General features: G+C 39.9%; 2 protein-coding genes across 3 annotated transcripts; both read right to left on the reverse strand.

Moving 5' to 3' along the window:
• Positions 1-3,663: 3,663 nt before the first annotated feature.
• On the reverse strand, positions 3,664-67,572 carry RAB28 (RAB28, member RAS oncogene family). 2 transcript variants are annotated; one of them, XM_050338257.1, is made up of 8 exons: positions 67,331-67,571; positions 60,135-60,231; positions 55,069-55,157; positions 46,120-46,249; positions 14,667-14,770; positions 11,747-11,824; positions 5,584-5,684; positions 3,664-4,664 (listed from the first exon to the last, which is right to left on the reverse strand). In XM_050338257.1, the coding sequence occupies exons 1-7, from the start codon at positions 67,406-67,408 to the stop codon at positions 5,589-5,591; spliced, it is 672 nt and encodes a 223-aa protein (XP_050194214.1). In that variant the 5' UTR covers positions 67,409-67,571; the 3' UTR covers positions 3,664-4,664; positions 5,584-5,588. The 2 variants fall into 2 exon arrangements, with proteins under 2 accessions (XP_050194214.1, XP_050194215.1); XM_050338258.1 differs by lacking the exon at positions 5,584-5,684 and having other exon boundaries at positions 67,331-67,572.
• Positions 67,573-91,576: 24,004 nt separating this feature from the next.
• On the reverse strand, positions 91,577-93,984 carry NKX3-2 (NK3 homeobox 2). Its single transcript, XM_050338364.1, has 2 exons — positions 93,591-93,984; positions 91,577-93,140 (listed from the first exon to the last, which is right to left on the reverse strand). The coding sequence occupies exons 1-2, from the start codon at positions 93,982-93,984 to the stop codon at positions 92,665-92,667; spliced, it is 870 nt and encodes a 289-aa protein (XP_050194321.1). The 3' UTR covers positions 91,577-92,664.
• Between the last annotated feature and the right edge of the window lie 12,054 nt (positions 93,985-106,038).

Genomic DNA, 106,038 nt, shown 5'->3' on the forward strand with positions numbered 1-106,038 from the left:
AACAAACCTGAAAATTGGTACCTTCTGAGGTTTGGTTCTGACCAGCCTTTGAAACAAGATTGCTTTCAGTCAAATGGTTATTTCAGCACTTGACATCACCCCCACATAAAACAAGGCAAATGGCCAATTAGCTAACTGGAAGTTTTCCAGTTCAAAATGGTGCCAAAATGAATGAAGTGGAGTAGGGGAAAGAAAAAAAAAAAAAAGGAAAAAAAAAAGTTTAAATTGGCTGAACAGTCAGCTCTCTATGGGAAGCTGAAAATAGAAATCAGTTCACGGAACTCAGGAGCTTCACTATCTTCTATTTGGGGAAGATCAAACTTCGGCATTTGCAAGTTAAACAGGGATCCCCAAGGCTTCTAGAGAGTACTTTATAAAAAGAGGTTTTATACAGGACCTGTGTATTTTGCAAGTAAAACTTCAGCACATTAAATTCTAATCACATTCTATTCATAGCATGTGAATTCAGAGTATAAATTTGCTTCTTAAGGATAATTATCTGGACTGGAGTTTTAATCTCATACGTATGCCATTACCCCTGTGCAAACATGGATACATTTTGGCTTTTTCTTTTCAGCAGCATTCAGCTATTTTGACATTTTAAGTGGTTAGGACTTGGTTTCAAAAAGAGACAGCCTAAAGAAATCAGATTATATGTTAAGCAGTAGTACTTGAACTGAGAAAGAAAATAATACAGCACCATACAATAACCTCTTTGCTGGAGAACTAATGTGCAAATTCCAGAAAGAAGAGTAGTTAATCATGTAGCTTTATAAATGTATATTTCTATAAAAGTCAATGCTGATTTAAATACATCTATCAGGTCCCTCATACAAACTGTTAAGCTACATCAGAAATGAATGCAAGTATTCTAAATAGGAAAAATTCCCCTGCAGAAAATTTCCCATTATTATAAATTAAAAAATTATGTTAAAGAACAGCACTTTAGTTTTCTGTCAATGACAAAATGTAAACAGCACAGTAAAGTTCTAGTTAGATACACCAACATTTACCTTCTAAACAGTGCTCTCTACTACAACTTTGTAAAAGTGTCACAAACATCATGAAAAAAAGATTACAAACCTTTTGTGAAAAAGCAACCATATTCCTAACATAAATGTAAAAGGAAAACTACAACTGCAATTTATCTAAAACTGCCGTCAGCACCAAAAAGCAGAATAATCAACTTCAAATATTATTATGATATTGTTCATATTTTCCAGGCTATCAGGGTCATTATGAGGTGCACCTGCTGACAAGCAAAGTAGCTCTGCATTTAAAAGAAATTGCCTGATGCAAAAGCCCTTTAGTTCCAGTGAAATCCAGGCAGTGATTTAAAGAACACAGGTTTTTTGGATGCCTAATTAAGCAGATAGTACTGACAATTTTCAAATTCCTCAAAAAAGCACACTTCACATAGTTTTCCTAGTGACCTTGCATGTGTCTAAAACTTTAAAAAAAAAAAAGTTATTCTGGTTAAAAAGCAGCCTCATGTGGCTTTATGATCTGTATGAACTGTTAAAAGAATGCTGTATTCAGAGTGATCATGAGCTCATCACAGGTTCTGGCATTCATAGCAGCTGGCCGTAAGGGAAAACACCTTCACACTGTTGTTTGTGGAAGACATTCAATTAGACTCCACCAAACTTTTGAACCACAAAAGATAGTAACTTGTATGAGCCTAACAACATTTCAGACATGTTTGAGAAGCACGGGTATTCAAACATCCAGACACAACTTATCTACTGGTATCCCCTGCATCACGCAAGACTCACCCAAGGAGCTGAACTTAGCAACAATCTTTAACTGTGGAGCTGTTGCTGAGATGATTAGTTACAACAGCTCTGAGCAGGCAGATCATTTCACCAGTGAGGATCTGTGTAAGATCAGGGCCTGAGCACGTTTCTTCCCTTCATCTGGCCTCAGCTTCAGGAAAAAACATGCTTCCCTCACCTCATCCCACTCCCCACGTCAGCGGACATTAAGCATATGTCGCCTCACTTTTGGAAAGCATTGCATTATTTGACTTCATTACTGTTTGCTGAATTGCTTTCAACCAGTTCTCACCTGGGAAAAAACTTTTAAGCTCGTCAATATGGTACATGATTCCACTCCACCATATGTGAATCCTGTGAATCAGTAGGAGGACGTTACTTAGGGAAGGTGATCAGACCCAGGGCAGTGGCTCGCTTATCTTCCCTTACACTCTTCTGTAACTAAATTTGTTTCTATCCCTACTGTCACCAGAGAGCTGTTGTCTTCCCTGTAGAACAGTCTCTCCATATTGCTTAATCCCCCAGAATTATCTCTGACCTTTCTGCTCAGCCTGGAAGAACTTGGGCCATAGTGCCGGCAAAGGCACTGCTGAATCTTCAGCCACAGCTGCTGCAGCACTTCAAAGGCAGCTACCACAGCTAAGGATTTAGGCTGCAGCTGGAATCCGGAGGCTCGACGTGGGGTCCCCAGGGCTGAGTGAAAAGAGCAAAGCTCATTTGTAAGGATTAAAACATGGACAGGTAATGGATCTCAATGGGGCAGGAAGGGTAGGGAAAAGCAGAGAGAGTGGAAGTCAGTATACAATACAAAAAATCTGAGGAGGTTAAGAGGGGCAGCAAAAGGAGGGGCTGGGGGCATGGAAGACCCAAGATTCCTGGTTAGTGTAAATAATATACATGTGTGTTAGGGAGGAAGAATAAAGGCAGTGTGGAAATGTAAACAAAAATACCTTCAGAGAATGTAGGCCTTTAACATAGCAGTTGGTGAAAAGATCAATGCGAATAAAACTCACAAGGATGTACAAGACAAAGCCAGAAAAACAGGCACTGAGAATAAAAAATTGTGATGAGATCAAGACATAAAATCCACCTATAAATCAGCTTGAAGTGGGACATGTCTAACATCTTTCATACTGCAGGATTATCCCAAACGCAATGTATTTTATTATTCAGGGTAATAATGGGCTCTGCATATCAAGTTATGAAAAAGCATTTTCTTTTGAAAAGTAAGATTACAGAAGTTTTTAAGGGGCTGTTTTTAAGCACTGTTGGGTCTTGAAGACCATCTACATATTACTTGAGCAGCAGGACTATGAAGCTGACTGACACGGACTAGAGAAAGATGGCTCCAGCCATCTGCCTGAGCCAGGCTGCGCTCAGCTCTGCAGAGAGGGGGCTGTTCTTGTCAAGAGCTGAACATAACGGGCAGCGTTCAGGGTACAAACACACAAGAAAATCTGAGGGTTCAAAAACACTTTCCACCTGCTTTGGAGGCCATAAATTTGTGAACTTACCAACTACTTTAGAAAACCACTTTGAAGAGAAGTTCTCATCAGGTGGTAGTGGAAGAGAGTTCACCTTACAGTTGCAGTTAACTATATGGTAAAGCCAGGCATTGGGACATGAACTCCATGGAATACGAGCAAGAACAGACTGCAATGCTAGGATAAATAATTTACTGCAAATTCACACCTGCCTTAGTGTAGGATAATTTCTCAATATCTTAGCTTCTTTCTTAGAATTCCCACATCTGAATGATAAAGTATTACACATTAAATAAGTTGTATCATGGAGTTATAAAACTATGTGTCCTTAACTTTCTGTTCAGATGTGCCAGCAGAGAACTGCATGCCTAAGAGACTGCTAGAAAAGGAACAGAGGAGAAGTGTAAAGATCACAGTGCAGTCAGCTTTTTATTTGTCATTTACTCTGAATTAGAAAGGAAAGAGTACCAGGAGAAAAGTCATTCTGTTAGTTATTTAAAGTGACTGATACTAATTGATCTATCAACAGTTTCTAATGCATGTTGAATATATCACTCAACATTTACAGACCAAACTGTTGACTGAGATTCATCCATATTCATAAAGACATATGAGCTCATCTATTAATGTAAGAAGTAATGCTGCTGTAGTAATAAAAATACACAAAAACACTAGCATTTTTTAGAGCATCCATAGAGACAACTTGAGACTTCAAAAAAGTAACTATTTTTATAATAATGGCTTTATTCCAAGCACTGTTTCTCACTGGATACAATTTATACATTTTATGCTAAGTATATATATTAATGGAACACTTTAGAAATTATCCCTAGATAAAATATATTACATGATTAAAATTATTCCAGCAATAGTTTTTCCAAGTTACATTTTGCTGAGTGTTAGTTCAGATCACAGGAGAAAAAAGCTTTAAAAATGCTTTGGCAAAATACCCTTCCCCGGTGATGCCTGTAAAAGCATTTTGAATGCAGGGCTGCTTCATCCATTTTTATTCTGGTATCAGTCAAACAGACAGGAGGAAACATATAAACAATTATACCGTTTTACAGTTTTATTTAAATATAATTTAAAAGAATATAGATCTTAATTTTTCAAAATATGTGTTATCACATTTTAATTTCAGTCAGAAAACTGCCTGATGATTCTTAATGTACAACGGCACAACACCTTTTTGAAACCTCTAATTGCACTGTTGCACTGGTCATCACTGTTAAAACAAAATTCCTGGTAATCCCAGAGCCTGTGTGAAGGCAGGAGGACTGCAAAGGTATCAAACCAGAGAAGAACAGCATGGTCACTGAACTGCACACATGGAGCTTCTAGGAGGATTAACGGATCTTGCCACAGGCTCCTGACTGTAGTTGACAATATCTGCCTTCACCACCCTCTGTCACAAAGGAAAACACAGTAACAATCAGAAAATACAATCTTCATGCTGGCAAAGCATTCAACAGATATTTTACTATGAAACATGAAGGAAAAATAACAAACAAAACAGGAGGTTTGTCCTTACCCTATAGAAAGTCTTATCAGGTGCTAATTCTCATTCTAACTATCTGTTTATCCATACTAAGCAAAAGCAACTGCCTTGGTAGGTTTTCACAACACTACAAATGGAACATGACTTTTTTGCCAAACAGTAAAGAGAGTTCTACTTCCATGAAAATTGGTTTTTATGAAAATAATAAAACAGTATTTGTTTGCAAAGATGGTACCATTCGTTCTTTAAGAATAACTGCGTAAAATGTAATTAGAAATTGTACCTAAGTTTCTGTTCTCATCTTTACTCCAAGCACTTCACCAGAAAATATGGACAGAATTCAAAGAAAATTTCAAATACAGACCTGTTTCACTACAACCTTTGACAGGCATACTGGCTAAAGAGTAAATTAACATAAAAGGAAGCTCTGCATACCATAAATATTTATTTTCCAATACAGATCCAACAGATACTACCCATTCTATTTACAAAGCAATTTGTAAGACTGATGGTCTCTCTTACATGAGGAGAAGGAAATGAGATTACTACTTTTTGTCCATTTCCATCTGAGACAGCTATGCAATACTTTGAATGCACAGCACTGAATCGAGTAACACGAAGTATTTCAAAGTTTCTATGAACTACCTGGTTATTAGAAACACTAGATAATTAATTGTACACAGAGTTTTAAATTAACATATTGAGTACTACAAGTGCTTACATATACAGAACATAATTTTCCAATAGAACTTACTGTAACATTTATTCCTTCATGTAACAGCAATGCAGTTTATAAAAAGAAACCACCCAAGTTTTCCATCAATACCTGAACTACTGCATTGAGCAGATTTTGCTCTGGCAGTTGGAAGTGTTCTGAGGTTGGTTATCTTCTTCAGGATATTTCACTAGTTCTGCCCTGACAACATGCTGTTAACCGTGTATCAACATGATGGATAGAGGGCAAGGAGAAGAATGTGAAAAGAAAAGAGAAGGAAAACAATGGAGAGATTAATCAGAAGTTGAAAAGAATGAATTAATAACATAAGAGACTACGCAGAAGCAAAATGAATGCATTTTCTGGCCTTAGGCTGATATAAGAGCAACATGTCTGGCTGAAAGCGGCTCCAGGGCTGTTCCTCGAGCTTCTCCCAGGACATGCCCTTTCAAAGCACCAAAGTGAAAGGTTCATGCAATCAACAAAAGTGTATTAAAGCAAGAGAAGGGGCAGAATGAAAAGGCAGGAATTTCAGTGGGAGAAAAGATGACAATGGCTTATTCCTCCTTAAAGTCTAAGATAAATACTATGTTGTCAGCTTGTAACAAGTGCAGTAGCTTTACACAAACAACTTTTTAAGTAACATAACATATGAATAATCCTAAATATAAAATCCAAACCAGTGACATAAATTAACCTCACATCAAAATGTTCCAAGCTTTGATTTTGTCTTTACTTCATATAAAAGTAAAAGGTACAGTAAACCAGTTCAATATTTTTTTCTTAAATTCTTCAACTTTCATGCAACATATCTTCAAGGTTAAAATGAATAAATACTATTATTTTAAAGTAAACAATGTATAAATTGGATTATATGAATACATAAACAGTATATGTTAAAGATTACCTCTGTAAATAAAACCTTTATGTCAAGCAAGCAACCATAATTGAATTGGCTGGTAAGGGACCTGGATTTATTAGCTGCTGAAGTACTCTTCTTGAGTTTAATTGATCACATTCAAATTATCTTATCTAATGGACAACACTCATGATTTACTGGACTCCTGGCCCGATGTTATCAAGGGAAAGGTTGCCAAATCCCATGTAAGGCAGTAAGTAGGAGTTTTAGCATTAAACAGTGTTATCTGACCTCACAGGACCTAGTTTCTTCATACCAATCTTTTGACTAGAGCTGAGGGGGAAAAAAATAGGAAAAAAAAAGAAAAAAACTGTCTTGCAATCACTAGGCAATTAATTGTTCCTCAAAACATTGGTCTAAATCCCATCTTGTAAACACAGGCAGGTTAGTGACCCACGCTTAGGCACACTGTAGCAAGAAACTGACTATCATAAATGACTTGGATTTTCTAAAGGAATTTCATCCAAATAAGACTAAAAAAATACCACTGCAACATTTCTTTTATTAACTTCATGGTAATTAAAAACGTGGGCCTCTTTGCATCAGTTTCTATGTGAGGCGTATCATTGCCATGGTTCAAATCACTGTCAATAATGAGAAATAACCCTTCTTGGTGCAGGTGCTCTGTATTCCAGGTCTGAATATTATCTGCCAAACATTTTATTGTACAAACCTGGCGCACACACACTAGTTTGCTGAATTGGCATTTAGTTAGAGAGAAAACTACACATCACTTGCAAAAATGCTCGCTCTTGCCAATGCCAAGGAACAAAGCTGTACCCCATGCAGTTTTTACACTACGGTTGAAAGTAAAAAATATAGAAAGAAAAACATTTGATTAGTAAAGGAGCTATTTCCTCAAATTTCATCAGACCCTTGCAATTTAAAAGGGAGAGTATTTTGAGGACTGAAAATAAGTCAGAATCTGCAATTTTCTTACTTTGGAACCATTCCATTTCAAAAAACGTGCTCTGCTTTCCAGTCACGCATAAAGAGTAATCTAGTTCTTTGTTTCACCACAGTTTTATCCAAATAAAGGTTTGATTAACAGTCATCTCAGCATGTTAACAGACAAGGGTTAGTAGCTCTAGCTGAGATAGTTTAAAAACTTACCACCCTCAAATGTCTGTCCTATTCCTCTGCTGGAGATCATTGCTGCCAAAGGAGAGCTGATGGAATGTAACGTGTACTTGCACCTCATCCACTTCAGCACAAAGTCTGGCAGCTTCACTTTAAAACAACTTTCAGCAGCAGTTTAAGCTAAACTGCTCAACTTCACCCTGATGTGGCCAAAGCACATGATCACCTTCCATTTTCTGATTCTGCCGTGGGAGCAATACATTCCAGCAAAAGGGCAGTAGCAAATAGCCTGGGTTGCATTAATATCTTTAACTGCTGCAGCTGCTTTCTAAAACAATGCAGGGTAAATATAACTCAATTTCTAAGGCTTCTTCTTGTAGGTAATTAAAAGAAATTGTGCTGCTTATTTGAAAGGGACCAAGAATCCCACCCACTTTTCACAAGAGCTTCTGCAGTTCTGCCAGTCATCAAAGCTCAAAAGTCATGAGCCAAACTTCACAAATTCATACAAGTTAAAATAATGGAATTCCTATTACTTATTTCTATCCACCTATGAGTCACATCTAAGATCTTCCTAGTGACTGTGACAGTCATAATTTATTCTAAACACAACAAATATGATCTTCAGGCATAAAATCAAGAGCATTAGAAATAATTTATAAAGCATATTCTCAATACTAGAGAATAAAACATAATTAACATAAAGCATTTGAATGTTGACATTTTACACACTCAGTATTTCATCTTATGCTTAGTTACCACCTAGACTGAATGAACATATCCCCACGTTCTCTGACAAACACATTCAAGCAGCCACCTTCTCAGTTTTCAAAATGAGTAAATCTCATATTACAAAAAATATAGAAAATTCAAATATATAATCCAGCTTGTAAATCATGCACTACAACGTCTTTGACTCTTTATTTAAAGAGTAAATCAAAATCAACATTTGCATACTTTAAGAATGAGTCACACTAGGTGTTGTATTGTTTGTATTTGGTTCTTTATAGCACTTATCTAGCATCCATCTACTTATCTACTGACTTTTATAGTCCAGTAGCTAGAGTATTCAATGCCTAAAAATTTTAAGGAACACATTTACATAATTGTTCCACAATTTAAGGAAGTCCTGTGCCCATTTTACAGATGGAATAGGGAAAAAAGTCCACCACCACCACATTAAGGTGCCTGTACCTGTCATCTAAGAGTATGTGGTGAACCAGAAATCTATAATGGCAACATCATCGTCCTTCCAGCCATGAGACCAGCTCCATGCTTTTGGGAAAGAGCATCTGCATATTACTTCAGTTAGGCTTTTGTACTGCAGACTAAAGACATGTCCTTCTAGTCTTCTCCTCAAGGATATGAATATTAAAGTTTTCCTTCTCCAGTTTTACCTAGAGATTTTCTCTTCTCTGTCTTAAGAAGTGATGTGGGTAGTTGGTTCCATATAACAGTGAGCCTTAAGATACAGCTAACAGACAGACATCCCAATACAATTCCCATTGCTTTCTGACTTCAAGAGGGAAATTCTTACAGCTCCCTCAAAATAACACTCTCTAGGGAAGCGAACATTTTACTGGTAACAAAGAGTTATTGCTTGTTTGGAGTAGACTGAAATTATTTAAATTATGTTCACTTAACAGAACTTTGCAAATCAGGTAGTTGCTTTCCAGCTCTCACTCTGTAGCTACGTGCACAGTGTTGCACCACATAGTGACTTCTGCTGCATCTGAAAGGCAACAGTGAAGTTTCTTTTCTGTCCACATCTATTTACTTGCTCTGTTTCTTCTTTTGTTGTTTGCTGGGGGAAGGGGGCTTGGGTGGTTTTCGTTGTTTTATTATTTTTAATTGTTGTTGGTCTTGGGTTTTCAGAGATATTTTTATCTTTTTTATCATATTATATATATTATATAATATATAATATAAATAATATATAATATAAATATATAAATATATATTATATATATTTTATCATATATATATTTTAGCATATTCCATTGATGTGCTCAACAAAGTTAAAAAGTAATTACAATACTAAGGTAGAAGCAAGCCTACTTAAAGCTGATATCAATTTGACTTAAAAAGTTAGGTACTCTTGAGTTGAAGTTATGTAGAAGTTCTTACTTTTAAAACAAACTAAAAACAGGTACATTCTTTAGAAAGCTATAACTTCCTGTATAACCCATTTTATCATAGTCTGCTTTAAATTTAAGGTATTTGCATACCTTTCCACAACCTTTCACCTGAGTTACAGAACACAACACCACAAAGCACAGAGAAGTCTAAAGCTGATCTTCCAGTGCTAGCTAAATGACCAAGGAATAATTAAGGAACTCTAGATGCTCAATCATTTATATGCAAATAATCACAGAGCTCAGAACAACAAATGGATGGTACCTTAGTAGTACTAGATCGCTGAAAAGACACACTCAATATTTCTTTACCTATAAATTACAGCTTTTTGAAGCTACTTTGCTTGATGGGTATGCTCTGTAAGTATATTTTACAATTTTACTGTTTGCAATACAGTTTTCTAGTTAACCACTTCAACACAGATTGTAAACACTGCTGTGGCAAAACACTTTCAGAAATTACATACGTATTGTATATTTCAAAAAGCAGGAGACCAAGCAGTATATAAGAAATGTTAGGCCTTTTATTTTAAATAAACTTGTTGACCTAATTTTGTGGTACTTGTTTAATACTGGCAGTAACTAGCAGTTCCAGGATATTACACTATTAAAACAGCAACCTTTTGGTTCAATAAGTTAATTTAAATAATTGCAATCTCAAACGTCATTATGCAGGGTTGCCTCAGTAGCATAATCTTTGTTTTTGAGGTTTCTGAAACTTCTTGGTTTAAACCTATGCACACAGTCTTACTGGCAGAAAAGTTATTTTTAGAAGCAGAAACTAGGAAGAAGAAAGTGGTAAAGGAAAATGGGTTATATTAGAAAACCTCTTGCTTGCTTGCTTATTTGAACAATTAACACATTTTTGATCTCCTAAATTTCACTGACAAAGACTAGTTGGCTTCTAACTCTGGCACATACAGTGAAGCAAGTGCTCACATTTTAATTAACCTAGTTACAGTTCAAATTTTTTAAAATAGTGAAAACATTTTTTTCCAATTAATTTATATGGTGCTAAACCAATGATCTCATTAGAGCTGTTTTGCATACAGCAATTACTGAACAGCGTGAACTGCAACAAAGCTCATGTCCTCCTCTTTGGAGCAGGACATGCAACAAGTTTACAGTGGAATCCCTATATTTACATCCCTGCCTAACACAAATCAATGTAAAAGATGGGGGACAACCTTCCTTACAACTTTCCTACCCATCACCGGGAAACACTCCCCCCTCTCTCAGCCCTTTTGTACAGAGGACATGGCAGAAACCCCCTAAGATAACACTCATAATACCAAGAACAAAACACAAAACGCAAGGGCAGAAATTATACAGCTCCTTTAGGGAGAGACTATTTGGGACTGGTACAGTGAGAAAAATCATTGCAGATGCCAGGGAGCCGTAATAGCTACCCAAAAGCACAATTCCACAGTTCTGCCTGTTCTTGAGAATGGGCATACTGAACCAGAACAGGATTCACTTCTTATCCGCACTTCCGAATCAAAAGGGAAACAGTGATGTTACAAAGCCAACAGTCCCCCCCAAGGCAGACAGTCACTACAGAGGTCCTGTATTGCACAGGCACACAGTGAAGACTAAGATCTAAGACTAACCAAAGGATTTCACACAGTTAACTCCTGACTGACAAATAATACATTTTACTCTATGACTGCAATGAATATTGATTTAGAACATTTCCACTCCCACAAGCTCGTGCCTTCTGTGACTTAAAATTTGTAGTGTTCTAAAATGAGATTTGTTTTTAAATGCATATAGAACTAAAAAAGGATTGTCATTACAACTGTGTCTGACATGAATGCACAGTATTTAATGGATATATAAGAATATCTTCCATGCTACCTGTATATGCATACATATAGAGACTTGACTGCTATTTCTAAAAAAAAATCCCTAAAACTCAAGTTTTTCCTTAATTTTTCAAACATGTTTTTTCTCGTTTCAGCAAGTTTATCATGATGGATGAATAAAGAATTATTTCATTTTTAAAAAGTTGTGAAATTAAATAATTATCTTCAGAACAACAGACAAAGAGTGATTTAAAGGACAGCAATTAATCTTCAATTAGATTATTTTTAATAGTAAATAAAATACTAAGAAAAATGAAGTATTTGTGGAAAATCACCTGTGATTGTTCCAACTCTGCTTTGTTTAATTTTATGCCGAGTATGTCAGCAGCAATTCTCTGAAAACACAGGAAGACCTATGGAAAAAAAATAAATTGCATTTAAATGATTAAAAACAGACATCCTTGAGGTTCTTTCAAATATATCAAACCATACTTGAACTGTAAACAATGAGATATACAAAATTATGACCTGTGCAAAGCAGATCTGAAAATAACCTCATCTGGTACTTTCAATTTTGTTTAAAAATTTGAGAAAATAATTCAACAATGGTACAAGGAATGAACAGTATGCTGGATTGTTAAGCAACACTTCTACTCTGCCTCCAGAGACCTAAGTTTAAACAAGCTTTTATACAACCCACCTCTCAAATACTACTCTCAGTGCTATAAAATATGAATAAGGGTATTCACTAACGTTTAGCACAAAAATATATTACTAGTGTGTTGTGCAATAGAGAAGTAGGTTTCTGAAATTGAGAACAACAGAACTGTGCATCAACACCACCAAAATCTCTATTACGCACATTTTAAAAAATAGAATTACAAAAGAGTTCTGAGGAGTCTTACAGAACATTATTTATACTAAACAGAGGTATCAAGAACAAACAAGATGTTTTATGGCCTGCAGCAGCACTGCAGCAGAGTAAGACTCTGGACATTTAGCACATAATAGTGGGTGGCAATGCTATCTTAAATAAGTCCTTTAATTCATCTCAAGCCAGTCCACCTATCTTACTGTTCAGGTAAATGCATTGAAATGAGATTAAAGAACACAACAGATGTTCAAGAGGAGCAGCTTAAGCTTGCACTGCTGCTGAACACTTATTGTCAAAGCTGCACGTTATATTTTATCTACAGGGCTGTTCGTCTGAGCTTATGATCTAAACTACGAACAAACATTGCTTTTCATCATGCAGCTGACACCCCCAAAAGGTAAGCCTGTGTATGTGTTCTCAGTCATTTTCAAATTTTCAGAGAAAATTCTGTAAATAACATTTTCACAATCTCTTATACCCGAGATGGAAACCAGTAACAAATTAGTGGCACAGCCAACAAACTGGTAGCTTCCAAAACAATTGCTCTTTCTCTGAACTACATGGTCTAGTACTGGTCTGTCCTAACACCACACAACATGAGAGGAATTACTGAACGGAGATTCTGAGGTCCAGAGACCTACTTTAACCCACACCAAGATCTCAGGTGTTCTGAGATACATCGCCTGCCCTGAAGACACTTTGTGCACAAAACATCAGGCTCAAGTTCAGTGCTTTGGTTATGTGATTTGATGGACAGTAAGACAGTTAGCTATATTAAATCTTTCATGAAAATTTTTCTTCCCTGAGGAGACTTGTGGGTTTTTATATGTACATAAAACCTTTTTTTTGCAAACAAATCTGCTGGAAAGATCTGAGGTGAACAAAACAAACCATTTATCTTAACTGAGTAAGACTCCTCTAGTCTATATTCACATGAGCAACGGTTGGCCTCTTCTTAAATCAGTGCCTAGGATAAAAACCCCATCCTTCCTGCACAACTACCAAAATACATCAAGATTTTGAGAAGTCAGTGTGCAGTAATAGTGAAAGGGATAATTCAAATTTACACTGAGACTAAAAATTAGCTACTGTAAACTACTTCTTTTGTTAGTAGATATTTAGGCAGAGATTTCTGGTTAATGCTTTCTAAGTGTGTTCAGATTTACTTTTGTTTTTAAACAGTAAATTATGAAAAGTAGAGTAAGTATATATAGTGGAATGCTGCTGTAATTAATGAATCAATTAAAAAGATGTAACGAAGATTCCTTTGTAATTTGTAATGATAAATATGTCAACGTTATAAAATTAACTGATTTTTCTCCTTATCACCAAATCCCACAGAAAGGTTGTCTCCTTGAGAAAAGTATCCATTTTATTAGATGCACGTGTCATTGAGTGAAGTATTATAAAATTTTCCTTCTGTTTCTAGTATAAAAAGCCTGGATTTTCCCACTTTAAACAAAAAATTATGCCAGAAATTTAACACTAACTATACAGAGAATCAGGACTCACTGCATTTATAACAGCAGTATTGTTACACTTTACAGAAAAACTATTATAAAATTAGGCAGTCCACTGCAGAAGTTTCATCAAAGACCTTAAAACAACAAGTGATTCCATTTGTGTTATAGAACTATACTTCCATATAATTGAACATGGTTTTACTCTTCAATAACATAAAAATAAAGTAAATTTTGTTGTCAACAGTAATATTAAGGAGACAGATACAAGACTCTTTTATGGGAATGACAAACATATTAGGCAAGTGACAGAAATCAAGCAAAATAAAACAATATGATTTAATTTGACTGATAGTGTCAACTGAAAAGGAACACTTTAATTCATATGTGTCCAACAAAAACAAATAACCCAGTTAGCTCAGAGGTGAAAAGACTGTTCAAAAATGCACTCTGCAAAGCATCTGGTACGAATGCCAGAATGTTCAGACTTCAATGGGCCTGCAGAGGGAGAGTTTCTCATGGTTTAGGACTCATATTAAAAACCTTGACTGCAATAGGGTCTTGTCACATTATTTAGCATTTGTTGGAAGATGGTCTGTAGATAGCACTCCACCTGGAATGAATATATTTAACTACAGGTTGACAGCAAACAGAGATTTAGCTGGTCTTGGTTCTCAAACTGATGTGTTAGCTAGACCATTTGCATTAAAATCTGTATTTCAAACTGAAAATCAGACAAGAAGCCACTGCAATTTAATAATGATAATATACACTCATAAACAAATCTATTTTTCATGCAACTAGGGAAGCAAAAAAAGGACCTGCAGCAGCCCAAATTCGCAACGGTTTGTTATGTGAAGTACAATAAAACTGCTGCATCTTGAAAAAAAAGACATCTAGAAGTTTCTTTTTCTTACTTACAGAATCTCCTGTCTTGGCTGACACAAAATGGCTACTGAAATTGTTTTCCTGACAAAATCGCTGGTGCTTGTCAGATTTCACTGTGCGCATATGCTCCAAGTCAACTAAAAATAAGTTGAAGAAAGGAAAAATTATTACATTGGAGCCCATTTACCTGTCTTAGAAATTATTCATTGGAAACACATCAGACATAGTATTTTCCTTTACAGGTGTATGCAAATGCAAGTTTCTTTTTATAATCATTTGCCAAAATAAAGGTAATTAATTACATCAGATTCATTTTATTTGCAAAACTAAAATGAAAACACAATTAAAACTGTATGGACAAAAGCAACAAATTCGTATCTCAAAATAAGAACAAATTTGTTTCTGGATACACTAAAACAATTTGTAATAACTTTATTGCTAATGACATACAAAACCAAGACAGAACTAAATATTGTACATTCTGTTTGCAAGCACAATATATATTGGGGATTCCAGTGTAATCTAAAGACTTTTACAAAATAAAAGTTCACTGAGCACATCTGAATCGACATATTTTTCCTAAGTAAAAAATGTAAATGAGTTATAAAGAATTTTACTGCAGAGCATGGCAAAGCAAAAGCATTCCCTATAATAAAAAAATTAACTGAATAAAAACAGTGATGCTTAGTTACTTATATACCAAGCTTTCAATTCCATAAAGGTATGGTGCGGAAAATGAAAAAAAAGTAAAATGCACCTTTTGAGATGCACACATATTTCCATTTTTGTCATTTTACAACCACTGAAAGGAGAGAAAAGCTTTCAAACAGTATTTTATGTTGAAAAGCACTGGTTGCTTCCAAAACCTCATGGAACTCAAGTCTTGCACAGGTTTTATTGTGTACATTCCAGTTTCTCCAAATCTGATCCTAAGGTAATTGGAAACTATATTGAACAGTTTCTCTTTTTTTTATTGCATTACAGTTTCTATAAGGCTGTTGACTCAATGCAGTCAAATTATAAGGCAAATATATTCAGAAGGATTTAAGGACAACCAGGCTCTTTGAGTCAATACAGGAAAAAAAAACTTAAACTGATTTCCTGAGGAAGGGACCCAACTGACTTGTAAAAACTTGTAAATTTGCAAATCTAGTAAGCCTGTATAATAGTGTCATTTGATTATCAGCTGAAAAAATGCTCTCCTACTACATAAAAGGCTTTATTTTTAAATGATATTGGAGGTCTTTAATTTGTAGGCTCTGGAGATTTTCTCTTGGAGATTTTTAGTCTAACAGGGGATTCCTACACCCTATTTATACTGCTTACCTTGGTTAATGTGGAGTTTTTGCCACATATTACTGTTCCTTGCACATCACTAAGGCCTTGTTCATAAGAACAGGCCTAAAATCATCCAGTTACCACAGGCATTAATTTGTAAAGGACTAAAATACTAAGCTATTGACACTAATGTCTGTAGTATGGTTTTTCCATAATAGTAAATGTTGAGTATATAATACAGTTTCATTTAAAAAAAAAAGGAAGAACAAATACATTTACTATAATAAAACCCGAAGTCAGTAACAATTTTGTTAAAAACTCGTGTATTCACTTAACTTTTTCCTCTGAAAAATAACTACCATGAGAGAGACTCTTTTGAAATCCTTTTAAGAATAAAATACAGCATACCGCCTAAAACATTTCATTGTTAACTATTATTTTTATGCTTCACATATTAGCTTCAAGTGCAGCTTGGAAAACACAACAGTGAGATTACTCTTTGGGGAAAAATAAATATATATTTTCTTTACTTTTATTTCATGAGCTTTTAAAGGAACTTTTAACCCACTTCCAGATTTCACTCATTGGATTTCTTTCACTATATTTGAACTCAAAATACCTACACACAATTATGATAAAAATAAATTGATAGATAGATGAATAGATGGATAGCATTTACACTATACTTCTCTAACATACCATGGCATGCTTACGTAAGTCCACAAAGACAAGCTCACAATTTACAATTTTTCTCAAACTCTCCGTTCCAGGAAGGAAAGAATAGAGAGTGGACAAACAAAACAGCAGGTTAAAAGGTTGACAAATTTTAAGGAAGAAAATGCCACCATCATATTGGAAATCATATCTTCTATGAAGAAACATCAAGAATACTATACGGTCAGGGGAGCACATCCTTTACTACAGCAGAGAAATTAAAGCACACAAGATCATAGAAACTAACAAACTGAAAGTGAAAAATCAAGGGGAAATTATGTTTCTGAATTTTGTGTACTTCTCAGTCCTTCTCCCCACTTACAAATATTGCACCTTATGCCTCCTGAATTTCAGGCAGTCTGCTGTGAACTGTACAGGCACTGTTATGCCAGGTGACTGCCAGGTGAGTGTCCATTGCACATTGCCAGCCCACAGTGATTCAAGGTAATTCATGTTACATCTGCTCTTGGTGAAAAGGGGCAGTTTTAGTACAAGAAAGAGTTTCAACCATTAATAAATATTTAACTATACAAAATTGTAGTTTGCAGTCAATGAAGGCCAAGGGCACAATCAGAGTTACTGACAGCTAAAAGACATGAATAGTTACTCTCCAGTCCTTTTTTTCTGAATATCTGACATTGGTCAGCTCAACAGGCAGAATTCTTAACACACCAGGAGACAAGTCTAGTCCAGCTTTTATGTAGACATCACAGTAAAAAGACTTTAAGGAGAGCTTTGGAGGAGAAAAATTATTTTCTAAAAATGAGGTTTATAAGGAATGCAGCGATTTTGTAGAAAGAAAACTAACAGCTGGCCAACATGGACTTATGATGAGCCAGTAAACAGCAAGAATGGGTATCTTGGGATGAAGGATGATATGAGGATACACTTAAGCCATGAAAAGTTTAAAGGCAAGGACAATTAAATTTTGGACAGAAAGAAAGCGAGTAAGATACATAAATACAGCTTGATTTTACAGACCAGGAAATGATCTTGCAGAATATTCTAAATGACTAGATAACAAATCATTGGCCAAGAAAAAGGAATTACTGAAATTAAGATACAAAATGAGAACATTTTAACTGTGGTAATGGCTATGATAGGCCATATCTAACAAAGGTCTCAAAGAAAGCATCTGCAAGATTTGGCCACACATCAAACTCAAACATTTAGAGAAAGGCCCAAAGTGAAGTTTACGTGCCAGATGGTACAGTCATCCTCCTCATCTGAAGGGAATGAGAAAGAACATAACAGCAGGGCAAAATTAATAGCTTCATTTTTACCAAGTAGAATATAAACTGATAGCTAGAGATTCACAATGGGATGTATAAAGGAGACACAAGGACACAAGTTTGAAAAGTGAAGAGATTTAACTATTTGCAAACAGTGAATCTGTACAGCACACAAATGTTACAAACCAGTAGTTTGGGTCAAGTGCTTGAATACAAGCTCTGCTAACTACATTAATAAGTTATGTTTCCTGATCATGAAAAGCTAAAGCAAGCCCAGGGTGTGTAAACTTTGGAGAATGCAGTGAGGGTATTTCTTTAATCTATCATTTCAAAAATTCTAAACTTCTTAAAAATGGGGCCAACAGGTAGAAAGGGTAGTTAAAAGTATAAATTATCAAAGTATTAATTAAAATGTCAAAGGATTACATTCCTAATTCCTTGGCTAGAAGGAATATTGTATTATTATACTTATATACTATATTTGCATTAAATAGAATACTTAAAAACAAATCAGGAGAAGCAGAGGGACATCATGAGCAAGACAGGCCATAGTATTGTTTCCCTGACTGGCCTGATGAGAACAAGAAAAAGGGGCTCATCAGCCCCAAAAGTACCTTTGAAGTCCCTTTCTAAGAAAAGGTACCCACAGTATGGGCTGTTGAAGTTTTGCTCATTTTTATGCCTGAAATGCACACTAAAAACCTTGAGTAACAACTACAAAAAAAAACCAAAAAACAAAACAAAACAAAAAAAAAAAAAACAAAAACAAAAAAAAAAAAAAAAAAAAAAGTGTTTCCAGATATTCTCCAAAAATTATATCCATTGCCTTACTTAACCTCTCCTGCAGTCAAGATCTTGTTGATTCTCTAAAATAAGACTAAACATTCAATTTTAAGCTCGTTTAGTATGAAGATTCATTTCAATTAAAGCTAACAAGATAAATTGTTGTTCCATAACTAACAGATCTATACACCTCTGCATGTACAGGTCTCCCATAAAGACACTGGCACAACAAAAATAGGTCAGAAAATTCAGGAATTCAGACACAATTTTCACCAAGCCAAACAGACCCAAGTCAAAATCTGCCCTCCAAGAATAAACCAGCACAGATCAGTGTTTGCTGTAGCAAAAGCAGGTAAAGGCTTACTAAAATGCTTGCTCCTCATGAATTCCGGAGAGTTCAATTTTGATTTATAGATGAGATTAAACAGAGATCTAGTGAGGTGAAAAAAGAAAACAAAATGAGGAGAGAAGTATGGAACTCCCACGGAAATCCCACGGCTACTCCCTTTAAGGAATTCCTGAAGATTCCTGAAGATTCCTGCAAAGAAAATCAACCCTATCCAAGCCAAAACCAGCACAGCAGAAAAACACCAGCTAAGAACAACACTGCAGAATTTAGGTACAGAAAGAGATGCAAACACCATCATGGTCACCTTTGTGGGGAGCAAGTGGTATTTCAAAGAAGACAAGGACAAAATAGTCATTTTAAGTTAGAACCAGAGAGATTTGATTAGGTTACATCTTCAGGTGATTTATACAAACATTTTCACTACCCTTCAAATTGGTACTATACATGACTTAATTGCAGTGAAAAGCTGGAAAGACAATGCTAAATCAAAATGGGAAAGGAAACTGTATTTTAAATAACTGCAAGGCTAGCTATTTATCCAATGATTAATAAATTCTGAGCAAACATTTGAGACAGCATAAATTGTTCTTCAAAGTCAAAACACTGTACAAATTTACTTGAGAAATTAAGTCTCTGAAATTTCAGTTTATTGGGCATTAGCAAGGGAACAGAAAAATCTTAGAAAGTGCTAGATAAAACACAATCTACCCACACCCAGCCATTCAACAGTAATTCAGTCTTGAATGAATAGTTCTGCTGCTTTTGACTTAACACTCTGAACCCACTAATGGTAAATAAATTGATGTCAAATTTGTTTCTCTTACACTCTTTAGATATATGTGTAATTCCATAAGATAAAAAATGGCCTGCAATGAGCCACATAGCACCACTGTGCAGGAACAACAATTTCCATTCCACTACACCATATCTATGTGGAAAACCAGTGGCCAGGCAGCTTAAATATTACTTTAACTCATCTGCTTTGCTACATTAGCTAGAACAAATATAATTAGCTCACCAGAGTTTGCTTTGAGGAATAAAGTGTGATATCAAATCCCAGAACTGCATTATCTTAAAATTAAGGCAATAATAAAATACGTGTAACAATTTACCAGAGTAATACAACTGGTACAAACACAAAGCCAGTAAGCATTTTAAAATATGCATCTTCAGTTAGAAGAATGATCAATGCTCTGGTTTTATATTCTTTCAAAATTATACAAGCAAATAACTGCAAATACTCTAAAAAGACAGTAGAACATCATTTATGCAGAATGCAAAGGCTGCTACTCATTCTGTTTATCTCCCTTTCCCACAGGACTGCCAGTCTCTTCTTTTATAACATCACTGGAGAAGAACTCCATGTAAAAGTACACGGGTTTTTTAAGAAAGAAAACATCCACTTCGCATGAATCTTCCTTTCAGGTAATTCTAGAAGAAACACAAATAGATAACTTGTACAGGTACTTCCAAACACCTGAGAAAATAGTGACAGTACTTGCTGAGAATGGCATGAACAGCTGAGAGCCTCACATAATGCATATCAAGTAAGGCTGACTGTTTAAATTTGTTGGCATTTCTCCTGGATTGTGAGATTACACTTGCAAACTGTAAGCCCTTTTGAATGATTATACCAGTGATAACTAACCTATCCACTTTCTAAACTATATGTATGAAAAGAAACATGAATGAGACAGTTCAGAGAGTTTCAGTAAAAGGATGTCTCTCCACCCAAATCTGACCATCTTTCACTTCCAGACCTTGAGTTGTAAGAACTGCAAGGGATTCTGTTGTAAAGGGGCAGTTCTGTTTAAGATGAACTTTTTTTTATTGATAACATGAAAAGTGGTATTAGTAGATAAATGAAGTTACAACTCTCCAGTTTGTTAGTTATCTTACATATTATAACTACTTCATATTTCAATGCAATTAAGGGTAGTTTTAAAGTTATGAGTAAACATCTTTATTAATCCACGGTACCACACAAAAATATATTCTTTTATAGTATCCTGTGAAAAATGAAATATAAATCTTTCTGCAAAGTATTTGCAGCTGTGCACACAAGGTATACAATTACATAATGTTTAAATAATGAGCTATCACGATTAGCCCACACAGACATGACAAGTAAAATGCTCTAATAATTTATTAATTTGATTTACATGTGCTTAAAATTATGTACACATTTTCTCTTCTGAAAATACTCCAGGGTCATAAAAAAGGGGGCTGTATATGTATATGACAATGCCTTTTTCATCCTATTTTTTGGTATAATTTCAGACTGACTTCTGTAAGAACAAACCTGAATTGAGCAACTGAACACATAACAGACTGAAGACAACAACAGTGTTACACAGCATTAGTACATGCTGCTCAACAAGTGCAGTCAGTTTAATTCCAGAGTGTGAAGGTTCTGCTTTTCCCATGCATAATCAAATGTGCATGAAAAAGGGAATAAAAAGGGATTTCTCCAAGAGGTGACAAATATCCACTGTTCTAAAGAATAAACCAGAAATCAAGCTGAACACTGAGAGCAGCATTCTAGGCAACAGGATTTACTCCCCAGATCATCAGACCTCTGTGCTGTAGCATGTCAGCAGAGAATAGCTTAGCAGGTCTCACTGCTCCGGCCAGAAGGAACCCCTCTCAGGCCTCTTCTACCATATGCAATATTACCCAGTCTTAATCCTAATTCTACCATCAATGCAAAGAAAAAAGTAAAAAAAAAGAGGGCAAGACAAAAAAAAAACCTCTCCAGTTTTTTATTGCATAACTTACCAGTAACCTACTGCTTTCCAATCTAAAAGATGGAACTATTTCATTACGTCTTAGTATTTAAAGAATATTTCAATAGGTTATTAGAACTTAAAGCCAGTGCACTTTCATTTCCTATTCAGGCTCAGAGGTTCTTTCTGTGTAAATAAAAAAAAATCATCTAATGTCTGATGGCATTAATTATTATTATCCAATATAATAACATAAGAGTAACAAGATTTATACAGAAATAACAATAAATTAATTTGCCAATAAATTGTACCAGGTCTGCAGCACTATCAGACTCTGTGTATTAGCTAGCGTTTTGAAAATCTATTTTGATCTGGTATTTTTAAATTACTATAGCACAAGTTCTCAAATATTCAATCCCAAATGTCAGAGGGCAAACTGCAGCTTTTCGTAGTTAATTTTTTGTTAATAGTTTCAATCTTTTTCTCACACTAAAATTGTATAACTGCCAAGAAAAGAAAACTCTTCCATGGAAGTCCTGAAAACTATGCCACTACTCTGATTTAAGGAAGCTCAAAAGGAAATATAAATATAGTTTCCATACAGATTTTCTCAGTAATTTTTTTAGGTTATCAAGAAAACATCTAGAGTGTTGATCTGGTTATACTCATGTCAGACAAACTACATGTCACATTAACTACCTCCAGGAAGTTATTCCAAACACAAAATAAACTGTTTATGCCGCTTCTCAGATAGATAGCATGACAGAGTGTTATTAATTGAAGACAGATGAAATACATTAATTTGATTGCAAGCATGTGTTTACTTTCTCACTGTCATGTACACTCTACTGCTGATGCTTCCCTATGAGGACATAGTAACAAATCAAATGTTGTATTAGAAGACTTGCTAAAGCAGAATAATAGCTGGTGCTGCACTTTAATACTTAAAAAACTATACTTAACATTTCCAGCTACAACAGGAAATTAGTGGTTTCAGAAAAAAAAAAAAGTAGCTTAAAAACCTATGTCATTTACACAAAACATTGTAACACTTACTCCCTTAAAAAGAAATCAGAATTATCAGCAAATACACCTTTCTAAACATCAAATTCATGATCGGAGCTCCTTCCAAAAGGCAAATTCCTACAGATACAAGACATGAAAATGTATGCCTAATATGGGAAAGGAAAGGTGAACAATTCCTAGGTCTCCAGTTAAAAACAAAAAGACATCTCGCCTGTGAATGAGGACTGCCTAGTTTAATGCACATCTGTCTTATAGGCCTCCACTTATTTGTACAGAGATATGTGGAATTCTCTGTCTTCTCAAGAAATGACATACAAAGACACAAAATCTGCCACGAGCTTCTTGGAACAAGGATATTTCATACAAAATCACGCTAATGATGCCAACAGTTTGCTCCAGCTCAGGAAACAAAGAATGACAAGTTCTACATTTTGCATGATGTCTGATTTATGAAAGTAGCTGTTATATTAAGTTTTTTACTTTATACTTTTATTTATAAAAATACCCCCATATTAAATGAGACTTTCAAGTACTGTTAAACAATAAACAATTCAGCACTTTTGCTGAAGCTATAAAACATAGTGGTTCTTGTGCATCTTAGGTTAATTAACACTCCCAAGATATCAAATAGGTTTCAACAGAAACCAAGAAAAGCAGCCAGAAGCAAATGCCTCCATCTCAGCATACCAAACACAGCTAACTAAAGAGGACAAAATGTGACAGGATTCTTACCTAATAACAAGCATGTTTAATGTCTGGTAGATGGCAGGTCATTTTTAAGATGATGTTAACCTTTGCAAATACAAACAGCAGGCATCTTTTCATACAAGAGTAAATTTTCTTATGAAGAAAAAAACAATACACCCAAGTTTCTTTTCAAAATTAGGATGACAGATAACTGGCTTACACAGCTTGAAAAGACAGTTAAAGAGAAAATAAGAATATTTTTTTTCTAAGCTAGACATTTCTCATTTTTATTTCTTAATAAATTCTTGGTAGAAATTCTTGCAACCATTTCTCATTTGACTGAACAGACTACGACTACACTGACAATTGGAATATGATCCTTTCTGCTAGGTACCTATTTCCCTTATCCCTAACCCTAATGCTGACATTTTTGGAAACAAATATTCAGAAAATATTATATTTTTAAACTAATACAAAATTGGGCCACCTTGAACATTATTTTAGGATTAAAACATAATTGGAGCAACTATACTTCTTTTTTTTTCTTTTTAAAAGGATATCATAAAGCCACAGAGAGCAACAGAGATGGATTAAAGGCTTGTGTTGACTGTCTCCTCCCCACCTTGTAACTCAAATAACTAAGTAGGCTGAAGATCTATCCAGGCAGAGACAGTGGCATAGCAAACATATGGTCAAGTTAACTCAGAGTGCATTAATCTGGGCATAAGGAGTTCAGACGTGGCACACAGACCTCTGTGCAGATGATTTTACCACATATCTCTGTTTACTGTCTGCAGTGTACAGACCTAAACAAATATGCCCTCAGGGTAAGTTTAACAAATCAAGTGGGGTTGTGAATGAAAGAACATGAAACCCTTTTGTGCATTCTGGTACAGACAATTAATAGCCTGGCTTCGGCAAACTAATGTCATTCTCTCAAAAGCATCATCTCACAGGACTTTAATGTTCTCTAATTTCACACCTTTGGTTAATTAGTTTTTACTTTCCACAGAGAAACATATCCTAAGATTACGAGCTCCTTCTGGAAAAGCAGACAGTTTGTTTGCTGCTGCTTTTTATCCAGTCAGATTCTTACATGGCCCCAGTGCCAGTTTATAAGCCCTTTGCAATTAGTAATAGATCATTTGCTGACTTATTCACTTCCCAATAAATTAGGCAAATATCATTCTTATTTTTAAAAACAGAAAATGAAACACATATGAAAAGATAAATTTAATGCCTTGCTAACATCACAAGGACCTTCACTGAACCATCAACTTAGTGCTTTGTAACTTACTGACATGACTGCAATGCATTTTTTAAAATGTTCATATGAACTACTAAGGACAAAATAATTTCTATGAACCTAAAACACAAAAAACACATTTCTCTTTAGATTAGACATCACCGTTTTTGACAGTACTTTCCAAACTTCCCTATAATGAACTTCAGTGACTGCCCTAGCACTCTCAAACAAGACAGAAAAACGAGAGACTCTTCTTTGATTCAACATGAAATTATTTCTATCATGATTACTGAAACTTAAAAAAAAAAAAAAATGTTTAAATTGATTTAACTGAGCTACTAGTGACAAATTGCTGGATCCAACAGCTTTTCTCACAAAATAAATTCCTTCCTTGTAATATTAAATGTGTGTTCTAGGACAGAGGTTAAAAAAGTGTAAAAACCAAGAATCTTAATTTCCCACTAATCCAACTACACATAATCCTTTGTTTTGGTTGAATTTAACAATTTCTGAAGCTCAACAGAGTGTAAAAAAAGTTATAACAGTGATGCAATTACTGAAATTCAAAGTTAAGTGAATGTTTTTTAAAAGGTTCTTTAGTATATTAGTGAAGACATAAAGTTGCAATGTACTAAATATTCAGAAGATGGTGCTAGTCCAATATATCCACAAGCCATGGATGGATCAGCTTTTCTTCATCTGTTTCAAATATTTTCTCCAATTTTTATGTACCTAATATATTATCACTGAATTTATCAATACCAGGAAAAGGTGCAGTCATCTTCATTTAATATTAAGAACATTACTAAATGATACATAATTCACAAATATTTAGTGGATTAACAGGCATAAAATATAAAGTTCACTGTAATTTCATAAACTCGAGGTCTTGGGATCTCAGTAAAACTCACACAACATATCTTACATCCTGCCTTCAGTTACTCACATCTGTCTCCTTTTGCGGTCAAAAGCCAGAGTTTCTGGTCACAGCTTCAAGACCTATCAATGCCAGCACCAAAGCTTGGAAAATCTCACCTGTCCCACTCCTGGCTCTTCATTCCTGCCTTCATGCCACAGAGCAATATTCTCCCATCACCTACTTACGAGGCCATGCAACTCCTAAAAGCTCATGAAGCTCAATGAGCTGATCCATGTTAAAAATAGCCATTTCTGTTTGCACTGCCCTGTTTAACCCAGATGAAGTCACAGATCGGACTTCTCACGGAGAAGTGGTGCCGACTTCACACTGCAAACTGGCTTCAGCTTAAAACCTACCAATTGTGGAACTGCAGCCTCCATGAGCTTCAGAAGGGCTGAATTCCTTGTCAGCATTGAAAAGGGCTGGCAAGTTAACTGTCAGTCTCATTAATGCATATGAAAAACTATTTTTTTCATATTATTAACAGCAGATATCTACTTATTAAGATATTAGATGCAGTCTGTAGCTATAGACAAATCAAAACAAACTCCTCCTACCTTCCCCCCCACCAATTCCCTACAAAATCTTGAACACATTTGCAGCTCTGCCTATAATTCAAACATTCTACAGTCCTTTCCAGACTAGGCACAAGTTGTACAAGTAATTTCTTCCAAAAATAGTAAATCCAGACATACTTAAACATGAAGCAAAAAGCCTTATCCTTACCTAGCAGTTCCTAAAACAGTGTTTTCCAAATAATGTATAGGAACATATCTCAAAGTAACATATTTCATGAAGCCATGGAAATTAATTATTAAAACCAAACCTGGTCCTATAAAAAGCATTTACCTAATAAATAACAATTCCTCAGAGGACCCATGCCAGCTTTCTTGATGGCCACTGCTGCATCCATCTCTACAGGTATGCTTCTGTTGACTTCACGCCAAACAGCCACATTAAAAAACTGGCTACCCTCTCCAGTGTGATGCTTTTATACAATACTCTGAATTACTTGCTTCTAACAAAGCCAACCCAGGTCAGCTCCAGGGCCCTTCCATGCCTGATTCCGTTGTGCAGATGTAATAAGGAGCTGGAGACACTTAGTGCTTCTCCTCCATATCCCTCTGGGAACTCTCCCACAACAAAAATTATAAATTAACATGAAATCATTCACTAGGATATAAAAGCAAGCCTTAAATGTTCAAAGAGCAGGCCAAGTCCATATTACTGTTATTACAATAAACCTCCAGCATTAAGCAATTTCAAACATCAGTTCTTCATCCAAACCTTTTTCAATGTAGAGGCAAGATTGGCACATATCTGAGTGAAATTACTCAGTTACTAGGCAATTTATTATTGCTTAACTGTTCCATCTGTATCAAATCCTGTTTAACAGAAGCCCAGTTTTCTTCCATTTGGAAGCTTTTGGAACTAATTATTACCAAGCCAAACTGATTTCAACCGGCAGTTAAAAAATTAATAGTACAACTCAACATTATATTAAATTACTTTTTATATGAAAAAGACTGCTTAACATAGAAATATAGCACACTTCAATTAACTATAAAAGGAGAAATTAAACCCAATCATATTCAGATCAATGATAGTACATTTATTAGCTAGTTCTTAAACTGAGTCACAGTACCAAGGGCTACAGGGAACTGAATTCAAACTGTTTATATTTCAACAACATGATGATTTCAGAGCAGACACGAGAAGTGGAACTATACAAACCTCTTTCATATTTGACAACTCACATATTTAATTATCACTAATTAGTCATCCAGGGGAAAAAAAACCAACCTGAATTTTAATCAATATATCAGTCGGTTCATCGTTGTCTTGAAGAACTGTTCTCGCCTCCATGCAGAATGAGCATATAGCCCACTTCTCTCTGACAAATTTCTATCATGATGTGAACATGTGGTCCAAACTTCACTAACTTAATAGAAGGCTATTATTGACTCAGATATTGAGGAAAAGCTACAAAAGCTTTCTCCCAAACAAATTAAAAACATCAAATAGTGGACACACTAAGACAGAATATACTAATATTGCAACTTTACAGTATTAACCAGTCTCAGAGGAGCAAAAGGAAACAAGTCAGCAGGCTAGCTATAAGGGACTGAACAAAAATCATAAGCAACCTTGTCTGAGACTCAAAAAGCAATAAAATGCATAAAGGAGCCAAGGGAAAAAAGAAGAGTACAAATTGTTACAAATCAGGGCCCATACTCTTCTCAGAGCTAATCTGTCCATCTGGCTACGCAGAGAAAGCCAATTCCCTCTTCTTGACTCTCTCACACACACAAACAGAAAAAAAAAATAAATGAACCAAATCAACCTCACACCAAAAAGACTTTCAACAAGAAAGCAGGTGGTTCAGTGGAAGAGGCAGGCCTGAAATTAGGGTTAGAAAAATCATCATTTCTTTAGTAGCTTAAGCTACCATAATTGCAAATCGAATGGATGGTCCTGGCTTTCCCTCTGCTGCCAGTTGAGCACTTCCAAACCTACTCATATGACAGTACCACTGCAGAACAAAAGGAACCCACAAGTTCATTTAAACAAGAACTCCTCCATCTTCTGTTCACCTGAGGCCAGAATCAACCCCCTGTGCAGGGCTACCATGACTGCAGATGATAAAAGCAATACTGGGTTAAGTCAATCGTGAAATCACCTCCTCAAACTGGGTTATGTTGTGGGGAATATGTCACTGAGAACAGATGAGTTTGGACACACATATGTATTCTCATACATTTTTTTGTCAAGATTGACTCTGATTTGAAAATATTAAGCATGTACGTTATAGTTCAGCTGGGACTTCTTTTTGTAAACTTTTAACACTTTTTTTCTAAAACTTCTTAAAACCAAGGATGATTTCAAGAGTTTCTGCTTCATCCCATTTTTGCTGAAGTTAGAGAAGTCATCTATATCTGACTTTAAGCAGAACTTCGATGATTAAAGTGTATTTTCCCAGATCATTTGGTCAGTCATGACCTCAGTTAAACAAACCCACTCTACTTTTTATAGTTCAGAGCCCTCAAGGATCAGCAGCACTTCCTTCGCTAGGTTTGAAAAACAAAGGTAGAATATGTGTCAAGAAGTTAACAAGTCCCTTGTAAATAGCCCCAAGATATTATCTACTAAAAACTGAGCACAGCCATCATGATAACCTACTTTCTTTGTGACTTAGTACACTCCTCTGCTTCCAATATACATTAAGAGGGCATGGAGTTTCCAAAGGTACAATTTCCATGGGTAAAACTTTATGAATTAGGATAGTAAGGAGACTTTATTTTATGGTCAAAGATTTGTTTAGGTCATCACTGAGCACTCTTTTACAAATTTATGTCAACATCACAACTCCATTTAAAACATATTTCTAAAATTATATTAAGCAACACGTTAGATTTTTAGAACTTTTCATCAACACAAATTTATTTAACACAGACTAGGCAAGAAGTGGAGTTTTCAGGAGTCTGTGAGATTCACACAGCTGAATTTGTAAAGAGTAGATACTGTAAAGAAAGACCTTGAGGGTCTAAAATTAATCACCAGGGATTACTCAAATACTCAGTACTTCACTAAGTCCCACAGGTTTCTTAATTATTTTACCCAATGACTGTTGCCTTGAAAAATAAATGAGACTGTGGAGCAACCACCAGAATTCAGCTCTCTCATCTGCACTGCTCCAACTAATCAGCTACAAAGTAACACACATAAAGAGGGCTACACAACCTATGGCTCTGAGATCAAAACTGCAAGTGGGGAGGGGAGGAAGGTGTTTTGTTCACTGTTCTAGAGGGCTTTTTGGAGGTCGGAGTAGGGGAGAAGGAATTGTAACAGCTTGAAATTTGTGGGAATTTGTGGGTTTTTTCAGTTTGTTTGTTTGTCTGTTTGTTTTCAAAATCTGGTACTCAGAGGCCTGGTATAACCCAGGACAGCAACCTGCCTTAAGGAGCGAGCGTTCAACAGCAGGTATTGAGGTGGGAAAATAAGAAGCAGTACAACTACAGTGATCATTCCTTGATACACACCCCACTTTCAGGCAGCCTGTGTTCCTCAGCCTGACACTACATCTCCAGGTTCTCAGGAATATATCTGAAATGTTTCATTGCCGCTGGTGGACCAGCCCTTCACAAGTCTCTGTGGTTCCCTTCTGAACCCATGTGTGCTTTTGGCTTCTGCAAAGAACAGGACTTCCACAAAGTCACAATGTGAAAAAGTAATTTCATCTGTTTATTTCAAGGTAGCTACTTGATAAAAAGGCATGAGATTTCCTTGGGTTTGTACTGAAAAGATGATATATAATTGTTCTCTACATTCTTCTCATGGTTTTATACACCTGTTTGTCTTTTTCCCACTGCTAAGGAACTCAGTCTATTTTGTCCCTCTTACAAAAGTTTTTTCATTCCTCTGTCATTGTTGTCCTATATACATTGTCTATATACATATACATCACCTAAACTTTTCCCAGTTCTTGAGGATAATTTTGTGATTCCTACCTAAAATTCTAATCCCAGTTTTATGAAAGCTTTACAGTTGGGCACCAGGGATACACACTATGTCAGAACGAAACTACTCACTTGGTATTTTGTTTGTCCTACTTGTTTCTTCTTTTCATTTCAGAAATGATAGTGGGAAATTTTTAGGGAATTCTAACTGAATAACACAAAAATGAGACATGCAAGAAGCTGGAAGTGATAAACTTCTTGGGTTCTTGTTTGCTAAGCACGTCTGTTATGCAGTTATAACGTACTTACACATATAAGCAGAAAACAATGACCAAAATAAAAGAATTTACATTGCAACCCAGCTCATCTTCACCAGTTGCCCATGCAAAGAAAACATGGACATATTGCAAAGACAGATGTGTCAAATGGAAACCATACCAAACTTTCAAATCCAAAACATTTGGCTGTACACCGCAGGAATACCGCTCAGACTGGCACTACACATCGGGAAGCCTTTGCAGTGACGATGTCTCGCTTATGGAACAGACCAGCTAGGACGGGCTCAAAGAAAACTGCCCAAACTCCAGAGATACATATACATGGTCATTAGGTCACAGAGCATTTTATAGCCTAGCCCCACCACCCCTAGCATCGGTAAAGACAAAATGTTCTTCAAGGAACTACTTTTTTTCTCTGAAAGCTCCTTATAGAAGGTGGATTGACCAGGAACACTGTAAATCTTTCCTCTTTCTTTTAAATACTCAACATCTGATAAATTCTCTGACTGTTTTTGTCCAACAGATTAGTCAGCTTTGGTCACCTGGACTAAAAAGAAGAAATCCTATGATTACCACAAAATGCTTAAATCATGAGCAGGACTATAAAGCCTGCAAAATATGGCACAAGGGAAGTATTATCCTTCTATGCTTAGTCTTGGAACTTGAAATTTCAATTAACAAGACCCCTCATTAGAATAAAATGGGGACAGATGTACTTACAACATGGTGGGTGGGCACGGGTGGACATCAGCCCCTTCAACCCCTATAATGAGCAATTTCCTCAGATTCAAAGAAAAATTTCATAAAAACTTAAAGAGAAATGGCAAGTTGCCTCCTATTACCACTGGTCTAACTGCTTGGGCTGCTGGTTCTATAAAACAGGGTTTTTTTCAAAGAAAATTATTGTTAAAACCATTTGGCTGAAAGTGAAGAGCTATTGAAAAGTAGAGTCTAACTGGCAGCTTGCTCTTAAAATTCCCCCCACCACTTTTATAAGTATCGTTTTGCTTGTGGCTTTTAACAGCTGTTCACACACGCCTAAGCTAGATGTGAACTTTTATTTTCCCAAAACTAAATGGGAAGCTTTAAACAGCATCTGATTTAATTTTTTTTTAATTAAAAGCGGAGGTTAAAAGGACCATGGAAATGGATGATGCAGCTGTGCTGATGCTAGGGAAAAGAATTCCAGAACAAGAAGTGAGGTAGAGTAAACACAAAGTAAGTTTCACAACACTAAGTGCACAACACATTAAGTGATTTTTTTTAGCTAATGGGAATTTAACTCTATGTTTCTTCAGGAATGTTTTTCAAAATTAAACTAAATTGTATTTTATAAATATAATACGGTTTGGATATCTAATACGATTTTCACTCAGAGCAATCCTAAAATTAATTCCAAAATGAAGTGGTTTCACAGGTAACAGTTATTCCCATATTCCTTCGGAAACTCAGAAAACACACAACTCGGAACTAACTCGCTTATATTGCCATATATATTTACTGTTTGGTTCTCAAAAGAATTCAACTTCCCCTGCATTTAAACATCTTAGAATAATTAAACATTTAGAGTCAGATTTGCAGTGGTACTGAGAGACTGAGATGAGAGTAGGTATTCATAGGAGCACCTTTTAAAAGTACCAAAGCAAATACTGGGCAACTAGGCAATGGTTTAACCACATTTGAAAGTTCCACCAGACAGCAGTCTCCATTTTTAAGCATCAGCATACTCAAAAAAATTCTTTCCTCTTGCCCTAATTACTTAATACATAGCACTAGATAATAAATCCAAACAAACAATGCACAGAAAGAATTAAGATGCCATGGTTTGTTTCTACTTGTACTCATTAAGTACAAAAGTACACAATGACAATACAATAATTCTAGATATCAAATATTTAAAGGGTCTTTTCTACTAAAATTCTTATGAAAAACATAAAAGTATTTCTAAGGCAGAAAATTCATAGGATTATGAAGGAAATGCCACATTAATCCATGTGGATTATGTACCCTGCAGATTGTAACAGCTCCAAAAGAAATCTTTTCCAGTGCACTAGTAGAGCTACTATTTAAACCAAAAGACTTCAGTAGTTCATACATCAAGCTTATTCAAAGAAGCTGCTAAAACCTTCATGACTGATATAGTAAAAAAGTATGCAAAGTCAGTCACGCTTCTCAAAATGTAATTATTAAAACAAACAAACAAACAAACAACTGGTGTCCATACTGGGCTGATAAAGCAACACTCCCAGATCATCTATGGACAAGAAACAAAACCAACAACATCAAGAGCATTCCCTTTGAACCAAGCACAAGAAACTAGGTGTAAAGAGAACAAACAAGATGAAAAAGTGGCAGAGAGACATGTAATCCAGTCTGGACAGCAGAGCCTAACAGAGAGAGGCAGGTGGAAAAGAAAATTATAGTGATGTGATCATTTGTTTGCATCCCTTGTCCACCCACATAAAAGAGACTCAAGACTGAGAAATAAACTACTCTGAATAAATCTGAAAATCTGAGCTAATCAAAACCAGGAATCCAGAATCTAATCAAGTCCAATAAAACACTGCAACCTGGATCCCTAGGGCTCCTCTGGGACAATTCTCATCTTTGATGATATGAAGCCTTGATTTCTATTGGGTTAGTTCTTTGCTGAATCCAAGGTACAGTCAGATAAAAGAAATATAAGTCACAAGTAAAACGTTTTATGCAGGTGCATATAAATTACATTTGTATGCACTTTAACACATCAAAGGTAACAAACGAGTTCACTACAGGTAAACACACCATAACAGCAAATACAGTATTAATGTTTCTGAATCTTTTACAAAAAACCCCACCATGACTTAGGAATACTGTACAACATGACTGGTATACTGTACAACACTTGCAGATAAAATTATTCATAGTGCACCAATTCATATGTTTCATATTAGACAGAGCAGAAGGAAACTCAATTTCCCTAACTGTAAAGTGGTTAAAAGTCGCTTTTTGTTTAGATTCTGATAGTACTATCCTCAGCACTACAAATACAAATATAAATCAATTATAAAAGTATCACTCAATGAAAAGACAAAAGGAACTATCAATGCTCAATATACATTCTGCAGAAATACACAGTTCCTTAATATTTCACTAGTGAGCTGGAAAAAAACCGGTCAAGCAACTTCAGAAATGGATACACTCTATAAACAGGACAGAGATAAACCCACACTATAAAATCCTCAAAAAAGGATAGCATAGAAACAAAAAATGCCTTGCAACTATAAGATATTTCTCTGTCAAGAGGGTACCAAAAGTCCTTTCTTTTCCCTTGCTGTCAGTGAGTCTGAGCTTAAACATATGAGAAGTTACTTCCCAAAAGGAGCACAGATATTTTCCTGTCCTGAGAATTCTTAGCTGGAAGTGTTCCCCTCAGGTTAATCAATAATAAAAGTATATGGTCCTGCAACCTAATAAATAAAGCAAAACACAGCAAAAGTAATCAAATTCAAATGGAAAGAAAACGTAACCATTTTCATCAATAAAGCCACATAACTTGCTCAGGACAAGGAAAGTGGTTTTATTGCATGTTTGCTCAATGTTCCCTTTGCAGCTTGGTTTCCTAATCACTGACTGGGTTTAGAACATGACTTCATTTAGAACCTGATTTTGTTTCCTTATGGCAGCAGGACTTAGAATGTTAGTAGAGTCTAACATGAGAGAAAAACTGATAGCATTTCAAAATGATCTGTTCTAGTTCAGTCTGAATTACTCAACACGAAGCAAGAGTTGGAGAACAAAATATTATGCCCTGTGCCATGCAGTTCATTATAAAACAAGGCTAAAATCTCCAAAAGAAATCTTGGTCACACTGATGTCAAAGGTAAAACAGTAGTGCTGACAACAGAACTAGAAACTCAGTTTTAAATTTATGATTTGTGAGTTCCCTCTCAAAGCAGGTCAAATCCTAAAGCTTATTCTCACATACTTATTTCAGAATGAAGACATGAGAAGAGTTAACAGTTGCTTTGGTGACTCCTAAAGACCAAAACAGTGGATTTGTAAGTATGCTTCAAATTTAGAGTAATCATGTACAAGACGGTTTTTCTGTCCATTTTGCGCTCTAGTGTCCTGCTTCCATTATTAGTTCATTGCCATGCTCTAAGTTTAAAAATATGAAGGAAACTTCAGTGTTCCTTCACTGCTTTTGAAGGCAGTGAGAACGCTTGGAACAAGTGAGGACAAGTGTACACGGTGGGACTGCGATGTTGCCTTAGTGCTCTTTCATGAATAGTAATTACTCTGCAAGTGTGTAAAGCAGACAGGCCCAGTTGCATAAGGCTCAATGCAGGTTTTATGAACTGCAGAAAAGCATGATTAGTATTGGGGGGGAAAACGTGTTTCACACTTTTATTGTAAAGAACATGAGAATCTCACAGAAACTGCCAGAACAGATGTTCATAAATTGGGCCCTTAATCTGCAGCACTTTCCAGGTTTTAAGCTATATCCACTGGTCTGTAGAACATATTCCTCTCTTTTTAATATAATTCTTCTGTTTAGTTTTTTTAATAAATAAGTTTATGACTTTGGTAGTGTTGCCAGCTGTTCAATTTTGATTTACTGTCAGAGTCTGCTTTAATATATAGTGGCTTTTGTGGCTTACCCATATAGATTACATTTTAAGCTTCAAGATATCACTATAAAGCAGCTGGAAAAAGTACTGGCTGTGCTCAGAAACCAGCATTATTGCCATAGTGATCAACCGCTGAAACATGCAACTACACCAGTAACCATTCTCTAATAAACTTTTGTATACACTATTCCCAAAATAAAACTGCAAAACTTACGGTGTAAGAGGAGGTCATCTTAACACATGTAATTTAAAATGCCAGACCAAGAAAATTGCTAAGTTATTAATTAGGCTGTGTATTAGCTGGCAATAGACATCTCTATAATGATTGTTCCTCATTCTTTCATTACATTGTTCCCTTTACTTCTACTGTTTAGCCTGAGACAATATAAGAAATAAAAAAGATTTTAGAACTGCTTTATAGAGTGCTTCTAGAAATTTTCTTTACAGTGTTGTTTGCTGAATATTATTGTGAAAGAACTGTCAGCACTCTATGATCATAGAGAATCATTTTAATCTCATAGAATTACAATACAACCAGACTAGGCTTTTTTTCTTCATTATCTGCAAGTAGAGGGTAATGTTATCAAAAAAAAATTGCCAAAATAGTATTCTTAGAATTGAACAATGAATCAAACTCAAAAACTCTGGATACTCTCTACAGCTGAACTAGTCCAGAATCATCAGTCAGAACTACTAGGGGTTTTTTACTACACTGAAAGTTACTTTTTCTGACAAAAGATATTTCTTTTTCCATGTAAAACTAACTCTCTAAAAAAAATTCCAACCAAGAGAACCAAACAGTTTGATTCAGAAAGATCAGTATGGTGCCTCGTGAGAGGTTTTTCTTGTTTGTCTTACACTGCTATTTTAAGTTTCGATTTGCCAGATGGACAACATTCATGATGCATTATTCTCATGAAGTCCTATCACACCAAGGGGAAAGGCAGACCTACATCATGGAAGATATAAAGGGAAAAATAAATAAAATAAAATAAAATAAAATAAAATAAAATAAAATAAAATAAAATAAAATAAAATAAAATAAAATAAAATAAAATAAAATAAAATAAAATAAAATAAAATAAAATAAAATAAAATAAAATAAATAAAACAAAACCCAGCCTTGCTACCCATCAGGAGCACAGCCTGTGGGAGAATGAATAATGAAGAGAAGCATCAGCACTACACATCCCGTGAGACATAGCAGTGGCATCTCCAAACCAAAATACCTTCAAGTTTTTCCATAATTCTTTTGAAGGGGGACCGGGAAGTGGACTCCAAAATGCCACCATCTTCTATCTCATGAGCAGAATATTTTTTAAACAGTTCAGTTTAACAGCCTGACCAACACCTCCTATACATTGCTTTCTTGCTGCTGCATGCCTATGGCAAATTACATTTCAAGTCTCCTGCAAATGTATAAAGTAAGTTTTTAGCAGCTGAGGGTCTCTCTTTCTGTCCACAGTATCAAAGGTGTGCTATCTGTACAAATCTTGGTTTTTTCCAGTCTTCATTTTAAATTACCTACCACAAAAAAATGCTTGATTGCAAAATCCAAAATTTAAAGTTGCCCTCAATATTCCTAATTATTATATTACTGTACTTTTCAAAGCAAGCCTTCCTTAAAATATTTTATTATTCTGTGTGTTCCATTCAACTATTTAGTCCGTAGCTTTTTTTGAATTGGTGTTTCTTTAGCATATGAAACAGAATTGCAATGGTCCTGATGGTAGTTTTCAAATGCTATTACATAGGAATGATTGAGTTCTCTAGTCAAAAGTCAGAAAAAGGTGATGTTATTCCTCCTTCTGTAGACATATCTCAAAACTTTAGTGAATTCTACCATTTACATACTAGTATTATACTAGTCTGGTATATTTCTGTTATTACACATAATTAAGTAAAGATTGGACAATACTTACAGCAAAAGAAAAACCACATAGTATACAGATTAAAAAATGTAATCCAAAAGAATACTATAATCTAGAGGCTAGTCATGAAAATATCAGAGTAAACTTGGAGGAGCTTGCTAAATGTGCTGTAAATTCACATCCATGTAAACAGCAAAATTTTTTATCTTAAGTACTACTTCTGCAAAAAAAAACAGAGTTAAAAAAATCAAAAATGTCTCATGAAAATTTCACAGGGAGGTATTTTTTAAATAGAAACTATATGCAATATACAAAAAATCCTCCTCTCTTAAGACCTTTTCCTAAATAAATAATTTAGGTTACTAATTTATCATTCATCATCACTGTGCTCCCTCTCCTTAATCAACATATTTCAGTAAATCTTAACTGATTTTTAACTGATTTTAATTGAATTTCATGCTTAGATCTCCCCTTTGAAAGCAAACATATTTTGAGGTTATCCTCCAAATCATGAGGACTGGAAGCACAGAGTGTAAATAACGATAATAACAAAAATGTTGTCTCTGCATTTAAACTACCTGGCTTACCTCAGTGATCTGTTAAGATCAAAGTCTGATACTGGCTTAGTAGTTACTCCCATGGTAACACCTTCACAGGCTCAACTACACATACAAGGAATGAAATATCTTTTCATTTTTCTAAATACCATTTTTCCCCTCAAAATAAAAAACAAAACAAACATGACCTATAAAATACACCAAAGTAGACAGTGGAAAGAAATGGCAGCACAATTAGTAGCTCTTCAAGACATACCATCTCAAATACTGGAACAGTGAAGAATTCACAACCATAAGGGATTAATGTCTTGAAGGCTTTAATATGCTTAAAGCTCTATCAAAAAAGTTATACATTTAGCAGGGTATACATGTCCCTATGCTAAAATGGGCATAATAAACTCAGAATGTCTCATGTATGGAGTTGTAACTGTAGACTAAACTTTATACACCACTATTCCACTTCTCTTGCAAATCCCCAATAAACATGGTGATGTCCTGACAATTACACTATTTTAAAATATATATATATATATGCATTTCCCATAAATTTTCTTCTTCGTTCTTAAATTTGCAAGCACATAGCTCATAATAGCACTAAGAGAGTGAGGGTTATCCATTATGATTATTCCCCATATTAGCATAGACTATCCTTCATCCTCTACATTGAGTTGGAATAGTTACCCATTACTTCAAATAAAAGTCTTAACATTTTTATGGTTCACTGAAATAAATAGAAAAAGCTTAAGTTTTCCCTGCTGATTAGGAAGAGAAGAACTTCTCTTCCATGTGTTCTCCACATATAGAGTAGTAAATATAAAAGCATTTCAGTGGAAGTTGCAGAGTACATATAAATTCTGTACAACTGTTACTATATTTATCAGTCTGACTCTGAAACCATGAAGCTTTACAAAAAGATTAGTTTACTGACTTCTCTAGTTTTTAAAAAGAAAACAGTGCTACAATAACACTTGTCTTTTTCCTCACTTTGTCCAATATCCTAATACTAATGCCCTATTCACACTCGAAATTTGGTTATCCTCTCTCATCAACTTTCTTCAATAATAATATATGAGAATATATTTCCACAGTAGCTAATGGAGACATTCCTACAAATCAATGTGCTGCAGTGATACAGAAATAAAAGCTTATTTCACTGTAATGATGCTTCCAGACTTCCCTCAAGTCAGGTGGTTACTTGCAGTTAATGATCTGTGACATACCACACAAGTAGTCCTAAAAAGACTTATTATCCACTGCATGTGCAACAATATTTGCTTTATGGATGGCTAAATGAATGAAGACATTCAATGTAACTGTAAAAGTAAAATCAAAAGAAAACTTACAAGTAACATGTTTTCTTTGAGTAAAAGAGCTGTGAACATTTTCCATTAATACTTAACCTTTTGCTGGAGCAGTGCAACCACATATAATGCTTGAATCCATAAAGCCCAAGAGCTGCTCAGGGTTAACACTGATTAACTGCCCCCAATCAAATGTTACAACTTTTAAAAATTTCAGAGAGCTTCCCTCCACTAATGAAATCAAATTGCATTTATGTCATATGGCAAAGGTGGGAGTAGGACAACTTGCAAAGAAAAGAAATTCTGTCCTGTCTTAAAAACAGGTATTTTTTTCAATCCAATAAAAAACACATGAATTTGATTGGGTTTTAAACCTACATATTTTATGCTGCACTGACTTCCATTAATATACTGATAGAAAAGAACAGTGAATTAACTTAAAATAAACTACAATCCAAAAGCACAATATCTCCCATGACTCAGACTGTGCAGACATTCGCACGTTTTCTGTTTATAATTTTTTTCATTTACTAGACTCAGCTTTTGTCCACCATATGTCCACCGTAGATTAACTATTCCCTTAGGTACTATTAAGGGTTTTCCATTTGTTGTAAGAAGACCTAAGTATGAAGGACGTAGCCAGAAAAAACATTTCTACCTAAACCAAAAACAGAAGCACATTCAGCCTGGACTATAGTTTATGCAGCATCTTTTTTATTGGACGTGTGTCTACATTGCTAAATAAACTACAGACAAAATCCATGGAAACAGTAAGAGATCTCTCAGCATTTCATTTGTGTATTATTATAAAAATACGATACATATACTGTTCTAACTTTTGTATTTAAACAGTTTACTTCTATTTCCATTTTTCAATGACATTTTAAAGATTTTTCTGAATTTAGGCACAACTGTTAGGGAATAAGAAAATATTATTTACTGGCACTTCTGTCACACTGATGTTTGAGTTCCAACTACACCAACAGCAATCTACCAAGTCCTTGAACTTGGTCTTAGTTCTTAAATGGTCTTAGCAGGCAAAATTTACATGCACAAAACAAAAACGTGGAGTGCAGCTCCAAGATTTCAAGTGTAGGAAAAAGAAACTTGTTCATTCATAGTCACTAAGATAAAAAAGCAGAACAAAAGAATTGTCTATCAGCTGGAATAGTGCATGACTATCCTCACTTTCTTGTTAAAGCACCATATGATCCAAATGAGAAAACAATTTCCACAGTTTGCATATATCTAAACTGTCCCAGTTCAAATTAATGCAAATTCATTGATTTTCATAAAATTATACCTGTTTATATCAGGGCTCTGTGTAGCTGTACAACTCTCAAATTCAGTGGTATAACAGCAATATGTCTTCTGTGTGCAAGCTGTGTATATTGTTCAGCTTCAACACTGTACTGAACCCATAGTGCAGCAGAACAGAAATCAAAAAGCAAGCTCACTACTAACTAATGCTATCTGGGCTTAATAGAGGTAGGGTAGAAAATTATAATAAGGATTATTAATTATCTTTGGGGTAGCATGAGAGAAAAGATTTCCCCTTTTTTACTGGGTTTTTTTTTTTCTGTGTGGGTATTCTGGCAGAGGCCACTTGGTTTTTGGGAGCCACCATCAAAACCTATCCTGTATACCTGCTCCAGTAACGGCTGTAGCACTGGAAGAAAGTACAGAAGTCTAAAAATTTGCGTTTAACAGGGTTACTTAGCAGCTTCCATGTCCGCTGTGCCTTTCCATCCAAGAGATCATTTTATGAAGGATTCTGAAAGAAGGGTCCAAGTAGAACATGAGCTGATTTGAAACCAGATGCAACAGATACCTTTATCACAGCAGATCACACGAAGACCAGAGCCAGAACAGAACACATGTGCAGGTCCTTGTATTTCCCTGTGTTTCCTGCCAGGTGTTTTTCCTTCTCAGTCAATGGAATATGGCAAGGTAAATACCACACAACAGCAATAAACCTTCCCACCTTTTGTTGTGTATAATTTTCTGTGAGCTCAGATCCTTTCTAAAAAAGAGCACTTGAGACTCAGGTTCTGTCTACTAATCACAGTTTAGAAGGTTTGTCCACATTGGAATTTAACAGACACAATTACATAGATGTCTTCAGCATGGATGGAACCCAGCACCATTAATATTAAGCCAAGCATGATTTTGGATCAAAATCTTACAAGACAGACACTTTCTCAGACAAGCAAGGTTATTTTCTCACTGAAAAGACGTGTATGTTTCTATGTCACCCCCACCACTAAAGTTACAGAGCACATTCAGACACTGGGTTGGAAATATAATAATATGATGAATAAAAGATCATTTTCACCCATGATTTTACCTTTCATTTATTTAGTTTCTTGTTAAAAATATTTTTTAATGAAGTTACCCAGCTATTGAAACAAAAAATCCGTAAGACTGAAATTTTCTATTAATCTTACAAGGTTGCTGAGACAAACATGCTATACATATTTTAAAACAGGGTATCATTCTACATTTATTCAAATGAGTTGGTAAACTGAGTGTAGCACAGGACAAGGTTTTCTTTCTAAAGGAGTCTCTACATGTAAGAAGTTTACCCTCCAATCCCAGGAGCATGTGTGAGGCTCAGGTGACCAGACCCGCTGTCAGGCATACAGGAACTTCAGTTTAATCAGGCATAAGACTCAAAAAGAAAAGGGTTCTTTGCACTACCTGCTCAACGCTTGTCTTAATTACAGGTGAAAGACCTAAAAGGTACAAGTCCACAGGAAGCAAGAACAGAAAACAGCTGGGTGAGGTTGGGAGGGAGAGGAGTGTGAATGCATAACTCTGCATTTTAATAAGCCAGAATCTCAAAATGAGTATTAATGAAGAAATTTTCTGAGTACAGAAAATGTACTCAGAGACTAAGTATATAAGGCAGCAATAGAGTCCAAAAGCAGACTGGGCATGTCCCATTACCAGCCAGATTCACATTAGTACACAGTACACCAAATATTAACTCATATCTGGGGTGGAAAATGTTTCTTTCTGCACTCAGATAAGATAGGTAAAAACATTTTACTTTGTCTGTAAAGGCAAGTTAAAGGGTACACTAAAATGTAACCTTTAAACTTCACAATGTAACAGCACACCACTTCCTGTTCAGAGATAGCACTCCAAGATCAATTAATCATGGCTAAGACGAACAAATGGTCAACATTCTTAATTAGTGTTGATGCATTCTCCTCTGTGCCCTCATCTGTCATGAAGACTGTTTAAAAATCTGAGTTATTAGTCTTTATTGAGGAGTGGATCTGGTTAGTATCTGTAAGAATAGAAATCACTCATCTAGCCACTATACACTGGTACCTGATAATTCCTACCCCCTACATAAGCTACAGATAACCACCGCCCTCAGACCATCTTGGTAGCTATAAATCAAAACCAGTGTGGCTCCCAAGCAACCTGGGTTAATTTTTGTTTACAATACATCCACCGAAAATGCTGGTAGGACACTTGAGGAGACTGCTTATAGATTAGTGCAGAAGAAAATATATAAAGTAGTCAAGGCAGAAAGGAAGGAAACACATCAGTCATACAAAACACAGTAAATCCTCTCTAATTCACACTTAATGACTAGAAGATCCATTGTGATCACTGAACTTTATCAATACCAAATTTAAGCAAAGATCCTAAGTGCACAAAACACAATTCATTCACTTGATAACTACAGTTTCATTTATACAAGTCAAAGTATTTGACAGTAACATATCTATAGAAGTTGTAAGCTATTGCATTGAAACTCAAAAGCATTTGTTAAAATTAACATTAAGGTTGACTCCCCATCTTCCAGTGCAAAGGAATTGGTATTAGCAACAATGAAAAAAAACCACACTTCAAATATACTTTGTATTAAAAAATAATCAAATAACATAAAGTAAATTACTAAGAAAGACAAATATAAGATTCAAAACCAGCTGTAAATTTCAGAATTATTAAGATCTTATAATTAATAGGGGAAAAAAATTTTTACATTAAATTTTACAATTCCTTCTGTTGTTCAGCAAACACACGAAGAAAAATCTATGGAAAGACAGAGAATTAATTGATAACTGAATACAGGTGAAGAAAATAGGTCTGGTCAAGTTCTTGATCCAAATCAGTTTTCTACTCTCTCTGACCACATGTGTAGATCAAGCTATGGAAAAAAAGGAAAAAGGTACAGGAAGGAAGAAAGAATGAAAACAAACTAAGCATCTAGGAGGAAAGCCAGTCACCTTAAATAAAGTACTACTTTTACAACTAACGTCTGCATCTCTGAAGTTCATTTTACCAACTATTTTTTTTAACTAGTGGACAATGACAGTCCTTCATTTTAGATAGTACTGAATAACAAAAAAAAAAAAAAAAAAAAAAGAAGGTCCAGAATTTAGATGTCAGTTCATGCTGCTCTGTTATTTTCAAATAAATTTCTGACAGATGAGAGACTTGTGACTGATTGGAGCTTTTAAAGCAGAAATTACCTTTGTAATGTTTCATGACTAAATCTTAATCTCTTGCAATCACTATAAGACATTTTAATAGATTGACACCACTTAATTATCATGCTTAAAACCGAACACAGCAATTTACTATGTTCATGCTTCTGATCTATTTCAAAGTACCATAAAACAGAATAACACAAAACTAGCACAGAACAATTTCTTCAGGTTTCGTGGAACGCTAGAGAAATCCTTGCAAACTTAACATTTAACAGAATGACAAAAAATTGATACTAGAAACCATTAATAAATTACCTATAAAACTGCATGATTTAACAGCTAGTACACAATTATGCACCATATACTGTGTATCTCAAATAATTTACTTTCAATGACAAAATTACTCAAGGAAATTCTTTTCCTCTAATAGAATTCAAGTATACAGTTTTCTACATTACATTGTAAAGAAAAATATTTTTGTTCTCTTCAAGATTTTTTTTTTTAACTATATCTTTATTCCTATTTCTGAAGCACTAGAGCAGAGATCCCAGGTGTATCTACCCCAAAATGGAAAAGTACGCATATCCTTCAGAATGTATTAATAAGTGAAAAAAGACAAAGGACAGCCTAAGCCCGAGTTAAGTAACTAACTTCAGGACAAGATTTCAAAATGGAAGATTTCAGCTGAGCTCCCAAATTCTTATCTAGGTATCTAAATACTGTCCCAAAGCTTTCCAGTTGCTGTGAATGAAAACAACTGCATTCTTAGGAATTTTTAAACACTTTTATCAGAAAGCAAGTTAAGTGTTAGAATAACTTGCCTGTGTATATCGACATTTCTAATCTTTAGGTCAGTATACCTGGATATTTTCCTAAAAGGCATGTATAGCTCAAAAAACCAAGTACAATCCCTGAGACAGAAACTACTGACTGAAAGTATTTCTCCTGTATGATGCAGGTCAAGCAAGTTCATCAGTTCATCAAATGGTTTTTCCTGGCTTTAAACTTGTTATTGCTCTTGCACTGTATGTCAGTGTTCCATTGCTTCCTAAGTAAAGAATCTGAACAAGTGATTCCTTCTTAATAGCTTTTTAGTACTGGTAGTTTCATCTCTTCATAATACACAAGAGTCAACATCATGCTTCTATGTAAACACCTTGTTTTCTCTTTATGTAACAACAGGAGCCTGGTTACAGTTTCCTCTCACAGGCCACTAATTTCTTAGTATTGGGGTAGAAACCCTCCTAGATATTCTTCTCCTCCTACAGAACTCAGAAAAGCACCACACTTCTAAAATCTAATTTTTTTTCGTGATGAAATAAAAACAAAGCAGAAAAACACCTCTGTTAAGAGTAACCCCTGCATAATCAACATGTGCAACAGCAACAAACATCCTTAGCATTATCTGAAAGCACTATTTTGCTTCTTTTTTTTATATGCAGCTTCTGAAAGAGAACAAGGTTGCAAGTACGCTGTTCCTTCCGTTGCTATTTTCATAAAATGAAAGCCCTTTCACTAGCCAGTGTCAGCCACTATCTGAAAACTCACCTAGGAAACCAGATTCTATTTCCAGATGCTTCCAAGGAAAGACTTGGATATTAAAGATATGCAGGCATGCATATGTGAAAAATAACAGAAATAAAATTCCTCCAAATGAAAACTGGTGTCTGATTTTCTACCTCTGTGGTGCCACTTCAGAAAAAAAATCACATTTTTTATCCTATGTTACAGTGTATCTTACTGTAAATACCTCTTAAGATTTGCAGAACTCCAGTGAGGAAATCATATTTTGGGGCAAAATATAAATCAGTGAAAAATATTTTTCATTTGATTTTCAACAGAATCTGTATTACTGACTCTGGTCTGCTAGAGTACAACACTGTCTATGTTACACTTTCAGAAGTGCTATGCATATATTGTAACTCTAAGAGCTTCTTTGTTTTCTTCACAGGAAATTAGTCTTTCATAATTATTATCATAAAATATTACAGCATCACTGTAGCAACATTACAGTTAATTGTTCTGAATTAAAGTGTTTTGTCTCTGTATTGTTTTCAAATGCTTTTAAACAATTTTAACTTGCTGGGTAAGGTCTTTTTTCAGGTTTGTTCATGACATGGTCACTGTAACATGGAAACAAATTACTTGGAAAATAAAAAAAATGGCAAATTTTTTTCTGCTGTTCAAATAAACATATTTATAACGCATAAAAATTATGTACCTGCTTCTACCATTTTGTTTCAAAAATTGCTAAATGTCATTTTTATCATCTTCAATAGAAAGAGGGTAGGAGAGCCAAGATGGTAATAAGGATGTTTCTGTAAGATTTCTTAGTTAGAAACAGGGGAATTTGGAATCCATCTAATTAGGAAACTAACTATGATTATTTAAAGTGGCATATTTTGGTTATAAGAAAACCATTATATGATACTTATATAATCAAAAAGAGGACAGGTTAAAAAAAAAATCCTGAAACAACATGAAGTTAGTCACCTCATGCAAAACTACAGATAGCATAAGAAACAGCCAAATAACTTATAAGTATTACGCCTAGGGCATAGTGTAGTTATTTTAAATATATATCAGTACTTAATCTAGCAGTCTTTTGACATACAGAATCATTAAATATACCTGTTACTACAAACAGGACTGGTTCCCGGATCTCCATTCCAGATATATGCCATGGCTATCTCCTGGGGCCCTGCCAAATTCAAGCATGGGCGAGTGTTCTCTCCACTCCTTTGTGCTGCTCTCTCCAAGCAAAGAGAACACTGGGAGAGAGGCTGAAGGCTGGGCAAAGAACGATGCAGAAGGTCCTGTAACCTGTCTGCCTAGAGCCAGAATCCTGAGGTGTACCCAAGTATGTCTTCTGTACACAGCAACAACACACAAGATAGTATTTAGTTTCATTTTACTTAATACATGTACCCTATGTCATTTCTTTAATAGCAAACCACATCCAGAGTATTTCAAATAATATGTAATATGAGTAACTTACTTTTATTTCCGACCAAGGCCACAAGTGGCTGTGTTTCTGATTCTTCATTCACTTTTTTTACCACATTATACCAGTCTTCTAAATTTTCAAAACTCTGGCCATTGGTAATATCATAAACCAAGAGAACACCCTAAATAAAAAGACATATTTTAAATGTTACAGATTGTAAAAATATTTTAACATGGTAAAATTTGCATCAGTCTAAACTGTTATTATCATCAGCATCGTTGTCATCGTCATCATAAAACAGAGCACTGACAAACAATGGCATCATATCTTATGAGGATCAATTAAAGGGATTCTAAACTTTTGAGGTATACACATGCCATTACAGTATTTCTCCCCCGCATTCCATGTGTTCCAAATTCTACAACAGCAACACAGTAAAGAGCACAATTAGTTATATCACAAATATTAAAAACTCCATATGCTTTATGGGAAATTCAAAAAAGTATTTCACTCTAATAGGAAAAGAAAAATTGCACTGGAGAAGGACTTTCAGCTAATACTAATTATAGTTTCACTCTTCCATTTTTTGAAAAAAAAAAAAAAAAAGAAAAAAAAAGAAGTTCTATTTTACTTTTCTGTGCATTGTCTGACTGTCATGTTTCTAGTGTCTGTCGGGGAGAAAGACCAGATTCTCCTCCTTCAGTGCTGTAGAAGACAAGCAAGAAGTACTGCTGAGCTTTAAACTTTCAAAAGAAAACTAAAGATATGGTCAGAACTCAAAAAGAAGGGAGTTCCATATATTTCAGAGGTTTTGGGCCAAGTTGCAGGTATAAAATATTCAAAGCAGACATTACTGAGGATTACTCACACTAACAGCCAATATTATAAAGTATAGCCTATTAACAGCCCAAATGTCATCCCTGTCCCCTCCACAATTCTAAGATCAGCTCTCAGATCTCAGTTATTGACTCTTCTGCCCCTTCCTTCCACTGCACTCTAATAAAGTCAGTATCTTGCAAATGAGGAATAAAATCAGAACTTCAGTTGCAGTTGTTCTCATGGAGTTCACACCTAGGAAAAAAAACCCCTGCAATTGCACACTGTTTCTCACATGAAATTTTCACAAATACTCTGAATAAATAATATAATGCATACAAAAGTAGCTGGTTCAATGATCCAATATCAACAGAAAAGATTTTTCAAGTCAAGTTTTTTCAGGCATTTGTCTGGGCCCAGTTTTAATTGATAGTTTTACAAGAAGTGTCTTGGATCACAAAACAGAGTGCACACTTATTTAATTAATTTCACATATGACAACAAACTGGTACAGACTGTAAGGTTATTTGAGAATAGTTTAGATTATATGATGAGAAACAATGTAAAAACAATAGAATTCAATTCAATAAATACCATGACAAGTTCAAAGGAAGCAATAATCAAGTGCACAATAGGAAGCATCTGGCTTTATAGCAGGTTCCATACAATAGCTTCAAGGAGTTACAGACCACATTTGAACATGTCAGGCTTATTTTGCAAATATCACATTGACATGAAACACTCCAGATGAAATAATGCATCCAGTTTTGGACACTGAGTGTCAAAAAAAGAGTAGACTATAATTCTACAGACCAGTAACAATATCAGAGTTTTAGAAACCATGACTGACAGGAGAAAATTGGGCAAAAATTGGACAGTTTAACAAATACAAGACTGATGGCAGGCATGATGACGCTGGTACAAGTTTCAAGAGAAGATAACAGTTCTCTTAGTGTATGATCTTATATATAGTTTGCAGATGACACTAAACTGGGAGGACCAGCCAATATGCCTGACAGCAGGACTGTGTAGACATGCTGAAGGAATGGGTGAACAGGAATCTTTCGACATTCAAAAAGGATAAGTGCATAGTCCTGCAGTTGCAGAGGAATAAACAATACAGGTTGGGGGGGACTGACTGGCTGGGGCGCAACTGAAAATGACCTGCAGGTCTCATTAGACAGCAAGCCAAATACGAGCCAGCAACGTTCCCTGCCCACAAGGATGGCCAACTGGGCTGAATTAGCAGAAGCACAGCCACTAGACCAAGGAACTGTTCTACTCAGCACTTGTCAGGTCATATCTGAAAGGATGCATCCAGCCAGAATACATCCTTATGCCCCTCAAGACATCAGTGAAGTGGAGTAAGTTCAACAGAGGGCCACCAAGATGATCAGAGGCTGAAGTACTTGTCCTACAAGGAAAAGATGAGTGAATCTGAATTCTTCAGCATGGAGAGCAGGTAGCCATGGGAGGACCCAAATTGAGCCTTCTATACCCATGAGGAAGCTATGAAGGAGATGGAGCCAGGCTTTTCACAATACTGCACAGCAGGGGAATGAAACACAATGGGCATAAGCTGAAATAAGATAAATTCAAGCTAAATATAATGAAAAGCTTTTTTACCATTACAAAAATCAAGTGGGTTGACCCAAAGGTTGCCCAGTCTCCATCCTTAGAGGTTTACAGGCAGGAACTGGATAAATCCTTGAGCAGCCTAGTTGCATCCCCCAGCTGACACTACTTAGGGCAGGAGGTTTGACTACAGACCTCCTGAGATCCCTTCCACCCTGAACGTTCTTACACATCTGTGATCAACACAACAACGTAGCAATAGGTTTACAGCAAGTGTAAAATCAAACAAAAAACACCCTATGGAGACAGTAAGAATGTCAAAGCTCTGAAATACACCACCTATAACAAAGTCACCAACACTGGAAAATTTTTTAAGGTTGCCAAAAATGAAATAGGCATTATACATGTATAGCTGTGAAGGAGGGCAACAGATCCTACTGAGATCTCTTCAACTCCTACTTTCTTATGACAACAATACCAATCTACCGCTTTTCCTCCAACATCAATAATACCTTGGCAAAATAAGTTCTTGTTCCTTAAATTTATATAGCTGCTATTTTCTAACGAACAGCTTTTACCAATTCCTTCAAGAAAATTAAGAATTATGACACTTTACCCTTGCTATCTTTCCTTCTTTAGCAATCAAATCTAATTTTAAACTCCCACTTCCCTCTTCCAATTTTGGTACAATTTATTCCTTAATATCTTGCATCTCAGTTAACTTCTTCTGACTGTCTTTACCCAAATGCCTGTGCACATACATAATTGTCTTTCACAATCTAAGTCTTGCTCTTGGAAGGACATACTTGTGTTATTAAATGTTCAGTGGAAAAGAAGAAACTCAAGCTAAAGGACAGGTATGTCAAAGGTTAATAAAAAATACCAGCCATAAGGCTGAAGGTTGTAAATGAAGAAGAGCACAGGGCAATGCTTCTTTCACCAGTAGCCACTTTCTCTCACCAGTTTGTGGAAGAGCAGACTATCTAAACCATCTTCAGCACTAATCAGTTAGATGAAAGAAAAAGAGAGTCTGAGCATTCAAGGTCAGCCAACTCTAACTAATTCTTCAACAAAATTCTACTCTGCTACATGTCCTCTAGACAACTGCAGCCTACCTACCTCTTTGGAAGAGAAGTATTCACAGTAAGATTCACCACAAAAGGGATCATTGAACGAAGTCTGCAACTCGAGTCCACCTAATTTCCATTTGGTCCCTTTCTCTGTGATCTAAAACATTGCCTCTAAAGCACATTCCTTTCTTAACCATTTTTTTAAATCTTGTCAATATCTTCTATGTTTAAGAAATAAAGATGACAGGTAAGACATCTTAGAGATGCAAAAGAAGGCAGCATGGCACCTAGGTCATAAAGAATACTTTCTCCTTAGATTTTTATCTCAACAGCACTCTACAAGCAACTTACTATAATACAGATAATTAATGAAGGAATAGTCATGACTCCATGGCTAAAATTTATGTCACCTTTTTTTATTTAACAGAGAAATTCCATCATTGCTTTCAAAAAACTTTCACATTTTCCACAAGCTTACAATTTATGAAGTACAGAACAAGTAGACAGTATAAAACCTGTTGTTTCCCTATCATGTATGAGGAATTAAGGTGGAAAATTAACACTGGCCTTTTTACACAAAAGTAGTGTATTTTCCTGCAGTGAAAAAGGTTTGAAACACATGGTGGTTGACATGCCAAGAACAGCACGTTAATTCTCTAGTCTCCAGCAGCATGGCAAATAGTCCCTGCTTGCATAATTGCACTCTAGTAAGAGAGACATTTTGCCTACATTAGTGCATACGTGAGTGCTTTTTGTTTTGGAATTATAGAGCATTTTCAAAAATAGGTCAGTGGAAACTGAGAATATTGCAGAAATTATTGGCTGGTCCCTGGAGAAAGTAGACTCTGCAATACTCTTATTCTACTAACAAGCCAATTTCTGAGGTAGCATATACCAGAACTTAAAGATAATTTAAACTAGATATGTGGGTAGGAGTAGCAATTACAGGTAAGAGATGGGAGTGGTTCTGATAGATTTACCACAGTAGCAGTTATTTTACAGCAGAACTGCTATGACGGAAGTGTTTGTAACGGGCATATATTTGCATTAGACAAGCAACATTTAAAAGGTGTCAAGTTTACGTCAAGATTTGTCACAATAAAAGGAAGCTACAGAAAACAGTAATTAAAACCATATGTTTTCTTCTTCAGATTAATCCTCAGCTACCCTTATCCTATGACTGACTTTAGTATGAAGGAACTAAATTAACTTTCGAATTTTCATTCATTTTCATTAAATGTCAGACCAAAATTCTGAAGTATTTTTTCTAGTCATAGAATACTCATTCAGTAAAAAGCAATTGCATTATGACACTTTAGATATTTCCAAAAATGCTATTTTTGCAAGTGAAAACAGTTTACAGTCCACATATACTCAACCACTGTTGTCTTTGTTGATACTGAGGACATGGTCACTCAAATACGCATGATTGAGTTGCCATAATTGAATGAGCTACTGTCTATCAGTACAGCTGTGGCAACTGACTACACAATTACTCTTAGCCTCTCTCAATTTTGAGATAAATGCGCCAGTTTTAAACAGCTTTCTGTCAGTGTTGCTTATTAACACCTTTTATTTATAAAGAACAAAGAGCTCCTTTTTCCCCACAGCTTGCAAGTTCTTCTGACCCACCACTGAAATGCAGCTACCAAGACGCATCAGCTATAATGTTCTAAATGAGCAACATCAAAGAGAAAAAATGGGACTGGGGAAAGCAACCGCTTCAAGACAACAGGTGAATTGCACTTTATCCAACTGCAACTATGCAAGGAAACTATGTAGGTTTTCATGCTCAAATTTGCCATTCTTATTTTAAAACATGGCACAAGAAGTTAGGGATCTCAATCAAAATACAGTATCTTAACAGTAACATAACCAAAAGATCTATCCTAGAGAATTGACTGAGCTCTCATTCGAAGAAAAGGAAACCTCCAGTTGGCAAGGTTTGCAGCAAAGTTTAAACGGATGCTCCACTTAGTCCTTCTGATATCCTTATCAAATTCCAACCAACATCTGGTTGAACTGTAGATCATAGACAACCTTTTCAGTGTCTGTTTAGATTCTCAAAACTTCCATCTCCAGCTGGTTATAGTATTTTATAAGTAAGTTTACCATACACTTAAGATTTCTGAGCATAAACAAAGAATTCTGCCACTTATGATTCCCAAATCTCACAATGACCAACCAGATGGAAGTCTATATGAGGCTATGGGCATCTGCAAATACTGGATAAAAGCATGATGCATAATGTAGGTATGCTACAAACCATTCCACACATGTTAATCTGAATTATTTAGATTTGGAGAACACACAGATGAACACAATTTCTGCAACAGATTCAAATCATCTACTCTATATGTATCTGTGCAGCTTGTGTATTTTACAAACAAGATGTTTAAAATCCCGGTTGCACCAAACGTGCTGACCAAGTACAACACATCATAGGCACACATAGTTCTACTGCAGCAACCTTCACTGCGTTACTTCAATATTTTAAATACTTTCTTGTACTGGGGAACCCCAAACTGAACACAATACTCCAAATGCAGCCTCAAAAACATCAGACAGTATGATAATCACTTTCCTTGATCTGACCACTTCATTCTTACTAACACAGCTCAGTATTCAGTTAGCTTCTACTGTTAAAAGGGTGCATCGCAAACTCTCGTTTGACTGTTGTTTTTTTCCCCAGGAGGACACCCATCCAAGGGCTTTTCACTCCAAAGCCATTTCACACAATGACCGAGGTTGGAAGGGACCTCTAGAAGTCATCTGGTTCAGTGGTCCTGTTGAAGCACCTAAGCCAGCTGCCAAGGACCATGTCCAGATGGTTTCTGAATATCTCAGAGGATGGAGACTCTACAACCTCTCTTGTCAACCTCTGCCAGTGCTCAGTCATTCTCATGGTGAGAAAAGTGTTTTCTGATGTTCAAAAGGACCCCCTGTATTTCAGTTTGTACCCATTGCCTCTGGTTCTGTCAACAGACACTACAGAGAAGAGCCTGGTTCTGCCATCTTTGCATCATTCCTTCATGTATGTACATACATAGATAAGCCTTCTATTTTCCACCCTGAACAGTTACTACTGCTCCTTAAGCCTCTCCTCGTAGGAAAGATGCTCCAGTCCATTAATCAGCCTCATGACCCTTTGCTACACACTCTCCAGCTGATTCCTTGACAATTGATTCCCAGTTGGAATAAGATTATTCTGTAGCAGGTGCAGGACTTGACATTTGTCATCCACAAAGTTTCTGTTAGTCCACTCCTTCAGCTAGTCATGGCCTCTCTCAACAGCAGCCCTACACTTCAGCACAATGACCACTGTTCCCCAATTTCGTGCTACTCACATACAGTGTTTTGTTCCATTGTTCAAAGAATTAATAAAAGACACAACTCTAGTACCAACCCCTAAGGAATACAACTTATAATCAGGCACCAGTAAGACACTGAGCTATGGACCATCTCCCCTTAAGTCCAGCTGTCCATTCAGATTTTTAGTCCACCCATCCCACCTGTATCTCTACATACTGTAATGACATTATGGGAGATTATATCAAAGACCTTGCTGAAGTCAAGATAAATGATATCCACTCTCTCCCCTCCACAGAGCTAACCATTTAACCACAGAAGGTAATCAAGTTGGCTCGGCACAATTAACTCTTGCTAATTCCATGCTACCTCTTCCTCATTACTTTCTTGCTGTTTTGCTGTCCATTCACAAGAATTTTTATCTGTATTTAAAAGGATTTTCCTTTATAAATACTCCTACTTGTTCTACTTTACCTTTCCCCTTTTTCTTATAAAAAGCTACAGATGTTCAACATGCAATAAGCTTCTGCCTAGAAATAAGCTGAAAGCAGTGCCTTTCCAAACTCTTCATGACATTTCATGAACAGATGAAAATAAAGATAGCTTTACGTGTTTTTAGCAGGGACTGTAACAAAGCTAATAGAAAAGTGTCTTAGAAGTCAGATTTGATGATAAGAAGTCTATTACAGACATTGGCAATACATGCCAACAATGGGAGTAACTAGTCTATTAAAAAAATTAGGGTTACAATGAAGGTTGAGGGAGGATTAAAGTCAAAGAGATTGGACATAGGGGTTTTTTTGTTAATGTGCTCTGAATGACTAGAAAAATCAAACTTTAGTCTTACTGATATCAACTTTTTCACTACTTTTGGGCACTGGTATTAACTTTTTGACCTGTTGTTTCTGATAAGAAACTCCTAAGTTTATCACCAAATTCAATACCAACAAAGTTAATAGTCTTTTATTTCCTCCACTGATTTTACTTTGGGCATATGGCAACAATTTGTGATTAATCAAATTTCCTCTGTCATGGAAGCCACTTTCTCCTATTGCTTGGTAACAGGCAGCAAATAGTTTTTTATTTAAAAAAAAAAGAAAATGCTATAAAACAGATGCAACAGCTAAAAACATTCAGACTTTTTTTTCAAAGTGACAAAATGTTACATTGACAACTTTGACTTTATCCCATTAACTAACAGTTCCTAATCTCTGTGTTATACTTGTTAATATAAAGTTTCTGTCCAAAAGAGTTTTAGGATTCCATATTTTTATTTCTTAAATTACTGGGAAAAAAGAACTAAGTGTTTGTTTTCTTTTCACATAATATTATCTAATAAAATACGTTTTGCCTGTTGTTCTTATTACAAACTCCAAATTAAGGAACAGAATACATTTTAGGATCGCTCATGCTAAGAAGTTTGGTATATAATACATCCTCCTAAATCATCTCATGATTCAGTATTATATATATATTAACATTATAATGTTATACTATTTAGCTTTTTCTTAATCCTACCATTCACTTCAAGTTTCTCAGTTACCTTCAAGACAAAACTAATTTTCACTGGATAGGAGTTCTGCAAAAATATTTAGCTACCTGGTTGCCTCCTTTTGTTTGCCTTCTTATAACCCCAGTTGCATGTATGAGTTTAATGGTGTAGGATTGTTCTTAATTTCCTCCTTCTACTTTTTCCCCCCAGGAGGCAGCTGTTCTAAAAGCAGCCACTCTATCTACCGTGGATATACAAATAGCCTTTACCATTTACTGTGATTGCTTTTCTTAATTCAAGACACAAAGCCTGGAAACAAACATCTGTTCTGGAGAGTTATTCAGATCTACAAATGTGTACTCTTGCTTTCCTTTTTATGTCAGCTCTAAAAAATCAGCCATACGTGAAAATTAAATTAGCATATTAATATCAATTAAGTTTAGATTGAACAGAGATTCAACATTTTTGAGATTTACAAAACAACAAACTAAAAGCTATGTATAATGTATCTATGTATGTATAATTTTAAGAACAATGTTTCAATTAATTTAATATCATTACCACAGATACACTTATCAGCATTAATAGTTACCTGAGCTCCACAAAATTTTTGAGCTTTATAACACAACAAACTAAAAGTTCTGCATGATGGATGTATGTATGCATAATTTTAAGAAAAAAGTTTCAATTAATTTTATATTGTTACTATAAATACAATTATCAACATTTATACTGTACCTGAGCTCCATAAATATATTTATCCAGCATTTTGCCTCCTATCGTTTGTCCCCCTACATCCCACACTTGAAGAGTAACATTCAAATTTCCTGAGGGAAAAAAAATTATAGATATTGTGTAACCTGGAAAAATTTAGATAATAAAGATATATTATCAGAGTAGGTAATACAGCTCTAGCATATCAACATCAATAGCTTTTTACAAGTATACAATAAATAGGAACTAAATTTCAACAGATGATTGTATCATTTGGAAAAAAGTCATTTGTGTCCTGCTAAGTCATTAAGACACAGTAAAACTATAGCTAGATATTAACATATTTAATAGCAATGGAAAATAATTGGAATTGCATACATTATAACACTCCTGACTAGAAATTATATAACATACTCCACTGAAGAAACATGTAAAACTTTACAGAGAACGTTCTATAGCACAGTGCTGGGAACAGAAAGGTAACACAATCAGTGCCAACTTAATCAGATTTTTTCATACAGTGTGTCCTTTCCCCACCCCACCACAAATCATCTCTACAAATCTAGAAGAGAGGAAAACCTACCAGGTAACTTCACTTTGGCAGTGATGCTGATAGTAGTATACAGCTAAAGAATTATACAGTTGACAGATTAAAAAAAAGGAAGTATCAATACACACGTAAGTTGAGGATGCAAATTGTGCTACTTCCTCCACCCACCACCCCAAAGCAGGAAGCTAAATTGGGTATGATTTACATAATTTCATTTTCAAAGAATCTGTACTAAGAATAGACCTTCCCTCATATTCTAAACAGTTTTTAAGCTATGTTGAAACTGCTAAAAGGTTTTTAAAAACAAACTAATTAAAAAAATCAGTGTAAATACAAAATATTTAATATCCTAGAAGTCATACATATTCTGTAAGCCAACAACTAAGAAATGCACAGATCAAAACACAGAGAAAGGTATGTAACCTTATACGTACAAATATATTAAAGTATAATTTGTCTCATTTTGCATGGTAAGAACTGATTTCAAAACTGTACTGATTACCTGGGAACACCACTCTAACAGAGTAAGGACTGACAAAACCTTTTCTAATCTACATACAACTCACACGAATTACATTTAATATCAACTCTACTTATGCACAAATAATCACAAGTGCCTATTAGTTTTACTCCTAGATTTTAAAACAATGCAATAAATTCCACAACACAACAATTGAGAAATGAGTGAAAATGAACAAATCATTTTGGGCTGCTAAGAAAGATATATTCTTAATTCAACTGTTTTATATAGTTAACAAACTTATTTTACACAACGTGATCTATTCAGCTGTCAATTTATAACTAACATGCTCGCATTGGTTACACAAGGGAGTGTGCTTCATGGAAATATATCACAGCAATGCACGAAAATAACCAGCAACTTAAAACTATACAGCTGAATATATGCTATTTATGGTATTAAATATATCACACTCATATTTTCATAACGCATTTGACTTTAATCTGGTTAAAAGTAAAGATTTCCAAAACTACTACTTTGGTCTCAAAAATATAGAGATGAGTGTGAGACAGCACTTTTAAGCTACACTGACTTTTATCTAATACTAAGAGGTTTTCTAAATGGAGCTTAGAAAACACATCATAAACATTCCAGTTCAATAAAGGAAAAATTATAATGAGTGAAAAGATTATTTGTTTTGATAGTGCATATACTATGAATAATTCAGGGTTTTTAAAAGCTTAGAACATAAATGTCTGCAAACAATGCAGGAAAGTCTTCCATAAAGCATCTGGCATAGATAAACTGGTGAACTCACAGTCTAAAAGACTACACATCCTCAGTGTAAACAAACTATGCATACTCAAAGGCTCACCATGCTATATAGTAGTCTACCCCTATGTATTCTACTGGAATGTCACCATGTCATTCATGCCAGTTGTTTTGAAAAAAAAATCTTTATAAATATTATCACTTTCATACTCAACAATTTTCAGATGCCTAATTTTGTGTTCAAGTGCTTTAAGAAGTTTCTAACTTCATCTTTCCTCCTAAGAGTAATAATTATGAACGGTATACTGGGCTTAGTATCTGGATAACTGCATGGAACGACCTGAGAAATTTTTATGCAGTTAAATTAAATGGTCTAACAGTGACTGTTCAACTAAAAAAATCTACTATTAGAAATTATTTACTTTCCTTCACTAACAACAGAAAAAAGAAACAGGGTAGAAAAAAAAAAAAAGATTGGTATGTTCATTTAAGGTGAACTGGTTGTGAATTAGGACCTCACTAACTCCTGAAATTCATGCTGATGATCTCCTGTGCAAAATGCTTCATTTTCCCTTTTTTTCAGTTAGGTTCTATTATACTTGCTTTGTGCTCAGATTGATTCTGGGGAAGAAAAAAGGATGTTAAGATTATTTAGACAAAATTAAAAACTCCAGATAATTTGCCTACCAAATATTTAATTAACAACTATGACAGTAGCAAATGAAGTTTTCTGTTGGTATCTAGACTGTTTCTGCTATGAACTGAAGCCCCTGGGCTAATGTAGCAGTGATCCTGCAGGAACACACGTGATGCACTGGTTAACCTCACTTACAGTGCTGTACAGTCAGGATGGAACTGAAAACACAAGTCTGCCCACTTTTTGCACCAATGACTTTTAAAAAATCCTTTAAACAGAAGAATCCTGTCTACTGAACTGCATTCACAACCTTCCAAAACGTATATGACTATGGCTCTTAGGAGCTCTATCAGTAGACACTCTGACTAATAGATACACTGTTTAAGCACTAAAATCCACACCATGGTTGCACCCAGACTATACAAGATTCTGCATCAATAAATATAACAAAACCAATCTGCATTTGAAAAAAAAAAAAAAATTGACCAAACTGCATGAAGTGAATTTGTCAAGCTGAATACTAGAAGTCATTGTTCAAAATCAAAGGATTTACCATTTGTATTAAACTATATTGTTTTATCATGTAAAATATTTACTATTTTCACTGAAAAACTGCATTAGTTGCTAAAACAACTGGAGAAAAATACCACTTTTATCTTACAAAAACCAAGAAACCCCCAGAAAAACAGTACTTTATTTTACAAGCTAAAAGGTATTTCTAATGTGGCCTAATGTAAACTTTTGTGCAATTCTAGAAACAGGGAGTTTTAACTTCTGAAATCTTTGCTTACACTGATGAAGGAAAAAACCCAACTACTGAACAACAGTTATTCATTAATTCTCCTTCTAGATAAATCGAGGCTTTTTTTCCTGCTGATACACACGTAATTTCTGTGCAGTGGTATCAACTAACCTTTCAAGTAAACATAGCAGCTCTGCAAACCCAGAACTAATCGAGAAATTAGAAAAATCCGCTTACTAAAGTAATGCTTCCCATTCCAGTATTTAGAAATTTTACCACCTTCCCTCCCTCCCTCTCACTCCCCATGACCAGTCCAGCTTACCTATAAAACACAGGGAGCCATATATACCTAAACACATACAGAAGCATAAACAAAACCAGAATGACAACCCACAAACATTGTATCTTCCTGAATATGAATACAAACATTACTGTTTTGTTAATGATGAGGAAAATAGATGTACAGACTTTTTGGTGCTATTTTCACCTACATACTGATTTTATTACAAAATAAACTATGAATCAACGAAATTCACACACAAAATAAACTATGAAAAAAAATGAATGAAGCAATAGTTGATAATTTTCCAAATTTTCTACTCAACAAGAATATTTAGAATCCCAGTAATGTACTAATAGCTTCTGTATGCTTAACAGCAGGAAAAAAACTTTGCAAAATAAAAGTTCTCAGCATGCACACTGCATGATTTGTGGACACATTCCACTTGCAAGTACTGCTGTTAAGTAATATGTACACTGGTATTTTTAGAGGCATGAGCAGCACAATAAAAAAATTATTCTGTTGATTTTATGAAGAAATAAGCACTAGAATTTGGTACTTTATCACTCACCAGATACTAAAAAAGTACAGCAAAATGACCACACCAAAACAGTGAATGAAGGAATAGTCTGAAAAAATTATTGTTTCACTTAAGAAAATATATCAACATAATGACGAAATTATTGGCAATATAATTTTTAAAAAACAAGTTCAAGAACTGCATATATTTTCTTATAACTTCAGGTTATAGATAAAATGTTTAATTTCTGGGTTTGCTTCCCTCCCCACTCTTCTCAAGGAAAAAAGACAAAACTACAGAACTTGAGTCAACTTTATCAAATCTCACTAAAACTTTTAATAATTACACATACTTTTTCTAACTACTTCTGATTTCTGAATCCAGAAGAAAATGCACTTAATACTTGCATACTTAGAATAGGAGCAAACACGATCAATAAAAAGACTTATTTCAAATCCCCAATTGTTCAAAGACAAACTTGTACCAGCAACTATTCTTTTTTAATTATTTCTTTGCATTTTCCATGCAGTGTGCAGCAACTGGCACCTAAATAGTTTCTTTGCCATCGTGAAGTGAAACATCTTGAATGCTCAAACTGTATTTTTATGAGTGCCAAGGGACCCTAAATTTTAGTGGTCTATTAAATGCCAGCAATTTCATGCTGCCTTGCATAAAACAGCATTCACATATTAGAGCACTGCAAGTCCATAGCTGCATTATGCTTCTCTCACACAACTCAAACAGAAGTTGTGTATTTCATTAAAAATATATATGTATTTCCTTCAAAACACATACACTTTTCCAATTAATATATTTAAAGTTCCATTTCATTGTTTTGTGTTACACTATCCACATGGACAGAGAGTGCACTCAAGCAGGGATAATAAAATTCATCAATATAGACAGCATTCCTTTTATTTGAACTCAGTGTTTTACTTAGAGATGCAAGTTGCAGACACGTAACTGTCACCTGGCAAGAACGTACTAACAAAATTTTCTCTGAACAACCTAATTTACTTTGCCATAAAAATCACTGTACTAAGCTTATTGAGTACACATTACTTTGAAGAATCTGTTTCTGCAAGTCTTGCTGTCACCCAATCTTTCAGTGTTAGTTTTTATTCTCTTACCTGGCAATAATATCCTTTTCAAGAAGAAGTCCAGTCCTATGGTTTGTTTGTACTGCTTTCCAAATGTTTCTTGGGCAAAACGTGTAGCTAAGGATGTCTAAAACAGAACAGCATCAAATTAAGTTGTCATTTTAAACAGCAAAAAGCTTTATGCTAAACCAGAAGTATGAAATACAGTTAAGCACTTCTTAAATCAATGAATGCTAACAGTGTTCATGGATTTGGATTGACAAGCAGTCCAGTCAGCTTCAACATAATAACAGGAGGAAGCAGAGGCTACTAATTTATGCAAAAAGAAGCAAGGTGCATATTTCCTGATTTCAAAAATACTATAATAATAATATTAAAAAATTATACGCAGATCCGAATAAGGAATCATTAGTATGCTCAAACTGACACAAATCTAAGTGACACTCTTTGTATCTGAAGATCTTAATATTTTTAAAAACGTTCCTTTCCAAAACAAGGGTCATCCCCTGGTACAGAACACCATAATCCCAAACCAACCCTCTGGGAGACAACAGAGATCTGCACAGTGCAGAGTCCCACAGGAACTAAGTGTGGTGAGATTCCTGCCACTGCACATCAGTTTCAGGATCAGGGACTAAAGGAAGTATAAGATGGGAAGAATACTTTTTTGCACACAGAAAAAAAAACTAAACTCAAGTTCTGCACATTTGCAGAATCATTCCTTGCAGCAGAACTTTGGAAACTTATTTCTTCAACTGATATTTTATGCATTTATGAAAGCAGACCAATACATTGTTGATCTAATAATCAGCTTTTACTACATACTGATAAAAGGATTCACAACCAACCTAGATAAACTAATGAAGCAAGGCATTTATATTATGTCAGTAGCAACTGAATAGCAATTTAAGATCTCCATGCAAGGCAAAAAAAGAAAAAAAAATAGAGGAGGAAGAGAAAGGGAAAGAAAGAAAGAAAAAAAGAAAGGTCAACAAAAAGTAAAGGAGAAAAGAGTGGTACAATCATAAAGAATACAAAAGTTTGTACTGCAAAAAAACTCACTTTATTAAAAATCATAAAATACATCCTACGTCAAATTAGTGGTGTACACTTACAAATCTCTTGTTGACATGACATTTGTAAATATAAATACAAATTAAGCACAGAAAAAAATCTAAATATGCATTTACATAATAGGGAGGGAAAAAGACTAAGAGCCTCAGAAAATCCTTACACCATCCAAGAAAACTCAAAACAGGCAAGAAGGTTTTTCTTTTTTTGCCAGTTTTCTGTTCATCAAGACCCAAAGAGATGAGTCACACCAATTGTTACTAGAAACTGCGGTTAGAGCACATTTAGTAAAAATTCAACAGCAAAATAATGCAAATAGTTCTGAAAAATGAGAATAGGCAAGGTCTATGAATAGGATGGTTACAACAAATATCTAAATTAGGCTAATGATGTCAAACATACACAGGAAGAAAAGGTAACTTGGTTTTTTTGCATTAAAACATGATCACCAGAGCTCCAGCATTAAAGCTCTAGTATGAACAGGCAAAGATTTATTCAACTATTAAATTTCCTGTGAACTATTGTATTTCCTGTTTCTATATCATATTTATATTCCTATCACTGCCGTATACATAATGAATGATATTTTGATATCAGAAGATACATTAGGTAGTAACCCAAATTGTCAATTATAGATTATGGCAACATTTTCATTTACTGCACAGCATTCAAGCCCTGAGAGGATTAAAACTAAATAAATAAATGGGGGAAAAGGCAAGTAAACTACAAATAGTAAGAGTATGCTTATATATTTATATCAGCGTGGAAAGGAGGAAGACCACAGAGGATGAATCGTAAGAATATTCTTCTGCCTTCAGCTATGTGACAGTAACACTGACAACACACAAAATAAAATTCAACACAGATTCAGTCTATAGTATTGAAAAAGTCAGTAGAGTTGATTCTTTTAATCACAGTAGTTAGCATGTCAAAATTAAAAAGACATTATGTTTGATCTGTCATGACCTTAAAGATGTAGATGAGAACAAGAAGACTGCAGAAATACAACCTTCAGCCTTTTCCTTGAAATTTTCCTTTTTTGGAAAAGTAACCAGTGCCTGCAGTAGAGATTAAAGTATCATCTGACTATATCATGGAATTCTACATTCTCCAACATACTAATTTAGATCCTCATTAAATAAGTAACCACTCCCTTCTTGTTTTAAAGGCTCAGTAAATATTAGCTTATCACTCTGTGACACTCAATATTCCCTGAGAGCTTCTAGGGGTGTTAGTAAAAATAAACAACATACATTCAATTAACAGCCAACCTGTAAGAGCAGCAAGTCATCAACAGCATGGCAAAGTTCTCTTAAACTGTTTTTCTCTACTGTGCTGTTGAATGCAAAGGAATTTATAGCAGAAAATCATTGACTAACTCTTTTTAAATTTTTTCTAATAAATGTTAGAGCTCAAGAAGGTGTTGGATTACCAGACTAGAGTCCTCTATTTATTCACAGAACAAGCATTTATCCACAAAATACTAAGAGCAACAGTTGAAACTTCTCTACAACAATAAACAAAGAAGTTCTGTCAATGCATATTCAAGTACCTCTACAATGCAAATACTCCCATTAAATCCCAAAAGTGTTCCCTGCCATGCTTGCCATAGAAGATTTTGCACAACAGTTTTGCCTGAGAGGATATGCTGAGTCCAATCTATGTAAAAACTAACAAAAAATACAAAAAAAAAAAAGAAAAGTTTAGTAGAATTGTAGTTGTAAAAATAAATAAGTGGTCAGTGTTCATGTCCTAAAAAGATTGTACTCCATACAATTCCATCTCTTAATGCAGAGATCAGAGAACAGTATGACAGTATGAAGGCCTTGATCCTTCACATCTCTACTAAGACAACCAGGCCACCAACTCGAACAGCAGAATTTCCATCAGAAATTCGATCAGTTTGGCAGGTTCACACATTTGTCCTAAATACCTCAAAGTGAATGTTGACAACCTATTCTAAATATCAATATGCTATTGAAGGTTGCCTTTACAAATTCCCTCCTTTCAGTCAAGAAAAGGTCTTTAAGCCCTAATATACAGCAACCAAGATACCTGTAAAAAATAGTACATAAAATTTACAGTATTCTAGGGGCAAAATACAATGGGATATTTGGGACAGGGTTTTATTGAAAGAAGAAAAGATGGCATTTATCCTCATATGCAAGGCATGACAGTTTCTTGCTTCTATTTTCCAATGTCAACAACTCAGTATAAACTGATGACATGCTGTTCCTAAACACCTACATAATGAACAAATGGGAAAAAAAAACAATATCTATGAAATAAATTGAAAAGTCAATAAATGGAAGTAAATTGTAAGTCAAGCAGAACAAGCAATGATAGCCAGCTCTGACACTGACCACACACCACAGAAATATGGAAACTTTTAGAAAAAGCCCCACCAATGACAATTCTTTGAGTAAAATCCTATAGAAGAAACCTTTGAGAAAGCAATGCCAAAGTGTACTATCATAGTTGGAAGAAAGAAAACTCAACCCTAAATTCAATTGGGTGCAAGCACATAGTTCCAAAGTCATGATTTTCCATGCAATACCAACTTCACCAGCTAATTTCCAAAAAGTAACATATCTATCTACCCCTCTCCTCACTCCCTTCCAGAATATCAATGCTCTTATCCAAACACAGCAACACTCACCCCTGAGTCATGTTCTATCCTACTGGGAAAAATGTTAGGACAGACAAAATTAGAAGAAACATGAGGCTAAATAATGAAATGTTTTAACTACCATAAAAACAATTGTCCAAGCTGATCTATTTCCATCCACTCCCAACTACTGATGCAACTTTGTTCACTGAAAAAGAGAAGATTATTATGACTTTTTGATATTTGATGTTGATCTATTTGACATAGCTGGGCCAATCTGCACAGGACACTCGATTCATTTTGCAAGACTCAGCAGTGACAACATTTTTTACAACATTGATGAAGTTTTTGAACCCAAGTGTAACAAGACAATCCAGAATTGGCTCAATGCTTAAAAATCTGATATCCTAAAAAATCCTAAAGCAAGCAGGACACCATTCTTTATGCCAGCTTATGTTTTAGCTCTGCAAATTCCCCTACCAGCTCAAGCATTCATTCTTTCATTTTAACAATCAGTCATTGTTAATAGGAAAAGGTAGTATGTTTCTACTACCATACATTAGTCCCAGCTACAAGAGACAGCAGATAGACAGAACCTCAGCACACCTATTCTTCAGCACCTTCCTTTCCATGAATAGCTCCAAGACTGGCTTCCAGATGCCCAAAATCTTTTTCAACAGTAGCAGATCAAAGCAATGTACCTTAAATCGATATCACTACATACTTCAATATGAAGACAATCTGTGCACAAAAAGAGTAGAAATATCTGGGCCATAACTTTTTTTTTAATCCATACTGGTAATGAGGGTTTATTTTAATGTAAAATCATTTTGGCTCAGGAAGAGGGGGTTGATTTAAAAGCTAGATACATAAGGCTGCTGTGTGTATACATGTTCCTTCCTGTAATCAAAATCAAAGACAAAACTGATATTAATAATTGCTGTTTATCTTCATTTCACATTGTCCCTGCCTCTGATTTTAGATTGCTTTCCTAGTTTGTAAAAATCGTTCTCTATTATCTTTTTCCTAACCAGTCATGCCTCCCTCAGTTTTTCTTTTCAACAATTCACCATTTCCTTACCATCTCTATTTTACCCAAATAGTTTTATAGATTCTACTCTGTCTTACTCCTCTTATTCCTTCTTCCATTTTTACTCTTCTCTACTTAAGAGTTTGCTCCAGCAGTGCTTATTCTGACCCTTAAAATTCTAAGTATCCAGTCATTCATTTAAGCACCTCAAAACAAACGAATTGAAGCACAATATCCCTCCCTTGCCTCATAGATAAAGCAATTCCCACCTAGTGGAAGTATATTACCCTCAGTTTGAACTGACACTGATTTGTTTTTAAGCTACTACCAATCCCTGCACAGATCCTGAGTCACACAGCTTCTAAACAATGGGTAAGGAAAACAGAAAGCAAGTTTACACCTGACTCACAGCATTTCTTTTTCCTGGAGAAGCAAAGACCAGACAACCCCAGATGGCCAAGCATTCTTAATGAAATAAAATTCTACACCCCCCTCCTTTTTTTTTTTTTTTTGGCAGGAGAGGGAGCAGAAGACAGAAGTCAAACATGAACATCTCACACTGAACACAAGATACAATATTTCAGACACATGCCATTATTGTCTACACTCCTCGTGTCTGATGATCCCAGCAACAGAGGCAGAGAAAAAACACCACCTTGCACAGTAAAAGAGAAGCTAAGTGTGCATGTGTGTAAAGACCAGCTGTGAACCAGATGTGAAAGGCAGGATATTTAGAGTTGAAAACACATAGATATACATGTTTCAACAAGTAAGCAGAACAAGTAGCCAACAAAGAAGAGGAACCTCAACAATTTAGTCTTCTGGGGTGCTTGAAATTGCACTAGGTACATTTTACCCTTCCATTCCATTCTTTATTTTTACAAGATCTTACAATAAATCTATTATTTCATGTGTGTGCTCCAGGCCATCAGGATGGCGGGAAGGAGATTCTATTACAGCATCATCTAGAGGGGACAGGAGGAAAAGCAGCACACCACAGCATTGATGCTGCTCGTGCCCAATAACCTGCACTGGAAGCACGAGACTCCTAGAGCCAGCAAGAGTTTCAGTGAGTGGCAGCTCTTATGAGAGAGGTAGGGACCAGCAGGAATATACATCAAAACTCAAGAACACTTGAAAATCCATATTTGGTGAGAGGTCTTGCCACAGGTTGCTGAAGAGCAGTAGTGAAAGGATTCCTCAGTTTGAATGGAAAACTCCTGGGGAATGCTACCAGTGAAGCAGCACTTCAGCTGTCAGTCCTGTGTATTTATTACATTCTCATCACACAGTTGCCTGGAATTGCCCATCTACTGACTCAGATGAACACAATACCACTTCAGACTGGGTTTAGAATCACTGGAGACAAAAAACTGATTTATTTCTTCATAGGGTTCTGAATAAGTAAGTGAGCAAAATCACACAGGTACTTTCATTAATTAATGCCAGGCAGTTCCATTTAAACAGCTCTAAGGACATTTCTCACTTTTCATATGAATTGTGAGGCAGGCAAACTTTCTACTACCCGTAGTTTCAAAAGTTAATGACAGAGGAAAAATGTATACTTCAAGCATACAATAAATTTACTATTTTCAGGTGTATCTCACAAAATTATTCAGGCTACATATGGCAACAGATACGTTCAAGAGTATGGAAAAGATCGGTGACTATTTTTATGGTAAGAAAGCAGTCTTTCTTTTGCCTACTTTGGTTTCTCTTTGTCAAAATTTCTCTTTCAAAAAGGCAGGTACTACTTGTTGATAAATAAACTTTTATAAACTGTATTTCACTATGTTGATTATTAGATGGGGGGGGGGAAATAAAACAAAAACATAAAATCACAAACAAAAACCAAATGGACCCAACAGTGCCTTTCCAAACCCTGAAACAGTAACTCCAATAGCCGCAAAGGGTTCTATACACGCCAGGAAGGGTTGGTGGCTCTGCAGCCGGCACGAGGGGCGCCTGGAGACCCAGCTAAGGAGCCTTCCAGTTCGTCCTTTCGAGGGGAACCGCGAATCCTGTGCTCGGCTCCGACCGCAGCCCCCGGCCCGGGGCCACCGAGGGCAACTCTGGGCTATTCCAGCGACTCCGGCCCAGCAATTCCTGCCTCCGGCGCGCGACCAGCAGCGCAGGGGGATCAGCGGGAAACTCCGTCAGCACCACAGGAATTACGTGATTCGCCGCTGTTTTCCTTACGGCTCAAGAAAATTGGATTAAAGCCGTGCTCGTCTACTTGTTGATGATGCCTCTCCGGGTGCGGGAGACCCGTCGGAGGGCTCGGCTGCCGGCACGGCGCGGACACCGGCGGGGAGAGCCCGTGACTCCCGCGAAGGGCCGGGAGCTGACCGGGAGCAGCCAGACGGATATCGCGACAGCGCGACAGACGGGAAACCGCCGCGGTTGCTCCCTCCCTGCTCAGCAGCAGAGCCGGGGAGAGCGTTGAAGGGGAAGGCCGGGAAGGGGCTCGGGGCACCGCGGCGAGGGAGAGGAGCTGCCGGCGGGGCCGGCACTGACCTTGCCAGTGGTGCCGTCTCCCAGCACCACCAGCTTGAGCTGGCGGTCCGGACTCTCCTCGTCCTCCGAGTCCGACATGGTCCCTAGGGCCCCGGCGGGGAAGGAGAAGAGGCGGAGGGCAGCCGGGCGGAGCCGGGCGCAGGAGCGAGGAGGGGACGGGGCGCAGAGCGAGCGCGGCGCTCACGGAGCCCGCAGCGGCGCCGGGGCCACAACCGCCATCTTGCCTCGGCGCGCCCGCCGTCGCTATGGCCCCCGCGGGGCGAGACCAACGGGAGCGCCCAGAGAAGGGGGGGGGAGGCGGTAGATCGAAGGCGCGAGCTACAGCAACAAGTGCAGCAGCTGCTGCGGGACGCCCCCACAGCAGCCCCCTCAGCGGCCAGGCGAATGGTTCAGCCCGGCTCCCCGCCGCACGCTGCGCTGACTCGGCCCCGCAGTGACGCCCCGCGCGGTAACCAAGCAACAGGGGGCGGGGCGGGGGCGGGGCTACAGCCCCGCTGAGGGGAGGGGCCAGCCCAGTGTGGGCCTGCCCGGTGGGGCAGGTGTGTCGTGTTATGTCAGCTAAATAAATAGGTGTGAAAACTGAATCAGAGTCACTGCATGGTTTGGGTTGGACGGGAACTTTAAGATCATCTAGTTCCAACCAGTCCTGCCGTGGGCAGGGACATCCCACCAACCTGGCCTTGAACACCTCCGGGGATGGGGCATCCACAGCTTCTGTGGAAAACCTGTTCCAGTGCCTCACCACCCTCAAAGGGAAGACTTTCTTCATAATACCTAATCTCAAACTTTTCTCCTTCATCTTAAGGCCATTCCCCCTCATTCTATCACTACACTCTCTTGTATAAAGTCCCTCTCCAGCCTTCTTGTAAACATCTGTAGGTACTGAAAGGCCTCAATAAAGTCACTCCGGAGCCTTCTTTTCTGCAGACTGAACAATCCCAATTCTAGGGATGCCACCGCTTTCTTACACAATCTCAGAACTTTTCTATCCATATGGGCAATCAGTAAGAAAACTTGACATAGCCATAGCTGAATTTTAGATCATTTACATTATCATGCACCATGTCTGCAGAGAACAGGTTATAATTTGCTCTCCCGTTTTCCCCATATTTGAAAACTTCACTGTGCCCTTGGCCCGTCATCTTTCCCATAGACTAAACAACTCCTCTTCAGTCAGTCTTTCCCTGGGTTGTCTTTCCTAGACTTCTGATTATTCTTGTTGCTTTCCTTTGGCCTCTCTCCACTTTCTTGGCGTGGTGTGCCAAAAGCTGGATACAGTACTTCTGTTGAGGCCTTGGGAATAATGAGTAGAGTGGAAGTATTACTTCATGTGTCTTACATACAAGACTCCTGTTTATATATCCCAGTATGATGTTTGTTTTCTGACAGTATGACATTGCTGATTCATACTGATCCTGATTTACTAAAAACCTTCTGAATCCTCTCCTGTTATTGTAATTTCATTCACGTTTGTAATTTCATTCACGTTGAAGCTTTATTCCTATTTAACTGTAGTGCTTTCTGCTTTTCCCCATTGAATTTCATCCTATGTTTCAGGCTACTTGCACCATTTGTCAATATAACTCTATTTATAATCTTTTCCTCCAAAACGCATGCCATCCCTTCCAACTTGGTTATATCCACAACTTTAAGAACCATATTACCTATTCGAAAGTCATTAATACTGATATTCAATAGTGCCAAATCTCTGCAAGCCCTTATTTGACATATTTTTCCAGTATGACAAGTAACAACAATTCTTTGGACATTGTTTACACGACAATTTGAATAACAGAGACAGCTAGAACTCTTTAAAGTACAAATGTACTCTAATGGATTTAAAGAATTTTTAGAACAACTTTGTGTAATGCCTGAATAGAAACCACACTTGTTTCAGTCTCTTTCAGGCTTTCTTTTTGAAATTTATGTCTGAAATTTCCAATATTACAAGTACACTGTTTTACTCAAACTTCAGCAGCATCAAGAAGGTTCCTTATTACTCATGTGTTCAAATTTGTTTGTGGTCAAACGCTTTTCCAATGACATTCTAGGGGAAAAAAAAAAAAAAAAAGGGAGGAGGATAATAAAAGACTTAAACTTCTAATGGAAGACTAGACACTCATCCTTGTCACTCCATACTTAAATTCAAATTAAACATCTTACTCATCAAACAATCTTTTAGCCTAATTGTACTGCAAGTTCTCTCAACTAGGAACTTCAGCAGCAAAATCAGCATCGGGACTCAGCTGAACAGCATTTCTTTGCAGGAAGAACACCAGGGATAAGCACAAAATTTTCCTTTGTGATTTGTGACATAATGTACAGATTACAATTATCAGTAGACATTTAAAAGCTCCACATTTCACACCAGGGCAGACAAGTGATTGATATACCTTGTTGGTGGAACTGTTCAGATCCCTGAGATTCTGCCTCAGTCAGAAAAAAACATAAAAGATTAATTCAAAGCTTCCTGATGATTTTGGGGAGAAATAGGGCTTTATTAAACCCCCAAGATCAAAGTCTATGGGTGCAAAATCAGGATGATCAGAAAGCAAGGTTCTCCAGGTGTCCAGGCTACATTTATTGTCATCTGAAATACAACAAAGAAATGTGTGTTATAATACACATCTCCAAACTTAATTTTCTTCTTAAATTATTTTAATTTTTCCTCCTCAAATCACCCAAGCTTACTAAAAATTACATCATCACCGAACTCAGTGTAAAATACGGAAATAACTGTTTCATCTCTAATATAGCATTTATGGGCTTAAAGTTGTCTTGACCCTGTGTGTCTGATATATTTAACTAAGCAGTTATACAGGCATATTAAGGCATAACTTTGGAAATACAAAGAACACTTGATATGGATAAACATGCATGTTTGCTGTTGACTACCAAGACAGATGAATGGAAACTACTCCAGGAGACTGTATAGTAATGTAATCAGACAGCTCAACCCATAAAAGACTGATTTCTTAAGTCTGTGGATGACAGGGATGTACTAAAGTCTTTTTTTTATTATATAAAAAATAATCAGTGCACAAGATTAAAGCTGCCTGGTGAAGCTAATGCTTTAATTAACAATAAAACTACCAAAGACTGTTGTTTACCATTATTTCACTTTGCTAGTATGACAGGGCAAACAGTCTGACCACAAATCTTTATGCGTCTTGCTTGTGATGTTCAGCAAGCACATTAACAGGGTGGTGTGGTAATTTTATGCAGAGTGGTACAGATTGTTGCTACCAGCACATTCCGTCTAGGGAGGTTTTCAAATAGAAATGTTTTTGTCATTGCAATCTCTGTTGTTTGTTAAATATCAGTAGCATTTTATGGATGAAAAGAAGCTATTCTTGAATTTCTTGATATTTCACAGGTAAAGTAAAGTATTCTTTTTTCCCTGGAGCATGTTGAAAAGCACTGGAATTAACAAACAGAACACTGCAGTAAAAGAAAAATAAACAACGGATGGCAGTACACAAATAATTTGAAACTCTTCTGCATTTTTACAATACTAAGAAAAAATCCTTGAGCAGTGATTTTGAATAGAGCTTTCACTGAAAAATGCCTGGGTTACCCAATGACACAGAAAATAAATATATATTGTTAAATAAATATATACGGTTTATTTGACATTCAATCTGTATTTTATTATTTGCCCTTTGGGGTTTTTTATTTTACTTTCTATATACTCTATATTATTTCTTTATGATGAAAATTCACTGCTAATCCACTGGAAAATGAGAATATCCTCAATGGCAACCAAGATGACAACAATTTAAAAATTCACATATTTCATTTAGGCTACAAACAATAAAGTAATTGCATACTCATTCTCTGTCAGGTTTTGGCCTGTTACTTTACTTGATCATTTTTTACTAAATTAAATCTACTTCTAAATATGTGAAACCAAACAGTGTAGACAGTTTTCTATGTCTATACTTGAGAAAAAGTGAGGGAAGAGCTATATGACATTTTTTGAGCTGGCAATGAGAAATAGTCCTCTTTTTTGCTATCACTTTGTTGCAGTTTAACTACAAAACCATTTTTGGTAATCAGTTTCAATTCGAAGAAGAAATAGCACAGTTCCCGTTTTGGTTCCTTTGCCCTTTGTTCTTAAGTTACCCTGACTAAGTAATTGTGGCATACACAGTCACCTGTGTTTGCAAATGTAAACTTTACAAGTGCAAACTAGACCCTTACAAATGTGGGAGGGTTTTTTTAGAATATAGCGAAAGGTTGCATTCCCTACACACAAGTATCAACAAAAGCGCAAAAAATCATTACCTACACAGGAAATGGACATATGCTTCTGTCAGGCTGAGAAAAGGTGAAAATCAGGCTGAATGAGGTGGAATTCTGGACTAACAGAAAAAGGAATAGCATGTGTGAGAGTCTTCAACCTTTTTGCCATCAGGCATCAGGAATGCAGGGTCATTAGATACTGAGTCATCTGTGCTATCACCTTCAGTGCTTGATGGAAACAACACATTTCTCAGAGCAACTGACAGGAGCTGTGTCCTCTGTTACCAGTATAAGCCATTCTTTTAACTGTTATTCTGCTTTTTCTTCCTGTGCTTATACAACAATACACATTCCCTTTTGTGTTTCATACCAATTTTTCTATTTTAAGTCTCTGTTGCTGGGATCCATACATGCTTCTCTTCTTCAAGGTGGAAACTGTTATTACATCTGTTTGAGTGAGGAAAGTGTCCTTCTTGAAAAGAAAAGCAAAACTGTTGCCAGAAAAGTGGAAAGTGCATTTAAAAAAAACCCAAAAAACCACATATTTGCATTATTAGGTTGATTTTGCCACTCATCTCTGGAGCAGATGAGAAAGCAACTGTTATTTTTAATTGCACTACAGATTTGCAAATAAAACCTAAACTGTTTCTTCTTCAGCAGTATCATCTCTAATGTCTTTACCAGATAGTGTTTTCTTCTGCGCTGCTTGATGACTGTGCCTTGAGTGAAACTCAGTGATTAATGAGGCTGACTAGATGGACAAATGAGTGGAAATGGTAAATAATCACTTGTTTTTATACATGTAAAAACTAGTTCCTACTCAAGTTGGAAATCCTTACTTTTGGAAGGGCGTTCTTCCATCTTGCTTCCTGCTAACCCAAGGTCACTTAAGGAGCAACAGTTTTAAATGCTTGCTGATTACAGTGATGCAAACGTCTCTGGCCCAGACACTGCAGTGAACAAGACTTTCCACACAGGAATATGGTTAAGCTGAAGGCCACAACTTTTATAAACTACATTGCCTAATAAAACAGGGAAGAACCGCTAGCCAGCTGTTCCCCACAAACTACCCAGTAAAACAGGACCAGTGAGGCTCACCAAGCATGAGACTATGGAGGCCAAGCTAAATGTTTAAGAGAAAGCTAACCACATCCTCCCTCTAGCAAAAGTGACCAAGGTATTATGTGGTCCCAAAGAAGCTATCTCCTCCTACATTGTCTGTGCTGCAGAGAGGAGAGAAGAGTAACGTAAGTAGTAACTTTTTAATTTGTATAAGGTGCTACCTTTTCCCTGTATTGTGGAAAGGGAAATAGCTAACTGCCACCTGGCTAGTATTTAAGACATGAGCAGTAATTCTGCCCACAGCTAACATGAAAAAAAAAATACATTGGAAACCTGCTCTCCAGTTGTGTGAACAGACAAACAAGTTCTCTGGTCTTTCCACTACCTGAATCTACTAATAAAGCCACACCACATTTCCAGTGTGGTAAACACTTTTTCTCACTAAAGCACACTATCCAACTCAGAGTAGAAAGTCCAGCAACAGCCAGGCTAACAACAACAGTTAGAGAAAGAGAAGGAGTCAAAAATACCTTCAGAACAAGAACTAATTTACAGAAGAAGTACATCTAACTTCTATTGATATAGTCATGCAAATTTGAAATTTCCCACCTGAACACAGAAGATCATTGGGAATTCTTGTTTCTTGTCTCCAAACCACAGTGCCTGTTGGAATAATGGAGAAAGCTGTCTTTCTCACAGTCTTGACCTGTTATCAGTTCAATAAAAAGACATTTTTTTCCTTTTATAACTACATGGAAAATAATTCTAAAATTACTTTTTAGCATGTAATACTGCAGGTTTGGAAAGACCCACCTGAATCAGTGGTATCTTATTGAATGCCTGAAGGAAAACACCAAGTTCCATCACACAAGCAGGAAAGTCGTTTGCCCTCACCACTCTTCCAGGAAGCTTTTTCTAGAGCCTGGTGGTTTAACTCCATGTGGTGAGTTGACCCCATTTGCTGGTTTGGCTGAGATAGAATTAATTTTCTTCACAGTGGCTCATACAGGGCTGTCTTTTGGGGTTGTGTTGAACAAAGTGATGATAAAGGAGATGCTTTTGTTATTGCTGAGCAGGGCTTACACAGAGCCAAGACCTTTTCTGGGTTTTGTTCTGCCATGCTGGCAAGGAATTTGGGGGTGCATGGGAAGTTGAGAGGGGACACAGCCAGGACAGGTAACCCAAACTGACTGAAGGGATATTCCAGACCATATGAGATCATGCTCAGTATACAAAATGGGGAGAAGAAGGAGGGAAGGGGAAACATTTGGAGTGATAATGTGTGTCTTCCCAAGTAACTGTTACACATGATGGGGTTCTGCTTTCCCAGAGATTGCTGAACACCTTCCTGCCCATGGAAGCAGTGAATTAATTCTTTTTTCTACTTTGCATGTGTGCGTGTCTTTTGCTTTAGACCAAACTGTCTTTATCTCAGTCCACAAGTTTTCCAGCTTTTACCCTTCTGATTCTCTTCCCAGTCCTGCTGGTGGGGCGGTGAACAAGCAGCTGCATGGAGTTGCTGGCTGGGATGAAACCACAACACTCCATCTGACAGATAAGCTCCCACCCAGGCACTTGCTCACTCTCTCTCAGTAGGATCAAGGAGAGAATCAGAAGGACAAAACCAAGAAATAGAGATTGAAATAATGACAGTTTAATAAGTGAAACGAAGCTACACACACAAGCAGAGGGAAAAAAAAAAAAAAAAAAAAAAAGAGGGAATGAATTCACTACTTCCCATCAGCACATAGATGTTTAGACACTTCCTGAAAGACAGAGACTCAACATGCCTACTTGGGAAGACAAATGCAATAACCTCAAATGTCCCCCTTCCTCTTCCTTTCCCCCATCTTTTTTTACTGAGCAAACAATTGCATTTGCTTTTTTCACAAATAAATCATGTATCCAATAGATCTGGTAGCTGTCTCATTCTCCTCTTAAATTGTTAGCTATAATGTTTTATCTTCTTCTAAAGATCTGGTTGCTACCTTCCAAGCATATGACTTTGCACTTTTTATGGCTGAATTTTACCTCACATCAGGGGTTTCAGGCCACAGTTATACAGTTCTTTTGGCCCAGTATCTTGAGCCTCTGCTATAGCTTCCAAAAATCCTCTTACCAGTTAATCAAACTCATCCTCCTTTTTGTGCGCAGCTCACTAAAAATGCATTACACAATATTGCACCTGAAGCTTATTGCTGAGGTAGCCCATCTCCTGCAACCTGATACTTCTTTCAGTAACATCCATCATGGGTTTCTCTTCACCTAGTTCTCCCATCTTCACCTTATCTACTGATTTCCACCTTTCTGACTTAATCTGTAGCTACTGTCTATGAAAGTCCACATAGATGATATCCACCTGAGATGGGTTGACCCTGGCTGGGCACCAGGTGCCCACCAAAGCCACTTTATCACTCCCTTCCTCAGCTGGACAGCAGCCAGAGAACACAATGAGAGGCTCATGGGTCAAGATAAGGGCAGGGAGAGATCACTCACGAAATACTGTCATGGGTAAAACTGACTTGACTTGGGAAAATTAGTTTTAATTATTACCAAGCAAATTAGAGTAGGAAAATGAGAAATAAACCCAAAACTTAAAACACCTTCCCCCCACCCCTCCCTTCTTCCCAGGCTCATCTGCAGTCCCAAATTCTCTACCTCCTTCCCACAGCAGTGCAGGAGGACAGGAAATGGGAGCTGCAGTCAGTTGTCTATGCCACATGTTGTCTCTGCCACTCCTTCCTCTGAAGGGGGAGACTCCTCAGACTCTTCCCCTCCTTTAGCATGGGCTTCCCACAAGGTCACAGATTCCTTCAGGTATCCACCTGGTCCAATGTGGGGTCCTCCAGGGGCTGCAGGTGGATGTCTGCTCCACTGTGGACCTCCACAGGCTGCAGGGGGACAGCCTGACTCACCATGATCTGCACCACAGGCTGCAGAGGAATAAATCTCTGCTCCAGCACCTGGAACACCTCCTCCCTCTCCTTCTGCACTGACCTCAGTGACTGCAAGGCTGTTCCTCTCACATATTCTCATTCCTCTCTTCAGATGCAGTTGTGCAGTTTCTTTCCCCCCTCTTCTTAATTTGGTTATCCTGGAGGCAGAACCACTGCTGCTGTTTAGCTTGGCCTTAGAAAGTGGCAGGTCCCTCTAGGAACTGGATGGTGTTGGCTTTGTCGGACATGGGGAAGCTTCTGGCACCTTCTTACAGAAACCACACCTGTAGGTCCCACCACTACCAAAACCTGGCCACAGAAAAGCGATACACTACCATGTCACCCTTGTCTAAAATATCTTTCAGGAAATCAATTGGCACATTAATCTTACACATGAAGTAAACTTGTGTCACAAGGTATCCAATTTTTCATTTGCATAGCAGTCCTTATAAACATTTTCTCACACTGAACTATACGTCAACAGAAATCCCTTGGAACTACGTCGCTTAAAGCCTTGATATAATATATCAGTCTGTGAAGTTATGATCTACTCATGAATAATTCACAAGAAGATAAACTCAATTTTCTAAATAAATTATTAATTGCAAATGATTTCTTAAGACTCCCATGACAGCGAATATATCCTTTTCAGCATTTTTATGATCAACCTCCACAGCAATAATTATTTATTATTGATCTTCATCCAAGGAACTGCACACTTATGAGTTGAATGAATCTTGACATGGGAAATCCACTGCAATTCCCCTTTTGCCAAGTCTAACTGACTTGCTCAAAGTCATATGTGTTGTCAGCCTCAAAGGCAAGAATAGAGCTCAGGGTTTCCTACTTTGACCTCTCCAAATATACATTTATCTCCAACACTAAACTACAGATGTTATAGTCATGACCTGCAGTTCTGTGTTCACTGCAGCACATACCAACCATGCTTTCAGTGTGCTCAAACCTAATTAGTTCCCCAGACTCCCAGCCTTTATTTTACTAATCTCTGTGTAGCACATAAGTGGTTTCTGATTCACTTGACAAAACTTGAATCCCTGTTCCAGGAGCTTTTTTTCCAGAAAGAGATCTCTCTAGGCTTGGATATGCATCTGCTTAAGTCTTCAAGAAGCTCCCATACTGTATGGGGAAAATCATTACCAGTCTGATTACACAAGGACTCACGTGTGAAGAGGTGAGAGCCTCCTCCTCTGCTCCTTCACTGCTCAACCTCATGTATAAGTACCTTGGCAGCTGGAAGGTACTGATGATCCAGTGCAGTTGTCTGTCATATTGTATAAAATTATCTCATTGTTCTTTGGTTGTCACTCATGACTGTGGCAAATTTCTGTTTCTTTGGTTTTCCCTAGATTGCAATTTGTAATTTTTAAGGATCAAATATCATCTATTTAAGGAACAAACTTAAGGATCAAATATCATCACCTGTGTACATAATCTGGTGAACTGAGATCCTCATGTCTGACTACAAACTTTAGTTTCTGTGAATATTCCAATAATACACTCAGGTGTACAGCTCAGTCTGGAATTATTGGATGCACATTTTCCAGTAAAACTTTCATGGGAGAGGAAGGTTTGCACTAACTGCAGACACTCAAGCCTGATTTTCTTGAGAAGATAACTATTCCAATCTAAAATTAATTTGAAATATAAAGTGTCATTTAGTAGCCTCCATAGCCTCCTTCAACTCAGCTATGTACTGCTGTTAGTCTATATAAGATACAGTACTAGAGAGGATGAAGCCTAAGCCTAGCGTTACCTCCACAAACCATTCATCAGCTGTGCCATTTCAGTGCCACGTGTCAGCAAATTGAGGCAAACACTAACTACCCCAGTGTGCTTTTACAGAAAGTGATCCCCATTTTAATAGCTAAATATAACACCTTAATCAGCTTTGAAATATCTGTTGTGCCCAACAGGCACTCACATCACTACCCAGTGTGGCAGAGGGCTTCCACTCGTATTCAGGGAGCAAACAGCTGCAGCAGTTCAGGATATCACCATCCACAACCCCTCCATGATTTGCTGCCACCACAGCAAGAGATTTGGCAGCAGTGAATATGTGCCCACATCTCACCCACACCACGGCCTTGCCTGAGCTCATCTTCATCAGTGACTTAAGCCATGGCATGAGCAGTGAGCTGGGCACAAGTCCCTTCAGGCCCTTCAGCTGCTGTGACATCCAACAAACTGGAGAGCTGATGTTCTGGCTGGGAGCTGGGCACCTCAGTCCATTTCATTAACTGTCATAGCTCTAATAAACATGCTCTCTTAGATATTATATTATTTAGCACAGTAAAGTTCACAGCTCAGTGTCAAGGTGTCTGAGCATGAATGACAAAGAGGTAATATTTCAGATAGCTTTTCTATCCATCTTTCCTATTGCACATGACAAACTAAAATCAGAACTATCTCCCAATAATACATAAGTGAGTATGACCAGCAGAATTACATCTCTGGGATAACTGATTTTCAAAACCCTACTTTCTATTGGTTTTCCTCTCATGTGGTATCAAAACTCATGACTCACTCAAAATGCTTTTGCTCAATACTAGCCTATGTGCTTCCAAACTAATTTCTTCCCATGAAACTTTACATCTTTGAGGGCAGTTCTTTTACTGAGGCCAAAACTGTAGGCTCCATCTTTAAACTCCATCTTTATGGAGATGGAGTAGCTTTATGGAAGTATTATCTCAGATCTATGTTGAGCCAAACCATAGAGATGTATTAGCAACATGATAAATATGGAAAATACTAAGGAAGAGATACTCTGGAGAAGCACACCAGGGCATACTGAAAGCAACAACAGTGACAGAATTTGTGTATCTAAATTTGTACTCAAGTAGACCAAGATAAAAATTTGAATTAAGATTTTGAGAACATACAATTATTACTAATGAGAGATTAAGGTATTATTTTCAGTTTCCTAAGAATTCCACTACATATCATTTTAGCATATAAAAGTGGATCATTTTCCATTGTTTTTACCTTTCTTTACTCAGGCAAAATTCTTGCTGGTTAATAACACACTAAAATTTTTATTTAGTTTGACAATATATTTAATGAATTGACAGTTTACATGTCTTATTACATAGACCTGATGAAATAACTTTAAAAAGAATAAATCTAGACTATTATGAAAAATGAGATTTGGACTTACAATTAGATGTGCTGTCTCTTTAATATTTCTCACCATTCAGCATAATTTGAAGTGTTTGGTTTAATTTCTATGGTTCCTTGTAATTAGAGTACATGTTTTTAGAAGAAAATATTATATTCGAGTTGTTAGTGTTCCTTTTAAATGGACAAATATACACCCACAGACACTGAGAGCAGGGAACACAACAAGTAAAGTGGCTGGATTTTAGATCCCCACTAGCAAACACAGACCTGTTGGATGCTGTGCAATTCTGTCACTTCACAGTGTCAGCTGTAATCTTCTGGAAAAAAAATTGGGCTCATAAAAGTCTGAGCTGCTTGGCCAAGTTCCTGCAATCCTTTGCCTACACAAATCTGCCTTCTACTCAAGCTCTGTTATCCAGTAAAATGTTACCAAAATCTCTACTGATCTCACTTTGCCATGCAAAAACTTTTCCAAGATATTTCCTGCTAGATTTCAGCTTTAACTGATAGGCATTGGTATGTTCTGATTTGTCCTGAATCAGCCAATGTCTGTCTCAAGAATGAAACAAGGATCCTTGAGCCAGACACTTGCCCTGCACATGGAAAGAAATTTTTTGGAGATCAAAGGGAAAAATCTGGCTGATCTGAAGGGTGATATCACTGCTAATCCTGTTTTATTTTCTGCCTGGTGAGAATGAGGAGCAGAAAATTTTATACAATATACAATGTAAACATAACAGAGGGCATGAGCCTGTCAGCCTATCACTGGCATGAGACATGCATACCTGGATCCTGACAAGGATATTTTGTGACCAAAGGCAATAATGAGTTTTTCAAAAGCACACATTTAAGAGTGATGCATGCTTTAGAGCTGTGCTCCTACAAGCTGTGATTTCAAAGGCTGGAGGCTTCAATCTGAGCTGCTAAAATTCAAAATGACAAAATCTTACAAAAATTTATTGCTCTGCATTTAGTAAAATTTACATTTACAAGCTGTCCGTTTGAAATGCTGAATAACTCATAGTTTAGAACACTGAACACCAGTTTGAATTATGCTTGCAGTTCATTGCTTCCTAATTACAGCCTTCCTGAGATATCCAGAATAATCCTTCCATCACACACTTTTGCTATCTCTCTTAATTCAGCTTTGGACCCAAAAACATACTGACTTTGCAGGAAGGTCAGGGAAAGAAATGTATCTTGTTGCTATAAAAAAGCCTAGGCATAATTAAAAGCTCCCTTTCTGCTTGTTTAATGTGCTAATATGAGAACATTAAGGCCAAGGTACCATCTATAGCTTGGCTGCTCTGGCTGTCTGGGTTTGTTGTTAATTTACAGACTCGCTTATGTAGACTCTTAAATTCACAGCATTGGTGGGTGGTAGGGTAGATGGTTAATGAAGAAACATAGAGTAGGAAACTTCTTTAATGCCTGTTTTATGTTACCTTGGGTGACATTTTTTGGAGGACAAGGATCAAAGTTTGTAACTTAAAGAATCTCTCAAGACAGGAATAAATGTACACGGTTTTAAGGCATCCCTAAAAATTATGGGATGGCTAATATCCCCCTGATTCTGTGGTCTGTTCTAAAACAAAAACATTAAGCCAAATGTTTGGCTCTGTATAATAAAAACAGATTATCTAATGGTTTCCAGTGGGAAATATGAGAAAGAGCATTCATAAAGACTCAGTAATAGTTATGAATTATAAAGACTTCCTCATTTTCAGTATAAACTGAGACCCCAATAGAAATTGCTGGATATTTATTCACATGCCCTCAGAGGGATGTACGTGGACATTTTTAATTAGCATTATTTGCAACACCTTACTCAAGTTATTCATTATTACTTTCACATGTTTTGAAGTCCTGACCAGAAAGTTTTCATCACTTACTCTAATTACACCATACTTTAATACTTCTAAAGGGATACAGTGATTTGCAATCTATACTTATTTTAATTAAGAAAGAAAACAATTTTTAAGTAATCAAGGTCATAAAATTAAAAAAAAAGTCAGGAAACATAAAATAAACTTTGGATCATTAGGTCTTCTCTGTAAGGAAAAAAAAATAAAGGCACAATTTAACATTTCTGCATTTTCAGAGATGCCTCTGTTGTCACAACTTCACTCTTCTCTTTCTATATCCCCAAAATGTTTTAGTGATTATTATTGCATATAAAGCAGGCACATCACCCTCGGTTCACTTCCATCTGTCCTCACTGGCCAGATGACTGTGCCTGTTGGTTCAAATGATTAAGACAGAGTAAAATTTCTTCATCTTGCCTCATCTAAATGATTTTCCTTAGCTTTTCTCTTTGGGACAGTTTTAGCTATTGAAGCCAAAACTGGATGGCTGGTCTAGAGAGATTTGTTTGAGGTTACAGTGGTGGTAGCAAAGGCAGAAAATACTCAGGAAACTTCTGACAAGACCTTCATGTTTGTGTTTACACAGAGTAAATAAACTCTGCTAGTTTGTTCCTAGAGAATGGAGAAAAGTGCCACTTGAGAGACCTGAGAGATCAACAAAGCCTGAGTTATACCATGATAAACACAGAAAAGCCCACTCATCCTCAAGAAGATCCAACAGGCTCAAAAATGCTTCAGCTGTGCTCTTTAGCTAAAATGTTGGCTGCTAAAATGTTGAAATTTAGCTTTTTAAATAAAACGGATACTTGGCACCTCACGTTGAGAGCATGTGCTAAACTCATACCTCAGGTACTCCTTTTCGTTGAAACTGGTTCCGTAAATAATAGCTGAAACTGTAGAACACAAGATGGCAGTGTCAGACACCACGTACCAGCAGGGGACTGTGGGCTGGTCCAGCGGGATCTCTGGGGAGAGGGGACAAAAGCAAGAAACACTGAGGTTTTCGTGCCTTCCTTGATACCCCTGTGGAAGACTTGCTAGGAAGCTGAGAGCTTTCTGTTCCAACAATACCTAGAAAGTACTCTGCAGAAGGAATAAAAAGACAGTACTCTCTGTGGAACAGATCTTGCTCCACACAATTCTCTGAGATCTCTAGGTTTAAGGTGGTGTGTTAAGACATAGAATAATATGTACCTTACAAAGTTTTCAAGGAAATCAAGCCACCTTCTGTAGCTAGAACATTGCTTTTCTTTCCCTATCCTAGCAGAGAATGAACATATACATCCTTTTTTTTCTCCCTCCCTTCCCGCCCCCAAATTCATTTAACACTAGTCTCTGTAGCTGACTAGATAGATACATATAGGTAGAGCCTAATTTTTGTCAAAGACGTACAGGAAAATTTATTAGTTCTTGAATGCCATGGGGTTTTTTCTGGTTTAGGAAGCTCATTATAATCAATGAGGACGAGCATGTGAGAGTGGAAGAGGTGCAAACGTGACCTAAAACGCGGCAAAAGCCCCAGACCGACCCTGTCTGAAGTGGAGCTATCTGAGTCCAGACACCTGGTAGAAGCTCTGTGGGAAAATAAACTTTGAAGACCCCTTAATAACACCCGTATGTCCAAACCCAGTGAAGCTCATTGGCAATTATTGTTCTGCTGAATTTGGGGGTTTCTTACTCGGGTGTCCTTTCTGACTTTCCTAGTACTACTGAGCCCCTGAGCCCTAGTCCTGCTCCCACTGAAGGACGCGGGATCTATTCCTTTTCATTACGAAGTTCGGACCCCCCAAACTTGGAACTATCTCCGGCCCCTGCTGTGTGTTTGTCCCGCCCCCGAGGACGGGCCGTTCCAGCCTAGACTGCCTTGCCCCTCTCCCGGCAGTCAGGGGGTACCTGCTGACAGGCAATGCTCTGATTTTTAGTATGTACTGCGCTGTTGGTTTTTTCTATCGTCTTCACCTCGAAATCTAGGGCTGAGAAAGTATTTTGTTTAATTCTTGGGAAAAGTGCAATAACACCTCAGACATGCCCTGGAAATTTAACTAGAAATAATCCTCCTCATCAAAATACCTCGCCGGGAGCCGAGAAACCTCAGACAGGCAATCCCTCTAGTCCTTCTTTTAAAGTATATTGATGGCTTAATCTTTCCACTGGCTCACTTAAAAAGGCTGTGAGAATCCATTTCCTACCCCCCAGCTGTCCAAAGCGGGGGTCGGTGTGTTTGCCCTTTGCGGGGCCGTGGTTGCGGCAGAAGGCGCGGCGGGGCCGGGGCGGGGCGGGGGTCAGGCCAGATTCAGCACTTTCCCGCCGATGACAGTTCCCTCTCGCCTCCCTGAGCCCGGATCCGGCGGCAGTGTCCGGCCGGTGCCCCCGCTCACACCCCTGTCCCCCCGACACGGAGATCCTCTGGCCCCACCGCCACTGGCAGCCGCTATGCGAGTGCCCAGCGGAGAAACGAGTTCACGAGTGGGTTTTGAAGAGGCATTCAGGGTTAGCAACTTGGGGACGTATCTCACCAAGGGCACTGAGAAGGCCCAGGTAATGCCCCGACACGCTCGGCCGTGTGACCCTCCCACCGGCAATCACCAGCCCTCGGACAAATCTGTCTGTCCCACGGGAAACATGAGTGTCTGAGTGACCCTCTCTGCGCTTTGTGTCGCTCTGACTACTCACTGGGCTGCGTCGGTGACCATCGCAATGCGGGGAAGAGCAGCACAACCTCGGGATCTGACTTTGCTCCCTCTCTGCCCTTCTTTGCAACTGTGACTGGAGTATCTACAATCAGTTATTCCTGCCGAAGGAAATGTTTCATGTGACTCTTTAGACGTCAGTGCGGCAGAAATACCTAGGGCTTGTTCGAAAAACAGGCGATGCCTGCGCTCTACAGAAACGCGGAGTTTCTGCCTCGGAGCGCTTGCAGGGATGTTGTGCCGTGGACGTTGCGGCGGCACTTCCGTCGTGCGGGAGTTAAAGTCAAAGGATGCGGCTTCATTCGTTCATCCATTTATTAAATAAATAAATAAATAAATAAGCCCCAAAGAAATCACCCATGGTGAAGCCTCACCACTTGCTTTTCGCAAAATGTGACCCAGCACCGGGGCGCATTTGTCTGCGGACCGGACGGGTGTCCCGATGGCCAGGCCGAGCCGAGCGACGGGGGCTCGGGCTGGGGCGGGGGCGCAGAGTCGCTGTTCTGCTTCCTTTGGCTACATCGGACCCTGCAGAGAGACCTTACATCGGATACATCGGCTTTCGAGGGGAATTGCGGAGGTAAATACCTCAGAAAAATAATGGATGTGATGAAAAGGCACTGCGCTCCCAGTTCGCAGCTGAAAATGTCCTTCAGCCATCACTGTCTCCCCCACAGTGAACAGTTCAAGGCCGTGGGTCTCCACTTCGAGGAGAATCAGACCACAAACACACACGCGGGTTACCCTGGCCGCGATGGTGATAGGGGCGGCGGGAAGGGAACATCCCGCAGGGACGCCCCTGGCTCCCGGCTCAAGCCGCTTTCCCATCCGGGGTTCCTATGAGGCGCTACAAACGCCTCGAGGGCGAGCACAGCCCGGCTGCCCCAGGAGGGGCGAGAAGCGGCTGCTCCGCGTGGGACTCTCTCCTGTCCCCCCAGCCGGTCTCAGCACGTCCACGGCCACGGGGGCTTGCGATGGCCAACAGCCGAGCTGGGGCGGCCTGGTGAAGGGCCGGGGGTGCCCGGGGGTGGGTGACATCCCAGGTGCCCGGCTCAGAGGAGAGGGGCTCCCTGCAAATGTCATCAGGGCCTCGCAGCCGAGCCCGGCGCGTTTCAGCCACATATGGTGGGTGGATTTAGGTGTCAAAAGCCGACGAATTAGAAATGGTAATTGTCCGTCATTATGGGTGAAACGCGATCTATCACAACAACTGGAACATGTCTGGGCGCTAGCAAAAATAATTTGAATGATTAGCGATCATTATGGATGTCAAGCCGCGTCCATTAAGTTGTATGAAGAAATTATCCTTGACGTGCGAAATCAAACTACAAATACACAGGCCTGGCATTGAGAAGACCCTCCCTGCTGGGCCGCGGGAGGCCGGGAGCACTCCGGCGGGGCGCTGGCAGGGCCCGGGAGAGGCGCCGGTGCCGGGCCGCCGGACGCTCCCGCCCCGCTTCCCGCGACGACCGGGGGCGAGGGCTCTGCCCCGAGCTGGCTTGGCCCTGCTCACCGTGAGGGGACAGGGGACAGGCTCTCAGTTGGTCAGAAAAGATTTTGCAGACAGTGGGAGACAAGCAGCAGGGAGCCGGGCGGCGATGGGCGGTTGTCTCGAGCAGCCAGCAAGCACCTCCCGGAGGACAGAGGGCGGGAGACAAAAGATGGGGAGACCTTCTGGAAGACGTCCTGTGTGAGGGAAATATCTGCATTCCCCGTAGATGCTGCCGTCGTTGGCATGAGGGGATGTCCGAGGACACGCTGCCCCGCTCCCGGGGGGTGCAGCGGCCCCGGCCCCGCCGCGCTCCCCAACCCGGAGCCCCCGTTCCCCGCTCGCCATCGCCACGCCCGCCCGGCCGAGGGCTTTGCCACCCCTCAGTTTACAAGTAATTTCCACATTGCAAATCTCGCATACATTTTTTTTCCCTAAGATAGAAGGTCGGGTTTTTTAATTTTAAAGTTCGACCCGTACGCCGAGGGCTTGTGATAGATTTTTTGCTCTTTCACCTTCGTTTCTGTTCCCTCCTTAGCGAAATAATTTGTTCGGAAAATAAAGTGGTTAATTCGGTATCTTTTGGAGGTATTTCGGGTAAAACTACATCATTGTGATCCCACGCGCCGTGGCCTGACACGGACATCTAAGCACAACTTCCCAGTGTCCGTGAATCCACGATGAAGAAAAAAGCAAAAGCTTTTCCCCTAGAGAGAGGAAAACGGTCCATTTCTTCTACATCTTTTTTTTTTATAAAAAAAAAAATTGGTAAAATTTCAGACAATTTAAGGAAACCTTCACAGTCACTTGACAAAATCACAGTCTGCACTCCTTCAGAGTGGGATTTACAAGCAGTGAAGGAGCACATGTGCTCTTCTCTTTTTGTGGTTGCTGGGAAGATGTAGTACGTCCGTAGAAGTTCCCCGTTTGCGATCATTTTCTATTCTTAACTGAATAAAGAAAAGGACGATTCTTTTATTATTATTATTATTAATTAATAATATTAGCCAAGTAAAGGTTGTTTGTCTTATATGTTCATTTTGAAGTGCTGTGCCACCACGCAGAACAGAGCGGCGACGCCGCCGCCTCGGTAAATCCGCTCGGGACACTGGGGAAAACGTCCCTGCGGCTTCTCAAAACGTATCTTTGGGGCTGCGCACCCCACCACCCCCTCTGCCGCCTGCCGGTACCGCAGGTCAGTGCCGAAAGGCAAGTCCCGGACACGACCAGTCCTTCGTTTTCGCCGTCCGGAGCAGGAGAACCTGGTGCAAGCCTCGCCACGGAGTTCGAGAGCTACCGACAGCCGGCAGAACCGCCTCCCCTCCCTGCCCTCCCAACCTACCCAGCTTTATTCGTACAGTTTGCAAATTTGGATTATTCTCGCACAAGCCAAAAATAATATTAGTCCTCTCCACGCACATTTCATCCCTAATTATCACTCGAGTCCTTTGCGACACAAAGAGTTTCCCCGGCAGATTCAAGTGCAGCGCAGATCCGTGGGCAGAGTGCTTTACCCCTACCCAGGAGACAAGCAGTGGGGGTCTCGTCGTCGGACGTCTTGAACGGGGAACAGATCACCGGTGCCGAGCGGAGCCCTCGAAGCGCCGGATCCAATAGGCACAGTCAGGTTCTGAAGCCGCGGGCAGAGGAGACGGTGTTTTTCAGAGCCATCACCGCCTGCAGGATTTGCTTTCCCCGCAGAGCAGTTTAGGAAACAACGCCGGAACGCGTGCCCTTCCGAGCAGCGGCTCCTGCCCCGTGGGCGCTCCCTCAGCGCCGGCCCCGGCCAGGAGGCCACCCCTCATTCCCCCCTCCTTCCCTCTGTCCGGCCGCCGACGCCCCTGCTCACACGCTGATACCCTCCAGACTCCTGAAGCTGAAAATCAACCCCTTCTTTTCCTTCCCACCCGTTTTATGGTTTTCTGGCCAGTCTTGCTCGGTGTGGAAGCACTGTTTTGGTTGTCAATCGGCCATGCACGAAAAGACTGCGTGTGGCCTTTCCAGCTTCCATGCTTCTTTCCCCCCTTTTCTTTTCTTTCTTTTTTTTTTTTTTTTAAGAAAGAAAGAAAAAAAGTGTTTTAAATACTTACTAGTACTTTATCTCTCTATATACATATGGCGTGTTTTTGTTGGTTTTTTTTTTTTTTTTTTTTAATTGCTGTGTCCCTACTCTGGTGGAGAGGACATCGGACACCAGTCCTGGTGGCAACTTGGACCTCTTTAGAGACAGCAGGTAATACCTGCGGTTTGCCTTCTGCCCGTGGGCAGCAGCGGGACAGTGTCTCTGCACACCTTCCCAGCGCCAACCCACTACCGCGGGAGAAACGAGGCTTCCCTGGCTCAGATGAGTTTCTGTTTCAGCGGAGGATGTGTTGCTGGCTGCCAGCAGTGTCCTTCGGGAGCCCAAACGCTGGCCTCTTTGCTACTGAGTCAGATTTTAGGCAGGAAGCCATGGGGGCCCCTGAGAGCCCCAAAATGGCTTAATCTGCGGCTCTGCAGCCACCACTCCTCTGCTATAATTTTTTCGAGGATCACCCCGACAGTCGTCAGAATCATTTGGGATCAGCCCAGAGGCTAACACTTCTCCTAGCTCCGGTATGGGGCTGGGGAGACAGCGGGAAAAGAGCCGGGGATAGTTCTCTAGCCACCCCAAGGGCCCGGAACAGATGAACCAAACCCCTCATCCTCTGCTAGGGCTTTCTTCTGGGGGTCGTCGGACCTGTCTAGGAGTGGGACAGGAAGGTGACTACGGCCGTGGGGGTTGGGGGTGGGGGAGGGCAGCCCTCGGCTCTGGTCTGCCCCGAGCACTGCGACACCCTCCTCACGGGTCCGCCCGGGAGTGAATTTGCCCACTCGCTCCACGCCTTCTCTCCGGACTCCGTGTGGATTATCGAAATTCTCTCCCGCCCTTAAAAAAACCCAACAAAATCAAAACCAATAACAACAACAACAAAAAACCCTAACAAAACCCCAAACCAAACCAAAAAACCACACGGCAAATACTGAACATGTTCTAGCAAAAGGACAAGCCCCACTTGCGGGTAGGATTCCGCCCGCTCCCGCAGTCCCTCGGTAAGGCACGGGCCCGCCGTGCGGAGCCGCCCCGGTGCGGGTCAGTGCGGCTACCCCGGCGCAGGGTGGTGCGGGGGTCCCGCAGGTGGCAGCCCCTGCGGTGCCGGAGGCCTCCGCGTAGAGCCTCCTTAGCCCACCAGCGTCTTTGTTCGCCCCCCAGAGGAGCGGTGCTGGTCCCTGCGGGGACCGCCGTGACACTCGGCTGGGAAACCATTCATTTGCTCCCCGTTTCACCTTGCTTCCCGATTAATCGTGGTGTTCCCCGCAGCAGCGGACAACGCGAAAGAGTTCACTCTCATGCGGCTTTCGGACAGGTTGGGGCCGGGACAGAAAGACCTGCCCCTTATTTTTCCCATCACCTCGGGACAAGCCAGGCTGCTCGATGGAGCCACCATTGGCAACGCCCTGGATCGCCCCAGGCCCCCCGGGGGTCTGGCTTTCCGACCGCCCGCGTCAGCCCTGCCCTAGCAGGGCTCCCAGCACTCCCGCCCGTCTGCGGACAGGAGCATCCCTGCCCTTGGGCTTCGGAGTCCTCCCAGCGGAGCGACTTGCTGTGGCGGGCTGGTGCTGCAGACCCGGGAGAGCCATTGGGAGGGCGGTCGGGATTCCCCGTGCCTCCGTCCCTCTGACAGGAGAAGCAGAGCGCAAAGAAAGCCTGCCAAAGCCTGCTGGGGAGAGGCCCTTAACCTCGGGCCACCTTTGGCCCCTGCTGCTGGGAGCCCCTGGGAGGCTGGGCAGGTGCTGCGCTGCCAGAGGCGGCTGCCTGTGCTCCGGAATCTTCTGCCGCTTCTTCTCCTCCCGGGGAAGCGTCGCTGATTTCTACCTGTGTAGTAGTGTGTGTGTGTGTGTATGTCCGGGGGAGGAGAGAAAATCTACGTGGTTTCCTGTTTTATTACCCTGCGAGCGAGCGGGAGGTATCTAAATATAGGCAGCCTCCCGGCTGCAGAGCTGGACCCCGCGCCTATGCGAGTGTTTAATACACAAACACAAGCGCCAGCGGAGACATATGCAAAGATATACACAATTTACATTATATTTCAACAATCGAATTTCTTGTAGCTGCGGTATTTTCCCTCTCTCCCTCTTGCCATTGCGAGTGTTTTCTTTAAGACTAGAGATTGTTCACGGTCGGATGCAAAATGGTTCCCACGGCTCCTGTACAGACTCGAAGTTTGAGAGAGGGGCCGAAATTGGGACATATAGTTAGGGAGATTATTTCACCTTGCATCACTAGATGTGCTGTTGAGATTAACGTGTGCTTAGGGGAGAGCGTGTTAGAGCCTAGGTTTTGCAGATAACTTAAATGCCAAAAATCCAGAGTAATTCCTTTGGCTTTGGTACAGTTATGTGCACTTTACTAGGAATTTTGTCATTAAGAAAAGATAAAAGGACGAAAAGCGTTCTCTATATATTTTAAAACTCAAAATTATAAAGAAAAACAGGAATAGAAATGCCTCCAAATTCTGGTAAAAATATCGATTACATTTTCCCTATATAAAATACTGACGTTTCTCAAATATCGGATTTTGTCAATGTCAAACGAAGACACTGTCTATGCATAAATATTCGATATTAAACACAATCCTAAAATTCAAGATAACTTTAATAGGACCATCTTTCCCAGCAACTTCTGTCTTGAGTAAAATGCATCTTAGTTTTACGTGATTCAAAGAAAAATAGTTTGGCACTTTATTCTGTGCCTGTTACCCAGTATTACAACTCGAGGAAGTTCTAATAACCAATGCTCTCCTTTCATATCAGGAGGGTCCCTACAGCACTATAGCCATCGGCAAGCACGAATCAAAATAATATAACACGGTGATCTACGGGGGGGATAAAAAAAGAAAAGGTATAGAAATAGTCCTCTCTCTCGAACAGGGAGCCCGATAGGAACCATAACCAGCTTCGCCGAAAGCCACCTCCGCCGGGGGCAGAACCTCCGTGGATGTTTCATCAAATCTAGAATGGGAGTCAGCTCGGTGTCTTGTACGGGGCTACCAGCAGAAAAACGCCCCCGGGGCCAAAAAAAAAAAAAAGCAAATTGCGGGGCAGCAGGGACTGTTCTTCGCCTTCCCAAGTGCACGAGGGCCCTGATTCTGCCACTCAAAAGTTTCGTTTTCCCAGGAAGGAAAGTGGTGGGACCGACGGAAGGAAATAGTTACCAAAAAAAAAAAAAAAAAAGAAAAGAAAAGAAATAAAAAGAAAAGGAAAAAGAAAAAGAAAGAAAAAAGGATCAAGAGCTTCAGGATCGGGCCAAATAAATGTCAATCTTCTCAGTTCCGCCAAGGTCTTCGCTGTAGAGCACAGGACCGCTACATCTGGAGCGCTCCTTTCGCCAGCAGGACAGCCGACACGCACAGCCTAGCAGAACCAAATCCAAAGCATTCCCTCCCGTGCCACGACAACCTGGCGGCTTTGGGAGCGGTGGGCTCTCCCGAAGCCCGTGCTGGGGTGGGGAAGCCCACAGGGAGCCGAATGCCCCCTGGATGCCAGCCCGGGGGTCTGCAGGTTGTCTGTGCCTGGGGAGACCGAAATGACGACAGGGAAGGGCCGGGGTGAGGGGATGATGGGGAAACAGCCCGGCTGCCTATTGGGGCGGATTGCAAGGGCGGCGGCCGGGGATCGATGGGGCAGCAAGGGCTTCCTGCGAAACCCTCCGTGCTCGGGAGCCCGAGAGAAGCCCGTGTGACCCAACGGGGAAGGATAGAAGCCGGTGGTGAAGAATCGTGGCCGACTCTGAGAGAGGTCCGGGCAGGGCTCCATCGGCGCAGGGAAACAACCGTAGCCGGTCCCTCCGAGCGCCACTGCCCAGCCCCGGTCCCCCGACGGGAGCTGCCCACCCCACCGCAAGCTGCCCTCCCCTTCGGGCAGCGCTGGCCCTGCCGGGGACGCCCGACACCGGCAGCGGACGACGGGGATGAGCCGCCAGCACCGCGCCGAGGGCCTGGGCTCGCAGGGGAGGCTTGGAGGGGATTCAGTCTAAGGCGGGAGGCTGCCCCAAGCGGCTATCGCGGTTGTGTCGGGATACACACGGCCTCGGAGGTTTCGTCGGGGACTAAGAAACCCCCTCCTGCAGGCCCATCCTGAACCTCCGCCCGCCCACCCGCGGCCCGCGGCCCCAGCCTCCCCACCAGGCTCCAGCAGAGAGAAAACGATCCGCCGACGCACGCACTTTCCCCGGGAACCGCCAAGGTTTTTAACCAGCACGGCCCGGGGAAGCGGGGCTGCAGCCCGCACGGTGAGCGGGACCAGGAAAACCTGTTCGATGTCCCCCGTGGCTCCTCGGGCCTCACTGCATCCTCACCGCAACCGGCAGCTGTAAATTCAGCCAGCGATCCCGGCTCCCCAGTAGAAGAGCGATCGCTCCATCCGGGACAGGCATCACCAAAGAAGTGCTTAAGGCACCCGGCTCGAACCTCTGCGACCCCTCTGCCTTCCACAGAGGGAAATGGCATCGGCTCTGCACGGTGGAGCCGGGCATGGCCCAGGAGTGCAGTGGGAGAGAACTCTGCCAGGCCCCACGATCCCCAACGCTGGAGCTGCCAGTCCCCATCAGAGCCACTGCCTGCCTCCGCGCAAGTGGGAAAAGGAGGGATGTGGTCTGAGATACAACCTGAAGTCTGCTGTGGGGAAAAAAAAATCACTGGGGAAATCCGTGTCCGCTCTCAGAAATGACACAAGCAACAGAGCTAAGTGTTAAACTAAAGTTTATAAATTAAAAAAAAAAAACAAACAAGTACAGCGGGTAGCTTACAAACATTCACAATTCATTTGAAGTAAATAATCTAGTTGAGTGCACAGTGCCATTGAAAGAGAAATGGAAAAGGAAAAAAAAAGAAGGGGAAAAAAAGCAACGAGTTACCTTGAAAAAATAGACTGTAATTATATTGCTGGGCAGATCAGAAATCCTCATCCCTGGAGGAAAGGTCTGCAGAAGAACTGTAAAAGGCACTGGTGGTATTAAAGTTTCCCATTACATCGATTTCTTAAAGAGCCTGACTAGAAATATTCACATTGAATATAAAAATAATAATAATAATAACAACTTTAATACATCTGGAAAGTGCGAAAAATCCGTAACTCCTCCCTCCCCGAACACGGAAAGATCTCAGGAAAAAAAGGAAAAGAAGAAGTCAGGAATTTCAATATAAGTCTCACCCTTTTGTGACATATTTATCCTTTGCCAGGGATCATGGAGTACAGGAATAACATGGGCAACAAGAGCAGGGGGGATCTGAAAGAAGCTTCCTTACATTCAGCACCATACAAGGCACACTCAGTTCGCAACGAGTTGGAAGACCAAGGACTCAGACGACAAAAATAATCTTCCTTACAATCCACCAAGGGAGTCCTTGATCTCCTCTTTTGAGCTGCATTTGGTTTTGCAGGTTGTACTTTTTTTTCTTCTTTTTTCTCTCTTTCTCTTTCTTCACACAAGATTGAGTCTCTACCAATCCGAAGCGAAATAAAACAAACAAACAAGAAGTCTACACCAAATACAATGACAACATGGATACCATGAACAAGTTGTGCCGAATCATGAGAGTCCTCAGCTGGTGGGGTGGGGATGGGGTGAGGGTCAGGTTGGGGTTGGCCGAGAAGTCCTATGTTGAAAGAGGAGAGGGTGAGGAACCATCCAAAAATATTAATAATAAAAATAACAATAAAATTATAATAAATACTGTCCGAGGCACTGAGAGCTGCAGCTGGGGCTCTGGATTGGAGAAGCTGAATGGATGGATTGATGGATGGGGGGTGGCAGAGGGGAGATGGGTTTTCTGGCTGCCAGTGTGTACGGAAGGGAGGTCGGGGGCAGCGGGGTATGTATGTGTGCCCCTCACTGGGTGCCAGTGGCTGCAGCGCAGGTGGACAGAGCCCACCCGGGCAGGCAGTAGTAGGGGTAGTAGTAGGACGGCTGGAGGGAGAGCAGTGAGGGCGGCCGCAGCACCTCGCCGGGGTGGTACTGTCTCTGGTCGTCGCGCACCAGCACCTTCACGGCCACCTTCTTGGCGGCGGGGGCGGCAGCCAGGAGGTCGGCGGCCATCTGCCGCCGCTTGGTCTTGTAGCGCCGGTTCTGAAACCAGATCTTCACCTGCGTCTCGGTGAGCTTCAGCGAGGCGGCCAGGTCGGCCCGCTCGGGCCCCGACAAGTAGCGCTGGTGGTTGAAGCGCCGCTCCAGCTCGAAGACCTGCGCGTGGGAAAAGGCTGCGCGGGAGCGCTTCTTCCGCGGCTTCGGCGCTGCCGCCTCTTCCTCCCCCGGTATCAGATTCCCGCACTTGCCCGCTCCGTCCTCCTCGTCCGGGGGGCTGCGATCTGCGGGCAGGGCGAGAGCACGGCGGTGAGGGCAAGCAGGCACCGGGACAGCCGCATCCCCGCTCCTCTCGTGGCCCACACCCGCGGCCAGGCTCGCTCCCTGCGGCCGGTCTGCAGCGACAAGGCGAGCGGGGACCTCCCCGAGCCGCTGCCCGTCCCGACGCCGGGACAGCTCCCGTGGGCAGCCGGGGCTTCTCGCTCTCCTTTAAGCGCTGGGCGCCCTGGCTGGCTGCAGGCTCAACCTGGCCAAGGGCCCTCCCCGATCCGCCCTCCCTCGCCCCGCGGGACACGCTTCGGGGGCTTTTCTCACCGCCTCGGTACATCCCGAGCCCGTCGCACAACCCCCGCGGGGCCGGCGGAAAGCCACGACCATCTCCCGCTCCTGGCCCTCCGGGACCCTCCTGGCCTCCCCACGCGGGTGCGGAGGGGTCGCACCGGGGCCGCCCCTACCTGAGACGGTGGCCGACATCTCGCTGTCGCTGAGGCCGGCGGCGTCCCGCTCCGCCGCCTCGGCGGGCTGCGCCTCCTCCGCCGGGCACCCCCCGACCGCGGCTTCCGCGGGGCGGGCGCTGCCACCGGCGCCCTCCTCCTCGGAGCGCCGGTCGCCCTCGGGGTCCTCGCTGAGCGCCGAGTCCGAGTCCCAGCCCGCCGGCGTCCGCGGGGCCGGGGCGCGGGCGGCGGGCGCGGGGAGCGGCGGGTCCTCGGCGGCTCCGCACAGCCGCCAGCCGCCGGCAGCCTCCGGGGGCGGCGGCCGCCCCGCCGCGTGGCGGGCGCGCTCCTCCTTCTTGTTGAGGATGGCCTGGATGGAGAAAGGCGTCAGGGCGTTGCCGCCGCGAACGGCCATGGCCCGGCGGCGGGGCGGCCCCGCGGGCGAGCAGCGGAGCGCTCCGCGCTTTCAGCTGGGCGACCGCATCGCCGGCCGCCGCCGCCGCGCCGGTGCCGGGCCCTGTTCTGCCGCCGGGAGGGCGGGCGCCAGCGGGGGCAGCCTCTCTGCGCCACTGCCGGCCCGCCCGCCCATAGGGCCGGGGCCGCCGGGGCCGCCGCGCTGCGCCGGGCGCCGCCGCGGGTCCCTGGCGGCACGGGCGCTGCCTCCGCCCCGCTCTGTCCCGCCCCCGCCCGCCCTCCGCTTTTTCTGCCGTCGGCGCCGCCATCCCTCACGGCCGCCTGACAGCGCCGGCCCCGCACCTCCCCATTGGGCAGCGCCCGCGCGGCCCGCCCGCCCATTGGCTCCCCGCCGCGCGGCGATGCGGCCCCGCGGGGCGCGCGCCGCCCCTTAACCCCTTTGGGCCCGCGGGGCGGCCCGGCCCGGGCGGGCCTGGCGGTACCGACCCGCTCCGGGCACAGAGCGGCGGCCTCCGCCTGGGCAGAGTGGGAGCGGAGTTCCAGAGTGTTCCCCTCTCGCCGCGCCTCGGCCGAGCCGGGCAGCGAGCGCTAAAGCCCAGCGGCGGGGAAGGCTCCGGTCCCAGCGGGGAACGTCGCGGTGACGGGACCAACCCCGCGGGCTTGCGGGCGTTGCTGCGTCCTGCTGGGGAAGGGCCCCGGGAAGCCCCTTCTTCGGGCTCTGTCGCGGACCGCGGCGCCGGGCGGTGCGGGGCTCTGCGCACTGCGGGGAGAGCGCCCAAGCCTCGGCCGCTCGCCGTGTCGGGGTGAACGCAAAACAGCCTCGGCCGGTTTTGGAAAATGGGCTTTTCACCACTGCGTTTGTTTAAAAACATGGTCGGGTTTATATCAGGGACGGTCTTCTGTCCATGGGGCTTTTAAAGCCCGTATTAGGATAACAATTTCTCTCGTAATAAAGACTCCGTTCCCTGAAACGATGCTTTCCCTGAAAGAAAACGGCCTTACACAAGAAGCTTTTTGAAACTATTATACGCATGTGAATTGTATGCGTGCGACTCGTTGCCAAAACAACAATATACCCCCAAACATCACGGTTTTCTTTATTTCAAATATTATTGGCATTCTCAGAACTAACAGAAAAATACCGGGAAGGGTATCAAGCAGGTACACGAGAAATTAAATGCCTGTGCTTCGCGATCCGGGGGTTTTGGTGATGGGAGAACTCGGCAACGTAAGGAGCTAGAGCATATAAAAAGATTACCGAAAATTCGGCTTTGCTTCATGAGCCAAATTTCCAGGGTGTCACTGGGCTTCTACAAAGGCGTGTGGCCACAGCCAACACCTCCCTACTTAATGCCGCAGAGATGGGCGTCTATTTGCAGTAGACTACGAATAGACGGTAATTGATTATCAACGACTCTGGCACGAATTAAAAGTTTTCAATCATAATTCTTACCCCCCAAAAAATTTAATAAAATAAACAATCCCTGTTTCATACACAGCACGAAGCCGGAGAGCCCCTTTGCGGGACCGAGCGAGAACAGGCTTTGTCCTCCTGAACAAATTCAGATTGTTTTAATAACTTTGCTTGGTCTCACTCATTATCCCTTTTCACCTACGTATTTCCAAAGAAAGCCATCGCTTTGACACCCAAGACTTCGGTGTCACGATACACTCAGAAAATATCCCAAAGGAATTTTTTTAAGAGGTGAAGGAAAACAAGGGACGTCTAGGGAAGCTGCGAGAAACCCGCTTACGAGAAGATGCGTAAGCGTGCAGGAAGGGTGCCCTGTACGGGCATTTTAAGGGGTGCTTAACAGCCAAGAGATGAAATTTGGGGTATCAGAAGAGATGCATGGCCGCAGACATGGGGACAGAGGAAGGACTTCCAAGGGGAGAGGCTGGAGGTACGGATGGAGGCAGCCGTGGTTTGGGTTGACGGCTGGAGAGGAGCTCTGGGCACGGCAGAGCTGGGGAGCTCCGGGCAGGGCTGGCCGGGGCAGCGTCCCGTCGTGCGTGTCTTTTTTCGGGCTGTGCTCAGGTGCGGCAGAGCGCCGAGCTGGAGGCAGAGCGGGGGGCTGCGGGGGCCGGGGAGCGGCGGGGAGGACGAGGCGCTCTCCCGATGGAGCAGAGCTCCGAGCTCTGGCACGGGCAGTTTCCAGCCCGAGAAAATCCTGATTTACAAGGCTTCCTGCCCAAGCTGTTGAAAATACCTGCAGTTAGTTTACAGCGTCTGAATCTCTTTGCTAATTTATTTAGCTCTTCCTCCACCACCTCATTTTCTTTTTTAATTTCTCAATTTTTTTTTTCCTCCTCTGTCTCCCGGTCGATCTCTGCGCCCTCTTTCCGATCAGAAAATCGCTGTTTGGGGGAGGAAATGCCTGGGAAGAGGCCGGGAGGAGAGGAGAGCGAGCGGCAGCGTGGGTAAGGAGCAGGGGATCGGCGCAGGGAGGCCGGGCAGGGCCGGCGGGCCGGGACCGCGACAGTCGGGGGCCAGCTGGGTGGTCCCGCCTCGCCCGGCCCCCAGCCCCGCGGAGGAGATGGGCAGCGGGAGGGAGGGAGGGAGGAAGGGAGGGAAGGACGGGGGGAGAGCGGCGGCCCGGCGCTGCTCCACGCTGGCCGCCCCGGTGGAGGAGCGCTGGCAGCCGGCTCCGGGCTGCCCTCCGCGGGGGCAGCAACCAGAGGGCAGGGTCTCCCCGGCCGCGGCGTGCGGGGGGCACAGGGTCCTTTACGAACCTGTGCGAGAGAAACCGTGTGCAAACCCTCTTCGCTAAAAAAGGCTCCGAGGGGACGTAAGGAGGCAGCGGTGTAGGCAGCCGAAAGGCAGGGTAGCGCCTGAAACAGGGATGTCTGCGGGGGCACGATTCCTATCTTGCCTCCACCTCTAACAAGGGCTCCGCATTTCCCGTGTCTCGCCGTTTGGAAGCGGCCAAAAGCTATAATACACCGTGTGGGATCCGCCGTTTCACAGTCGTGTGTTATACTGAAGAGGGGAAAGCCCGAACCACGACATAAGTGCCTCTCCCCGCGCCCACCGAAGACCCCCGGCTCGCTGCCCCTCGCCCTCTCGCTTCCCACCGGCGGAGCCGGCCCGGCCCTGCCGGCGGCCGGGCTGCCCCACCTAGAGGCGGCCCCGCCGCACTGCCCGGGCCGGGGCTGCCCTGGGGCTGGGGCTCGGTCCCCGCACGGTCGGGGGAGCCCGTCGGGTCCGTGGTGACATGGGGGCTGGGGTGGCCGAGCCGTATGGAGACACAGGTGCAGAGGCACAGCCCCGGTGCCCTGTCCCCGTACCCAGTGATAAGGCATGGTGTGAGCTGGACAGTGGGAGCAGAGCCTGCAGCGTGAGATGGCTTCTTGCAGCCACCTGAGCCGTTTTGCTGGCCAGGTGTGAGGGAGCTCACCCACAGAAGCACTGCATCTGGCATATGGGGTGATGAAACGGGGAAGGATGTGTCCTGCTCATGGGCAGCTTATGAAAGCCTCTTTATCACATGTAAAAGTGCAAACTTAAAAAAGCCATTCTGAAGAGCACACACTTTTTACACAATATATAGTGTTGTATAAAAAGACCCAGATGTTCCCCTGGGTGGGAATGGATTGCACTGGGAAAAGGAAATGTTATAAACTTTCCTTCAGGGTAGGATTTGCCCAGTATGGGAAATTAATTAGTGGTGTAGCCTCCATGTGCCAGCTCTCCAGCAGAGCCAGGCGAGCTTTGCCCTCCAAGCTCTTCTCAGTTCTGAGGCAGGCCAAGAAGTTTCATGACCAGGGGCTACTGCCCTCTTGGCAGCACTTCCCAAAGCCTACATGGTGGTAGGTAATACTTTTGCCATACCTCATTAGAGGTGATCTTTTTTCTCCTAGACAGAAGCTATGTCCCCAGACTTGTTCCTAGTCTGCCTCCTGATATACTCAGAGCAATGCAAATCCTTGCTGAGTTTCCCATGAATCTTCCAAGGGCTTAGGTGGAAGATGGCAGTGTTACAAACAGTGCTTCCTTCTACAAGGAATTTTAATCCCCTGTAACTCTGTTGGTGATGGGGAAGATTTCGTTCATGGCTTTTACCTTGGCTCTGCTGCTCTCTGGTTATGCAGCAATGGCACATAAATGTGTCCTGGACATCTTGCTGGTTTTGCTGGAAAATCTGCTTTTGAGCAGGCTTTGACTCTATTTTTAAAATAACAACAATTTATCTCCAACCAAATATAACTGTAACTACACAGTAGGTGACAGCTGTACATCTCTAAACCACATTCCTACCGGGATTTCTCTGTGCATTTTGTGAGGGACCTCACATAAGCAACTGCAGCAACACTCAGTCTTCAAACTGCTTTTTGCAATTGACATCAGGATCCAGTGTTGCTGCTGAGTTGTCAGCTGTAAGATGCTTCTGGACTTCAGTAAGAGAAGGATGTGCTTTCTACAATTAAGAGAAAAACTGGAATGATGTTTAGAATCCAACTGAATATGTGCAAATAGAATGCTGAGAATGAGAACTTTAATCTCACTAGATTGACAAACTTTTAGCAAATTAGCTCAGTAGGTTTTAATAGCTGCTTTACAATCCCCTTTTCTGCTCATACTCCTTATATGGGGGAAAGCCCACATCCTTTAAGGCTGGAAGGCTCAAACACAAACACTCCTATAGGAGTTTACAATCAAACTGAAAGGAACGCTTGAATCTTGCTGGTTCCATATATACAGTGACTTCTCCCAGTCTCCCAGACTTCTCCTAGTTTGATTTCTTGGAGATGCTGTTTCTGGGAAAGCCAATCAAAATCTCCCTCTTGTTGCTTCATCTTTACACTAAAAACTGAAGGGTTGACATGCAGAGTACCAAGCATGAAAACAAACCACCAACATTTCATTTTACTGCACAGCAGTTTCTTCTGAATTATTCTGCCTTACAGACCCTGAAAAGGAAAATACATACAGACTGTCTCCCAGGAAGCAGTGAAGCTGCGTGGTTGTGTCTGATGTTTAGTGCCAGGAGGCAATAAGCTCTGTGCTCACTGAGACCCCTATCCCACAGCCACCTTCAGGCACGACCAGCTTTTGAAATAAATCTTCTCTTTGACCCTCTCCTTATTTTTATGCTAGGTTTCCTACTACTGCAGTAATTGGCTATATATTCCTCATTTTCTGACGTAGTTATCTGGAATAATATCTGCAATAAAACCTGGACAAGATTAGCTTGTTTACTAACAAAAAGCAAACCAGCATATCCAAATGGCTAGGTGCTTCTTATAGTAATTAATTAAAGCTTTTGTAGCTCCTGTATTTCACTTTTTATCTTTTTCATGCAATTTTAAAAGGAAGGAGCAGTCTATTTATTTGCAGTCCCTGATAGAAAAATTGAAGTAGAAACAGATCAAATTACTTATGTCAAAGTCATGTGTATATGAATCTTCCATGCAGTATCTGCTACATCTACTGGTTCTGAATTTTCCCTAATTATTTACTAGAACATGTTGATGACTATTCACTATAATACAGTGATGCATTTGCTGTGTGCAAGTCTTTAGGCTTTTAAGAACACTCCTAGCACAGATTAATCATTTGATGTTTATTTGGTACAACATCATATGAAGTCCAGGTTTCCTTTACCATTGCTCTTCAACCTATATGTAAGTAATGACCTTAACTATTTTGTTTGAAATAGTTGAGCTCACTTTTCATGTATGATGGACTAACTAGATAATTAAATCAATGACTACATTGGCTTAACATTCAAATATTTTTATTGCTTCTGACGTTTAGGTAAATCACGTAAGCCTGACAGCCTCTTAGTATACTGGAACTGTTTATGTTTCTAAAATGATTTCACATCTTTGTCTAAGAGTCACCTCTTTATTGCCAGCAAGTTGATATAATTTTATATTAATTTTTCTATCTTTTCATTATTCATATCAGGAGTAGACAGCTATCAAAGGTAAAATCTGGAAGTGTTTTGGGACTTATCAGGTATAAATTTACACAGATCACCAATTACTCAAAAATTTCAGAATCTGAGATTAAGGACTCATTTGTTTCACATCCTCCTCACACTGAGTAGGAAGCCTAACCTGTGGAGATAGAATGTGGCATTTCTGTGCATGTCTTGGGCAGTCTCCTGCCTGCAGTGCTGGCTGTTGGGCTGGTGCTCAGAGAAGCAGATCTCTCAGGAGCTCCAATACTGACACAGGTGTTTAAGACACAATGTGTTTCAGAGATGAGAATTGTGGAACAACCATCCTGTTTTGGATCCAGGCCGATGTGATTGAGTGCACGTGTCTGAGAGGAAATCAGAGGTGTGAGTGCACCAGGCAGTTGGAGAGGATGATGGGTCTGGTCCCTGGGAGTGCCCATCCTGCTGCTGAGCAGAGAATGAAGCCAGGCAATTTAGACCAAGCATCTCACTCTGTGGAAGCTCTATTCTTTGAAAGGACCCCAGCCTCTCTGAGAGCTCTGTTGGAAAACGAGGCCCCCAGCTCTACATGCTCTGTGACAGAGGGTCCATGCCTGCCTGCCTTGCAAGCTCAGTGTTGACTTGCCACGATCCACACCTGATAACCTCTAGTGGAGCAGCCAAGCCAAGCAGTCTAAGTGTGGAGACCTTGGATCCAGCACTGAGTTTATGAAGTTAGGGCAATTAGCAGGTTCACTGTGTGAGTTGTTTCCACTGGCAATGATTTTGTATGTACAGTGACTGTACATTTCATCTGAACACAGCTTTTACATTAAATCACTCATTCTTTTGGCTTGCCCAGTCAGAATACAAATACTTACATAAACTTCACAAATAAATTAGTGGCTCTGCTTTGTTCAGTACACCTGCAGATTTAATTGGCTGCCTGAAAATAAGTAAACGATGCAAGTTGTCTGCAGGCAATACAGGTATTCATATTTTCTGCGTTCCTTAAAGAAAAGAGACTTTGAGCATGTCAGTTGTGGATGACTGCAAACAAAAACTTTGTCTTGTCCTTATGATGCTCAGTTATCTCCTCTCAGAATTTCTGTCTTCATTAGTGTTGTCTTTGCCTAAATTTAGACATTCTGAATTAGGTTGTCTCAGGTTGTCTCCTGAGTAGGTTCTCAAGGTATTCCTGTCATAGAAGTAACTATTTCTTGAATTTATTCTAGGAACATTTTGGGATTAGAAAAAAAAATTATTAAGGTAGGTGCCAGATGACAAATAAAAATGTGTAATATGAAAAAAGCAGTTTGCACCTTACCCCATTACATGAAGGATTAAAAATGAGATGGTTGAAGAAGTCTCCAGTAGTAAAGGATTCCTGTGACTTAGTTAAAAACTCTTGTGACGTGGGATGGACCAGCAGAAATGCAAGTAGACAAAATATCAGTTATGGATCCCTTGAAAGACCCCAAAAATCCTTTTATTTATTTAGATTTTTCACAATAAAAGAATGCAGAAATCTGCCTGCAAGTAAAACAGGGAAGTAGAGTTCTGTCTGGAAGGACATTTTGGTAGTACTTCCAAGATGGAAAGTTGTGATATTCTGGACTATGGCTGAGGTCATTTTTAGCAGGTCAAATGAGAGATTTCTGCTCTCCCTGCTTTGGAAAGTGGGTAGTGTGTGGTGTAGCCTTCTGGTGCTTCATAGTATTGTCTGCATTTTACAAGAGCTGATTAACAACCCCATGTTTTTCTCCAGGTACTCTTAATGTTCCAGCCTTGTACAAGACCATAACAGACTGCTGCCTATAGGAAGCATTAAAATACAGTCTTTGGTCAAAAATGTTGATATCAACTGTCCTTTCATTTCTCTGGGTGATTTCTGGTGTGGCTATACTTCTTTCACACAATGTACACTTTATGCAACACTCTCTGTCAAAGGCTGTTTTGCAACAGATAAGCTCCCTCATGAGAAAATACAACTCAAAAAAATTAAGTGTTCTTCTTCATAGCTCCAAAACGATGTCTGCAGTACAGTTTTCTGCAAAATAAGCAACAAAGCCCTTGTAGTCCAACATCCTTGTACTGTTGTGATGATAGTCTGGGTGACTGAATATCCCAAACGTGGATGGTATATATGCCTATGGATCAGTCATGCCCATACTGATACTCATATCTCTGACTGTGCCCATAGCTTAGCTATCATTATGGGGACAAAAATTTCCCAAAGGCAAAGGACCTTCATAGACAGCAACAATTCATTGTCAGGGTTTAATTTAGCTATTTCAGTGTGTCCTCAATAGGTAACTGTAAGAAACCTCTGCTGCCATAAGGTGTGTTGACCCTGAAGTCCTACGAACTGTTGACAGGCTCTGGAAGAGCAACAGCCTGCTGGAGAGATGAGCTGACACCCTGCAGTGGAGGCTATGGAAGAACTTCAACCTTTCAACCCCAAATGCCTTGCTCCTTGGTCTGCATATGGCCAGGTGCACTACTACAGCTCCTAGGGCTGATTTCTAATACACAGTGACTTCAGAAGCAGGCCTGGGCAGCTTGTGTAACTGCTTTAGTATAAGGTAACAGTTGCTTTTAGGGAGAGTATATTAAATGTCAGAACACCTGGATAATGAGATAGAGAGATCCTTTCAGTGAGGAGAAGAGAAGACTAGCAGCTGCAGAACTGAAAACTAGTTTGTCATCTACAAATCACTGCCATGACAGGGATCTGTGTATTGCTTTGTTCCAATAGCCCTCGCCCTTTGGACGTGGTGTGTGGTACTGGTACTTCTCGTGAGCATCACAGTGCTATTCCATTTAATAAACTCCTTTTTAAAAAGTGTTGATTCTGAGGCTCATGATAAGACCAGCCTATGAATATATTGGGATATTATTGGCTGTAGCTTGCTTAGATAAGTATCCTTTATCATGTGCCTTAGCATCTGGGCCCCAGCAAACACAGAGAAATCCCCTGTGCATTTTCTCCAACAAGAAGAGAATTCAATAATTTCCTAAAAGAACAGGCTTTATTTTCCCACCTGCTGGCTCAGCAGGTGTCTGATGTTGAGTCTGTCCCAGTCTTGTTTGTTGGGTCCTGGAAGCATGAAAGGTAATTCCAGTCACATCAGAGTCATCTGCAAGGAATGAGGAATAAGGATGGCTGATGAAAAGGGGATTATGATTGCTCTACTTGATTTTTTCACAACTTCTTTCTTCATCTTTACTCTCAGAGAGTGGTGGTACAATTAAAATAAAGGCCCCCTAAACAGAATCTAACCTGGTTCGATGTCAGTACATCCATGTACTTTTATCATCCACAGAAGTCGTGGCAAGAAGAATGAGAGGAGGGAAGAACGGAGATGACGAAAGGACTTTTTAAGAAATAAAAAGGAGGAAAAAGGCAGGAGAGGTCATATATATCTTAGTATGCAGCAAACTGAGGAGGGAAAGGGGAGTGGGAAGGAAGAGAGATCTGAGAGGGACCCTGTGAGAGAACTGAAGTGCATGGGATGGGAACAAATGGACATCAAGCTGTGAAAGATGGGACAGATGAGAAGTGAGGATAGAGGGAATTAGACTGGAAAAGTGCTAAAAACAGGAGGATGTAAAAATGAGGGAAATGAAGGGTCTAAGCAAGGAAACCAAATGGAATGGAATAGATGTCTTCTATTAAACCACAAAATCTAACTCTTTACACTTGAGAAAAAATGTTAAATGCAGTGTTCCTCAGAAGTTTGGAGTGCCTATGAACACAGACCCACGTTATATGGAATTTAATATTCCATCTGTAAACATAACACTAGGTTGATTTAGACCTATGAATGGTATGCTACACAGCATACTTATGGACACGGAGTTGAAAAAAGGTGTTCCTGCTGGAAGTGGTGAATCCTGCCGGTGCTGTGCAGTGCAGGAGCTCGGGAGGAGCTGCTGAATGGGCAGCTCAGGATGCCCGGGAGCAGTGGCCCCAGGACAATCGCACGCCAGCCCCACCTTGCTCCTCTCTCGAGCCCTTGTGAATCTTGTCTAACCTCCCACCGGCTCTAGGTATTCCAGAGGCAGGAGAGGGATCCTGCCTGTGCCTGCCTGTGTGCACCCTGCCCGCCGTGCTACCTGGCAGGCACCCGTTGCCATCTAGTGGCTATTGCAGGACTATCTGTGCCTGGAAAACAAGTTTTTTTCCAACCAAACTGCAACCCAGCAATTGCTTTTATAGAGAAGATTCGGACGACTTGCCCCAGAGGCCTCCTGCGTGACGCACAGAAGCACAGGGTTTGAGAGAGGGCGTACCTTTCCATAGCACACAGGGTTTGGCCTTGCTTTGCAATCAGGCAGTTACTCACCTGCCTTGTATATGTGGATTTTACATGAGGAGAAGGCTGGGAAAGTCTCAAAATCAAAGAAGACCTCAGCCCTGCTGAGCTGGCTCCCTTATAGGCAAACAGGAGCTCAGCAGCACCAGGATCTTAAACTCTCACTTTTAATGATTCTGGCCAGATTATTTTAATAAGCTGAAAGTTTCTCACTATCATATTTTAGTATATTCACCCTTGCCAGATCCTAACCAGATCAAGATAAAACACTCTACTTGGTGGGCAGGCACAGAGCAAATATTGGTCCAATGGATATGTTTCCTGGCTTCAGATCCCCCCTCTCCCCTGGTTCATGAGAATTGAAGAGATGATGCAGAAGGACAGTTTAAGACTGATGCTCTTGAGCAAAACCAAAAGTAACCGGACTTGTTTACCCTTTTAGAGACCTGCCAGTCACTTTCACACTCTTTTTTTTATTATTTTTTTTTTTTTTAGAAGAAATGAGTTGATAAAAGCTGAGAAAATTTGAGAAAGGTGTAAAAAGAGGGAGAGGAGTGAAGGAGTGGGATCTATGAAGCATTCCCTGTGTTCACTGGTGTCTTTGAACAATCCCATCATCTCAAGAAACCATATGGACAAATCTTAAGAGAATAATTAGGTGAACGTACTTGGAAAACTGAAATGCTGCTCCCCCCATTATTTTTTTTTAGAAGGGAGAGAACTATGGAAGAATGGAAGACTCTTCCTTCTCTATCTCATGGAATGCCTCAATACAGAACAGCCCCACATGCATTACTGTGGTAGCATTTACTTGTCTTTGTGTTCACTTGTGATGGATTATTCCATTTTGGATTATTGCCACTGTGGTATATAATGATAGTAGCAAATATTATCCAATTGTACTTTAAGTACTTAGCACTTACACCATGAGCCTATTGCTGTTTTCAGAAGAAAAGCTTCTCCAATTCTGAAAATACAACAAAACTGCATGAACATTTATTACGAGGTTGTAGTGGTAACTGGACAGTGTTTTGTTCAAGCAAGAAAAATGAAGGTCACTATAAGTCTGTAATAGCAAAGCTTTGTGCATGTTTTATACGGCACAGCTGCCTTTCTCCTTTCTTGGATACATTTGAAGAGGCTCCTTGTGTCTGCTAGCTCCAGGCTAAGTCAAACTAATGAATACCTGCAAAGCATGACTGCAGGGCAAAAAATCTGAAGCCTTTGCATGAAAAAAAAAATCATAGGTGTTTCAACAATGGCCCCCCCCTTTTATTTTAATGCAGAATTCTTTCCTTGTTTTATATATTTATTTCAAAACATAAGAAAACTTCGCTTTATGTTTTTTTTTTTCTAAATTGAGGCTTTCATGCTGTTTTTTGTTTTTCCCCCCTCACTGGGGAAGGACAATATAGGAGCCACTGAAAGCTGAGAACAAAAATGGATTTGACTTTTGAAAACAGAAAAGTAACAAAACTAGATCAAGGAAAGTGCAAGTCTTCAGGAGGTAGGACCCTGCCATAAAGAGATACAGTCATAACAGGGAAACAAAGGCACAGACTACATCAGAGAATTTCAGGTTGGGAAAAATTTGTTTAAATCTAATCAGCAACAAGAGTTAGGTGACATGGGGGCGGTGTGTGTGTATGTGTGTGTTTTGCCATCACTGGAGATGTGTAGGATCTGGTTAGAATGTCACGTATTTGGAACAACCTGGAGCAACCTGCCCGCTGGATCAGTCCGCCTTTACCTCCTCCCATGAGAGCCGATATCGTGCAGGTGACTTACAGAGCTGCTGGTGCCAGACCTTCCCAAGGAAATGAACCAACTCATTACAACCTCCAGCCCCCT

Source organism: Myiozetetes cayanensis, unplaced genomic scaffold, assembly GCF_022539395.1.
Source record: "Myiozetetes cayanensis isolate MyiCay16 unplaced genomic scaffold, myiCay2020 scf7, whole genome shotgun sequence".
Taxonomy (NCBI): domain Eukaryota; kingdom Metazoa; phylum Chordata; class Aves; order Passeriformes; family Tyrannidae; genus Myiozetetes; species Myiozetetes cayanensis.

Bases quoted from the DNA above. Each gene is read 5' to 3' on its own strand.
- RAB28 (XM_050338257.1), bottom strand. From the start codon at position 67,408: ATGTCGGACTCGGAGGACGAGGAGAGTCCGGACCGCCAGCTCAAGCTG. The intron at 14,771-46,119 runs GTAAGTTACTCA...ACTTATTTTTAG, and splicing joins GGCCTTGGTCGGAAATAAAA to TTGACTTGGAGCATATGCGC. The intron at 5,685-11,746 runs GTGATTTTCCAC...CACGGTTAACAG, and splicing joins CAGAGTTGGAACAATCACAG to CATGTTGTCAGGGCAGAACT.
- NKX3-2 (XM_050338364.1), bottom strand. From the start codon at position 93,984: ATGGCCGTTCGCGGCGGCAACGCCCTGACGCCTTTCTCCATCCAGGCC. The intron at 93,141-93,590 runs GTAGGGGCGGCC...CCCTGCCCGCAG, and splicing joins GATGTCGGCCACCGTCTCAG to ATCGCAGCCCCCCGGACGAG.